This window comes from Onychostruthus taczanowskii, unplaced genomic scaffold (assembly GCF_017590055.1).
Source record: "Onychostruthus taczanowskii isolate IOZ18803 unplaced genomic scaffold, ASM1759005v1 scaffold123, whole genome shotgun sequence".
Lineage (NCBI taxonomy): Eukaryota > Metazoa > Chordata > Aves > Passeriformes > Passeridae > Onychostruthus > Onychostruthus taczanowskii.
The window spans coordinates 1,437,867-1,557,778 of record NW_024498385.1 but is presented as its reverse complement, the minus strand read 5'-3'; the positions used below and the strand labels follow the sequence as shown (position 1 = coordinate 1,557,778).

The following is a 119,912-nucleotide window of genomic DNA, read 5'->3' as shown; positions in this document are numbered from 1 at the left end:
AGTACGAGCTGGAGTCCAAGGCAGCAATGTGGTATGCGACCATTGGGTGACAGCCTTTATCCCAATATCGTGTGTTGTGTCTGGCAACTGCCAGACTTTTCCTCCCCCGGCTGTCTTGCCGCGGCGGGGCGGGGAGGGAGGGGTGTGAGTGTGACCAGGCACCTTGGCCTTTGCTTTTGGCTGCTTGGCTTGGCTGGCTTGCTGGCTTGCTTGCTTGCTCCTGCCTCGGCTGCTACCTGCTTTTTTGCCGCTTTCTGCTTTCTACGCTGTTTTTCTTTTCTTTTTCTTTCGTTCCCCCTTTCTTACCCTCTCCCAAAGATACTGGACCAGCTCCGGATCTGACCTGGGACGTCCAGGACCCCCGGAGTCTGCAAGAGAAGCTCAGCGCCCTCCACAGTACTGCCTGCTTTTCTTTTCTTTTCTTTTCTTTTCTTTTCTTTTCTTTTCTTTTCTTTTCTTTTCTTTTCTTTTCTTTTCTTGTGTTGGGGAGTGATCTTTTGTTATTTGTTAATAAATAGGTTTTGTTTTCCACTGTGCTCCTCCGAGGAATTCCTTCCCGAACCCGGTATTGGGGGAGGGGTGGTTGGAGGATTTTTTTTTTAGGGGGCTCCCTTTTGGAGATTTCCCCTAATTTGTCCTAAACCAGGACACCACTGATGGCTACTGAAAGCAATGTTAAAATTATAAATAAACTACTCACTGAGGATAAAACTCTGACCCTTATCTATTCTTTGTATTGCTAAATCAGGGACAGCACTAAGGAAATCTGGTTTTTAAATCACAATTTAAAGGAAGGCTAAAAAATAGAAAACTTACTGCAATTGAAGTGGGGTTTAAAACAAAAAGTATACAAAAATGCAACACAATATGGAATCATAAGCTCCCATGAACAAACGATCATACTTCTGGGGTTGAAATCAAAACAGTCACAAGTGATGCAGACATGTTTCTTATGTGGTATCATGTGTCCCTGATGTGATTTGTCTTTCCAGATGATTCCCATCCATGTGTGAAGAAGAGAATTTAAGACACAGGATGCCTATCATTTGGCCTGTGAGAAAGTGAAAATATGCAACAATCACACCCAAGACACACAGTCAGACATATGGATAAAACCAGACCAAATTATCTCTCAGCTGCAAGCAAATTTCCAAGGAAATTAGCCAGAATATCTAAATTGGAAAGGACGTCAATCTGTTTGGCCTGATTTCTTTTAATGGGATAAAATAGGGGAGCATATTTCTCTAACAGAATTGGTAGCAATCTTAGTTAGCCATATGGCAAGGACTAAATTGTGACAGTGAAGAAATACAGCAGAAGGCAAAAGTAAGCTCCCAAGTGCTGCTACTCTATGTTCCATGCAAGTGGCTCCCCTTGGAAGTGCTGCACCCTATGGTGCCACACGGCACTGCTTTTGCCATCTGAACTCGTTTCTGCTCAGACACAGCAGTGCTGCTGTCAGATTCCTTAAGAAAACTGTGTACCTGCAGCTCACCTAGAGTTTAGTAAACTTTTTCTAAAGTAGCATGTTAAGCCCTCAGCTTCTACTGAGATTTCAACCTCTCTTCTTGTCACTTAAGTATTAATTAGATTAAGAAAATTATGGCAGAGATGTAGCACAAAGTAAGAAATATGTTTTAATGGTGAATGCTACTAGTGAATTATAAAAACTTTTCTGAACTGGTGACAGGTCAGAAGACAACATTAGATTTCACATATTTCTGATGTCAGAAGAAAAGACGTTTAAGTTATTTTGAAAAGCCACATTGCTGATATCAGTTACATTTAGCTAAAAATGACATTTCAGTGTTCTGGGAATTGAGACAAGAACAAAGAATTTGTTTTGATTTGCTGGTGTCTGGAAACTCAGACACATTGCTCTTTTCACCTTGATTGTGAGGCATTAAATCCTTTACAGTATCTTCTTCTGAACTGAGATTTTTTAAAACTATCTCCTACTCTAACAAATACAACTAAGATCATGGTAAATACTTGCAAGAAAAGATGCAGTTAACAATCAGAAAAAAATAAGTGCTTCTCAAAAACAAAATTTTAAATTAATTTTTTAAATGCAACTCTTAATAGATGTTCAGTTAAAGATTCTAGTTCATGCTGACCTGTTTATCAAGAGGCCAGAAGCAGCAGAATAGCTGAAGCTAGGGCATATTAGAAGCACTACACTATTTGTGGTGATGAGAAAGACTAATGTCCAGTGGATATGTTCAAAGATAACAAATACAGTTACTTTGGATTAGACTTTTACATCTTTTAGAAAATTTACATCAGTTATTACAAAAATGCCTTTAAAGCTTACACCTCAGACTCAGTTTTTAAAAGTATGGAAGCACCTATCTGATTTACCAAAAACAATTATAAAAGGTGCTTAAATCCCTTAGGATCCCTTAGAATCTGATTGTGTCTTGAATAATCACCATGGTGATTATTCAAGGTTTGTTTCAGTAGCACTGATATTCTCAATTTCTGATATGATGACACACCCTCAAATTACCTGTTTTACACCTTTCTAGAAAAGAATGGCAATCAAACAGTAAGTTTTTAGTCAAATCAATGTAGGATGTGACTACAACTGTCCCTCATATGTTTGAATACTTTGCACGTTTCCTTGTTCACAAACAGCTGGATGGCTTGGTAAAGGCAAGAAAGTAGTGGATGGTGCTTATATCAATTTCAGTACTGCTTTTGACACAGTGTCTTGAGACATCCTTATAGACAAACTTATGAAATACAGACCAGGTAAGTGGACAGACAGGTGGATGGAAAGCTGGCTGGACTTCAGCCTCAAAATAATGTCTTAAGTGGCACATATACATCTGGACTTGACTTGACTGTCACTTGACTTCAGGGCTCAGTATTGGCGTCAATATTGGAGTGAGTCCACTGAGAGGCCATGAAGACTATTGAATTGGACTGCCTGAATACAAGGAGGAGCTGAGAGAGCTGGGATTGTCCAGCCTGGAGTGGAGAAAACTCCACTCCAGGCTCCATATATCAATGTGTATAAATACCAGGGGCACGGGGCTGGCAGAAGAAGATGGAGCAGGCTCTGCTCAGTGGTGCCCAGTGACAAGACAAGAGGCAATGGGAAGAAACCAAAATACAGGAAACACTGTCTAAACAGCAGAATATTTTTCTAAATGCATAAGTGATTGAACACAAAACCAGGCTGCCCAGGAGAAGCTATAGGGTCTCCATTCCTGGAAAAACATGGAAAGACCCATGCAGTCCTGGGCTGCCTGCCGTTGCTGACCTTGCTCTGAGCAGGCAGGTTGGACTGGGCATTCTCTGGAGGTGCCTTCCAACAGCCACTCTTCAACAATTCTACTATTTCACCCCATAAATTCCTCTAAACTGGGACCCTCCTATCTTGTATGTTAATAAAGCATAACATGACAACTTACAGAGAATTCCAGTGACTGATTCAATCACACTCTGAATTGATCTAGAGGTTTTCTCCAATGTTTTGCCAGTGGGATACTTGGAAAAGGAGGGTTTTCTGCTCTTTCCGATATGCTGGTTTTCAAAGGCTGAAGAATCATTACCACCTGCAAAATAGTAACAGAATAAACAACACCAAATAATTTAAAACATCTGCTTTTTGTGAGCAAGTTTTTAAAAAAACAAACTAAAGTCTTTGTAATAAAAATGCTGTCTAACAATATAATCTTGAAGGAGTCTGACAAGTTGCCCAATTCTTTCATGGCTGGTGCCTTTAAAAACTACTCCCTGTTGTGCAGCTCTTTTCTGAAGTTCCTGAAGTCTGTTTTGTCTTGCCAGTGTTTCTCTCCTTGCTCATAGTTCAAAGACACGCTGTGCAAAGCACAGCACTTTTATGACATTAGTGATTAATATTGTTTATTATTTTATCTTGCTGTGAGTGGGCCAGATATTTCTCAGGAAGTGCATCCCAGAAACACATGGGCCTGCCTTTATTACACAGATAGTCCTCATGTCTAATATGGCCCATTTCCTTTTTGCTCTGTTGTGTACTTGACAGCACAGAAAGAGCATTAAAACACTTCTCTTATCATCTAGAAAACTCAGGATCAGTGCAGCTTTCTGCTATAAGAAATTTCCATCTGCACACAGAGCTACAGAGGGTGCAATATAACAAAGAATCATTTTTCCCCTTTCCTGGGATGGAGCAACAAAAGGGGTTGAAAAGCCCATTCATTCCTTCCCCTCTAACCCCTGGTTGGTGGCAAGTTCAGAGCACCAAAATTATTGTGTAACCTGGGCATTGCCCTGAAGTCACACTTTTTCAAGGTTTCACAGAGGCTGTGCCTGACTGCCACTGATATATTTTTTTTCCTGAGACGCCAAGATCACTTTCCAATTGCACAGGAAAACTCCACAAGCTTTATTTTTGCATTTCTATTAGGGCTTTTCTGCCTTTGACAGATAGTATATTCTTGTGCTCACATGTATGAACAGGAAAACATTTTTCAACTTGTTATTTTGTTCCTTGTACAATCTTCCAGGCAGTTTTTCACTGACACTACATTCTTATTCTCTAGAAAATACAAGCCACTGTCCTCTTTCCCCATTTCAAAGACTTTTGGGCCCACAGCCCCATGTACTATTTCATTTTTACTGAGATACCAAACTCTGGCTTCCATCAACTACCTTCTTCTGAAATATCCTGATTGCTTATAAACAGCACTTTATAAGCCTCTTCAGTAGACTGCCAATAAGAGGATGTTAATTGAGTTTGTGGTTTGCTTATCATACAGACCAATGGTATCTTAACATCCCCTTAGGCTTAGCTAATGATATCTCATTTCACTTGTTTTCTACTATTAGATTATTGACCTAAAAAAAATAATTCTGTGAACTTCTCTTCCATGAATCAGATTTATTGGCATTAAAGTACTGCTGTTATTATTCTGTGAGGTAATTTAAGTCACAACAATAACAACAGTGACAATAATTATTGGGTAAGCATAGTAATTATGAAGATTATTGTTAACAGTATCAATAAATGTATTTAAACTTTTTATCTTGCTATAGTGCAAAAACCGACAATATCATCGAGCAATAAAAGTTCAAACACATCCTTTCAGTAATAAACAAATGGGATCTGCTCTAGTCCTATAAAACATTAGGAAATGCTGGCTTTCCCCAAAAGGTGGTGCTTGTGTGCCACTAAATAAAAACCACGACGCAGTCCTTCAATTTCAGGCAAGTTTTTCACATGATAGAACATAAAATAAACAATCGTTCCTGACCCCAGTGAAAAAAGACTGACTGAATTATCAAGATAACAAACTGATATCTTTCTTCCACAGAAATTACTTTTCCAAGTTTTCTAAAACGAGCTCTCATCTCATTTTACATGCACTGACAGTAACGTAAGTTTTTGCTGGTGGTGTTATTCCATGCCCAAAAACAACGAGAAATAATTTATAATTTTTTTGTTACAAGACAAAAACATGTAAGTTGTTTTAAGTATGGATTATTAATTTTGTACTAACATATACCTGGCAAGAAGCTGCAGTTTTGATAGTTTTTGGAGCTTTTTATTATCTCTCTGCATATTAATGATTGATTTTTACTACTTCAAATTAATGTTTTTTAAAGCCAGAAAGTGAAGATAAAAATATGTTTGCAAAAATAAGCTCAAAAGGTTTCTTTGGAATTAAAATTTGAAGTATCTGGATGTCAAAAGAATCCATAAACTCCCCCCAAATTTATTTTTAAAGAACCAATATTTTGATTTATGCTGTATTTTTCATGCAACAGGAACACAGAAATTCTTTTAGAGCCTTTGGTATATAATATTTTAAATTTCATATTCTCTATTTAAAAAGCTGATTTGGAGAGGTGAGGATTCTATCCTTTACTTCTATCCTTATCAGCTGTTTGTAAGTGCTTGAAAACTTGTCTGTTCAGGTCTGAAAAGCAACTCAGACTACACAGGTGGTCTCATTCACTGATTTCTAACAGGGACTGGAGGAACAGGAGACCAGGAGTTGCTCTTCCCAGTTGTTATGTCTATGTCTCCATAGATTCAGTGCTAACCCAGAGCACAGCACCTCCCCAGAAACACAAACTATTCTGATTTTTAAAATGCTGAAGTCACCGCAGTTTTTCCTGGTTGTATGACCTGGTACTTGCTAATAAACCTGTAGCCCTCGTTGCAGGCCTGTGTCTTGCCCAGGTTTCCTTCTGGATAACTCATTTAGATGAGTTTGTAGGTTGGTTGGTAACTGTATTGAATCAAGCAGATACCTGACTGGAGAATCTTGGTAGGGTTGTTTCTGCCTGTGTTTTTAGCTCCATGTTGTGACAATTCTTCCGCAAACCTGAATTAATTTAATGGTTAAAAACAGCAACAAAACAAAACACCCCAAAACACAAAAACCAAACCAAACCAAACCAAAAACCAAAACCAGATCAGAGTTGCAATCAAAGGGAAATGGCTGATTAATTTCAGTATGCAAATTTGGATGTTCATTACACTATCTGCTTTCTTGACAGAGCCTGCCAAATTCATACCACTATGTACTCACACTACTGAGTTATAAAGTTAGCCAAAGTTTAGGGCCTGATGGATTATCTCCATTAGAATCAGGAACGGAGAATCTGAGTCAGACATCTCCAGACTGACTTCCAAAAAAAACCAGACTGAGTTTCTGTTTTCTTGAAGATACTTTAACCAGCTGTAGGTAGATTTCTTCACTTAAAAACTGCCCAATCCATTACCCTGCCAAGTATTGTCTTCAGAAACCTCTAGCCCTCTTCTCAGATTCACATGTCCAATTATGTTGCCTCCCATTTAAGTATATTCTATGACTTTTTGGAAGTGTTACCACTGGAGGGTACTTTGACATGCTGTTGAAGGTGACAGACAGAGAGAAACACTAAATCCTAGACCAAGGAAAGCAGATGTTACATCTATTTGTTCCTTTACAAAAAAAAAAAAAAAAAGAAAAAGAAAAGGAAAATGTCCTCAAACAACTCAAATGTCCTCTCATAATCTGTGGCAGGAAAGCAGAAAACAACAGCCAGCACTGTTCTGCTTTTTACTCCCACTGCTTGGTCACCAGCTGAGTAGGCATTGATCACTGCTTGTTATACACGTATGAGCAATTAAAGGACTTATTTTCAAACCTGGCTTAATCGGAGGTTGAAGGACACAAGGAATATGCTGCTGAGGAAAGAAAATTGCTTCTACCAGAGCTGTCCTCACTTTTGCTTGTTTCCTGTAACTATCTTTTTTGGTGGAGCTTAAATGACTTAAAGCCTGAATTGCATCTATATGGACCTTACTCCTTCCTTTTTAGAAGGTTATTTTCCCCTCTCTTTCACCTCTTCCCTGTGGAGCTCAGAAACATGATATCTTGCACAGTTGAAACTGCATGGTGTTTTGCCCTCCTCAGAAGAATGAAATTAGGCTCCCTATAGAAGGACCCAACAGCTGCTCCAAACCTTTTTGCTCAATTTCATGAGGAAATAAGGCTCTGAGATTTCTTTTTACAAGTCTTTGTAACCCAAGAGTTCTCTTCTGCTTTGGCTCTCTAGAACCTCACACATTATGAATTTCAGTGAATTTCAGACATTCCTGGTATCTTTCTCTCATTTTTCAGAGCTCTTTTAAGGGCTGAGCTGAAATCATCACCTCGGCATATTTTGGTTAATCAGTTTTACTCAACCAGTGCATACAGGAAATCAGGCTTCACTTAGCCCAGCACTCAATTAACCACTTCCTATTCTAAGGAGCCAGTCCAGTATCTCTGACAGGGATGTAACTCTGCCTCTCCTCCTATCCTTCCCCCTGGTACCTGAAAATCCTTTAATAACCTGACCGTAGGTATTTCTTTCCCACTTTCCCCTGAAGTGTGGCCTGCGTGGTCACTGCCCTCACAGCTGCTTGATTTATCAACAATTGGATTGAAGCATTTGCTCCTCTTTAAAAACTTGAGCTGGAAGAAATACAGTTTTTAATCCAAGTTTCCAAGAGGAACCTCTGCTGAGCAGACCTCAGCCAGCAGAGCCAAAACCTCTGTCTTGAATGTTGGTGTAAGACACTGCAGGAAAGTTTCTGCAGAACTGTTTCACACAAGAAGAGTACAGGCATGTCTACACTGGATGTGGAGTTACGCAGCCCACACAGAGCTGTGGCTTGCTGCCTCATATGAGGCAAACCGGGGTCTTCTCTAAAGAAAGGTCTGAACCACAGATCTTGATTTTCACAAGAGTATGCACAGGCTGCTCACCAAACCAAAAATCACAACCTTCCCCTTAAAGAGAATGCAGCATTTTACAAAGTAAGGACTTTTCCATCCTAATGTACCATCATTGGAAAAATTAGGTTAAAACACTTTCTTTTTTTTAACATGTAAAGGGGTTTTTTTCAGAATTATTTCACCATTAGTTATGGGATGTTTGATAGTGCTATATATCCATGCAGTGGTAGCGTGACATTTACAGACTATCCTACATTGGACAATCCCAGTTTGTCAACCATCCACTTTGTATGTTTGCATGGTGTTTTATATATTTTTGGCTGACTTCTAATATCTAGCAATATTATTTTTGCCCAGTACTATTAAATTTCCTTTTCATCTTTAGGCATTCTGCATACATTAGCATAGCTCTCTTGATTAATCACTTCACTACTTATTATTGTTATAGAACAAGTTGAAGAGTTGCTGCTAAGGTGCTAAATTCATGCTTTAAAGAAATCACACCAACTTCCCCAACATGCATGTCAAATGCTTGATTCTGCTGCAGTGGAAATTTACAGTACACTGAAAAGAAATTCTATCAGGCTTTTTTTCCGCATGCAAACTAACAAGAGAGTTTTTGAGAAGAGTTTGTCATTGCAAAGATATTAGAGGATTTAGGAAATGAATCTCTATGAAAAAGACTAAGACTTATGCAACCCTGGTGACATATGTCGTGTATATTCAAAGGTTTCTTTTAAAAAATCACTGTACATCCTCTTGTACAAAATACTTAGTATTTAAAAGCACTGCATATTGAAGAAATAGCTTAATTATGTCACCTAATGTATGTGGTGTTTTCTTCAGAGGAAAGAAAGGTGAATATGGAGTTAAAAGAGAGGAAGGACTGGTTAACCAGGATAGACACAATCAAAAATTTTTCTGAAATTATAATTTGAGCTCAGAAAAAATGGATTAACTTTTAAAAAACAGATGGCTTGATGCAGGAGACTTCTTTGAGGAGGGAAGGATTTTCAGAGAATTCACATGCTTGAGGAGAAAATGAAACAAAGCTAACTCAAAGAAAAGTTTGAAAGCTGAGAAAAAACCCCTGCCTATTCTAATAACATTAAGTGCTCAGTGGGAATGTCAATTTTCTTTTGGTTATAAAACTTGGATTAGACTGGAAAATGAAGTGCTTGAATTTTAAGGACTGAGTCAATCTTTGAATACTCTCTGCAATTATGGTCTCTCTGTAATTCTTTCTTGAACTTTACCCTGAGTAATCTTCACATGCATGCTTTGCATTCTAAATCATTAAGGGTTTTTTTCCTATGTTGTTTTGCATGGACCAAGGACCTGCTCCAATAGAGCAACTCCTACACTCTAAATGAGTAGTTTTCAAACTATTGTTTGCAGTCATCCACGGAGAGCTGGCTTGTCACACGGTGCTGGCTGTAACCTTGTAAACAGAAATAAAAGACACTACAAAGATGTATTTAAAACTTTCCCACTCAGTCTCAGCAGATAAAACTGAAGGGACTGTGCAGAGCTGTAAGAGCATGGGGAGGGTTCTTGGATAAACCTTGGATTCTGAATGTGATTTTTGGATACTTCTAAAGCTTCAGAAACCTTCCACTGCTTCCTTGGAGTATCAGGACTACTCACCACAGAGAAATCTGTTATAAGAACAGCAGTGAAGAGTGGTGAAACCAAGGAGAGGAAAGCAAAATAAAAACAATAAACTTCAGGAAGGTAGATTCCAGTAAATTCAGACATTAGTTAAGAATTTATGGCAGAGAAGTTCATGGGGGAAAGAATTTAAAGAGACCTGGCAATTCCTCAAAGAAATGGTATTGAGGCACAAGTACAAACTGGCCCAATGCAGAGGAAGGATGGAAAGCGTAGAAAGAGACCGGCCTGGCGAAGTCATGAGCTTGTTATTAGCCCCAAACACAGGAAGAGAGCACTGAGAAAGTGGAAATTAGGTTAGACTGCTGGGGACAAGTATTTTTCAGAAGACACAAAACTCAGGCCAAGGCACAAAGAGCTGTAATTAGCAAGGAAGAAAAAGAGGAACAAGAAAAAATATGTTAGTAATAATTACATTAGTAACAATAAGCAAAGTAAGAATAATACACCAAGAATAATACAACAAGAATAATAGGAGAGCAGCAAAGCTACAGGGCTTCAGAAACCACTAAAGAGATCACCTGAGAACATGAAGCTAACACACTTCATTGAGTGCTAATATATAGTTTGAATTTATAAAGGAAGAACAAGTTAGGCAATTTTAAAATATATGTGAAAACAACTCAAAGTGGTTTGACCCACCATCAAAATTTTCTTAGCATAATGCCTGATACAACCTCAGGGCACAAGCAGTCCTCTGAGTACTTGTGAAAAAACAACAGAGATAAGAATCCTCTACAGAGGGAAAATACAATGTATAACTTTATTTGGAGAGATAGAAGGAGAAAATGTTCAATGACTGAGAAAATCCCACTAACAATGACCCTTATGGTTCCCCTCCAACTCAAGACATTCAATGATTCAGTGAAATTATGTCAAGATTTTTCTGTAAAGTAACAGGACTTGCAGCTGAGGATGCAGCAGGTAATTCAATATTTTCAGACACTATAGAGGCTTTTGACAACTGTCCCAAAAAGCATCCTCATCAACAGCTTACAGAAGCTTTTTTTGACTCTCTTAACATAGAAAGGGTGTATAATTTGTTGGAAATCCATACCCATAGTGGCCTTATTTATATTTAGCTGTCAAAAAGGAGGGCAGTACTGGGTGATGCCATGATCTGGATGAAGCCCAGCAGGCATGCATAAAAGTACTATAGAAAGCAGGGGTAATCTACCACATAGACAAAAGACCTGGCTAAGGAGGAACTAGGGGTAAATCACATGCTGAATGTGAGCCAAGACAGGCTTGTTCTTACAAAAGAAGCAAAGACTCAGACTAGGTTATATAAACAGAATGTATACCGCAGAACAAGTGACGTAATCTGTCTAGTCGGATCAGCACTGATAAAACCACAGGGTGTGCAGGATAAGGCAGCCAGCGTGAGGCACTGCCCTTCAAGGAAGACTTAGATCCACTCTAATGGAAAGTCTAATGGAACCACAGGATTTTCACACATCTTGAAAACATGTAGATACACTATTAGCAAAAAAACCCAATCCTGAAAATAAACATAATAGTCAAGAACATAAAAAGAGATTGTTTTTTGCTGTACCTGCATGTGACTGCTATCTGCTGATAGAATGATTTTTCTATGTGCCTATTCACTAAAATCTTAGGCACATTCCTGTGATTCCAATCAGTTATTTTAGAAAAACATTGTAGAAGGCAAATTGTGTTCAAACTTTCATTACTGTAATGAATATATCATACTATATACCACTCATACCTTCATAATCAACTCCAGCTCAGAAGTGTCACATTCTTCAGCACAAGAAAATGAAGTATACATACTCAAACAGTGTTCCTAAGTTGTCTTTAATTAATGCTTCTTCAGTTTCCTTTTAAGGAAGCACATCACCCAAAACAAAAAATGTTCTTCTTTCTAGCTTCCTTTCCTTTATATTCCTCTCGTCTATGCAATAATGACCAAAAATTTCAGCTAGCTAGCTTAAATAACCTCTCTCACACAGAAAGCTCTCCTGAAATATCCCTGAAAAAATAAGAGTGCAGCTTTCCTGATGACTGTCCAAGACCTTATTTCACAATTAAGTCTGAGCAACTAAAACAGAAGTGAAAAATGGGGAAAATTCACAGTATTAAAATAACCTCAACAAAACAGCTAGTCAAGTAGATCACCTGTGCAAAGCAGAACACATCTTAAGGTTGAAAGGCCTGTTTTATCTCAGAGTGGAAATCACTGTGGAAAGAATTAGTGAAAAAAAGCAGATTAATTACTGCTTTGAAATACTGTTGTCAGAACTGGTTCATATTTCATAAAGTCAGCAAGTAAATTAGTACAGAATTTAAACTGGGTTTTGCCCACTCAGACTAAATTCTTTCCTCCTTAAAATGCCAATCCTAAAAACTGAGATGGATTTGCAAACTATCTGATGAAATTTTCATTATTTTTTAAACTGTTCCTCTTTTCTTGTCCTGATAAGAAACCAAGGTTCTCATATCTCCACTGCTACCACATTTTGAAAGTTGATTAACAGACATCCAACCTGATGCTATGGGAAAATGTGAGATTTCAAATGCCTTATGAACTGCTACTCTTTCTGGTGTCACCAACAGATAGTAAAAATTTACCCTCACACATAATGAAAGTGCAAAAGCACATACAAGGGTAGGTACATGAGTGCAATTCCACAGGTACAAGACCAGGATAGAGCCCTGTTTACTACTTGAGAGCGTACTCTGTATTACTGAGGACAAGAGGCTTTAAGTACTTTGAGAAAACACCTAAACAACAAACCAATTGTTTAAGTAGTTTTGTATTTAGGAAACAGCTATAAAAACTTCACTGATGTTGCAAAATTCAAGCACTGAAAAATTAGGAAATCCCCTCTGCAATCTTGGCTTTCACAAGTTCACAGTATTTTTTACACTGAGTATCCTGCTCCAACAGGCATGTTCCTGACCCAAAAAGTTTTTGAGTTTTTGTAATGCAATATGAGGAAAAGATAGCTGCTTCTAGTGTCATTTTAGCAGCAACCAAGCTGATACTCCTACAAAAAAATTCCAGCCCAAGACAATTAGAGTGGTGAAAAGTCTAACCATTGAAAAATAAGATTTCATAAAGTTTTAATAGAAATTGGAGGTAAATTATTAATAACAAATATGTAACATACACACAGCTGCAGGCACAGATGTATATACACAACTGGTCAAGACTGGCAAAAAAAATATAGGAACTTTATGCCACTCTGGCAGTTACAATACTATGAAAATATACAAAGGTATAATTTGCAACTTAAAAAAGAAATTGTGAATCATTCATAACATAAACTGTAGGTAACATCCAGACAACTTGATTTTAGTGGTGACAATGAAAGTCTCTTGGATAGGGTATAATGCTTTTTTTTTTTTTTAATTTAGACCAGTGAGACTTTTATCATGCACTAATCTGCACAATGCAGTGTTCACATTTTTTTGTGAGGGATTGTACTGTCTTTTCTTCTTCATTTCAAAGTGTTTCCTTTCTCAGGGTAGTGCTCTCTCTTTCATGGTGAGTCACTCGGAAGTACTGTAGCAATGCTGCATCTTGCAAATAACTGAGGGCTTATGCTTTTCCCTTTATTTTGGTGGTCTCTAATTTGGGTGGTCTCTAATTTGCATTTGGTTTAAATGTGAAAGCAGTTACTGTATGCTCAACTGATTTTTTTTAAGTATACATTTAGTGATTGCCTAAGAAGGGGTAAAATCATATATCTGCTATCAAGCAGGTCCTGATAAAAAAAGATCATGTTCTCCTTCAGACATGAGAACAAGCAGTAGCTATTTCTAGTCAACAGTAATTTAAGAGAATAGCAAGGCTCATTTGAAGTTTAATTCAGGAGGATCACAGTAGCAGCACTAGTTCCAGTGTGCTGGTCATGTTTCTGTCCTCCCAGTGACCCTGCAGGGCTCCTGTTCCCCTTCTCAGTGGCAGTCCCTGGAGGATGGACACTCCCTAATCCACCTTCAGGAGGTTAGAAGGATTAAATAATAGATGTAAGATTTATTTACAGGTAACTGGGATGCTGCAGTGTTACATTTCTATGCTACATGATTCAAAAGATCTTGCAAAACAGCAGATGATAAGGCTGGCAATGAAAGGAGACAGTTTATGCAATTTATCTATAAAGGAAGGAAATAGCTTTTTTAAGGATGAATCACAGTTCCTGTGAAATCAACTGGTTCAGTGACACCAGCTATTCACTCTGGTAAAGTAACTTTAGTTGCTTGTAAAGGTAGCTCTAGTGTGCATTTACTGATTGAAGAAGTACATTGAAGTTCATCTTGTATTAGTTAGAATTTTTTCCATGTTTTGGTGAATGAACACACATAACATCCCTTTAGACCACAGGTCTTACTTTACACACTAAACACATTTCTGAGGAAAAACCCACTTCATTTATCAATAGAACACATTAAGTCAGAGATGAAAAGAACTGAGTGACAGCACAGGTAACCTTTGCCTGCTCTTTCCATTCCCCTGGCTTTCATTTATGGCCACTGCTACAGGAAAGAGTTTGACAGAGACTTTTGGTGTGGTGTAGACTGGCAAAAGAAAAGAGAGAAAGAGAGGGATTAGTTAGTCAGTAAGAGAAAGAGAAAGGAAGAAAGAAAAAGAGTTCACAGCCCTGGTTCCAGTATCAACCCACCTAATGGGGTGTCCTGTGTCCATGTGCACCCGGATTGGTGTGGGTATCTTTTTACAGGTAAGTTTTCCCACCTTTGGAGATAAATTTCTCTCCTCCTATGCTAATCAGTCCTCAGGTGCTGTTCATTCTTTCAGACCTTTCTGTAAATGAATTGGAGGCTTTGGGGGTCTTGGGTGGTCTTGATCCCCCCCCTACAGTCCATGCCCACTTCTTGGCCTCATTCCTGCTGAGCTGTGCTGTGTTGTGCTTATTCCCAGGAGCCAGAACAAAGACATTTGTTCCAAAGAGTGCTGCCCGTGCTGTGTATGTCCCCTTCTGCAGCCACATCCTGTTCTTTCTCACAGCATGTTCTTACCAACAATCCTTGCTTGGAATTACCAACAAACCTTAGCTGGCCCCACAGCCATGTGGCTATTGGTGTTTGATGCCTGGACACCTACTCACTACCCCCCTTAACTTCTGGGTGTTTACAAACTGAGCATAAAACAGTAAAACAGCTATAATTAAAGAGGAAGAATTTTAAGATAATCCTAAGTAAAAAGGCCTGAACACAAACACAAATTTAAGCCCAAACACATGGGTTACATTCTGACATTTTTCTGCAGGAACTTTTGAAATACTTGCTCTCTTCATCTGCATAGTCATTGGAATAAAGTTAAGATGGTAATGTACTACACAAAGTCCAAATCAGAGGTGTTTAATAAAAGTCAATTAAAGAGCATAGTGATTGGAAACAGAAGATTATGGGAAGTTTTAGAAAGGTAAGCATTGTAAAAAAGAATATAGTCACAAGGCTCAGTAGGTTCAGAAAAAATATTTTCCATTGCAAGGGGATCATAGTGTTCCATCTCCTGACTAGCATCCCTAAAATTTCCAGGTCACAAGCAATAAGAGGAAATATCTGAAGGATCCTACAGCAGCAGAGACCCTCAGTCTTTGTCTTGCATAACTTAGTGTGAGACTTCTACCATTTGTTTGAATGATGTATTTGAATTGCTTCTACTGCAAACATTTGCTGCCCCCACAGACTCCATAGCTCAGTTCCCATGGCTCTGTGTACTTTGAAAGATGTGTCATGTCTACAGTATCACCTTTCTGTGGCTGCTATGGTAATGAAAGTACTTGTCTTTAACAGCATTGCAAAGTGAAAAACAGGGATATAAAACATGAAGATTAAATAGCAGAGTTTGAAGTTAATTACTGAGGGAGGTTTGGCTAAATGTGTAACAGACATACCAGTGACTTTACCTTCTTTCTGTGTAAGATTAATATGAAGCTGAACTAATATAATCAAAATAAGCCCTTTACCTAGACAGTTCTGCCAATTTGATTTGTGCATCAATTGCACAAATGTGTACATTTGTTAAAAATGGGCAATGACTGACTAGTATCTCATTATTTCTGCATGTTCCTCTGCAATGTAATTGTTCCTTTACTTTCTAAAGCATATCTTTATTAGTGTTTCTAATGAACAACAGCAATGTGTTATTTGAGTCTAAAGCTAGAGTAGAAAGCAATCCTTGTGCTTATAAAATTGATATTTTGATGTTCAAATTCCCCATCCAGTCTGTAAAGAGCGTAGCAAAATGCCCTTCACCAAACTTTAGTACTTCCTACAGAGGAAGTGAACCAACTTGGATACTGTATTTTACAAGAAACTAAAATGTGAAAGTTGCCAGCAAAGAGAACAGGGACACTGAGAAAACATAAGTATAAACCTGAAATAGCAAAACAGGATCTGCTTGTGTAAAGTAAAATCTAATCTTCTATGGAAGTGAATCAGCACCTCACACATATACATTGCTATATACCTTCTACAGAAACACACACAAACTATGCATGCAAATGCAGTATAAACTTAAAGAGGAATGAATGGAAACATCAACAACTGTGCCAATAACATTTTGGCATCACAGCCAGCAACATGTAACTTGTAAGTGTGCAAAGAGCTATGGCTAAAACCCAATATATTTTGCATTGCATATACACAAATAAGTTGACATAAAGCAAAAAAGCCTGTCTGCATTTTGTACAATTCTATTGCAACCATGCATGTAATTCTGGACTCACCACATCTATTAGAGTAGCACATTAAATTATTTTTAATCTGCTGGAACCAGCTTATCAAAGTGCTAAGCTCCTAGGAATGTTTTCAATTATCTAGACATATATTACCTTACACTTCATACTATTATTCTGTTACTCCAGTCTCAAGACCATTCAAATCTTTCTCTATGATCACAGGTGCTTCCCCATCCTATGGCAGTGCATACAGGCATCATACGAGTTCTTGCCTTTAGCTTATGGTCTAAAATTATTATGTAAAAAAGAAAAATAATGAGATGAGAAATCAGATAAGATCTAAGGCCAGTGAGTCTATGTCAGTTAACTATAGTCCCATACAATGTCGGTAACTTAGCCAAGACATGATCCACCAGGGTCTCAGTTAATGCCTAAACTACAAAACAATGCTTTGTGTGTAGGAATAATGCTAAGCCAATGAGTCCTCAACACGATCATATGACAACCTTAGCATTTTTCATACCTCTTTACAATATCAATGGTAACAATCTTATTTGCAATAAACATGTGCCATATACAGTATGGTATTGCATTGTTTACATATAAAAACTATTTTTATGCTCATCCCTTAGAATTAGTTATGGAAATTTACTACATACTATTAAACTGTCTGACAACAACAATTTTTGCTTTCCTTGCTTTTCTCTAACATTTTTTAGTACAATATCTGAGTTGTTCATTATTGTTAACTTAAGTTTTACGACACTCATATGGAATGAAGGGGACATATCACCTTACAGGTACAATAGAGTTGTTGAGTACAAGCTTACATATTCTTGGCAATTTCTCTGAAGTTCGCATTATTTTCTAGGCTTTCCCTGAAAAGTAAATGAGAAACAGCAACCAACTAACCAAAACAAAGGCTCCAGGTTTCATCTTGAGGTTTGCACTTTTTGTTTTCTCCATTCTTCCTTTTTTTTAATTATGTCTTTTAAAATTTGGTTTTTTATGTTTTTTTTAAACCAAGAGAAGAAGAATTTAACAGCATAGCAACTGTGTTAAAGGAGTAAGCCACCAGTGACAGTCACTGTCCTTATTAAGGTCCTGAGAGGCACCAGGATAAATTGCTATTTGGCCAGATACAGAGACACTAGCTCACAGAGGAGCACTGGAATGCAGAGAACTGGGATAGAAGTGTTATTTTATGTGCTGTTTTTCATATCTCCTCCTCCTTTCTCCATACTTTGTTATGCTAAAGGGTGCTAACAGTGCAGTGCAGCATGTGCCATGTATTGACACTCACAGGTCTTCCAAACATCAATCCATATTGCATTCACCTTTCATGGGGGCTACAGTTCTAAAGACCTATGCCCCATTCCCCTTACCTACCCAGTCCACTACAGAATAAATGGGGTTATCTTTTGTTCTTCCCTTTCCATTTTTTCCATGTTTAGACTTGTAGTTTCTAAGCATACAGAGATAAAAACTAAAGGAAATAGATTCACCCTCCTGGCTTACCATTCATTTCACCATTACCAGCAACATTCCTTGGTATAAGTGAAAGCCATTTTCAGACCTTATCACTACTCTTTTGTTCCGTTAAAATCCATCTTGCTTCCATAGTGAATCTTGTCTGATTTCTCTTCCTTGACTTTCAGCCAATGGCCCCACTATTACCTGCCATTTTATACATCCATCAATTCCCTCTCAGAACTTGGTTCCACAAATCAAGCTAAACACAGTGCCTCAAAAAGGGAGACTTTCTCAATGATGGCACTTTATCTTTCTCCCTTCTGTTCTGTGGGCTGCATCCCCCTCCAATGCACGTTGTGTTAGAATTGGCACCTGTTGGAGCCCTTGAATGGTCACTTTAGTCTCCTAATGTTGCTTAAGACAAACTGAGTGGAAAAGGCTGGATAATTTCTGCTGGGTATGGTGCATTGAGGCAGATAAGTGTCACTTATCAGTGTCACAGCAAGAAATAGGACAATGTACTGAATGCAAGAAGGGGAAGGGGGGCAAGCAGGAAGGGTATGGGGATTAAAGGACACAGCACATCTTGGTTTCCCAACTTTCGTAAGGAACTGCAGCCTAAATCTTCCTTTTATCTGTCTTGCTAAGAATTTTCCAGCTCCATTTCCTGTCAGTTCCCTGTCCATGATGTTGTGCTATGTGTGTATATATCCCAAGCCCCACTACCAATTCAGTGCTCCATTCCCCCTGCCCATCCACCTCCACAAGTCAACACCCCAGTCCCCAGTACTTTCCCTGGATCAGTGCTTGTCTCCCCTGCATTCCTGCCAGGTTCCTCCTGCCCCAGCACTGTCTGCACAGCTGGGTGCAGGACAGACCTGCTGCTCCCAGCAGCTGCCTGCCTGGAGCAGAACTGGCCCACGAGCAGCTGGGACTGACTGTGCTGAGAGAGGTTTTGTGCCTTGGCCACTGCACAGCGTGCACAGCTGTGTTTTCAGAGTGACGTGTACAGGCTGGCCAGCATGAGAGGCCATCTCCATCAGACTTGAGATTAAGGTGTTGAACTCTTCTGAAGTATTGCAGCATATTCCAAGTGAAGTAATTCAAAGTGTAACTTGGCTGTGTGTGGGTGGAACTCCATGGGAATAGCTATAAGCACTCTGCCAAGCTGCAAATACCATAGTAAAGAGATGGCAGGGCTATTCAAAGAAAAGGTTGATGGATATCTTTCTTAATTTGAAAGAGAAAAGTTTTCTTCTACCTGAATGGAACAATTACATACAAAAACATGCCTCCAAATGCTCAGTTAAGCCACAAACTCAGTTTGAAATGTGAGTAAAAGCCTGAAAAAGTTATAATCAACCAATGAAAGATTCTTAATAAAAATGTCAGTTAGCTTTCATTAAAAGATTGCTACCAGCCCAACCAATAATTACTGTTGTATACATTACAGCTACAGATCTGTGTGTTCTCCTCCTAGTTTATACAAGTTACAGCTTATTTCTTGCAAGTTCAAGGAAGTGGGTCTTGTGGAATTATCTGATAGGAGAAAATAATTTCTATATTAATTTAGGCAGTATATTCAGAAAAATTAGAAAAAAAGCAACCACAAAAACAATGAAAGAACAAACAAAAACAACTAAAAACCCCCAACAATAGCTATGATGTTTTTTAAAATTGTCAAATTCACAGTGGAAGTCAAATTATCAGCGCTTTGAATGGGACAATATGATGTAAGTGTGTGGACAAACAGGAAGTTTTTGAGACTATGAAATTATCAAAGCCTTAAAATGCCAGGATAAGAACTGTAGATCAGGACAGAAGTTAGTTTATGATGTTATTTCACAAGGTAAGCAATGCAGTCAGATGGTAGAAATATTTGATTAATTGCTTTGGAAACTGTAAGGTGCTATAGTGTATTAACTCAAGTCTCATTTTCTGCTAAATTAATCTAGCTTAAAGCAGTTTATAGTTTACATTGTAACATACATTAGAGCTAAATATAAGCATATGTTCAGACTTCCTTAAAATCAGGTCTTCTTACAATTCATAATTTTCAATTATTTTTTAATAGAAGTGTTGCCTCACTTTTGAATATCTTATTAATATAAGTTTGTTTATCCTTAAAGATTGAGTTAATGGAAACTCAACACCAATGATAATATTTTTGGATAGGCATAAATGAAAAGAGAATCCCACTGATAGATCTCTAAAGATTTGCATGACACAATTGAAAGCAAAATAAGGTAAGGCCAATATTAACAAACTTTGAAAATATTTGCCAAATTGTTTTGATTTCTGATGGGTTTTTTCTTGCCACTGTGGCAGAGCTGCACATCAGCATGGCAAGTACTCAATCTATGGGACTGAGTGAACAACTCATCCTTCAGTTCACCTAATAAAGAGCTAGATAATATTTTGCATAAACCAAGATGTTACCCCTTGCTTTCATGTGTTTTGCTTTCTTTCCATTAAATGTAGAAAGGTGATTTCAAAATAATAACAAAATATGAAATGCACTTACAAAAATCTCTATTTTGTTCTCAAAACCTCTGAAATTATTTATTGACTTGGACAAATTTCCACTGAGATTAATTTTTCACTTGACCCTCCATTTTCTAATTTTTCTCACCTCTATCAATTTGTTCATATCTTTTTCAGTTTGATTAAATGATTGATTGTGATTTTTGATATTATGTAAATTAACTATATTTGGGGAAATGCAAAATAGTAACTTCCTTTGCAGTTTTATGAATTCTGTTCACCTGTGATAAAAGTAGCAGATGCAGTCCAAAACAGTAAAAGAAAACAAGAAATTTCCCAAAGATACCAAATTACCATAAAACTTTTATTATATTGATCACCAGAGTTCTGCATATCTCTCTCAAAAAAAATTATGAATGAAGCAAGCTAGCAAAGATCAATAGTGATAGGCATTCATTCTGAAAAGTAGCCAGCACTATATGGCTGAACTAAAATTTTTTGTGATAAAACCAAAAGCCATATTGTTGTAATACCATTGGTCAAGAATTTGATCAGAAAACAAGCGTTTATATCTAGTCCAACCCTTTTCCTCTGAAAATTACAGAACTGTTCATGGGTACTACACTTCATTAACAGAGAAAAATTACTATTATCCATTGTGGTCACTAGAATATAAACACAGCCCAGATTCTCTTGAATTCCAATTAAAAAAAAAAAAAAGATGGAACATTGCTTGTTTGCTTGCTTTTTAAGTGTTTTTTTAAACACAATTGATAAGCACTCCCTTTTCATTGACTGCATTAAGATCAGACTACTTCAAGGAATTCCTTGCTCACAAGCCCTAAGTTATCTTTCTAGACAGCACACAGAAAATAAGTCACCCTCTCTCCTTGTGTCACAGTATGTGAATGTTTCTACCATCCCTCTGCTCTTTAGATATTTTTAATACATACACACACCTATGTTCCCATCTTCCCTTTTACAGATATTCTACAAGGCACAACAAGAACCCAAAATCTCAGACAGTGATCTACAAACAGATTAGTCTTCAGATACTGAAAATATAGTCTGTCATCATCCTTCATCTGCTCACATTGCAAAGCTTGAGATCACTAAGAAACAGCGAGGGAAGCTGGAGTCAGTATCATATGTTAGCAGCATTTGTGCTTCAAAAATTTCTGGCAAACATTTCTTTCCTAATTGGGGGAAACGAGAGTGGCCTTGTTTACAGATGAATCCAAATCATTCTCCAGGTTTTGTCTTTGGATGATGTGTCACTGTTTCAGCCATCAGTCAAAGAACAATAAGTGCACTTGTTTCCAGATTTTGACTGAGTGGGCAGCAGCTAACATACCTATCAGCTTGAGTGCAGTCTGAAGACTTCTTAGATCAAAAATGCAATTCACTAGCAGTTAATCAGCATCTAGCATAACATGCCGTATTTTGCCCTAATGAGCTACAAACAAAATCTCATCTGTGTACTTGGCTGTACTGGAAAAGGTAAGAGGCACAGGAAATACCTGACAGAAGTATAGACTCAAGCTGATGTCAGTAATTAAAATGCTGGCCAAAAGAACTTGTTGTAAGAAAGACAGACCCAGAGGAACACAAAACACCTGAGGAGAAAATGAGTGACCATCAAAAAAGAAGCACAAATCTGAGTCAGTCTGAAACCAAAGTGGCATTTGAGACTGAAGTGACTTGATGGAGACTAAATGAGCTCAGAAACCACAGCACGTTCAGCCATGCACATGTTTTTGAATTTTAACAAGTGTGCCTTATGCAGGAGCCATGGCAAAGCCCAGGGGAGAAGCTGGGCTGGCCAGCATGATGGTTTCTCATGTGACTTCCCTGTTCTTCATCAGGGCACTGTTTGATTCAGAAGAAAAGTCACAGACCCAGAGATCATAGAATGGTTTGTGTTGAAAGGGATCTTAAGGATTTTCTATTTCCAACCCTCTGCTGTAAAGGCCAGTCAGGTGAGCACAGAGGTCCCAGGGGGGCAGTTTGGTGATCATGGGGGCACTGAGATTTGTAGTTCTGCCCACAGGCTTAATTTAGAGTGTGGACCCTCTAAGATATGGATGGCATCTTCATGTTTTTGGGTTACCTTAATAAATTTTTGCCTATTGTGTAACATGAGGTGACTGACTGCTGAACTTCAAGCAGGTTTATAGCTGGCTTAGTAATATTTTTTAAAAATTGAAAAACAGAATTACTTCATTTGGGCATGAATATATTATGCATTATTAATGTAGTTGCTTGAGACTCTCCTGAACTTTTTTTTCCATATTTCAGTCATAGTCAATAGTGCTGTTACACTACATAGTAGACAATACTCAGTTTCTAATATATATTATGAACAGCCTTATTTTCAGCTGTAAAAATCACAGCATACAAACAATCTGAACTGTATTCATGGTTGTGGATTTGTAAATCACTGTATAACATACAGAAATTTTTCAAAGCAAGCTACGAAGTAGCGGGTAATAAATTGCAATTCCTGCCATAAGAAGATGAACAGAAATCTCTTGAACCAAGACTCAAAGCCAGACACTGTACTTCCTCTCTTTTAGATCTTCTAACATGTAAATCGACCGTTACAAAGAGGATTAACCACTAGAAGTGCACGACTGAAGCCCAACATTCAGCCCTGCTCTTTATTCACCGCCAGAGCAGACCAGGTGTCCAGAATCCTAATGCTGGCCTCTGCAGTTGGGGTTTGTATGATCTGCATACTAAGCACAAGTCACCATTGTATTCTGGCTTTAATTTATTGGTGGCCTTAACAACTGGCTATTTTACTGCTAATTGTGCTTTAAATTGCTTGTACAAAATCAAACAGTACTTGGGACTCTAAACACGCACTTTCATGAAGTACGGTTATTTTTTAAAACCGTTTATTTTATCAAAGAATTAGATTTATGCTCAGAGAATTAAGACTTTCTCACAAAAAACCTGCCTTTTGGTATTTTAGTTATGTTAATGGCTTAAACTGTTTTGTTTTTTCTTTTTTTGAAACCTTTATATTATGTATTATAAATGGGATGATGGTCTAAGAAAGCATCCTCAAAAGTTGCCAGAATCTAATCACAGGTATATCTCAGTCATTGCCCTCAGCATTTGAGAATCTCCCCTTTTAGCATTTATTGCAAAAAAATGACTTGATATTCTGACGAATTTAATTTTGGAAGATCTGTCTTATTTACCAAAAGTCACCACATGGCTTCAGTTTGTATTTTGAAGTACATCTTGTTACGATGTCTGTGGAATGGAGGTAAGGGCTGGCAGGGAATATGGAGTTCACCTTGCCTGACTGCAGATATGGATGTTCCTCTGGTACAGCTTAGTCCTTATCTTCAAAGTAATTTCCTAAGTAATTAAACTAGAGAAAACTAATTTAAACTACATGGCCTGCTAATTATTTTGGGATTTATCTTGCTGAAATGCACTGTGAAATAACAATTCTTCTGTTCCTGGATCTCAGAGCATTTTACAGATCTAGAAAAAATCTCTCTGCTTAGACCAGATTTTTAGATGAAGAGACCCCTAGGCTGAAAGGATTTAGGTCACACTAAGCCCCCCTTGCAAAGCTGGTAGCAGACACTGTAGCTGTCACTTCCATTCCATGGCCCAATAGCGAAATAATTTTTTCAGTAAAAATTGAGGGTCATCTTGATCTACACAGGAATTGTCACATAACTCAGAAACAAGATCCACTCTACAAACCACAGGACTGCATGCCTACTCTTCCAGAACCTGGCTTTATTTTTCCACTTCAAAATACTGTCTAGGCAGAGTTGATGAAATACCTCTGTTTCAATGTTTACCAGATGTGCAGTTGCGCATGATAAAAGTAAAATTTGTAAAGTTATGGGACTGCGAGGTCAGAAAAATATAGTGATAACTATGGCAGCTATAGAGTAAACTTGAGGTTATGTGTGAGAAGTTATTTGATCTGCTTTGTATTCAAAATAGCCAAGTAAGCGTAAGCTCTTCTGCTCTCAGAACATTAAACAATTGTGTTTCCATCCCATGGAGTACAGTACTCATGTTGTTGGCTGTGGAATACCCTGTGATGCTTCCAACAGCAGTGAAGTAGTTTAAAGTGCTTGGAATGAATGAATGAAAGAAATCAAAGCAAAGATAAATTATAATGCTCGGAAAAAAAATAATAAACCAAAAAAAAAAAAAAAAAAAAGCGCACAAAACCCCCAAACTGAAACCACATTTTTTTATTAAATTCAGATAATAAAAGTAAAATCCTGGTTGCAAGCACCACTTTTTAACTAAAAAAATTAATTACAAAATATTTTAGATGGACATTTTAATGAAATTCTTGAAAACATTAAGCCTGGCTTGAAATCTGCAAACATTTAATGGGTTTTAATATAAGATAAGCAGTAGATTTAAAGACCATCCACGCTGGAAGGTCTTTTCATTCTTTTTTCTCTTTTAACTTAGGCAAAGACACAGAGGTAATAGCCCTAGTTTAAGAATAGTGCTGTAAATATTATCACTATTCAGATGAGGGCAAGGGCTTGATGTCATATTTCATTCAAGTAGCATCACTGAGATTGTGTGCAAGATTAGTTCAGAGAAACTTCTATGAGCTGAAATGCTAATGTGGCAGCAGCAAACACTTTTTCCAGGCTATGACATACAACTGCTGAACCGACCAGAATAATTGGAGGGACCTGCTTAGATTGCAGACCAACATAGGATGTGGTTAGTGTATCAACAGCTATAGCATTTTCTCTGATTGGAAAGGTCTGAGCAGCTGCAAGATGACACTTTCAACTGTGTTACTGGAAAACCGGTGTTAGGCTTGAAAAAAGTTATTAATCCTACTTTCTGCTACTCTGCTTTCAAAGCATAAACAATTAAACCATCATTATTTATAAATTCTGACCAATGTAAAAAGAGTAATAAAACTTTACTGGACTTTTAAATTTTCAATATTCTTGATAATTTGTTATTAGAAATGTGATACTGGCATGTGACAGAGGCTTGGCAGAGTTCTACTTTGAGCACATTCCTGGAGTTGAATTGAGTCATAAATAATGACCTATGATTCTTTCCATTAGGGTTAATGTATACTGTGTGTAAGTAAAAATGAGGGAAAAAGCCTGGAACACGGACAGATTATTCAACCTGATTGGGAACCAGGTATTTTTTATTATAACTTAAGTTAGCAATATTGAGTTAAATCTATGTTTTGGGAAACCAGCTTATAAACAGAACTTCTGCTAGTTTAGACACCCTTACAGAGATGCAGATAAATGTAAAATTTGTATTTCTCTTCATAGTCTGTCCAAGAAACTGCACAGCTGTACAGCATTTGAGAAACACATGTTACAGCACTTTCCTTTCAGACTCTAATAGGATACATCTAGAATGTGTGATGATCAGTCTTAGACAGTCTGAAAAGGCGTGCCTGAAAATTTGAAACCTTAGGAAAATGTTCATGATAATCTGGATAATGCATGCAACCAGTATATACTTTTTCACTCTACACATGTCCTCTGACATCACTCTTGGCCTTTAGAACTGAGAATGAGGGCCTAACACAAGTTTCCAGATTTCCATAGATAATGTTGCCTTCCAATAGACATGGGTTTAACTGTACCTAAAGCATTCCAGGAAAATTATTTTTATGTGTATTGATTTTGCATGGCCTGGTTTTGGTAGCGGGAGGGACCTGCAGGGGTGGCTTCTGTGAGAAGCTGCCAGAAGCTTCTTCCATGTCCAGCAGAGCCAGTCCCTGGTGGCTCCAAAGATGGAGGTGCTGCTGGCCAAGGCTGGGCCAATTTGAAAGGGTGGTAATGTCTCTCTGGTAACATATTTAAGAAGAAATTAAACGAAAATTGTGGTACAGTTGTAATACTGAGCAGAGAAGAGTGGAGTAAGAGCATGTAAGAAGAACAGCTCTGCACACATGGGGTCAGTGAAGGAGGAGGGACAGGAGCTGCTCCAGGAGCCAGAGCAGAGATTCCCCGGCAGTCTGGGGTGCAGCCCTTGGTGAGGCAGCTGTGCCCCTGCAGCCCCTGGAGGCCCAGGAGGGAGCAGAGATCTCCTGCAGCCCTGGAGGAGCCCACACCGAGCAGGTGGATGTGCCTGAGAGGAGCCTGTAGCTCAACTCAAAACATTGCCTTTTCCTTTGTTCAAATATCAAAACACTTTATTTAGTTTAGCCTACCTTTTATTCGAAGTAATCTAATAAAAGTAATCTTTTATTAGAAGTAATCTCTGTTTTCATGTCTGACCTACAGAATAAAATAATGCTTTGTTATGGTCATAAAGTGAGTAATACTAACCTCTACAGCAGACTGTAAAACCGTGCTGTGGTATCTCTTTTTATGAATGCTAATTTATGAATATGTATTAAATTTTAATATATCATTGTTCTTCAGGTTGTGAACATGGTGAATAGCAGATTTTCTTAGGAGGAGTTGGTATTTTTCTTTGGTATCTTGATTTTACCTATTTGGAGAAAAGAAACGAAGCATAACTTGGGTTGTAGGTAATTCATGGTCCATTCTTTTGCCTAATTCTTTCCTCGAGGCTGACACTAATCCATGGATAGTGCTGTGAGAAAGTGTGGTCTACAAAATCAGTGAATAAATCAGAAAAACCCATACCCTTTACTGGGACTGGGAGCTATAAATGCCATGAAGACTCAGCTGTGGGTTTTTTGCAGGTTTGAAGTAGTTGGCTACTGTGCATGTATGCTCCCTCAGGGTCACATCTGAAACCAAAATATAAATCAAAACATTTAAATTCATTCATAAGGTTTCATCCATTCCATCTCTTTAAAGATGTCAAATCAACTACCCTTGCCCTTTCTTTTCACCATTCTATGAATTTACTGAACATACTTTTGTCTGATTGAACTATTTTCTCTAAATCAAGTGGGAAACTATATATAACATTAAACCTTATCTGAGATTCAGATTCAATTACAGATTCAGATTACATTAATTTAGATATATTTCATGAAATACTTTTGATTAACATAATTCATGCTCTGTTCTTTCTGAAAAATCAAGATTTTTTCCATTTGAGAAGGCAGTATTTCTGACTACATAGGTGAAGAACCAACAGCAAAAAACACAATGAAGCTCAAGCATTTCCTGAAAGAATTACCTGTGAATGAGAAGATAGTTACAGACTTCTTTATAGTTTCTGATATTGACTGCTAGATTGTTTATAAAGTTGCAGATTTCACTGTTGTCATACATCTTTCTAGTATTTCTTCAATAGAATAATTTCTATGACTGGTTGGTAGATAAAATACTGATTCTTATTTCTGGATGGATATCTCTTCTACAAAAATGATTTTAGGAAGCTTTGTGAATGTTCTGGAACATATATACTAGTGAAAAATTAGACCGAGATGAATCTCCTTATTACTGGGGCTTTTTCAATTTTTTCTAATGAACAAAGGAAAAATATATTTCATGTTTCTGTCCAAGCAAACAGTAGTTCATGACAAATATTAAAACTACCTTTCATGTATTATCTGCTGCATATTTGGTTCTATTTGTTTCATGCAAGCCTGGTTAGAAATACAGCATTTCCCTGCCATCTATTTTACTAGAGTATTGTGCTAGTAAATATTGGGAACAAACCTAAACAGAGAACAGCAACATGCTGTCCAAAGCTGCCCTATGGCAGTCCAACACCTATTATATAAAATTACTGCAGGAATTCAGCCAGTGGAGCTGGATTGCCTGCAGCTTCTAAACACGACTGAAAACCATAAAAGGCAGGCAGAATTAAAGAGGAAAATGAGAAAGGTATGCATCTTCCTTTTATGCTCTGAAGTACAACAAATACCAACAGAAGGGTGGGAATGTCCTCCAGTAAGGTTTGCTGCACTGACATTTTAGTAAATGAACACAGTGACAAGTGTTAGCAGAATTTGTGTCCTCCAGCAGCACAAAATCAATAATTTACACCTACTGCCTGTTGGTCATCTAAGTAGTCAATGATTATATTAAAGGTGTTATATTACATGTAAGTCACCTGTGTCAGTTTTTGGCACTTCCCTGATGGAGAAGTTTTACGGAAATTTTATATTACTGTTGAAGGCCTTGATACCTTGGATATAAATGGATGAAGTAATGGGCAAGTAAAGTCTATAGAAAGGGGAAACTGGTCTTTATTAGACTAACTAATAAAGGTGGAAAAATCAGGAAAGTGTTATCCTTTCATTAACTCATTTTGAAATAATTTTTATAGAACTATATCTGTTTCAGCCTACTAAATTTTATTATTTTCTCCTTGTAGTTTCCCTTTTAAATATTTGGGCTTTTTGTGAGATCTTAATTTCAAAATTAAATTCATTAAGGTTGCAAAAGTCTCTCCAATAGAACTAGCTGTGGAAAGTTCTGCCTGTGTTCAAATTCTCCAAATTTCTCTTTATAAAAGTATTAGTACTGGCAAGTCAGAGCATGCCTCCCATTTATTACCTGACTTTTTTGACTGTAACTTCATTGCAGTATTCTTCAAATTTCCATGCAACATCAATTTTATGTGTGATTTCTTTAATAATTTCATATTTAGCATTTTAATTTCAACAGCAGGAGTAAAAACTGACACTGGAGTATTTCCATATATAGCATATATGTCTGAAATAATATTCAGATCAGTGGAAAAGATAGGATCACTTTTCCTTTTATCAATGGTATTTACTTCTGAGAGTCGTAGCTCTTGTTCCTGGCATACTACAATGATTTGTGGTTTCTTTTAAAACACACTTCCATGCAGACATACTTTGCATTTTTGCTGGTAAAGCAAGCACAAGAATCCACAAAGAGGAGTTAAGGTGCCTGGTTCACACATCTCTTCCATTCCACAGAGGCCATCCAAGCAGTTCCACAGCCCCCTTCCAGCCCCAGCAAGACAGAAAGCTGAGGGAGGATGCATTGTGTCTGATTTTCTTTTCTGTTTCTTTTTTTTTTTTTTTTTATTCAACTGGACACTTTTTGTTTCATACTGAGTGTTATTGTACCTTGTTACATCTTTGATGTTATAAAACCCTGGGCATGAAGTCCAACTAAATTACCAAGAAAATGCTAGACCATATTAGCTGCTTTTTATGGGGATAAAAATTGCAGCTCCTGAATGTGATCTTCAGAATTCTCAGGGAAAGGGGAAAAAAAGGAAAAGTCATTCATGGAAGCATACAAATTTATGTTATCCTGTCGCACAGCAGAAAATGAGAACAAAATCACAAAGCAGGTTCTTATAACTATTTTCCTCTGAGTACTGGTGGATTACAAACAGGCTTGAATGTAATTCCAGAGAAAGGCAACAGCAGAAAGTGGTGGGAGGGGGCTGGTTTGTGAAATGACTGTAGCTTTGACTGCAGTAAAGTGAGACCCACCACCTGTAACTGAATCCTGGTCAATGGAAACCTCTATTTATTATTATGTGCCGCTTATGGATGGTGAGTACTCATGGTTTTTGGTTTTTTAAATGCTCCCTTCACTCTCTGGTAGTGACAGGAACTGCCTACAGGGCTGCTGTTTATGTGCTCTACCTCTTCCAACTTTTGGTCATATAATTCACTTGTTTACAATTACTATGGCAACGCTGACTGCTATGGCAACACTTAGTAAACTGACACTAGAAAATAAACGTTAAAAGAAAATAAAAGAGAAAAAGAATAAAAGGAAACACATCTTACATTAAATTGCAGGAAGATAAAACATTTTTACTCCAGCTCACTTGTTGCAGGACCAGATTCCATTCCCCTTTCTCACTCAGTGAGTTAAGGCTCAGGCCTGATTAAGGAGAAAAAAGCTAACAAAATTAATCAGACTATCCTAATTTACCCCATGAGGTTAAGTTTCTCACTTCTGCAGAGCTCTTTTTACTTCTCACTATACTGCTGACAAAAACACCCCTTCATTTAAATAGACCTTAATTTAAAATCTGTTACCATCGCTGTTTTTACAAGTTACACAGATTATTCAAGTTAAAAGTACCAGATAATTCTTAGGGTATTTAGTTTCAAAAAGCTTCTGTACAGACAGTCAAATGAGCTGAGCAAACATTTTGCAGGGGGAAGACTGAAATACAGAAGCCTCACTTAGAGAAACATACACTTAGTACATATAGTGTCATGAACTGCAGTTGACAGCATAGGCATGACACCACCTTATGCTTGTTCCGAGCCATAGCAAATATCAAAAAAACAGTCATTGCCTTATAGTTCAGAAATGTTCTATTTCAAGTTAACTGAAATCCTAAATTAAAAGACATGCAACCCAAATCTATTACAGAAATATTTCATCACTACTGTGTTCAGTCTCAGAAGGCTCAAAATGACCTGAATATCTTGGTTTTGTTCATATAATAAACAGTTACCAGCATCGTCATATTTATAAATATTCTAAGTTTCAATTTAGGCTTTAAGTTTCAAATTAAATTCCAGGTCACAGGATGGAAAACCATATTCTACTCATTTAAAAAATGATAGCTCTTAGTAGGTCACGGGATGGAAAACCATATTCTACTCATTTAAAAAATGATAGCTCTTAGTAGGTTGTGTCTATTTCTTGGACTGAAGACTTCTCAACCTAGGCATTTCTGTCTTTATGGTTTTTATAAATTATGTAGAAATTACGAACCTTCCCCAAAAGTGTCCTTATTACGTTATGTTAACAGAAATCCTAATTCAGAAGGAAGAGTACAGATTGAGCCTGAGTTTGAGGGCAGAGCACCACAGGAAAACTGGAAGGCGTGACCCTTCTGAGAGCACACGGTATCTTTGTGAACATCTTAAGGCTGTGCATGAAGTAATGGGATACTTCAGCTGCCAGCATGGGCAAGTCTTTTGTAATGCTCAAAAGATAGGCTGTAAGACATGAAAGGCAGATCTTTAGGTGAGTAGAGTAGAGGCACTTGGACATCAGTGTGACAGAAGGGAAAGAATATAAAGTCTGAAACCCTCCCCTAGAGAGATAGCAATGTATGATCTCTCTTGGATACAAATAGAGTGGGTTTTTTAATCTGCCAAACTAACAACCAAGATCTGCCAAAACAAAAACCAAAAAATAGCAACTTTTTTTCTTCTCATAACTTTTTTTTTTTTCATTTTCAAGAAGTCTGTATGTGACCTGCAGAATAAGCAGCCCAGAAGTATCACAGGTAATTTTTGTGTTAGTAACTTTGTAAACAGGAACCTAGACTCAGAATTTATGGCTAACACACAAGGAAGCCATTCATTCCACATAGATTTGTAATACACTCTTAACAACCAAACAAACCAATGAAAACCTAGTTGAGAAAGCAATATATTCAGTAAGGAAATCAGACAATTTTCTTTGTTATACATCATATATGAAGACTGTATTATATGAGAAGATGCCACATTCTGGTACGAGCTAGCATTGTTCAAAAACATAGTTTTATTTCAAAAACTATTCTCTGGAAAACATCTTTAAGTGATGTCAGGTCTGAGCTGACAAGTTGCCTGGACTATTTTACAGACAAAAGTAATCACGTATAAATATTTCATTCCTTTTCTCCAGCCCTTCACTGTAATAAAATTAGCTATTAAACCATTGAAATACTTTCTACAATCTTTCCTGAGCTGTTTGCTCATCTCATTCATCAGGTGAGATCCAAAAAATTAAGTTGGTATTGCAATGCTTAATGCTTCAGTGCCTAAAAGTAAGAATCCAAGGTGCTGACAAAATTCTCTATACAGAGAATTAGAGAGGGAATACTGAGAGGGATTTAGACAATTTTAAGTAGCAGCCAGTCCAAGAATAAAGTAATACATCCAAGGGGCAGGAAATGCTAAGGAAAAAGAAATCCCAGAATTCTGTGCCTTGCCTACATGAAAGTTGCAGTTATGAAACTTCAGAACTCAGAGCCCTAGGACACCTGTGGTGCTGACACATTTACCTGGGGAGACACTTCCTAGTCATGGAGGTGACTGAGCTGAAAATTTGCAGTTTTGTTATTGATGCCACAAGTTAATTCTCAGCCAGATCAGTCCCTCAAACTGGACTGGCCAACTGTTTAGCTTGGCTAGAATTCATTCTGGCAAAAAAAGACTTTGGACAGCAAGCTGAGCAAAGGCTTACAGGAATCAAGGCACTGCAGATTAAGGATATATAATGGTACAGCTAAGGGCAGCTAAAGCTGAGTGCTGCTAACAGGCAGAACAGCTCTCCTCTTGGCCTGTGCATGTTTGCTCCTTCACTTGCATCAGCAATGGTTCCTCCTTGGCACTGCAGACGCCCCTATCAGGAAGCTGAACTGACTTAAACCAACATTATAGGGGGAGAAAAACTGCATCATCAGATCTTCCCACTGTCTCTGCATCCACTCACATAATGTGCAAACCACTGAGGAGGGCAGGGGAGTCAGAGAAGTGAGACAAGCGCAGGACAATACAGGGAGAAAAGAGGAGAGAGGTTGGACTTGCTGCTGGAATGTCAGAACTGTTTGAGGTATAGCTTAAATCACACTGTTATCAACAAAAAACACAGTTGAGAATTTCTACACTGACACACAGATCATTGTTTTCTCCTAAAAGTGTAAAATGATGCAAGTAAAGACTGGTAGTTTTATCTTTAGCACAATAATCTAGTGATTTAAACACTTTCCTTGTCATTGGAAAATGCTGGTTGTGCCCTATTTTTGGGGAGGGGGCTATTTTGGTGTTGGATCATGCAAGAAAGACAATTGTGAAATCTGTTTGGAGTACTTTGGTTTTTGTAAAGTCATTAAAGATGTCTATAGAAAGCATCCTGGTTTTCATCATAGGGTAAGTGAGATAATTACAAAATCATGTGGGAAACAGAAATGAGATTTTTAAAAAACATATATGCAGTTAATTCTGTAAATATAAACCCTCTTTCTATAAAATTATTTCACTCTGTACGTATTGCTGTCTGTAATGTCTTAATGCTTGTTTTGTCTAGAAATACAATCTATCCCACAAGAGCAGATACATTCAAATAGATTTTTTTTTTTTTTTACTCTCTCCACTCTTTGGAGTATAGCTATGACCTTATCTTCTTCTTCTTTGGACTTTTACTTTAGTCTGGATACACAAATCTCTGAGTAGTGAGTACTAAATAGCATCTCTTTCTTTACTTTTCCTCAGTTTCGGAACTTAATATGCAACATTAGTTAGCCGTAAAAAGTTTCTCCAGGTTTTAAGGCATTCAGTCCATTGCCTACTTATTGTTAGGAGTCTTTATAGACATCCAAGTGCTAACAAATGCAAAATAAAAGAACCTGTTTTTCATGTTGCCAAAGGAAAACTTCAGACCAAAGGAAAAGCCTGAAAAGAAATATTTGTCCAAGATTCTCTAAATGTCACTGAGGATGTGATTTCTAGTAATTGAATTCTAGTAATGGCATTTCCTGTATTTTCACATGCAACCTTCAGCTGAAACAATTTGTGTGTAAATAAAATGACAGTGTATAGTCATTGCTAATGCTTTAATCATGTTATGCAGATATTGAAGTCACAGATTCTACAATTTCTTATTTTATCCCTTCAGAAGAAGATAAAGCACAATAGAAATAAATTTCAAGGATAATTAAATAAGTCCTGTTTTCTTTTTTGCATCTCTCATGTCTCTAAGTGTGATTGCAGAACAAGAATCATACCCTTTCCAATGTTTGGGAAGCCTAGAAAAAATGTATTAGTATCTCTTTTGTTTTTAGTCCCCATCTTTGGGAAAATCAAAATAAGAATTTAGGAGCTCAAAGTGTAATTTTTGCAGAACTTGAATGTTTGCATTTGTTTTAAGCAACATCTGCAGTTTCAAATGTTTTAAACCAAAATGATTTACGTGTCTAAACTTGACATGATCTGCATTCCAGATGCACTTTCAGCTATGCAGCTCTCACCTGAGGCCACCTGGAACCCACAGCAAGACATCCCTGTGCCTAAGTCCTTAGAATAAAAGAAAGAAAGAAATAAGGGGAGAAAAGGGAAAGGGGGAAAAAAAATTGGTGTGCTCTGCAGTAGAGAAAGTGAAGTTAATATTTATTCAGAGGTGGAAATTCTGAGTGAAGAAGAGAATTTGTCCTGAGGGTTTATGCAGCACAGAAGTGGGTGTAAATGATTCTTATCTTCTCCAAATTTTCCCAGTAATTTGAATTCCTTCTAGACCACTGAATTAGGATATCTTAATACCAAATTATTCCTGTAGCTGGCATGACTAATTTCCTAGCCATTTTTATTCAAGAGATCAGACTTTTCTTAAGTTGTTCCCTTATAAAGTATAAGTTTACACAGTTACAAAAACAGAACAGAACACTCTCTAATTCTATCTCCTAAAGCTAAATTCTCTACAGGAACCATAAGGAAATAAAGTGGCAAAGGTCTTTGAATTAAATCCTATTGAAACTGGTTGTGTTCAGAGTATCAATTTTGTATATACTAAAGATCTGTCTCTTTAAAAATTTTTCATTATGCAAGCCCAATTCTGATGTTTATGAATTGCATGTACTACTCCAAGCTTGTTCTTTTGTGACTTCAGATCCAAATGGACTCATTTTCCTTCATCAAATACTTGTGTTGCTTTAAGTTTACTAACAGGGTGAAGAAATGCTTTTAATAGTGATTGAATTGTGGTAATATTGATATCTGGTGTGCAAGAAGTAATGCACCACTGCCCTGGAAGATCTGAGTATTTTTTCTCCCTGCATCAGCAACATCTTTGCCTTGGTATTCTTTATATGTCACATTTTACACTTTTCAAAAGAAAAGCCACAGTGTGCCTGTGTGAGAAATTCACTTCCAGCACGAATACATACCCTGTGGTCTACACCCTAATGCCCAAGTCTGCCCTGGTGGATTTCAAGACAGGGATTGGAAGTAGACTTAAGTCTACTCTGCGATGATGCACATCTCAGGCCATCTTTAAAGAACATTACATTCACTTCATCAAACTATAAGTAAGTTTGGTAGCTGAAGCTAGTTTTGATCCCCCTTACTGTTAGATAGCTTGTGGTTTTTATCTGTAGTATGCTGCTGCCCGAATTACATCCTGGTACAACTTTTGAGGTAATGCTCTCAACACAAGTCAAGCACATGTCAACACAATCACAAATCAGCATGATTTAAAGCCTTGCTGCACAAGACTTTGTCCAGTGAAATTTTGTATATCTCCACTGACAGGGACTCCATAACTTCTCTGGTCCCTCTTTCAAAGTCTATCACCATCTCATTTAAAAAATCTCTTAAAGTCCTTTGTTCCAGCTTGTGTCCATTGCCTTCCGTTGGGCACACCTGGGAAGAGAATGCATTTGTCTTCTCATTCCCCCAGAGGTGAAATATTTCAAGATAGCAGTAAGACCTGCCTCTTTTTTGCCTCTTTTGAAGGCAGAATCACCCCAGTTCTCTCCTCATATGTCACATGTGTTCCATCCCCATGATCAGCTTCACAGCTCTCTGCTGGACTTCTCCAGCATGTTGATGTCTTTCTTGCACTTGGGAGCACAAGGCTTGACATTGTAGTCCAATTGAGGTATAGCTAGTGCCAAATAAAGGAGAATAGTGGGTTTCTTTGACCTACTGGTTACACTCTAAAAGTCATCTTGTTAATGTGGTTGGCCTCCTGCAAGGGCACACTAACATATCTTGTGATAATATGCTGCTTCCTAACAGAGACAAAGCTATCTATGACACTGAGTTACAAGGCCAGCAACAGCAAAGCTTCTGTTTGGACAGTACACTTAAATTTTATCATTAGGCTTCTCTTACTCTGATTTTAAACAAAACAATTATGAATCTCTTATATTTTACCATCCACCTTAGGAGACATTCTCCACTGAAGATAGCTCTTACTCCTTAAGGGAAAAATAATCCAAAACAGTATTTGATCCCAAAGACTAAACAGTGTAATAGGAATGACTGGTTCAAGAGAAGAGATGTAATGAGAAGGAGCAGGGAGAAGTAATGACATGGGAAGAAAGAAAGAGGGACTAATGAAAGGGCAAAATGGGAAATGGTAGGGGAAAGGGCAAGAGAATTATTGTAGAGGTGAAAGCTGGGAAGAAATAGTCTTTAGTCTTTAAAAGCATCTGGAAAGTCTGGCAACACTAGCAAAGGCCTCTTCTCAAGCCCCAGAGCCTACTGCAAAAACAGACCCTGCTGACCTCCTCTTTCAAACCCTTTTAAAGTTCTAAACACTATAAAATCTATCCTAGTGTTTCAAATAAACTCAGTGACTGCTTGCAGTGCGTGAATCCTTGATCAGTCTTTTGGCTCTGCATAATCAACTTTCCACAGTACACTGAGACTCTGGCATTGCTTCTCAGTGGCCAGTGCCAGCAGCAACCTGAGTCTCAACCATTTTAAATTTGGAAGGATTAAGAATTTAAATCTAAATTCAGTGACTTGCTTAATCTAAAGAGATATTCTATGCTTAAAATCTATTTTTTAACAAAATCACTCAACAAGTCTAGTAGCTGTTCCTAAACCAGTTGAGTTTCTGCTAATTTTGCTTTTCAGCTTCCAAGCTTTATATTCAAACTATCCTCCCATTTTTTAGCCATTTGCCCCAACAGGATCAAACAGGGCATTTTTGTGTAATGAACTCCTTTCTCCATGACCACAGCTTTCACCATGGACAGCAAAAACGTTGCAAATTGGGCTTTATTTATTTATTGTATTTGTTATATAACACCCATCCCCATGTATCTGGCTGCCCTACAAAAGTTAAAGGCAAGAATAAATAAAATAAGGCCATACTCAGTGGCTGGAGAGAAGCAGCTGTTCCGCCAAGAGAAGAGCCAAGAAAAAACAACTCTGAGAAAAAGAGCCGTTGAGAAAATCAAGATAAAATGATCAAAGATGCACCGTCCAGAAAGGTCAGCAGAGTTTATTATTGACGCTTTCACATGCCCAGTCTGCTTAATTGCCTTTTATAAGCATTTTACAGTGAGCCCTGGAGGCTAATGCAGGTGGAGATGGTGTTCAAACCTGTCAATGGGACCAAAAAATGCTCAGCAGCTGTCCCAAAGTCACAGGAGTTGGGAAAAAAATTAATGATGACAGTCAACTATAACAGCTTAACAAAGATAAGGACACATTGCATTCAGTTGCTAGAGTCACCATCATAAAGAGTTATGTAAAAGTTACTGTGTTTGCATAGCAGAAACCAACCAAAATGAAATTAAATTATCTTTACTACTAAAAAAGAAAGACAATATCACAAGTACTGAAAAAGTACTGAAAAGTACTTTTTTCCATGGTACAACAAAAACATTAAAATTTAAAAAAATTAACACTCCATCTCCCATCCTGAGTCTCTTATAGAAATATTAGTAAACTGCACTTGAAATATGTCTCTCCAAACAGTAGGGAAGTGTTCTCTGCTCTATTTGTTTAACACAGCAGAATACAGAAAACAGATAAATTCGGAACCCCAGCAGTACAGCCATATGGTATTAAATTCCTACACAGTACAAATGCCAGCCAGGTCTCCCCAGCTTTTTACTCAGTGTAACTATATGAAGACACTGAGGCCTGTCTGGAAAACACACAGTTTACATTGGAGCCAAACTGTGTCATCTGTGCCACTGGGCAGGCAGTGAGATTGTTCTGCTCCTCTGCTGTTGCTTTTTCCACATGTTCCCTGCTGAGCTGGCATGCTCCACTAGAGATACCTGCTTGTACTTGCATATATTTTAGGGCACACAGGGGCTGTGTGTCCTTTCTGGCTGCAGCTGTGCCAGCTCACGCTGCTACAACTCCTATTCATCCTTGGCTACTCCCTGGTGCACCCCTTGCAGTGTTTGCCACACTTTCTCTCTTGCCAGCAGAGCTTTCTGCAAGCACCTTTTAAAACATTTCGGGCAAATTCACAGGATTCAGTGAGAAACTTGCACATACGTCTGGTTCAAATAATAAATTCTAACAATTCAAAGCAGAGGTCTCGACTAATTTACAGTAAGTGAAGTTGATAAAGTAATGACACCACAAATGTGGTTGCTCTAAGAACCTTGAATCCTTTTATCACCAAATTCCTAAACAGAATTAAAACTTCCTCTACCATGATAGTTGTGGTTTAAAAAAGCTGCCTCTTAAAATTGCAATAAATAACCATACATATTTTTATCTTCCACCAAATCCCCTCGTAAGGCCTCAGCCTCTTGGCAAATTTCCAGCTATAAAGATTTTGTTGCTGTTTCCCATCCCTGTATTCCTTTTAAAGGTACTTCCTCCCCAGTCTCCAGACTCAGGAGAAGAGACAGACAGTGCACGCCATGCAAATGTTACAGCAGAGACAATTCCCCAGCAAATTGATTTGTTTGGTACAACCTACATTATTCCATGTCTTCAGACACAAAGCCCTTCAGGGCATAGTCTGTCTCTTTTCTGTGGTTAAATGACTCAAAAGGCCCAACCCGCCCTGGGGACCTGGGTGCTATCTGGATTCTCTGAGGTGCTTTATCTCACTTCATTATCAGCCATCCCAAGAAGATATCATCAGGCTGGGCTTAGTCTGCTGAGGCTCTTCAACATTTGTCATCAGATGTTAAATTCATATAAAAATGAAGTATATTCCTTCTACTCTTCTAAAAGACCTCCTTGTCCTCAGTCTCCCAGTATATCACTTCTCAGCACAAGGAAGCCATTGCCAAATCTGGGCCCAATTTAGCACACGCAGGATGCTCTAGTTGTTTACAGCCCGGTAAAAGCTGGCCTCATAGTCAGAAACCAAACCTCCCGATATACACAGTCAAAGGTGGATTTTTGAGTGTGCAGAATCTGCAGATGCCATGGTCATCAACAGCACAAATCCCTGTGAGCGTTCTGGTTCCACTTCGCATATCGAGTTATGAAATCATCATGCAAATACAGAGTATTTTCTAAACTGCTCATCACACTAGGACCAAACCAAGCACACACAGAGACCTCTTGTCCATGAAGAAAATATTGCTTTTGATCGCAGGATTGAGGATTTTGGCAGGCTACCAGGGAGCTCCCAGTGCGGTTGCCTGTATGACCCTGGAGTGTATATGGCTAGAGGGCAAACATAAGATTCCTGCTGTGCCAACATATCAACCTTTGTAAACACAAATATGGAATGAAAAATAAGAAGCAGTACAACCGTATCATGCCATAGGTAAGTGCTGTATTTATTATTCTAGTACAAATGCTCTGAATAGAAAGATCTTTGTGGGGTTCCATTGCCTTAATTGCCTTTTTCCTCAAAAATAAAGCATTTCTAAACCCACAACAGCTGATGGGAATATTTTTTTCTCAACTTGATAAAAGATTCCAGAAGGAGAAATCTAGTTTAAAAATGTCTATTTTTTTTCTTACTGCCTTTTCAATTTTTATTTTCATACATTATGGTGTATGCCAGTTATCTAAAGTGTATCTAAAGTGTATCTAAAGCGTACCCTCATAATGGAATGTTCAAGGACAACAGCTCTCCCTGACCCCTCAGTCACCAGCTCCCTGCCACTGAGCAGGCTGCATTCTGTAGGAATAGTATTTCACATAAAACCTGAGGCAAATGAAATTCTAATAATTTGAATTGTCTGTTTTCACTGTTATAATGTAATTAGAACTTCAATTTGAAACTGATCTGAGGAAAATAGATATTTTTCTAGAGTCATTTTGAATGTCCTCTTTTTAAATTTTGATAGAAGATATCATAGTGATGAGAAATACCAGGATAGCTGTTTCAATCCAGTTTCACTCTTTCAGCTAGCTTGTACCTAAGTTTTATGCTGAATCTCTTCACAATAGACCTGGGAAGAAATAAATAGCTCTTACTGCAAGCTGTATGAAATGTAATGTTTTTTTTCTCTGAGTTTGCTCAGAGGATACACATTTTTCTGAAAACAAAACAACAAATTTCTTTGCTTCATCTGAATTGCAACTCTCACATTTTCATGTGCTTAGAAACTCAACTTTTTACTCTTCATTCACAAAGAATCCACAGGCACCACCGGAATGAGAGCTGTGCCAGGGACAAGGCAGCTTCAAGATCAAAGTGCAGATTTATCAAGAAAACAATGAAGAATAGGAAAACAAAACCACTTTAACTATGCAAAGTCATCGTAGAGTCATACCAAGAAGATTTCACTCATTACCGCATTTGTGAACAAAAGGAGGAGGCAAGCATAAAAAGGAAAGGCAGAATGACATTAATGAGGTTGCAAAAATGCAGCTGAGAGATTTCTCCCTCAAGTTTCACATGTGTGTAATATAATCAGTGATGGATTAACATGCTGAAAGTGAGAGGTTTGGAAGATTTTCTGAACTCTGGAGAATGTCTAGTTTAAAAGTGGTGTTGTAGCTATTCTGAACAGTCTCTCCAAAAATGTTACTGGAGTATCTATGGCAAAAGTATTGCAATATTAAACTTTCCTAGTAACAATTTTGTTTTGCTATTCTTAGAATTTACAGTGTTAAAATGCAGGAGTGCCTACAGGGAGAAGTTAATATTTTCCTGTTTGCAAGGCTCTTGTTCAAATATTCTACAGAATGCTATACTGAGAGCCTCAAAATACTGTAAAAAACATTTTCCAAATGTCATGATCGAGTCAATTTAAGTAAATAAACCAGTGTCAGTAAAACCAGAGAAATAGAATGAAATGTGGTACTAGTGCATTTATTCTTTCATAATCCCCTTTAAGATTTTTCTGTGGCAAATCCATCAGTTCAGAACTTTTTTTGTTTGTATAATCACTGACCCGTTTTGTGGTTTACACAGCACTCCTGTGATTCAGAAATTAGAGCAAGTACTGACTTCCACACACTTGAGTACAGAAAAAAGTCAGAGAATGATCTTACATATATTGTTAGAAAAGGAAAAAGTAGTGTTAGCAGGGGCAAGGCTCTTTTTTGATTGTTTGTTTTGGAACCAATTCAGGAATAGAAGGATATTATTAGTATTGCAATGCTGGCAGGACATAACCTCCTCAGGTCTGACAGCTCTCATTAATTCCAAGTAAAACTGTGTCTGCTTTCTCTGCCCTGTGGTAGAACTAACATTCCTGTCCAGAGAGTGAAAGGCTTCAAAGATGTTAGCATAAGAAGAATAGTTTTAAGATTAGCACATATAAGGTTCTTTGAATATTGAAGACAGAGTTTAGAATCACAGCATTGTGCTCACTCTGTGGCAGCATCTAGATCTCACTGATGTTTCATTCAGGATCTTTTTGATCTGTTGATAGCAGGAGGAAGGGGCAAGTAAACAGGCAGAGCCATCCTTTGCTTCTCTGGAAATATTTCTATGTCCTGTGCCAATTAAGTTGAGGTGCTGGTTGAGACAGGCAGAGACCACAGATCTTCTAAAGGGTCATCTTCTCTTAGCTCTGACCACATTTCTACCAGCAGCTGCACCTTCCTGTCTTTTATTTGCACCTGTCTCTGATGCTTGTTGGATCCTTTTGTGTTTTGGTCCAAGTTACAAAGCAACAAAGAGTTTTGAAATAAGAATGTTCCTAACAATTTGTAGATGACCTTGCAGCCCAGGTTATATCCCAGTAATCTCACTAGTTGGTCAAAGATTCATTCAAAAGCCACATATAGCTCTTGAAATAAAATTGTAAATTTTGCAGGCTCATAAAAGGCAGATACAGATGTCAGGAAAGCTCTCTCTTCTGTGGACTTTTTCTGCAAGTAATGCAATCAAATGGCCACCTACACAATATTCATGAGGGTAAAAGTATGTTTGAAAGGTCTTTTCTTAAGAAATGCCCAAAGTAATCGGTGGATACATTAATACTTTAGTCAGGTTAAAGAATGTCTTGTGAACAAGACTGAAATAATCTGCTTGGCAGAATTTTCACAGGAACCCCCACAGTGATAGCTTCTCAAAACATCTAGTTTTCAACACATCACAGATGCTGATTTATACTAATACCAAGTAAAATCATAAAATTTTATCTACAAGTGATCTTAACTTTAGAGTGTAGAAATGTGTTGATTAATCTCTACTTAGAAGAATGGACAACATCTGTTATGTTTTTATGACAATTAAATATTAGCTCAGAACCTTCTAACTCAGAATTAATTTGGCAGCTGGTGGAATTCATAATTAAATACTTGAAAATAACTGGAAGATTATGTTTATTTTGATATTTAAAAAGAGAGAGAGAGAGAAAAGCAAAAGAAAAAAGAGAGGCAGAAATTATCTTGCTGCGTGAAGATTGCTATTTATTCTGGCTGCTAAGACCTCATCTAGAAGTGATGTATGAATACCCTATTATATCGTACTGTGTTAAAAGTACCAGAATGAACAGAATAGTTCTGAAGTGGTGAGCCCGGGAGGGGGTATTATCATGACCTGATGCCCTTCAGCAGGAACTGAATATGTTCCTTCTTCAGGACCCTTACATGTAGCTCTCAGAAAATGAATAGGACTGTAAATTCCTCTAACAATGCTTAGGAATCCAGAGCTGAAACCTCCCTATGAAAGGCAGTTTAATAACAAATTTTTTAAAAATTAAAATTCAAGAGGAACCTAGAAGATTTCTTGTGCTCCTCTTAGACAGTTTTTTTACTGTAATCTGCATAATTGCAGTAGCAAAAGAGAGTAATTTAAGGGCTGCAACACACAGATAATTTATGAGAAGAGGTGGGATAGGTCCTTTTATATGTACCAAAGTGGCTTCAGAGGAAAAAGTTCAGAAAACAGTCTGACACAGTAGAAAAAAACTGAGTTTATTTTTACTTTTCAAACTTTTACGGAAATTTGTGATCTTTGTTTGTGTTTTCTTGAAGAAATTTGAGGAAATCAATATTTGGGATGGGAAGAAGGCCTGTGATCATTAACCTGCATCAACTACAAGGGTCCAGTAGGGAAAGATTACATCTGGTGTAAAAAAAGCATCTCAAAATGCTTTTAAAAGAAAGTAAAAACCCTTCAATGAAAAGAGTCATCAGTAGAAAGTTAATGAAGCAGGATGAAGAGTGTTGAAATATTCTACAATCTACTATGTCCAAAGTGTTCTTACACAAGAATCCAAATGAAAGCAAAATTATTGGTGGTGGAAATCAGGTACTTAGATGACATCCATCCTTAATTAGTGGACAATATGAATTTCCAGGATCTAGATATTTTTCTTTAATACGTTCTCAATACATCCATCTGAAACACACAAACAAAGCGTTTCATGACTCCTGCACTATGTTGTAAGTTTTGAGGGACTTTTTGAGGCTTTTTGAGGCTTTGAGGGACTTTTACTAAATATCTGCTAAATATTTTTAATGTGAACAAAGAAAAGTTCTGTGATAGGCAGGGAGCTGCCTTTTCTGGGTCACTGGTCCCACACCTTACAGAGCAGGAACTTGTCTGTGGAAGATGGAGTTAGATAGGGTTAGACAGGGTCTGTGTTAGATAGGGTTCCTGCAGCTTCTGGTAATAAAAATTAAATATATTAAGGGTTATGCCACTGATCTACATAAAGCATAATTCTGTAGAACACTGTGGTACAATTCACACAGTGAAATTAGTGGGAAGGGAAATTAGAAGCATTTTACACTTACTTTGCCCCACATTAAGAAAGCCCTTAGGTATCGGGAAAGAAAGGAATGAAGCTACTCTCACATCCCTGATAAAACCGGGGAAATAGAAAATTAAAAATTTTAACTTGAGACAAAGCATATTTGATTTTCATGGTATTCACACAGATCCATCAAAGCAAAATGTTATTCCTACAGTCAAACAGGATTTCAGCTGTTTATGTTTTTTTTGTGCAAACAGGAGTTCTGAGTCTCATTTGTTACTGAACGACTGTAGACTATAGTAGCTTATGATTTTAAAAAGTCCTCATAACTTGTTTTAAACTGTCTGAATACCACATGACAAAAGCAACTGAATGTGATCATCTAATTTCACTCATCTCTCATTTTATTCTCCTGTTTTGTGTTATTGAATCACTGGAACTCACTCTTTAATAATTTATCAGGAACCTGATCAAATAATTAAATGCTCTCATATTCCTTGGCCTAGAGGAAGTCAGGAGTAACAAATATTTTATAAGTATTCAGATCTCATAAAAAATGCTGTTGTAATGATACTTCACCCAAAATCCCGTCTTCTCATAGGTGATGTGTTTTTAACATTTAGTCTAAACAAAAATTATTGGGTAACTCTACAGACACATTTATAATGATTTTACAGAATTAATGAATCATCAGGAAAATAATATCAAAGCACAGCTGACTGGGTTCCTATTCAGCACTTCTGAATCACTGCTCATTGAGCAAAGCAATCACTGGACAATGGGGGTTTTGCCTGAGCAAAATGTGAGTCAGGGGACCTGGGCTCGCATTGTCTTCACTGGGAGTTTTGCCTGCATATGGAGTGAGCTGAGACTTGTGCTGAATGGGAACCATTCACAGTTGAGCAAAGCACCCAATACATCACCATTCTGAAGTTAACACTAGGTGGTAGACATAACTGGAGGAAATACAGACATTTTTGGAGCCATGTGAAAGGCTTGTATAAAGCAGCGTTTTCAAATGCATTGTCTCTTATTTCCCCTTATTTTGGCCTAAATGTTTTTGTTTTGAAAGGCATCTGGCTCTTCGCTGTGACATTCCCTTTGGTTTAACAAATTAATTAAAATAATTTCCTTTCTGCATGCAGTGTGTAGGCGGAAGAGGCACCTCTGTTTGGAAGGGAAGAGTTGACATCCTTGCAGTTTAGAAGGGAAATCTGTTCCACTGTCCATACCCTCTATCCTTGTTTAGTTGGAGGAGAGAGAGATTTCTAACTAGCCAGTTTTCTGCATGCAGCTATGCAAGTGCTTATCCACTGTCTGTAGAGATATCCCAGGCTACATGTTTATGGCACAAACTCCTCCATGGATCCACATCAGGATGAATGACACTTTCAAGCTGCCTCCCAAACCACTGAGAGCTTGTATAAATGGAACACAAATAAAAGGTAAAAGTGAAAAAGAAGATACAGTGAACTAAAGAAAAATAATAAAATGGCAGGACAAAAAGAGGGAGAAAATAACATGAGTGAACAGAAGGAAAAGGAGTATTACAAACTACCAAATAAAGCTCATAAAATAAGGGATCTAAGAATCAAATAGGGCCAAGGTCTAACTTTCCCTCAAAACTTGGATTCATTGATTAAAATTGAAATAAGACCTGTTCTGAGTCATTTTTCTCTGACTCAAAGGAAAATAGTGGTGGGCTAAGGAGTAAAAATGGAGATGGAATTACTGGAAGTAAAGGAAAAAGGAAAGCAGTGAACCTGCAAAAACATGGGGAGTAGTTGTTTTACCAGGGAAAAGAGGGCAAGGGGATACAAGGACATTAAATTAACTTGTCTTAGAGTAGAAGTCCAGAATGGAGCAGAATGGATGGAGTAACTCACAGCATGAAAACAAATCTGGTATGTAGCAATTACTGAATCTGTAAATGAGGGATAGGATGCTATATTATGGCAGAGACATTTGATTTACATCTTTCTTTTAACGATTTCTGGTCTGAATGAAAAGGCTACTGTTTGTTTTCTTTCTATAGATGCATTTATAATATATGTCAGAAAAGCTTTCATTGTATGACACAGAAATCTAAATTTAAAAAATGTGCAGTGTATCAATCCTTTGTCTGGTTACAGAAAGATGGCACTAAAATGTGGATTCAATGTATCTTTTTTGTGATTGTAATTAATGTTTAATTGCAACGATCTGAACTTATTTGTACAAAAATAATATTTGTATCCTCCCAGAAGCTGAGTAAAGAAATGACAGAAAAAATTGAAGTAATATATCATACCAGTGACATGCCATCTTTCCTTTGAAACATACTTGTTCATGCTATAATACTTAATTTTTCTATATATATGATGACAGGCATTTGATCACATTTCAAGAAGAACAATGAGTAATAAATATTATTGTTTTAAGCTAATTGCTGATTACCAATGAGTTCTGTGAACTCTGGATCCAAACAGAGAATGGAATTTCAGAATGAAATACACAGCAAAAAAATAAGTGCTGATCACCACACAGCCTGAGTGTCTGGATGCCAGGGATACTATGAAACAGATATTTTGAGATCTTCCGTAGTATATTAAACAGAGATCATCTAAAAGAACCTAATTACTTTAAATCATCCTAGCCTATGTGAACTAAAGACATAGAAGCAAAACAGACTTTCTGCCACTCTGTTTTGCAAACCTGATGCTGCTTTTTCCTTTGCTGAAAATTTGCATGTTTTCTCAGAGCCTGTTTCTTTCTCACAATAAACAATGCAAAGCACTCCTGCCAAAAAAATGTCCAAATGCTAAACAGTTGCTATTATAGTCATTATTACAGCAGCAACTTTGAGCTGCATGCTTTTAAATTATAATTATTTTTACAAAAGATTTTTGTGTGTCTTGATTGCAGTAATTATGATTCCATAGTAGTAAATGTCTATTTAAAAAGTCACGTTAGCTTACTGCTCCAGATAAATTAGTTTCCTTAAATGAACTTCATACAAATGAGTGGTTTTTTCTGCACTTATCTTACTTGCTATACTAATAACAAACTAGGATGTATTAAATAGCTAATAAATTATTGTTTCATTATAAAAATAACTATGGACAAAGATGTCAAATGAAAAGCAATGTTTTTTGAAAAGCAATGCTTTTTGTGAAAGCGCTTCATGCAAATAACACCATATCCTAATTCAGGAATGTCCATGTCTCCTTAGTCATGTTTCTCACCTATCTGCCTTTGCTTTGTAAGGAGGACATGTCAAAAAAAAAAAACAAAAAAAACCAAAAAAAACAAACAAAAAAAAAAAAAAAAAAAACAGAGCAAAAGGAAAAAATAATCTGAGACCAATCTGTTGTACAAGCTAGCACATGTGCTAGTGATAAGCCCGTACCTTGTCTAAAGAATATCCAATATAAACAACACAAGATCCAAGAAATGGGCTTCTTCAACAGCAAGTATAGGAATTAAGACAGAAAAGAGTCCAGTCAGTGGGACACCCAAAAATGATGCTATTATCCCAAATCAGGACCCATGTGGGACCATTGCTCTGATACCACTGTGACAGGCAAGGATTGGAGGTCATGATTTAAAGTACCCGTGTCAGTGAGTACTCTGCTGGAGCATCCCCAGGGCACTCTCAGAAGCTCTGCTGGTTCACAAGCTACTGAAGTTCAGCAGCTGATCAGAGAAAAGGCTTTAAAAAAAAGGAAATCGGGAAGAGGAAACCAAGAGGGACCTGAGCGACAGGGGGTAGCAAATTTCTGGCTCCAACGCCATGCTCTTTTGTAACTAGCCACAATGCTGTATTAACTTTTCAAATTAACCTGCCTCTCTCCCAGCACCCATTTAAGTGGTTGCCACTGGCTGTGGGAAAGCCAGTGAATCCATAGTGTGCAGCCGTTTGCATCTGAAATGCTATCGGCTACCGATGAGATCCCATTGGATTTCTTACAATGACACAGTCCCATCCTATCCCCAGTCCTTCCTAGTCAACCTTGCTTATTCTTCGGTGAGAATCGCCCCATTGTACGTACAGACATTCACATCCTTGATAAGGCAGTTAGGGGAAAAGTTCACGAGCCACATCCTCTGCTGGTATAACTTCATTTCCCTCCCCCTTCTCCCAAGAGTGAGTGCTGATCTGACGCCCTGTGTTGAAAGGAAACAAGGTTGTCTATTCAGCTGCAGTCAGACATACAGTGTGTGTTAAGGCTCAGACAGCCCATGATGCTGAGTGGAGATACTAAAGGTTCGTGTTTCTCTGCTGGGAATTTTCACAGAGCAGAAAAGGAATGCCGCCTTTTTTGTGTGTAACTTCCGACTGACTACTGACAGAGCTCAAAAGCATAAAATCACGTTTATTCTCACAGCACAAGATCTTGAAATGCAGGAGGATTTGTTGGCTGGCTTGAGTGAGCAATGTTAAGACTGTAATGAGACACTAAATAGAAACACAGGAACAGATCACTGAAAAATCGAAGTTCTGCTGATTGGATTGGCCTGTACTGCAAGTTGTTCATCCTGTGTTAGGCAAAAAAACTTTACTTTTGAAATGTTTTTTAACAGAATAGTAGCATTTTCTAAAATAATTCAATCCTTACCATCAACAGAACATTTTAACACAGACTTGGAGGGCTTTTTGAAAAGTGAACATGACCAATGGTTTACAACTTCTCAAAGATAAACTGAATTCAGCATCATCAGTAGAAGTTTCCTCCAGAAGTGACCAAGACATGCTTGATTCATTCCATGGAGTGGTCTTAGAAGGTGTGAACAGGATTCCTTTAAGTGAAACAAAACCAGATCATACAGTCTAAGCACTAAAAGTGTTTGGGGCACAAAATGAGGTTAGAAGCAATTCAGTGTAACACTTCCAATGTGCAGATTCTGCAAACTTCGTACTCAGAACCAGCTATGTGTCTGCAGACCTTTTCCTGCAGCACTTCATACTTGCAAACAGAACATAGCCCATGGGTTTTTTTGATGGTTGTAGTGCACATGCTGGCCAAATTTGGCTGCCTCATGTTTGGCTGGCCAAAATGAGGTATTCATCAAATTCCCCTTTGATATTTGAAAAGAAACAAATACTAAACCTCAATTTATCCTACTAATCTTAGCATGTTTAAAAGAGCAAGAGCCAACCAAGTATCTCAGAAAGAAAACCATGCCATCATCCTGCAGAAATATTCAGGAGCCTAAGGCTTAGCTCTGCCAAATATTTGCTAACTTGTATGGATTAAATTCGACCTCTTAGAGACTCAGCTTCTTCACTGATACAACAGTGTATAATGGTAATAAACAGTTCTAAGCCAGATTGCAGCTTAAAAGGGAGTAATGTATTTTCTTATTTTGTCCAGCTTAATTGAAGTCTGGGACATACTGGCATGCCATTCCCATGAATAAACATATTCTTTCACAAGAATTTTACTCCTGTTTTACCATTATGCTATCAACAGTATTTCACTGAGCTTCTAAGTAAACTCCAACACTTCAGATATTCAGCCAGTATTAAAGTGCTGACTTATTAATGTGAAACCTGTGTTACTTTGAATCTTGAAGTTTATTTCATGGGAATCCATGCAGTCTCATGCCACATTTATTGCTATCTGGGAAATTAATGGATTGTACAATTGGTTGCTTCATTTCCACCTTTTGAATTTGCTACAACTGGCTTCCCTGCGTTTTTGCTTGGTAGCTCTTGTCAGCTGAAAATAACAATACTTTATGTTGGAACAGCAGCTTCCACTCTAATACCTTTACTTATTTTACAAAGGCACTGAAATACTGTGCAAAGTGCATTTACTGACAGACTTTGTCAGGCACAACCACACAGCACTTGGGTTTGCCACAACAAATGATTTCAGCTGGCTGAATCCACACTGCTTGGGAGGACAAGGTCCAAGTCAGAGCCAGTCCTTGCCCTGTACTTGCACTTCTCTGCTTTGCAGGCTGGGGCATTATCAAAGAAGGGCTGAAACCGGAACCCAAAGCACAGATTAGAGTGCTGAGCTGGTATGTCAACACAGACAGGCTCATCCAGCCCTTAGGTCATTCCTTGTCAATTTTTTACCACCTGAAGTATGTAGAGATTATTTCATCTATGTAAAATTGGTGGTTGCACTGATGGCTACCCCTCTGTGTCACTCTACAAAACGTAGCAAAGGTTTTGTGTATTTTTTGCCTTGGCTCATCCAGTCTAAAATCTACAATGTGTCTAACTTCTAAATTGGTCTTCCTAGAAACTAACACTGCTGGAAATGCTACAGGTAGAAGAACATTACCAATGACATTTTAAATTTGTCCTAGTCCTAGTATTCAATACCACATACTAAATCTGTTTAATCTATTGTATCTATAAAGGGAAATTCCAGTGCATTTTAATTACATGTGTTGCAGAGTGACACCATGCTATGAACTTATTTGACTTTTTTTTTTTGCTATCCAGAGTTATCTAAAATACATGGGGGTTTATAATAGAAAGGATAATACTCTTGAAAGTTAAAATCAATAAAATAAATTAATATCAGAAGATGAAGGAGAAAGGAAAAAAGACAGAAAATTTTGAACATATTGCTATAAAATCTCTTAATATTCTGTTTATCTTAGGAATATATAATAATATCTGTTGTTCTCAGAGAGATAATGGAAGTATCACTGTTGAAGTTAAGCTGAGCTCTCTGACTGATTATTTATTATTATTTAATTTTGTGCACTGAATAGTTAATTCTCTGACAGGATTTTCCTCATTTCTCATAGACTCCAGTATTAATGAAAGCATTAAATCATTACTTATTTTGGATCACCTCACTTAGGGCCTGACCCTGTGTCATTAAGCCAAGTGTATTATTACTATTCATATGAGCAGAGGGCAGAACTATATGGGAGGTTTTGCAGAAAGCAAGCCATGCTCCAAAAGAAAGATCAAACAAGCAGATTGCTAGAGGGCAAAGGTTCATTAAAAGGTCAGTCCACATCTACAGAAAAAATAGTGAAAGTATTTAAAAACTGCACCACAAAAAATAAAAATGAGATAGACATTTAAGATACCAGGTGCAAGAAAATACAGCATGTGATTCTGTCTTTGCAACACAAGCTGTCAATGTTTTATCTTCATTTTTAAAGTAAATTAATAAGATAATTTAGTTGTTTTCGTTCTTGAGTTAGACACCAAAGAGCAAGATTCCATGGTGCACAAATCGATCTCAAACCTACATTAATCACAAGCAAATTTGAAATGATTGTTAGATTTTTTTTCTCTACATTATACATCATTATTTGAATCACACTCAAATTGGAAAACACTATAGCAAAACCATTACTCCGACTGTGTGGGAGTAAATCTGCTCTTAATTTTATTTTGCACCTATCTATTCTTTTTGTGTGTTGTACATAACTCTTTTTCCTGTATACTTAAAATGACTTCTCAGGAAAATAATTTAAATATCAACATAATTTCTAAACATCTTTAAAGATGAATATATATAGATGTATTATATATTTAACATAAAATTATATACATTTTGATTTACAATGTTTGTCTTATAAGAAAATACTTTAAATCCTTTTAAAGATGCACTGAAATATAATGATGGAATATTTTAACCTGACTTTACCAACTTTTAAAATGAAAGTGTTTTTCTAAAAAGGAAAGGTCTTTGGGAATTCCCCTGACTCCCATCAACAAATACCTTTTCAACAATGTGTACTTTGAAATGCTACAAAAACTGAATGCCACTTATTTCTCAAAAGTGGATATTTTATACTTTTCATTCATTCATTCTCTGTTATTGAAACAGGCTGAATGGGGCCTGCTGTCAGTGAGTTTAAATTGCCAAACAAGAGGCAAGTCTTACTATGTATTTAGAATATCTACAAGAAACATACAAAGGATTATAGCTGATCATGTTTTTCTCTTTCCTTGATAATGCTCCATTTGCTTCTGAAAGATATGTCTGGTTCCCCACCCTGGGAAGAGTAGATCTTGAATAGCTGTCTTTAAGAATTAGAAAATACGTGATAGCTTTCACACCGTGACTGTTTGTAGAACAAAGTAGCATGCTCAGATATTTTATCATTTGTTTTAAAAAGCACAGGGCTAGTGTTATATAATTGTGTTTAGGATTTTCCGATGTCCAGCCTGGAATGTCTAATGAAGAAGCGCTCCAGCCTCCCCTGCTCTGTGTGTGTGAGATCCTTCAATCCTGATTTTGCATTTCTAACGAAGCTGAACTGACAAAGCGTGAAAGTGGTCTAAAAGGAAAAACAAAGAAAGTGACCCTGCTTTCACTGTGCCAAGACTAATCAATATTCCAGGAGCCCCCGCTTTCCCCTCTTTCCCCTCTCTGCTGATGCGTGGTTCGCGGTGGGTTGGTTCTGTCCCTTTTTTTTTTTTTTTTTTTTTTTTTTTCCCAGCGCTGGGCCGGCAGTCTCCTCCCCTTTCCTTAAGTTACAGGGATAGTAAGTTGCCGTACTCCGGAGCACATGCAGATGTCAGTTTTCCCCCTGCCGCCCGCCCGGCTCCGCAGCTCCGCGCTCTCCGCCGGGAAGCCCCTGCCTGCTCCCCGCGCTCCCGCGGACCCCGACAAGGTGAGCCCGGCCCGTCCTGCAGCGAGCGAGGGTCGGAGCGGGGGGGAGTAATTTCTCACTCTCTGCCTTTGTATCTTCATTAATTGATTCGTCTTTTGATTGATTAATCCTTTGGCTGCACCCGGATTCTCTCTTGATCTTGATGTAAATTGTGCAGGACAGATTAGCCCGCCTTTGTTTTTTTTTTTTTTTTTTTTTTTTTTAATGCGTACATTAATCGGTCGGGGGAAAAAAGAAATCCTGCTTCGGAACAGCAGTCCTGTCCAAGGTAGAATCCTTACTAATTTAGATATTTAGCTAGGTCTCGGAATTTCTGTTTCCACTCCTTAAAGCAGCACGGCTTATAGCGTTCTGTTAAAATTCAGGCAGTATACTGCGCTAAAGTGACGGTCTTGAAACATATGGTAAAAGCAGCGATCTAAATCCACCAAAATAAACTTGTTACAACATGCGATTTTGCTTAAAACCTGCTGGCTGAAACCCCTGTGTATTTACATTTTAAATGCTTCCGAAAAAAAAAAATAAGTGTTTTGGCACTAAGTTTATTTAAAATGAGGTGTTAGAGTTGAGCTGTCTATAAACAGAGATAAATTTCAGCAGAAGCACCTAGGTTTATCCATTTATTCATTAATTACTACTTTCAAAAAAGCATGCCAGTGTATACTGACTAAAACTTCAGAAAATTGTATTCTGTCTGGAAAATACCTTTGAGGAGTCTCCTTTACTAAACAAACTCATACCCAGCAGCCATCAAAACGAACGCACACCATCTAAAATGAAAAGTAATAGCTTCATGAAAAACTTTTAATATTGAAACATTTTAAGGTTGATCCAGAATGAGATTTCTTGAAGTCAGACGTGGTGTGGTTCTTGGGTTGTCCTGCACAGGTCCAGGATTTGAACTCCACGATCCTGATGTGTCCCTTCCAATTTAGGATAGTCTGTGATTCTGTGATATATGCTCATGATTGCTATCAGGACAAGCTAAGCATTACTCTGCAAGGTGAGCTGATATTGCAGTCTGAAGCAACAAGTTAAGTGGGATATTACTCCTGACGTTTTACAGATGTGCTTGGAGTAGTTTATACAGCTAAAAGATGAATGTTATCAACATAAAGCTGTCCAAGGCATATCTTCTAAATACTGGTTGGGGGATAAAGAAACTATTGCTGTTGCCTTTTTCCATGTGAAAAGAAGGAATTGAGACAATGCATTCAATCATTTAAAAACATTTGAAATGTAGAACAATTTAAATTTACCAGTTTGAACAAAATATTTCTCTTCAGTGGTTAATGTGAAGGTGAGCTAGATTTTTTTTTTCCAATAATAATGGCCTGATAAAAAGTACAAGAGCAAGCCTGAGAGAGAGTTTTAAACATCATATCTTAAGTTGCTATGATTTGTACTGATTTTACATTTATGTATCAATAGCAAATATTTTTTTAAAAGTTACTCCTGGGTTTTACAGCATGACAGCAGTTCATGTCTGAAGACATGGGACACTTACCTGATCAGTCCATGTCATCCTTCTTTCAAAGTCATTGAAGTTCTGCATCAAAAACTGCTTAGATACTAAGAACAATACAAGTTTTACTGAAATATGAAGAATATTTTCTTCTATGTAAATATATAGCTAATCATTCCCCTAAAATCTTACTTCAATGTTTGATATTTCTTGTCTTGCAGGTTTCTCCAGTAACTCCCACTGAAAAGAGTCCTTCACTTTTCTGAAGGGATACTGACAGAAATTAATTATAAAAGAAAGCTTTCAGCAAGATAAATGACTAAAGGTAACGGAGAAGATCCAAAACCTGGAAGTAGGATGGAACGAATTCAACAAGGAGTCCGGAAACGTACACTTTTGGCCAAAAAAAAAGTGCAGAGCATAACAAAGGACGATGTTAAAAGTTATTTAATGAGGAATGCCTTTGTGCTCTTCACCGTTGTTGCTGTGATTCTTGGTGAGTAATTTGTTCAATAGGAATATTCTGTTCTCCAGTGCATTTGACAATGAAGATGTGACTGAGTAATTTGCATTACAAATGACTTTCCAAATTCTTCTGCACTGATAAGAATGTTCTGGCTTGGAGAGTTTTGGCTTTGACAGCTGCATGAATTTTAAGCGCCATTAAATTATTCTAGTAATTCCTAATAAGAATTTTGGTGACAAAAAACCAACCAGAATAGCTGTTTTATGAATTCTTCCCTTAAAGAATCAGATACGATAACTAAGTTGAATGTTTTCAATTGTATCTTTTCCTACCAAAGCCAGTTGCAGCAAAATGCTCAGGAAGTAACTTTTATTCACCTAAATTATCAAAAAATTAGCACTTTGCAATGATGAACAGAAACTCTCAATTAATGAAAGGAGGAGGAGACCTTTCTAAGCAAAGGCATAAAGTAAATACAGCCTCAATCTTTTCAGTTTTCCCTTGATAAAGGCAAACCTAAGTTTATTCTCCCTCAGCCACTCACAATCTTACACATGCATCTTTCAGATGCAATTTGGGCAACAATGGCAGTGTTACTTATTCAAAGGACTGAAAGATAGCACCTGATTAAATGCCTTTTAAGAGTATACTGAGAGGAATCCAGTACATCAAACAGCCTTTAGATTGGAATGCACCAAAATATTGCTACATACTTTGAATTAGCATTAGAAAGAGAATCTGCTGAGAAAAAGCATGCAATTATTAAAACTAATGTTTCTTTAAATTATTACATGATCACTTAAGATAATTTTTCTTTAATTAGAGATTGTCAAAGTGGCACTATGTTTTATGAAATAACCACTCTTTACAGGATGAGCAAGAATTTAATGGCTTTACTGTATGGCTTTCATTTTTCCCATTAGTTTAAAATATAAAATTGTGAATCTGATCGTGATGATGATGAAAAACCATATGTAAGCCCCTAAAGATAATGGTCTATATCCTTTGCTTATGTAGGCCCTAATGTCCTTCATAGTGCTGTTCTGTATAGGTCTGCTTGCTGTGTTTGTACAACTCTTCCAGGAGTTGAAATTTTAGGGCTCTACCATTATTGTTGCTTAATACCACATCAGCACTGTTATTTCAGATTAATTCCAGGTTTGATGGTCTTTTTTTGGAAGACATATTAATTTGCCTATTGGTAAAATAAAGTACTTCTTTGCTAAAGCAGTAATTTCAGTTTCTGCTATTTATAAACAGTATTTGATGGTAAATGTTTTTAATTCCTAACTAAGAATTTTATAGGTGTAAAAGCCCCATTAATATCAGGGGTGAAAAAAAATTAGGTGTTTTATCTACAATGGTCAGAAAAAGCAGAGCCAGTCAAGCAAGTTTTGAAACACTGTCTAACCACAAAGAACACAATTCTTTGATTGTTACTTTACTAAACAGCATGTGAAAAAAAATTATTCTTGCAATTTTTTCTCTGTCATCTACATCCAGCAGGGCTCCCACAAATTTGTTAATATGCAAATGAAATGTAGACTGGACAAGTGGTTTTGCTGTTATTACTGGTTCCAATTAATTTTAGGTAACTACTCTGCCCACTACTCCACTACTACCTACAGCAGATTGATAGGCACTGGGACACAAGTTGGAGAACTGATGAAAATGTGCAGCCTAGGATGAACTGGCTGCTCCAATTCTGCTCATGAGCCTGTAGACATATCGAGTAACACATGTAGAAGAAAATGTCTTGTTATTATCACAAAATGCTCAAAATTTTTCTTACATCTGTTATTTGTGGTGTAATTTTGCAGTACCTCTATATGATTAGAACAGTCATTTCATGGTTAATCGATTATAAAAAGGTAATATTTGGGGTATTTGAGAGTTTTTTGCTGTTGTGGAAATACTCAGAAGTAGGGAACAGATGGCTAAAGTATTTGGGAAACACTCAGTGGTTGAACTCCATCTGTCTAGTTTGGCAAGGACTAAGTTGTTATCATCACTCAGTCGTTTGGTGATCTGTCAAAAATGAGACAGTGGGCTTGATCCCCTCCCTAGGAGACAGTAATCAGAATGTTGCAGAATTAGCCCACCAATTAGCACCATTGGCTATTCCCATTTGAGATACCTGGATGTGAGTCTAGGTGGAAACCAAACTATACTCAGGCCAGGGTTGAATCATTTACAAGAAATAATGCTTAGTGCTCTGTAAAATACCAGACAGATGACAGTTCTTGGAGCTGTCACTGCAGAAGTTTTCATAGACACCCTACTCAGGAAAACATTTTATTTAGAGAGAGCAACATTTCTTCAGAGACTTTTTTTTTCGCATCCATTTAGTCAAGGGATAAATATGAAAAAGCCTTTTTTAATACAGCATTTCTCATTTCTTTGCTGGGCAGGATTGATTTCAGTAGAAGTTAAGTGCATAGGACCTTATCTTTAGCTTCAGCACTGTAGTTTATTGCAGGGGCTTGAGCTTGTGTTGCAGTGGGAACTTGCCCTTTGTTATGAGGTGGGTAACTACAGCATGCAATTCTCTCTGTTGTACGCAGACATTTTGCAAATAGAGTGAGGTTTTTCTGGTATTCACATGATAAGGAGAAATGTAGTCATTTATATGGCCATTCTGTTGTTACTCTGATTCTAAACTGAATTCTAAAGTAAATTCACTAGCTGCTACCATACTAAGCCAATTATTCATTAAAAAACCTAGTGATGAAGATGCAAGAAGCTATAATTCATGTTGAAAAATACTTAGAACTATTCCCTATTCCCATAAAAATGCATGGAATGTCCTTCAGATTACAACTTCTGCATAGGTAGGGTCTGTCTAGCACATTGTCATAATAATTGTTAATATTTTTTGTGACATTTAAACTTTTCTCAAACCCTTTAAAAAACTTGGAGAAAAGCATCATCAATAAGTGAATTATGATGCTATTTTTTGCATTTTTGTTGCTCACATAAAGATATTATGAATGAGTTTTCTGTAGTCAATTTTGCCAATACTCAGTGGATGAGAGCAATCCTGTGAGACAAATGTTTGAGGCTGACCACTGGTAAATTGAGAATATAATGACGACCAGGAGCACTTTAAGGTAGTGTAGGGATCATGGTGGCTCATGGAAAATCTGCAGGAAGTCTCACAAACTTTGAAGTGCTAGCCAAACTACTGGCAAAATCTAAGGCTCTCCCATGCTACTCAGAATCATCATCCTGTCCCCAAAAACTCCTTCCTTTCAGATCAGCCTGCCTTCATTCTCACATCCCATTTTCTGAAAAATGGCACAGGAACCCAGACTCTGACAGGACTCTAAGTGCCAAAGAATCTCCTGTGGGTTCTGAACTTGTACTGAAGGAAAGACTGAGATACAGAGCACTACTGAGCAGAGATCCTCAGAAACAGTCTGCAGAAAAATGCTGTTTTAATTGGAACAGAGGCAGGCTGTGAAACAAGTACTATGAAAAGAAGTTTCTGCATAGTTATTAAGCTCCAATTCGCTAGCTAAAATCCTTTTGCCAGAGGTATATATTGCAGTTGATGCTGGGACATTCAAGGGGAAGGGGGATGGATCCATTCCTGTTTTCTGACTCCCTGTTTCCCCAAAGGAAAGAGGGAATGCAGGTCTGGCTGTGTCATTGAAGCCAGGCTTTTGTAATTGCCAGCAATCCCACAATAGGTGTGAAATACAGATAAACCCATACAACCTCTGCTCTGCAACAGCATGCACCATGTGGGAGATTCCAAACCTTTCCATTCTGTTTACCAAAAAAACCAGTTAAAAGTACAGGAAGAAGACAGGTGAGATGATGGCCCTGCCCCTTTTCCAAAAAAAAGCAAAGAGATAAATGAAGCCTTGAAAGGATCATTCATGACATAGATGTCAAAAAACCCACAGAGTCCTTACACTATCTGAACACTGAAAAGTTGTGCAAAGGAGCAGATTCTCCTGTCTCAGGAAGACTCCCTGTCTGAACAACAGTTTAGAGACCTATGAGGTACAAGTACACTGGTAGACAAAACTCAGGACAATGCCAGCAAGAACAGCACTATATATTGACATTGAACACTGTGACAAATCTTAATGCAGCATTGGTAAAATTTGCGTGAGAACAAAGTGGAGATCCATCACTGAAGGTTAAACAACTGTGGGACCTGAGTTTTATGTGAAAGAATATGCTAAAATATAAGGAGAGAAACTGGTAAAAAAAATTATAAGATATATGCAAGAAAATCAAGACAATTGGCTACAGTTAAAGAGAAATTAATTATTTTTATGCTGAACTCAGAGGCTGACTCTGTCTCAGGGCTCTCCTAAAGAACCTGCCCAGTGCAATTGATTTCTCACTGAGTGACAACATCTTCCTAAGTAATATTCTGAAAAATTTGCTAATCATAACCCTTTTTTTAAATTGTAAAAAATAGTTATAATTTTGGAAGGAAAAAAAAGCATTAACACACACCATAAAATCAGAGTGACACGTAAAACTCCAAAAGAGATTATTCTTTTCAGAAGGAAGAAAAAGTATAGAAATGCGCAGAACTTTAATTCTGCTATTAAGACAGCAGTAAAAATCAGAGTGTGAAATACAAACAGTACTCTAGTTTAACAGTTACTTGCAAAATAAAATAATGTTAATATATTATCACAATCCACATTTCTTACCACAATTCATTTTGGTGTTACTGAAATGAAGCAGAGATTGTTGAACTGCCATACACAGCACAGAGTAACAACAATAAACTTGGCTACCTTGTGAATTACAATTAAGCATTCTGGAGAGAGCAGCTGGGCATAAATGCAGAGTAAAGATGCAAAATCTGCTAAATATCAGTTTACTTCTATCCTAATGCTCTAAACTGTCAAATCAGTGGACTTGCAAAGTGGTGCTCAAAAGCAGTTTGTCTCAATTGCCATAAAACAGTCCAGAGAAACATACATTCATTACACTCTTCATACAGATTGAAAAACAGCTGTTGAGATTCTCAAAATTCTCTCTAGAAGTTAAAAATTAATGTATATACATAGTAATGCTTCTTACAAATCAAAATTCAAAGCTATTCCTCGGTGAAATGCATGGAAGTAACTGTGTGGGACATTTAGGATGTGGTGTCTCTGAGATTTTACGAGAAAATTCTCTGAATGCCATTAGGGTATGGTCAACTGAAACAGTAGCTATCTCAAGGATTCTCAAGAAAACTTTTGTGTTCATCCTGAAAGGGGTCAGAAAAGACATATAAACATGAAATAAACTAGTATTAGGGCTTTTCATTTTTCAGTAGATAGGGACTATAATTGCTGTGGTGACTGCAAGGCAGCACAAAATCATAAGCACGATGACAGTAATTTGTATGCTGAGTAAATATTTAACATTGTTAGATCCTTACTGGCACTTGTAAAGCTAGAACAAGATGTCATTGGAGATAAAATATTTTTGAGTTGGCCACAATGAAGGTGTGGCTGAAGATGGTATGTTCGGTTGTTCATGAATTCCTGAAAATATCATTCATTTATCTTAATATGCTGACAAAATTCTTTGAAATAACCAGACATCTGAAAGTTTCAAGTGATTATATGATATCATAAAAAAATGTTTTTATGAAATTCTTTAAGTGCATTTGAAAAACTATATTAATAAATCCAATATTAAAGAGAAATAAAAAAAGGGACTACATATTCTAGATGTTGAAAAGGCTGCTGAAAAAAGTAAGATATAAATGCAGGCATTGGGATAATTTGGGATACTGTAGCATAGACTTCTAGATCCATAGCTGAGACAGACTAATTTTTTTTATTTTTCATGCCTTGTTAAAGGAAAATCAGGTGTTTTGCAATCACCAGCTTCATAAAATAAACCATGTAGTCACATTAGTTGTGTATATCCTCTGACAATCCTCCAAATTCCTTCTCTTTGCTGCGCATTTCCTTAAGATTTTGTATTTAATTTCATTTTTAATTACAACTCAGTGATCTTATGATAAGTAAAGTTACAACAAGGCTGAGATGCTGCAGCAAGTCAATACAGCTGAGGCAGACAAAAAAGCTGGGGAAGGGTCTGGAGCACAAGTCCTGTGAGGCGCAGCTGAGGGACCTGTGAGGTTTTAGCAGCTTTGCTCCTGGAGAAAAGGAGTCTCATGAGACCTTCTCACTCTACAATTCCCAAAAGGAGACCCTAACCAGGTGGGGATTGGCCTCTTCTCACAGAGAACAGGGGACAAGAAAAGAAGAAAAGGTCTGAAGATGTGTCAGAGGATGTTTAGTTTGGATATTCGGAAAAATTCCTTCATTGAGAGGGTTGTCGAACACTGAAACAGTCTGCCCTGGGAAGCAGTGGAGCCACCATCCCTGCGGACACTTAAAAGCTGTGTAGATGTTGCACTTTGGGTTGTGGTTTAGTGCTGTGCTTGGCAGTGCTGGGTTAAGACTTGAACTTGGTGATCTTAGAGGTCTTTTCCAGCCTCAGTTGTTCTATGATTCAGTGGGATTTAGCATAGATCATAACATTTTCTTTTCACAGCATGTTACATGTCAGTTTAACTGGAGCTTTGCAGTGACAAGGCAATATAACTGGTGTTAAAAAAAGTGCTTAGTAAAGAGCAATAAGAAATTTCTTCCTCCCATATAAATTTCTCCATTTCTGTTGTCCACAGAATATTCTGTGTTGTCTACACCATATGTTAGAGAACAACTAGGCTCTTCACCAAGAAGTCTTATATTATTCATGGATACAAAAAAAAATATATATGGTATGGTGTAGGGAAGAAACTATGGAAAATAGCAAAAGAATAAATGGAAATTAGAGGAATTTTAGTAACAGCTAGATTATTGCATTTATTATGTCAACCCATCAGACTTGAAGTTGTATAGCCAGTATCTGCACTTTCAGTCAGCACAATGAAACCACAGGATGTGTAACCCTTTAAAATCTATACAAGAGAAACTTATTTTGGTTCTAGGTTTCATGGGACTTTTTAAAATAAAAGAGTAAAATAATAGGTGTGATGAGCTGCACAACAGTGAAAAGGAAAATAATTAAATATTAGAAAAGAGGCAAAGAAAGAGAGAAGGATCACAGGAGAATCAGGCCACTAACAAAATGTTACTGCCACTCATATTTCTTGGTTATTGTCCCACATCCTTTCTTTTAGCATGAGTTATATTCACCTTTTGAATTCTCTTTCTATTCTCTTTCTATTCCAAATATCCAAACTAAACATCCTCTGACACATCTTTCTATTAAAAAAATGCAATGTCTTGCTTGAAATTTAGCATGTGTATATATATTCTATTGGGATGAGTAGAAGACTATAAATAGAAATGACCTTGAGAGTTACAAAGTGTGTGCTTGTTTTTCACCTTTTACTTTGCATAACTGTAAATTGATTTATTCAAAACAAAATCTATAAAAGATGGGCCTTAAGTTCTAAGCATCATTTACACTGCAACATAATCTGGCCCCTCAAACCGGCTCTAATAAACGCTTTGGTTTTACCATGCACAAGGGCTAAATGAAAGAAAAACAGTAAAATTGCCTTTGTATTAGAGGACCAATAATCAGGGAATTCCTGGGATAAAACTAACCAAAGGTAGTTGACAAATAAGTCTACTATGTATATTTTGATGTCTTTTAAATTTTTTTTACTTGGGAATCCATACATTAAACAGATATGGATGTGCAATCAAGTTCTTCAAAGTCTAAAATGCAAGAAAAGGAAGGTGCCCATGGAGTCTAAATCTCAGAGCTGTGTGTCTTTTTAGTGCATGAGCTATAGCGAGGAGACTACTGGGTAGCTGCACAAGTCCACAACCTAAGCATGTAACTGCCTAAAACTTCCAGGAGGAGCACAGGCAGTCAAACAAACAAGTAAACAGGTCTGCATTCCTACTCCCACTGCTTTCTGAGTCAGGGCCATGCCAGACATTTTCACACAGTGGTGATGCAGAAGCCTTGGAGTCCTTGGGAATGCTGTCAGCAGCACTCGAGGAGCTAGGTTCTTCTTTTCCTTTCAAAATGCAAGTTACAGGAGAATAATTCCATCATTCTTTTCAAATCTGTGTTATTAGGCAGAGGGAAATGTAAGACTTCTAAGGACAAACGCATATGCCAAGAGGGCAAAAGGCAGCATTGTGTTTAACCTAATGACTAAAATGCTCACCTATAACAGGAAGCCCCAGGCTGTCAAGTGGTACTTTGGGCAAGAACAGGGACACAGGGTTTCCCAAGTCCAGATGGTTCTGTGCATTCTGTGTGACAGTTGTGTTCAGCTGCTCGTCCCCAGGATTTAGCTGGGAATTAGGCAAATAGATGTTTAGGTCATGGCAGTTCTGAGAAAAACACAAGCAGAAGGATGAGAACTGAGGAGCCTTCCAAAGCAAATGGAGCAGTGCCCATTCTCCTTATAGATTTCCAGAACTAAGCTGTTTTTTATCTGGAGGGACTTAAAAGGTTGCAGTTTGGACTCAGGTACTTACTGTGTAATTAAGTATTATTCCAGGTGCAAGTTTCCCTGTGCTATTTTTGTGACCTTTCAGATAGGAAAATTCTACCATTCACAATAACACCTAACAGCGAGAAGAGAGGTGTCATTACCTATATGGAGGCTATGTCTAAATTAATCAAATATGCTACAATGTATCTTTAAGATTAGTTAACTCACAAGAAGTAAGGCATGATACCTCATTTTAATCAACTGAAATGAAATACTTCTGGAAATTCATGTGTTGGAAGACGCTGTTGGCAAGTAAAATAAATAAATGGAAGGTTCTACTTGCGAATAATTTCACAGTCATACTGAAGATTTCAGGGATGAAGTGGCTAATAATCAAAGAGCAGCAGACTGAAAGCATCCTAGCTATCTTTTTAAGAAAATGTTAACATGATTCCATGAACTTCAGCCACGAGCCTGATTTTCTTACGGAATTAATCAAACAAATCAAACATTAAGAGAATGTTATAGCAAAGATTACACCTGATTTGGCAAAAATCTTGTATTCTAAAAGGGGAAATGCTCCCTCTCAGTCTATCCTGGTTTGCATGTCTCAGCAAAATACTGGACAAAAAAAAACCAAAAACTTTTAACAAAGTCTGCCAAATGTTCCATGATCCAAATAGCTCTGGCATGGGCATATCTTGATTCAATAAAATGCTTAAACCTCAGTGTCAAACAAGCCATTTACAGATTTAGACTATCGGCACTAAGCTGAATTAACAGGTGGTTTTGTAGGAATTAAAAGGTGGACTAGCTCCACAGAGATATGCATGCATAATTTGAATGTCCTGCAAATGATGGTGCTAAACTGCATATTAAGACAGTCCAGCCTAAAATGAACTCTTTGTGGTGTGTGTCTAAGCTAGAATTAAAACAACAAAGGCAACTGTCCATATCCAACTTCAAGATCTCTGTCAAACTGCACTAAAAGTTCCTCAGAGGAGAGCTCTGTTTCCTGTGAATGTTTGCACAAAGTTCTTGGACCTGAGTGGTCTCAGTCTCACTGTCTGCAATTCCTTTGTGCAACTATACTCTCAAAAAGACAAAATAATATGGATGGGCAGCTGAAACCACAGTAGGGGAAAGTAGAATTCAGTGCTAATAAGAAATATGTCAACTTCCAGCCAAGGAAATAGAGGAAAGAAAGAAATGTAAAGCAGGAAAGGTACCCTATAAACTTTGAGAGAGCAGCTTTCTTATCTGCTTTGATCTATATTTTATAACAGTAAATACATTAACTTTAGTCATGAACATGAAGCAGCAAATTAAAGCCAGGCATGAAAGGAAGAGCTGTTATAGTAACTTTCTAAAGCACCGAGTAGTACCTTAATTGTAAATAATACTATATAAAATATAATCTGATATATACTGCAAATGTCTGAGCTTTTGTATATGGATAGTAAGATATTATTCCTGTTCATGGAATTATTTGTTATTTTTTGCATCAAAAGTATTTTTAAATATAGCCCAGGAACTAACAAGAATACATAAACTAGGCTTAGTTTGTCTTTCAATGAACTCTCTTGTCTGAGGATGAAATCATGAATAATGTCCCTTTTCCATTAAGAACAGTCTGCTTCAGTGCCAGCAGTGAAAACTTTTTATTCCAAATCTGCTACTAATGCCCTGCAATTGCCTGTCTGGAAACAAAAATTTTAAAAAATTAAAAAAAAAAAAAAAAGTTAGAATTCAATTACAAAGAAGAGGTAAACACAGAAACAGGTCAAGGAAAATAAGTGAAAAAAAATTAAAAACTGTTAAAGGCAAACAGAGAAGTTGAAGTTGGTTAAAATGGGAACAATTTTTTGGACATGTTCTCAAAGGAACAAAATTGCCTCCTAATTGGGGAAGACAGGCAAATGAGCCAAACAACTAGAGACAAAAGGGAAAAAGTGTATGAGTCTAACACTAGAGCAAAGAAATAGCAAAGGACAAATTTCAATGGTTTCTAAAAAGCCTTTTTAACAGCACTCAGAAGCTGTTATATCCTCAGATTTGGTGTCCAGTTTAGGCAGCATCTGTTCAAATGGGGCTTTTGCTCATTGCTTTGTTACATCAGTTCTCACAGCTTCAGAGTCCTCTTTCCACTTCTATGCTTTCTGTCCACAAAATCCAAAGAGGAGATGCTATGTCTGCAAGTAAACCAGCATGCAAGTGCTTTATAGCTATGGATATAAAGATGTTTCAGAAATTCAGGGACCTCCAGAGGTGGGCAGATGTCAGGCAGAGTATTTGACTATCTCTGAGCTGGGAATTAAGTGCCTCTGTACCTCTGTTAATCTAGCTCTAAATGCCCACAATACACTTTTACTACAAAACACCTCTGCATCTTTGCAAATTGTAACTGAATACCGGTGTTGGAAGCCTGGCATGGGTTTTTTGGGGAAAATAATCTCTCTTAGAGGATAAAGCAAACCTTCAGTGTCAGGTTCACGGGCAGGTGTTCCTGAGGCACTGTGACTGTGGGACTGTGACTCTGTGTCTCCCCTGCACTCCCCTGTGAGCTCCATGGTGCTCCTGTAGCCCCTGAGCAAAGGTAACACACTGACTTCTCTTCTGATGCAGTGAACAACTCTCTGACATCGCCATGACTCTTACTTTGCTATAAACCTGCTTTTGTCTGACATGTCCCCTTTTGTAGATCCCAGATCTTTTTTGGATCCCAGTCATGTCTAGGATATCTAGCTCTTCCACACTATTTCTCCCATGACTACTCTCACAGTATGTCTCAGCCAAAGGAGAGGTAGCTGCTTGTGTCCAAATCAACAAACATTCTTTAATATAGATTCTAACTGGCAACTTGGAGCACAGGTCCTTAAACTCTCTGCTGCAGTGTCATCACGTAGTTATAACCTGGCATTTATGTTCAATAAAATGGTTTCAAAGGGAACAGGCATTCTTACCTACATAAGGAAAACCAGGAAGCAAGGAAAGGGTGCAGGTGATACACCAGGTGTACTAAGGGGTGAAGATTCAATATAAAATTCTGAAACAAAGTCACACTCAGCAAATTGGGTGATTCTTATGGCAAGCAAGGAAAGAAATTAAGAAAGAGATTTTGCCGGTAACTTGAAGTATTTCTTATCACTATAGAAGTAATTTACCTGTTTGTCTCAAGTAAATACAGTTGTGGACTTATCTGAAACTGGCTGTTAGAAGAAAAGGTGTCAGAACAATGGTAAATTAAGCAATAACAAATGACCCAAAGAACAAAAGCAGTCATTCCAGAGCTCTGCAGGAATGTAGGAATGAATGGCTGTGGAGCTAACAAAAATATACAATGTCCCATTAAACTGGTAGAAGCCTGATTCCCTTCATGGCTCTTGCCCAATTGCTAGTATAGAACAAAATGTTATTTGCTTGCTGGTTACAAGGTTTTCTGGAACTGAACTATTAACAGCTGTTTAGAACAGCATTCTGTTCAGCATAAGGGCTTTTTAGTTTTTCCCAGTTATTCCTGAAGTTTTCTATTTCCTGCTGGAAAAGAAGAAGCAATTCTGTACCACATATATTAAGGGAAAGGATATTGATATGGACCTCATTTAACAGTGCTCAGAAATTTACAGTAAAACGCAGAAGTGTATATAACTCTTAGTGGTACGTTCTGATTGAACTGGCAAGCGCTGATAAAAACAAAGCAGATCTTGCACCATTATTGATATAACAAATAGTAATTTTTTCTTGAAATGTGTTTAAGTGATGTTTGGCCAATTGAGAATTGACCAGAATCAACTGTCATAATTCTGCACTTCTTGCTTGAAAATGCAGTAGACAGCATGGGCATTGTAAAAAAATATAAGTTTGAGATAACTGTATGGTCTTAATTCCTGTGTGACTCTGAAATAAGATTGAGACCAGAAGCTCATAAGAATTCATTTCAATAACTTAGACCCTGATTTTATTGCTTACTTCATCACACTTTGATGTTAATCTGTTTAAAATATTTTATATAGAAGGTTGTGTAGTTTTTTTAGCCGTACAACTATATCCATAGTTTTTAAAGTCTGACATGAAGAATTTATTGTTTCCTTTCTGGCACCCAGCAGCTAGAAGTGAAGACCATAGGCCATTCATCAATATATTCCTATTTTTGGAATAAAGAATTCCAAACCATAACTACTATTTTGCCATTTCCATCCTACCTGCCAGAATTATTTCCATCTTCTGCTCCTTGCGATTTTAAAATCCTCTCTTCACTGTATTCATACATATTGTATTCATACATATTCATACATCAGGATTCTCTACAAATAAATGTTTCCATAAACTTAACTATATTACTGACAAGAACACCTCAAAAATCCTTTTATAACTCTAAGCTAATTTGCTTTTTCATTATAAACCGTATAAATTATTTAACAATATGGTTTTGCTCTACACTAAACATATGTATAGAATTCTTGTTAACTTACGTGTTAACTTAAACAGGCACCACTGATTTTTGTCCAGAAAAAGCCCAAATTCTGTTGATAAAACTACTCTTTCCTGCAATGCAGAAATGGCACAGTACTAACCATTTGAGAAGTCAGGCTCTGATAGTGTTGATTAGTTGATCTTTTCTGTTACAAAGAGTACACAGAAACCTGCATAACAGGTTGTGGGAGCTTGTTTCACACGAGGCTTTGTCTCATTACAATTTTCAGAATTAACCTGAAACTTGAAACTTTTACTGAGAAAGGCCAGTTCCAGTATTTAATCTTCCCAGTCTTGGTTGTGAAGCACTAAAACTCCTGCCACACACAAAGTAGTGGATGGTTGTTGGAATACTGCACCCCTTCCAAAGATTTAGTATCTTCTACCAGGTCTTGATTCAGGACTTTATTTTGATGCTTTGCCATTGTGCCTACTTTTTCATCATCATTGTATGCTTCTGTCTCACCATTTCAGGACTGTGAATGTTGATTCTAAGAAGCTAATCCAAAGGAGACAAAGATACCTTGCCAAATTTGAGTTTTCTGTTTCAATAATTTTGTTAATTAAACTTTGTGAGATGAGATATTATACCAACTATTTAGTTATTCAAACTTGGAACTGAAAATAAAGTTCAATCTTAATTTATTCTAAAATCAAGAGGGATTGGTAAAATCGTGCTGTCCTGCATTCATTATCAAACCCTACAATGAGGAAATAATTTTTCTAAATTTCTTCTTTTTCTGTGTGAACACAACCAGTTTTCAGAAATATCTGTGAAACAACTACTACTGTACCTATATTTCAAACAGGGAAACTGAGTCAGAGAAAGGTTCTCATGTCTTGGGCATGACTGCATACAGATCAATAGCCGTGGTAAGACTAAGGCTGAAGAATTAGTAGCTGTTGTGTGTTGACCCATTCCATCATAATACACTACCAGGGCACATTTCTTTTCACATTGCAGAAATTCTTTCTCCAAACTGCAGTGCTGGGAAACCCTGTAATTATGCACAGAGCACGTTAGGACAAAAAACAGCCAGTAATTTTTGGCTCAACAGGTTTACGTAGAACTTTAGAAACTCACTCTCACTACCAAGAATATTCATTCAGTCATCTTAGGCCACTTTGTACTGTTTGGATGGTAGTGGAACAGATAATCAAGCCCTTATAGCATAGCATAAGAACTAGTTCTTATAGCATCCTCAGAAAGCCTTACGAGCCTCAGTGAGGCTTTGTACTAGTGCAGAGATTAATTCATGTGGAACTAATTGCTGAACTGTGGCCTAAGTAAGAAACTGGTCTAGCTCTATTTGCTTGTTACCCAGTTGTCAAAATGTAGTGCTCATTAAGTGCAGAAACAAAAGTCCAGATAGGTTCTTTATATCTGAGAAATGTGTTTCTCGTATAAGAAAAAAATAATGAGTAACTCAGCAGCAGAATTTAAAACTTTGTTGAAAAGAAGGGAACTCATAGGCAGGTCTTTTAAACAATAATTATTCAGAGGCCCTTCTTCTATGCATGTTTTTATGTAATTTTACCCAAAAAAATTAAAATTTGTGCAAAATGCATTTTAGCTACCTGAGACCACAGAACATGAATGAGACTAAAAAAAATGCTTTTAGTCCTGCTACTCTTTTCCATAACACAGACTCCATGCTTGGTGTCATTTGCACTCTAATTACTTTTCTCTCTATCCTTAACACTATTCTGTAGAAGACAGTTCTAGTTTCTGCTCTACGCAAGACATTTCTGGACTTCTCTAGCTTAACCAACCTGCTGAAGTCCCTAAATCATGATCCAACAGAGGTCACTAAATTGAGAGCTACAGATGTCTCCTTTCACCAACAGATGTCAATAATCTGGTGTAGGAGGCATGACAGCATATTTTAGCAAAATTTGGCATGGAGATATTATCTGCCCTATGCAAGTACCAATCAAAAAAATCAGTCTTTAAATAAAAGCAAAACCACAAAGACTAAGAATTGGAACTAGCAGTTGTCAAAATTGTTCAATGTTACAGCATTTTCAGGATGTACTCAAGTTCTAATATGATCTAGAATGGAGCTGGAATGCTCTGCTGCCTAACATCACTGAGGAGCAGTTTCATAAAACATTTTATGAAACTGAGTCTGCCTATCTCTCAAAAAGAGCAATCACACTCTTCTCTGAGGCACATATCTACCAGGGAAGGCACCAACACCTGTGTAGCCATACAAAATAATTGCATCAGGGTATTGACCTGGCTGAAAATGAACCCAGTAAAATAAATTCTTTTGCTGAAAACCCACTGTGGTTTGCAGCAGGATCCATTGTCTGATCCAGCTTTCTACACACAGTTTACCCAAATGCCAGGACTAGACAGTGGTGAAGAACATGGAGTCTTGAATGGAAAGGAGAGATAGCTGAGTTTCACCATGTGTATGGTTAATGCGTTCCAGATTAAGCCATGAGTATAGAAGTCCTACATCAGATAGGCATTTAACAATTGCAAATTGCAACTGGTCATGTCAGCTAACCAGGTAACTAAATAAATATGCCAACAAAGCAGTTGGTGGCAAACACAAGACGAAATCTTCAAAGTTGTGTCTGGGAAGTTTAGGTTTCCACACATGAGCCCACCTATGGCTTCCATTTGTAAATGTATCTCAAGCAGCATTTATCTGTTCCCAGCTAGATAAATGGATCCAGGCATTCCCTTGCCCCTGTCCCTCAGGCATTGAAAACCACCACTTAATCATCCAGTAAGACCTTTCAACCCTGATTATCTGCTTCTTTGCAAGTGTCAGTATTCCTGAAGGTAGGCATATGTAAAGATGCTTACCTCCTGCTTCTTTTTGACTGTGAAAAGACTAAACCACAAAGGGATTCTCAAATAGTCTGTCCTGGTTATCTCCTTCAATCTGAAGCACATCTGCAGGATCAGGATGCACAGATTAAACAGGCATGGGCAAGACTTCGGAAGACTGGTAGCTAGTCTGTATATGCATTGCATACAGGATTACACTCAGAATTCAAGACACTTGGCTGCAGTAGCAGGGATTGTTTCTTTTCATTAGCGCTCAAGATATACCTTTTACAGTAATCCAGATTTTTAAAAATAGCAGCACAAAAATCCTTATAAATAACTGTGCTGATTCTGGCCAGAAGAGGGTTAATTTTTGCAGTAGCCAGGAGGGGGCTCGGCCAGGACCCAGAGATTGTTCTATACAATCTGATGTCATTTTTGGGGTCAGGGGAAGGGGTCCCTTCTGTTTCTTGGAGCATGTTGGGGAATTCTGCATGGTGAGCACTTGTCTGTTAATCATTCACCTCTTCTACACTTCACCATTAAAATTATTACTGTTCTTTTTCTTATTTGTTGCTATCTTCAGTAAACTGCTTTTACTTCAATACATGTCTGTGTTTTATACCTCTTGTTCTCCTCTCTATCCCACCATGGTGGGAGGGAGCAGGGGAGCAGGGGACTGAGCAAGCCGTGTTTCACTGGGAACGCTAAATTGGGAACACCATTCCTAAATGGCAATATCTTAACATTTTCAGGAGGGCTACTCGTAGTAGTAGATGATACCAGAGAAAGTAAATCAGTGTAGTAAAAACCACAGGTTACAATTAGATATGTCCAGTAAGTTCATGTTCATGTTCAGATGCTACTGCTTCTTTAAAAGACTGAGTAATGATACTTCTTTTCCCTCCGTTCAGGTGTAATCCTGGGATTTTCTCTTCGATCATATAAGATGAGCTATCGGGAAGTGAAGTACTTTTCGTTTCCAGGAGAACTACTCATGAGAATGCTGCAGATGCTGGTCCTGCCACTAATTGTATCCAGTTTAGTCACAGGTAAACTGAAGCAAAACAAAACAAAATATACCCCCACACATCCTCTTTTGAATATTTATAAAAATGCACACACCAAAATCTAAAAAGTGAACATTCTATGTCCTAGAATTGTTATAACCTGCAGAAAGATATAGCATTGCTATTGCTGCTTTAGAGGCAAGGTAATAAGAGATTTGAAATAATATAGAAAGAAAATGAAAGATGGTTTTCCAAATTCACAGACAAACTAACAGTACAAGCTACTATATGCAACTGCTATGAAGCTGTCTCTGTTTTCCACTCTCTTCTTTTACTTTCTGAACAGATATTTCCTCCACAGCGTCCTATTGTTATCAAAGATAACATATCTCAAAAACACAGTGCCAAAACCCAAGAAGGTTGAAACTGTTGACTGTGGGCAATAACACATGCCTGTAACCACAGATATGCAGAACATCTGCCTGCTAGCTTCCCATCAATAGATTAGAAAAAATAGAATCCTATAATAGAATTGTTTGAGTTAGAAGGGACCTTAAAAATCTGTTGCAATCCTCCTGCCATGAACAGGGACACCTTCCACTAGAGCAGAGCCGCATCCAACCTGTTCTCTGACACTACCAAGATGGGTCATCCACAACTTCTCTGGGCAACCTGTGCCAGTGCTCCATCACACTTACAGTAAAGACTTTATTCCTGATACCTAATCTAAACCTACCTTCTTTTAGTTTAAACCATCTTCTCTCCTATCACTACAAGCCCTCTTAGAGGCCCTTCAGGTACTGGAAGGTGTCTTAAGGTGTCCCTGGAACCTTCTCTTCTCCAGGCTGAGCAATTCCAGTGCTCTCAACCTGTTCTCATGAGAGAGGTATTTCAATCCTCTGATCATTTTCATTACTTCCTCTGGACCCACTCCAATGTGTCCATGTCCATAGGGAATATATGGATGGGATTGAATGGAAAGTTTGAAAGAAACTTAATCCCATCAGTTCTGTTTTGTTGTCTTCTGGTCAGCAGCTCTAAAAAGCTTTGAATGCTCTTTACCAAGTTGTTCCTCTAACTTGTGATATAATATTTAATTTCTTATGGTCATGTATGTCTTGGCATTCCACCCAAGTTTTGTGGAGGACTTTCAGATTTGTTATGAATGTTTAGGATGTACCTGTGATGTATTTATTCTTTCAATTATCTGAAGAAAAGAAGGTATGGATTTTATTTTATTCTATTGACCATTCAGCTTGGAGAACTTAATTAAAATCATCTACTGTGCAGTCCTCGTATCAAAAACACAAATGCACTGCATTGATTGACAGAGAATCCAGATAAGTTGTTGTCTATTTAATTGATTGTCAAATATGTTAATATTAAGATCTCTTAAAAATGCAAATGAGCAGAGACTCACATGTTCACAGAAAGCAAAGGAAGTGTGTACAAGTATAAGCTGTTAATTCAACAGCAGAAAACTAGGGTATTCATAATTACAAAATCGTTTTCCTTCTCATATTTCAAGAAAAAAAAGTGAAGTTTGTTTCTATGCACACACACTATATGGATACTGAAAGTTAAATGAACACTGAAACTAGGGAGTATAAGTTTTGTAGGAGAAATAGAAAAAAAAATTAGGTTTTATTCCCAACCACTGTATAGTTTTGTTACATGTCATACATTCTCCCATCTTCTTGTCCCTTTCACCTGCAGAACTCTGTGGATTGGGAGTACACTGAGAGAAGAACCATTAAAAGTAGTAAAGGAAAGATATTTACCCCTCGTCAGTGTCAGCTGGCACTACTGCTCAATTTTGCAGGATGAATTATTTCAGGAAAATTTATCTGATCAATTCTCAATTCCTGATAACTGCAATAATAGTGGTTCTCTGAGAGAGCTCAAGGTAAATCAGGAATAGGTAAATCCTATACAAGGATTGGAATGATTTTCAATAATCCGAGTAGGAAAACTTCACTCAGGCAAAGATCTGCAAATCCATCTTAGAGAGTCACAAGCGTCACAAGGAACTGGACTTTTGATGAAACAATCTCATTTGCTGTGTCACCAGCTCTCAGAAGAGATTTTGTGAAATATCAGAAAAATGAGTTTCCAAGTAATCCTATTCTGAAAAGAGTCTTCATTCTCTGGATTCAAACAATACCCTTCTTTTTATGTGTTTTTCTTTCCTTTTAAAGCTCTTTATCCTTTTTTTTCATAACAATAATTTTCTTTATTATAGAAAAGCATTTGGCAAAGAGAAATCTTCTCTATCGGTAAGATTTGCCCTGCTATCATCCATGTGCCTTGTAATATTAGGTGGTTATTTATATTAAGTGGATTATACTTAAAGATCCCTTTGAAGTAGAGACAGTAATTTTCAAGGAGAATAACAACATTTTAAACTTCTTTAGCTGGGTAGGGAGCAATCTGCACTCAATGCAATTACAAATGGCAGATTAAATTTCTTTTTAAGAAACATTCAGTACAGCAGGACTATACCATTTCTCATGGGAATAAAATATTTTTCCAAATTATTCTAAAAATTGTGGAAAAAAGCTCTTTTCTACACTGAACAATACCTCACTTAGCATACAAACTGTTTTTGTAAGAAGGATGTTCTTACATATTTGCTGCAGAGCTCTCATACAAAAATGAACATGCAGGCATTAGTGAATATCAAAATATAATTAAATATAACCTTTGCAGCTGTACTGCGGTGCCATTTTATGCATCCTTCAATTCTTTTTTTACACTACAGGATAATTCAGTGGATAAAAGTGTTATACTTCTCAAGTTAGTCCTCAGACCACTCAGTATATGGAAGGCAAATCTCTTATTTCCTGTATTTTGTTTGGCAAACAAAGTCGATGCCCCTTAACTAATCTCAAAGGGACTTCTCCAGGTCTTCATCCTGATAACACACTTGTTTCTTTCAGTTGTCAATTATTTGAATAAATATTTTGCTGTTTGCAGGGGCAACAGTGTCTCCTAGAAATGATGGATTTCCTGGGTAATGCTGGTTTCCCTTTTGTATTTACGCAAGTGTGATGGATGTAACTGTGGCAAAACCATAAATTATGGTCTCAGTGTTATTAGGAATAGGCTGGGGATGGTTACTTTCCCTCGCCAACTTTGTGAATGTCAAAGAAGTTAGAACAATAAAATCCAGTTAATAGTTATTGCACTGTTATAGAAATGAAAGATAAATTGAGAATCTGAAGACTTCTGCTATTCAGGTAAACAGTTCTGATGGTTATTCACAGACCTCAGGAAAATAAACTATGCAAGCTGAAGTCAATGCAATCACACTTCTTTACCCCTGGTTTTTGTATTTCATGAAAGAAGCAACACAGGATCACATTCAGAGGTTTTTCAGTCACATTTGCATTACGACTTACCCCATTGCCTGTGGTTCAAGCAGGTGTGCAGCTTTCTCCATGAGATTCTATCTTCTGACATGTGTTTTACCAGGCAGGTACTAACGTCTGTTTGGGAGAAAATAGAGGTTATTTGCATGTCATTCACCATCCTTTCATATTTATAGGAAAATATGATTACATGCATGTCTATGTTATTTATTTTTGTGGTCTAGACACAAATTCAACTCCGTACTATGTGTTGGGTTTTATTGTCTACAATCTTTAAAATGAGAGAACTCCTATGTCAGCATTCCCAATTGGGATCTCATACGAAGTCAAAGGAAAAAATAAAACACAGTATGTGAGAGGAAATGTAAATAACCAAATAAATAAATTCCCATTTGAATTGTATTATGGCCAAGTGTTAAATATGAATTCCTATACAAACAGAAAGTTGACAATTTTGCTCTGTTTCTGTTTTGAATTTGCAGTAGTTATAAGAGAAAAAATATTTTATGCTTTCTCATTTCATTACAGCTTGAAGCATTTTACATGAAAATTGCTTTACACAATTATTTTAAAACATACCTTGTACCTAAAAGATATATAAAACAAATATATGATAGCAATTCAACTCATCATGAAATAGTCAAAGCCAGAGAAAATTGCACCAGCAATAAGAACACTATGCATTAATGTTTTTTGAGCTGTTATGGCAAGATGATAATGAAATTGAAAGTCCAGTCCTTAAAACTGGCCCACAAATTTTTTTCTGCATGTTTCAGATATTCACTGCATATAATGCAGTCAGAATGAGGTATCTTTTCTTAACAAAACCCGTCCATGAGAATGAGTCACAACCAGTCTTTACAAAGAGCATAGTTTTAACATAATATTAGTGAGAAATTAATGCTAGAGAAATTTTGTAAGTGTTATTTGCAGATATTTTGCACAGTTCTAGTCATAGTTCAGTTTAATAGACTGCTTCTCCTTCCACAAAATTTTGAGAGCTTGGAATTTACTTTTACAGGGATGACTACTTTTAAATGCAAGTGAACTGGTATAAAATTCTGTGCAATTATTTCAAATATCTTTGTCTGGTAAATCATAGCAAAGCATAAGAAGCCCATTGTAGACCTGACACTAATTTTTGCTGCACATTGCAGAAGCAGTAAGTCTACAGTTTGCTTACTAACATACATCAAGATGGGGAAGGAGAACAGGAGAAAGGGTAACACTGAGGTCTGCTGGCTCACCAAGGATTATACAACAATTACAGAAGGGAGCAAAGAACCCATTTGTGAGTACCAGTACAACTCACTGTGCACTAGACAATACTGATTGTCCAAACTGTTTCTGGGAATAACACTAATATGGTGCAAATAACTCTTAACCACTTACCAGGATTTTGTGCACAAGGTTCTGTACAAACAGACCATGGATCCCCTGCCAAAAATAGAAAGCTGTGTGGAAAAACAGTTTAAAAGAATGAGTATGGAAAATTTACTTCAAAGAAGAAGAGCATTTTAATATGTAGTTTGTATAATATCTTAGTTTAATTTTTTTTACTTTCTAACTCAAATAATGTAGCTATCATGAGTGGGTTCTGGAAGAAACAGAAAATTCCCTGCCTCTGTATGGTTTCGATAACAGTCAACAACACTGAGTACTTCAGGAGACATAAGTGATTTTTTGGGGGGGGCAGACTCAGAGACACAAGGTTTTTTTCCTGAAACTTCATGAAAATGTTCATAGTAGTTACTGCTACACAAACTATAGAAGGTATTGACAAAGAGAAGAAAGATGGGATTTCCATGGATGGAATCTTCTTAAGCTACCTCGGAAGTGCACACGATGCTTTTGAGTTTAGCTATCAAAGGAATGCAATGGACGGTGCCCTTTAAAAACATCCAGTAAGGAATAAGATCCATCCCCTCAATGAGATAAAACCAAGACACACAAAATTACTGAAGCAATAAAACAAAGCACTCTCAGGGCTCACAACTAACAGACAAGCTGTAGTTGCTGTTGCTTAAAATTGCCTACAATGAACAAGGGTAATGTTCAAACAACTGAACTTGACAGAGTCTCCGAGTCACTCCCTTACCTAAGTCAGGAAAAATGCAGCATCTGGACATGAGCATATTCTACTGCAGAAAAGCATGTTTTTTTCCAAATGCTACTTGTGGATGTAAAATGTAGAAAGTCAGTGCTGTGACATTTTGTATAACCTTAGGCAAATCATGTTTCCCTTCTGCATCTCTGCTTTCTTTCTACCTTCAGATGGACTGCTGGTGAAGTGTTCTTAGGGCTTTTTATAGCTATTAGGCAGAAAAGAAGATGACTGTATGGGATGGAAATTTTAGTAAAGGCATATAGAATAGCTCAGCAGATCCATATAGCTATTTTAGTTAAAATGATGGACTTAAACTAGGTTGTATAACAGGGACTGTGACACAGTGCCTCAACCTCCTACATCCAGACAGCAGATGTACACTACCTTCTGTGAAGACATAATTCTAGAAAATCATCTGTTATTATACTTAAGAAATCAGGTTTTATATGTGCCTTTTTAATGTTGGAATGAGAAAGTAAATATTCTTGAAGAATAACTAGATGTAAATGCAAATGCATATCAAAGCCCTATCCTCTATTAATCATTATTTTTTTACAGTAACAATCTTCTTTGTTATCATAATAAATTAATAGCAGTAAACTTAAAGGGCCAGAATTTTCAATTTGCTCATCTCAACCTTTCACATCAGAGCACACAGCAGGGAGGGACCTGTGCATCACCTCTTCAAAAAAGAGGCTGTGAAAGCAGCATGTGTCCAGGTTTGTTGAAGCAGGACCCATACTACTTGAAACCTCCAAGCAACTCCTGTGTTCTCCTGTCTGCTGGCTGATAAGTGTACGGTGGAAAAAGGCTGTCACCTACTACAAGGCCCCAGGTGCTGTCTCATATCAGCTACAATATTTATGGTAATTTCAACAGATGGAAAGTCTCTCATTCAGGCAGAACAGACCTGTGGAGCCAGTTAATTCTCTCTCAGGGGAAAAAAAAAAGAGGTGAGACCTAGCAGTAATTCCCTTTAATTCATTCTGTCAGAACAGACACATAACCAGTACCTGTGAAACATTTTAGTACTCACAGTCAAGCTGGAAGGTAAAAACATTAATAAAAGTCAGTCTTATACTTCTGCATTTAAGAAAAGTTTAAGAAATACAGCATTCCTAATTCAGTTCATGCAGTTCTCACACAAAAACCAAGAAGAAGTTAAGCAGTGTTTGGTTAGTTAGCTAGCCATGAGAGCAATGAATCCAGTTTCCAAATTCCAAATTTTGGCACATTTTCTGATTTTCAAAAAATTCTAATTTTTGGTGGTCTATAGAAAGAATTTTAGGAGTCAGAATAATTAATACCCACCAAATCAATACAAAGTTCAGCTGACTCCAGTTATAGGGAAACGACTTAACAAATTCTCTCTAACCAAAGCACTTGGATTGTCAGTGAATTTGAGCTGCCTATATATTTGTATTGTGATCTCTCTACAGAGTAATGCTGTAGACATGTCCTGTAGTATGAAACCTACTATAATTAATAAGTTCATGGACATCCTAGGGGTGTATTATTTTATCATTTACAGCTTTCTTTTAATGCATAAAATATTTAAAAAGTAATTTACCTTCTTTCTAGGCAACTCTTTCCTCTTTTTCTGCCACCCAAAGCTTTATAAGCACATCAATATTGTAAAAGCTGAATTACATGGCAGCTTTAATTTTATGCACTTGTGCATTTCATGCACAAATTTCATGCATTCATATGGATATTTGCATATGCAATTTACATAACTGGATGACACAGTTATTTACTTTGAACATTCACATACTTAAAGGAAATAAAGGAAAGCATGCTTTGATTTGTCTGTGTCCAAAATAGAGACTGTCTTAAAGTGTTGGCATATAAAAGTTAGTAGAGATCCAGTCATCTTGTAAATAGAATATCCTGTCAGGTTAACAAATCAATTGAAGAAACATTGGTCCAAGTTCAGAAACAGTTTCATCTCAGAATAGCATCTTTATGGTAGATTCAGTCCAACAACAGCTAAAAATATACAAGCACTGATCTATAATAAAACTATTTTCAAGACCTTCCCTTCAGTAGCTGTATTTCTGTATAACACAAGTCTATCAAGTCTGGCATATAGTCTTTAATAACCATTATTTATACAGGTGACAGATTTGACCCTTCTTAAACTATTACACCCTGCAGTTTCAAGGCAATGTGAGCAATATACGTTTCATAATTATGACATATAATCTTAAATATTTTGGAAAAATATTTTTAAAGTTTAAAAACTGAGTTTAAATAGCAGGCAGCTATATTTTAAAAAAAATCAGAAGGAAAAAACGTAGCTTAGGAAGTATTCAGCACCTAGAAGCATCAATTTTCATGCAAAAACACTAAAGAAATTATGTTCAGATTCTGAATGTGCTGGCAATCAGTTAGGAAATAAACTATACCTAGCATTTTTCAAGGGCATGGAAGTTAGAAAATCATAATGAAATGTTGTAAGTATTTGTAAAATAAATATACCTTTGGGTGGAACGTCTTCCTCAAAAACTGCCATACATCTTAATTTATGCAAATACTAAGAGCAAGGACTCCAGAAAGGTTCATAAAATTAAATTATAACTCATTATTTCAGAGCCATTTCTGAAACAATTTGGCAATACAGAACACACAAAAATCTGTCTTTACAAGAGCCTATGAGAACAATTCTAAGTGAATTCTTAGTCAGATTTGACTAAAAATTAAAATGCAATAACAGCAGAGATTAAATTCCCACATAAAACAAGAGTCTGTATAAGGCAAAATTTGATTATACCATAAAAGAGAAAACCTAAGCAGGACACAGAGCATCCAAAAGGAGAAAGTACAAAGCGGTGTGGTTTTTGAAGTCTTAGTCTCTGACAGCAGCAGAAACAGTGGGAGTGTTCAAGAACAAAGTCTACAATAACTAAAGATAGTAAAATTTAAAAACTCCTCTAAAAATATTCAATTTTGCTAGTGGTCCTTAATTGAAGGCTGATTTAAATTTCTTTGCAAAATGTAAGTTTAGTTGCTGGCCAAAGTATTGAATAACAGGTTATTATACTTTCATTTAGTTTGCATTCTGCATGAGATTCCAGCTGAATTAACAATAGGGACAACCTCCCACCCACAAAGACTTAGTTTTGCTTTTCTATCTTAGTTCAAATGCATAACATCAATACTTTGCTTGCTGAGAAAGCAAAAACTGTTTGAAAGAACACATAAAAATTAAAGCATCCTGCCTGAGCACTGGTGGACCGTTGTAAAACCACACTTTAATTTCTTAACATTTCAGTCAAGAGCAGAAAGACTGAAAAGGCATTAGGCAAAACTCAAAATACTTTTTTGAGTTTAATACAAACATGTATGGATTACAGAAAAACAGCAGACCTGAAACTTAAAAAAGTGAAAAATATTAAAAATCAGCTGTAAAGTCATGATTTTGTAAATGGAAAGTTTGTACAGTAAAATGTACAAAACACAAAACCAACTGTCAGCATTTTGAGAATCAGGACACTGAGCAAACATTTTGTTCAGGGTATTGAATACTGAAACTGTAAAGAATGGTGTCTTCAATAATGAATGAGTCTGTGATAACCTGACAGGTGAACTAGAGTGGTGGTGGCAAGTGCAAAGTAATACACCTGGGAAAGGGAAATGTGCTACACCTAATCACGAGTTCTCAAATGGGCATTAGTACAGGCAAGGGTTCTCAGACTCACTGTGAACAGTCCAGAGAGGGTGACAGGGCTGGAGTGAAGTTCTAGCGGAACACAAGGAGGAATTAAACAGACTTTGTTTTTTTTGGCTTGAAGAAGCTACAGCCACAGACATTGCTGTAAAAGTCCACAGAAATCATTAATTCCTTGCAGAAGCTGTAATGGAGTGGCTATTCATTACCGTATCTCCTAACTATATTTCACAATAAAGGAAAAATAGCATGCCCTAAGAGATAGCAAGAGTATGCATTTATATTAAAGAAAAGGAAATACTTTTTCGCATGACACAATTCAGTTCAATTATGTTAATAGTTTCAAATTAAAATTAAATTAATTTAATAGTTTAAAATTTAAATTCAATTCAATTAAATTATAAGAGAGTTCACAGGTGCAGTCATCATTGGCTAATAAATTTGTGAAACTAGAATTTAGCCCTAGATCCCACTGCTCCCTTGCTGCAGGGAGGGCAAACAAGGGCAATTTACTCTATCTTTTTCTTTTCCTCATAATCTCTTAGTAAGAACCTACTTTCAGATAAATGTGAAGACAAATGGGTTGGAAAACCACTGGACTAATTTATATCATGTTGTTTTATGTTGGTTTTGCACTTAGAATTTCTTAACAGAATTCCTTAGAATTTCTTAACAGATTGAAAGTATCTCTCACTTGCTAGGATTTCACCTACCAGTTACTCTGAGGCATTGACTACTGTGTACAGTTTCAGCTTTATGACACACACAGCTCTTCAAGAACCAGTTCAAAACCAAGGAAACACAATTCCAGAATTTAAAAATCATCTCACCTTAACCAGACATTAACTCACTCCATTGGCATGAAATTGGACTTCAAAATAAAACAGCCACAGCAAGCCACCATGCACAACAGAACTGGTAGCTCTTAATTATTCCACTTCTGGGAAATTTACAAATAGCAACAGTGAAAGAGCCATTATCACAATATCAAAATATAACAACAAACAGCCAGAAAACGTGGGCGTAGTTACCTACTGCAGGCTTCTTTCAGGCTTTATCAGCTTTCACTTTCCTGCTCCTTTCACCTCCTGAACTATCCTTTGAACACCATGATCCACATCCTCATTTCCTGCATTTGCATATACCTCAATTCCATTGTATTTTCTTCCTTGTCTTTGCTGTAACTGCTTGTGAAAACTGTAAGAACACAAGGAAGAAAATTCCTGAGGCTGAATTCTGGGAACACCAGGAATGTTACTGGAAGTACTTGCACACCAGGAGAAGTAACACATATCATTGTTTTATTAGCACTGTGAAATGTGATAAGACACAAAGTACTTTCTGAATAATTGCGTCAGCTGCACAGATCATTGTAGAACTTGCAGAACACTGCCACTTTCAAAAGCATGGTTCTGTGATACTATCATTAGTCTCTCTAGCCTTGTTTTCACTCTTTTTTTTTTTTTCTTTCTGATAACAGACAGTTTTTGACTTATAACATATTATTTCCATTTAATTCTCAAAGCTATTTGTTACATCTACTACATACTCTTCTTCAAACATGTATCTGGATTATAATCTTCTATAAGGTAGATCCATCATTATTACCATCACTGGAGGCAGAGGTACTGAAAGCATTGGTGGAAATTCCACCTGAATTCTGAGCAATGGAAAATGAGAAGAGCCACTGTGGACTACAAGACTTAGAGGACTCAAGCTTTGGGTCTGAATTCCAGTATGTTGCATTGTCTGGATGAGGAGGAAGGCTTCCCAGATAATTGTTCATTGTGGAGGACCAGCAGTATCTGGGATTTGAGTTATATGTCAGGGAGTGAAAAAGCACTTCCTAGATCTTTTCATCCAGATATTCCTGGTAGTGCATAACTTTTTTCTTTACTTACAGGTTGTTTCTGAATACATTCTATATCATCCTGTTCAGATCTTGAGAAATGAATGCAACAAAATATAAATGATGCTGTTGTACATGGTGTGGAGAATGTCTCAAAAGATAATCATTGCAGGTATATAAGAGCTGGCCTCACTGATAGGAATTGCTTTCCAGTTGTATCATAGCTCCTTTCCCATGCCAACCATGTCTTTGCAGAGACATGGTTGGCAGAATGGTAGAATACCTTCTCCTTATTCTTGTGTTGCAATGTTGTCTCCAGAAGAATGCCTGAGACAGTCATGAACATTGCAAAGTATTTGCTGCAGCCTAGAATCTCCTCACAGAATTGCCAGTCTTCTTTAATTGGGTAGAAATCTCTTGGTGCAAACTTTCTCAGACTCACAGAGTCAGATCTGTTTCTCTTTGCACAGATGAGTCTAGGGTTCAGCTGCTACACTGCTGGAGTTTGGTGAGAAACGTTTGTGACCCCAGAAATGTCTGGGGTTTTGTGGTGGTGGCTTACCCCAGAAAACATCAGTTTGGGCTAAGTCTGGGCACTTCCATGCACTGCGTCAGATAGTTCACTTGGACCTCTCTGGTGGCACATTTCTCCATTCCACATGGCCTTTTTCCTTTGATTCTCTCTAGGACTTGGTCTTCCCAGGTTTGACAGAATGATGCCTCTGATACACACTGAAGCAAAGCTACAACAGTTTACCTAAAATCACATCTATTAGTGTCTGCAAGGTAGCAAGTGCCATTTGAATTCCAGAAACGGGTAAAAAGAAATTTACAGACATCTACCTGTCCTCAAGGTAGTCTTTTCTTGAGTTACAGCATTTCCAAAGGAAAGAGGGACATGTCTAATCAATACAAACACTAATTCCTCGGAGGTCTGCACGCTCTGTAAAAAAAGGCAGTTTAGTACTCCCCACACTTTCAGTTCCTGCTCATGTGGGCACATACATGTCTAGCAAACCAGGAAGAAAAACACCTGGGATGACAAGCTCTGAAATTTTGGTTCATTGGGTTACCAGATACAGAACTTCTGTGCATTCCTTCTATCAACAGCATCTTGAAAAGACCCTTTTCTCTGCAGGAGTCTATCAAAGGAAGATATACTAATTATGATCTACAAAGACAAGTAGAAACTAGTGGAATACAGAAAGACTTGTGCAATAAAAAATAATTTAAAAAAAAAATAAAAATACTGTCATGTAGAAAGGAAAAGATAAAGTTCTTTACAGCTTCACACAGCTGAATAGCAATTCAGTTCTAAGACTGAGGAATTAACATGCAAATAAAGAAAACTCAACATTTGTGCCAACAAAAGCTTTCAGGTCTTAATGTTATTCTTAAAGAACCATCATCTTTGGAAGTCAAAAAATCAAAGCAAACTAAATTCTGGGCCTCTGGTTGTAAGATGAAGCTCACAAATAGAGCCCAACTGTATTCTGAAAACTCAAGAGTCACGGTACAGAGAGCGCTTTTTTGAAAAAAAATGTTGGGATTTACCCAAAACCAGTATTCCAGTATTTGGAGAACATGACTTCTAGTTCCTGATTTATCAGATCTGGTATTAATCTTCCAGCAATATTCATCTTCTCTACTTCACTGAAAATCTTGAAGGGCTTCAAGTATCACAAGTTCTGAAGAGTTTTTTGGACTAAGTGCACTAATACAAATATTTATTTATATGCCTCAATTCTTCACATTTTCAGAATCAGACCTTGGTTAGTTATAATTGCATACTTAAACAGGATTAACTCTTTTTTAGATAAATGCATTTTTTCATCCTCAGACAACAGCACAAGTAGCTCCTTACTGGTGGTAGAAAAGAAAAACAAAAGTACAGCGTAACACCAGAAGTACACTGTTTGCACTGCAGCTAACATAATGAGTCTGATTCTTCCCAGCATGAACAGCTCTCTCATTTTCTCTTTACTCACATGCAAAGCTGAATTCTTAATTCTGATGCTTCACCACCCACTTCTAACTTATTTGTGAGTACTTAGATAATATCAGAGCTTCTCCAGTGAATATAGTTTCTTTTCAGAGCTACAGAGAAAGTAGGTTTTGGTCAAGAGTTCACCTAATGAATGGCTATTTCATTAATACACTAATTCATTCTTGCACTGAAAATCAGCTTTGTCCAGATTTTACAATTTCAGTATATCTTAATTCCCCAAACTCTGAGAAACAAGTGATAGAACACGTTCTTACTGAGCCTAGTTAACATCTGTCTCATGGCCAATGAACCTGTGCAAAGGACCATCATCCATTAAGAAAATAAACCTTTCAAATTTGAGATAGGATGAATACTAGTTTATTAAATAAAAAAAAGGCTAGTTTTCTGTTCTGCAGAACACCACAGTCCAGCAATAAGGGTAACCTAAAAGACCCCCTCTCTTCTCTTCCATGTGTTTAGTTTGAAATCAGCAGATATTTTCTTTGATACCTCTGACCTGTCATAGAGATTCATATTCTGAATCATGCCAACAAGCAGATAATGCCCAGCTGTATAGCATTTGAATTGTGGATGCCAAACCCTCTTTTTCATCTGTACTTAGCGCTGTAACATCCTGAAAAGAGTGTAATAATATTATTAAAAAGTACTGATTGCTACTGTCAGGCATTCCAGGGTGAGTATTAACTTCTTTCCATTCCCTCCTACAAGTCTGTAAGATGAAGAAATACAGAGAAAAAAATGTACGACTTTGATCTTGCAAGGCTGTAACTGAATCAGTGACCCAAAGTTCAAGAGGTCATTGAAACAAAAGAGAGAAAAGAAGGAAAACAAAAGCCTGTTCATATGAAACTCCAATTCCACACTTTCTTAATGAGTTCTCAGAAGAGCCTTAACATCATTACTGAATTGTGAAAAAACCCCTTCAAATTATAATGACAATTGAAAACATAATAGACTAATTGCAGCTAAAGTAATGACTCCTTAATATTCATATGGCATATTACCAGAGGACATTAAATTCACAAATAGAATTTTTTTTCCCTTAAACTTGATTTGATTGTTACTAATTAAATTTTTGAGGTTAATTTAGAGTGTAATTAGGTTCTGATTTACTCCTATGAAAAAAATGAAAAATGGTATCATGTTATGCATTCTTATTTATTATTAACATATTAACTAATGGATTATAAGAGGAGTTTTAAAATGCTACAAGTTCATGAATTAAATCATATCTATACAATTTTTTGCTAGTAATTTCTGTATCAGATATTATTCTCTTTAAATAGACAATTAGATATGATAAAGGAAGTCTCAGATTGTTTCTACGTTCTTTATCATCACAGGATTCATTTTTTTTTAACAAAAAACTTTATGTCCATTGTTTCTTTTGTCAAATGCAAGCTCTTGTGATTCTTTAAAAAAGAATCCTAAAGTAGTCTGTACTGTCTAATTAGTTACTGCTCTGTAGTTTCTAGTTCAAATAATGACTTAGTGACATGAAAGAGCTCTGTGTATTTCCTTTTGACATGAATAGATACTGTGTAGTACTGCACCTTATTTGTGCCTGAACTCTCAGAGGAACTGAGGCACCACTACATTAGGTCCTGCACAAATGTCAGCACAGGCTTGGGTATAATATCTTTGGGGACAAACCTCCCCAGACTGAGAAGCTGTTATACCAAGACTGTAGAGAGATAACTGAGCCAACTCTTATCGCTGCGGGGAGCAGAACAGCAGTGGTACCGTGGAATTTCACTGTTGCTGCAGGGCAGATCACAATTGAACTTGGAGGGACTTAAAATTATACTTGAATATACTTGTGAAAGAAGAAAAGTCAGCAAAGAACGCCCCACAGAAGTATACAGAGTGCCGTAAAACAGTACAGACTGAAAAAATGCAGGGCACTTGGGGAGGAATGTAATAAACTAAAAGTTTCATGAGGAGGTGTAAACACCAGCAGAGTGTGTGCAGCATACACAAAAAGAAAGCAACTAGCTCTATGAGCAGCTCGTGGAAGATCAATAGGTAAAACAGCAGCAGATGAATGAACTGCTGGATTAAAGAAAAATGAACACTTAGAACTTTTAGGATGCACAAATCAATGTTATATCACTGACAAGATTTATTAAAAAGAACAAAACAACAAAGCAGGACTATTTTTATTGTTAATAAACTGTTGCAAGAATAGATAGTAGCTTCTGCAACAACAAAAACTGTAAAAAGTTCTTTAGTGAGTGAACAGTTACTAGTGGAACTTCTGATTACTCAAAAAAGCCAAGTGTCATATACACCTAAAGGCAGCATCACTCTGTTTGTTTCCACATTTTCTTAGTATAGATGAATTAACAAACAGTGCTCTCAATGTTTTAAAAATTGTGCTAAAATTAAAAATCCAAGCAGAAATCCAAAGGTTATGATGTTGGCAGATGCATTAGTCACACTCAACCATTGATACATCTCTTTATCAAGTCACATCCAACTGGGCAAAACTTCCTTCCAAATGATGGGTGCTGCATGAACTCTATGACATTAACTAGTGTCAGATCCTAGTGGACAAACATCCAGATGAGATACTATCATTGCAATAGAGTCTATTATTGGAAGTTTCAGCGAAGAAGCCAAGAACAGGCTTGCCAACAATATTGAATCATATTTTAAGTGAGAAGGTGATGTATCCAGCATAGAGCTCTGACCAGTTACTGATCAGAACAATCCCATGATGGAGCACCCCATGATAGGGCATCCCATGCCCGAAAACCCTTGTAGTTTTGTACACAAATAGAAATGTCCATCTCTCTTTTTTTAGGGGAGAAGCTTAATCTCCCATTCTCTAAATCTTGCACCACTCTGACTGGAATTATGGCAATTCATATGTAAGTGTTTCTTCAGGCACTTGTTACATACCCAAGACGTAAAAGCAAATTATTTTTTTACACTAGACTGCACTATCAGCTACTGTTCCCTTTCAGACACCTCTAATTTCTCACTATTCTTTCAGCAGCAGCTAACATACATCAGGAGTGATTTAGTATAGTAAATAGTTTGCAGCTTCGTCACACTGTATAGAGCCAGTCAGATAAAAGAAGTACTGTACATTTGTGGGATGTGGTTTAATAAGTGCTGCACATACAAAAACACGTCTGTGAAGAGCTCCTGACACAGCCTGCCAAAACTCAGACCAGCATTTTAGCAAATTAAAAGTTTGCACATGTATTTTGAGAAATAGCATTAGAGATTTTTATGGTGCACTGAGTAATGGTCTCAACACTATCCCAAAAGCAAAGGTAATTTTATTGTTTGTATCGCTTCGTAGGATGCAGTGCATTTCATGCTTAAGGCAAGCATTTTTGGTAATACATTCAGAATAAAGGAAAACTAATATTTCATCCTCAGGGAATAGGATAAAAGTCACACAACTACTCCCAGATTTATTTCAGTCTTGCAACTGCATGTGCTTTAGGATTTAAACTAATTGAATGTGCTTTGGCTTATCAGCTACCAAAATAAACTTGTTTCCTGATTAAACTGAACTAATTTACCATGTTACATTATGCCTTTCCATAAACAAATATACCTATTTCTTTCACTCCTTACACAGAAAATAATCAGCTTTATGTCCAAGATAAGAATCTCATTTCCAGGAAAGCTTAGTTCAAGTGTCTGGGCATAAAAGGATGTCTTTTTAGAATTGCGCTGTGCAGGTAGCAATAGTGTTTTGTTACCAAAAAAAATTTTGAGCTGCTATTTTCTGTGTTCCTGGGTCTCTGATTCTTGGCTTGAAGACAGTCAGTTCTTTGTACTCTGTTATTACAATGAAGTAACCAAAGAAAGAGAGTCTTGGTTTGAGACTGTCAGCTGTTACTAATCACTGCTCCATGGCTTGCTGTGAATCCCTGCTTGCATCTCCCTCCTGCTCTGCTTAGCACACATAAAGAAGATAAATTACTCCCTAGTTTCCCTTCAAAAAGCATATTGTTTGTCACATTCCAATACTGTGAGCAAAAGACAGAATAATGTGAAGAGTTAAATGAGTATCTCAACAGCCCCACAGCAGGGTCCTTCTCAGGCAGATGTGTTTCAGGAAATATGCTTTCCTACTGGTTCTTCAAATGCATCCTGTTATACTGCAAATCTGAAAAGCAAGCCAACTACACTTTTCAAAACAGAAGAGCATAATCCTGTAGGAGTTTTCATTTAGGAATGTAAGAGTCATTGGCACTCAGTAGACGCACCAAGTGTTTCATATTGCCATATTTCATTTTACCAGGTGTTATACTTAATTGTTTATAAATATTTTAGCAAGAACAAACAGAGTAAAGGGGAGGTTAATGAAATTCTTCCCTGCCCTCAGTGACTCATACTGACACAGACTTTTAAAGGAAGAAACGTAGAACAGTTTGCGTTGGAAGGAGCCTTTAAGGTCATCTAGTCCAACCCCATGCAATCAGCTGGGACAGCTTCAGCTAGATGAGGGTACTCAGAGCCCTCTCCAGCCTGATCTTGACAGTTTCCATGGATGGGAGACACCATCTCTCTGGCCAAGAGTGTTTCAACTCTCTTGTTGTAAAAAAGTTCTTTTTTTGTCCAGCCTCAATCTGCCCTCTTTAAAACCATTACTCTTTTTCCTGTAGTAACAGACTTTACTAAAAAGTTTCTCCCCATCTTTCCTACAGGCCTCCTTTATGTACTAGAAGGTGCTAAAAGGTCTCTCCAGAGCCTTCTGCTCTCCAGATTTATCAGCCCCAACTCTCTCAGTTTTTCCTCAAATGAGACATGCCCCATCCCTCTGATATCCTTGTGTCCCCTGGACCTGCTCTGACAGGTCCATGTCTCCCTTGTGCTAAGGACCTAAGAGGTGGATGCAGTGCTCCACTCCCTTGCCCATGGAATCTCATGAGGACAGAGTAGAGGTGGAAAATCACCTCTCTTGACTGCTGGTTATGCTTCTTTTGCTGGCTCATATCTAGCCTCTCACCCACCAAGTCCTTCTGGGCAGGGCTCTGGGTCTCTTCATGCCCAGCCTGTGCTGATACTGGGTGTTGCCCTGACCCAGGTGCAGAACTTTGCACATGGTCTTGTTTAAACCTCATGGTGTTCACCTGGGCCCACTCCTTGAGCTTGTCCAGGTCCCTCTGGATGACTTGTTCCTCAGTGTGTCAAACACCTCTCTCCTTGGATTCATTGCAAACCTACTGAGGTTGCACTCAATGTCACTGTCTGTGCCGTTGGTGAAAATACCAAACAGTGCTGATACCAGCACAGCCTCCTGAGGGACATCATCCAGCATGGGTCTCCATCTGGACACTGAGACATTGACCAAACAAATTATTTTTGCACTGAAATAAGTAAACTAAAAAGAGAGTAAGGCTGTGGAATACCCAAACATGGAAATTGTTGGGATAAAAATTGCAATTGGTTTGAACCTCAAGCTCAATAAGTTTTTAACCAATACTGTAGAATGTATTTCTCTGTTGTATCAGAAAGCTAAACTTGATGGCCCAAGAAGTACTTTCAAGCACACACAAAAGAGCAAGTTTCATAAAGTGAAGCTATTTTACTGAAAGAGCGTTACTCAGTGATGAACCACAACAAGAGAGTCTTTTATTATTCACTTAACTGAAAGGTAAAACTCACTGTAAAGCCACTAGAGATTATTTGGACCTCTTCCATTTATATCACTCAATAATGTTCAGACATTATTGTGCCATGGTTTCACAAACATTCTCCTTCTAAGGAATAAGCTGTGGCTAAAGAAGCAGGTGTTTGCTAGTTTTCCACCCCAAGCCCTCTTTCCTTCGACTTTTCTTATAAAAATTCTGGTGGTCACATGACACAATTCTGGGGTAATTCAAAATGACAAACTGTCAGAAAAAACTAACCCTACAAAACCCAAAGCTGATCCTTTTCTGGCAAGGATGGGGCAGGACTACAAAGCTGTGAGGCAAAGGTAGTCATTTAGGAGCCACTCTTAGCCATTTAATTGGCTCTTTGAATTGCATTACTATATCCCAGCCATGGGTTCCATTAGTCAGCCTGGCTTAATCATGGTCACATAATTTTGGATCAAATACAGCTGCTAATTTTCCTCTATTTGGCTACTGTTCTTAGCAGAACTGGAAAAAACAATGTAATTATCTAATTTCATTACCTAAAAATTCATATCTAAACAAAGATAAGTTAAATTGAGATTTGGGAGCAACTTGTCTCATGAGTCCATGCAAAAAGGCTGTATTTCAGACTTATATTTTAAGTGGCTTCAGGAAGCCATTAACCATATTGATTTAATATTACTTAACTTCACCTATCCATATAGTTCTTTGAAGATGTTATTGTCTTTTTTTCTTTGCAATTTTATTATTTTACTGTTACTATTATTAAAAACTATAATCTATAGTTTGGGTAAAATTTGTACCTGATCTTGTGAAGGGCCCAAATGTCAAAGCCTAAATTTAACTTTTGTTTTCTGGGAATGCTCAGCACCACAGAGGACATATTCAGCTGCTATTAGAATAAAGCTCTAGTGCTTAATCATGTTAATTAAACTTGGGCAATATCTCCACTGCCTTTACCTAACTAATTCTTTTCCTTACAAATTTTCTGTCAGCATATTTTACCGTGACCTTGCACAGTAGTCTTAATTTCCACAAATCCTCATCAACATACACAAAAGGGATTGTTCTCATGGTCTCACACTGAGAGTTTACTCATCACACAGTGCTTAGTGGATGTAGGGGGTGGGAGTAGCCCATTTGAGACTGCTTCATTAGGAGAGTGAAAGACAACCTTAAAGAAACAAAATTAGGGCAACACTCCTGAGTCAACAGTTGCCATTATTGCTGCTCCACCATAGGAGTCCTTAACAAGCAACTACAATTTCCTAATGAAGAGACCATAAAAAGGAAACAGGAAAATAATTAGGAATAAAAAGATGCTCTGTTCATAATGTTTTGTGTATAAAAACTTATTTCAAAACATCTAAAGGGAATTTATATAAAAATCTCCATTGGCAAGGAAGTGCCACCAATTCAGTTCTAATATGCTGAATAGGAAAAAAATTCATCATGGTCATAGCAATCCTCTTTTTTTTTTTTGTTTCAAGAAGTCAGTATGTGTAAGGACCAGAATGGACGCCTTTTTTCTACATACTCATTCAGAACCGCTTCATTATTTTATGCAGTTTCACCAACACGATGGCAGAATCCTGACCTGGAGGAGTTGGGTCCTGTGCCCACAGATGGGAATCTCATGGCAGTGACAGCTCAGCCAGGAGCCTGCACCTGGCCTCTGAGCACACAATCTCTCCCTACTGAGAAGAATTACCACTATCCTGTGAGGAGTGAATGAGCACTTTGGGCTTGTCCAGTTTGGAGAAAAGGAGACTGAGGGGCTGACCTCTCAGTGAGGGAGGTAGCACACTGGAACAAGCTTCCCAGAGAGGTAGCCAATAACCCATATCTGTCAGTGTTGGAGAAGTCAATGCCATTAATGACTTTAATTTTTGCACAGTCCTGAAGTATAGTTGGTATGGATGGTCATTTCAGCCCCAGCTGAAATGTTCTATATTTAAAATGCTTATCATTATGCATCAAAGGGGATTTTAAAGAAACAAAAATCTAAAAGCACTGGGGGAACATGCTTAAAACCACAATAATTTTAGTGTAGGAAAGCAAACACATAAACTGCTTAGTTTTGTCAGAAGTTTTTAAAAGGCACCAAAAACATTCAGAAACAGGGACTTTAATATGATAAGCAGTGGCTGAGCATTTTAACACTTTTCAAACTAAAATTATAGGCATGCATAAATGTATATGCTCACATGCACATCCTCTATTCCCAGCACCAGTCTTGCTTGCCCTCAGGAAAGATAAAATCACCCAAGGTACTAGAATCAATCCTACATAATGACTGTTTTTCCTCAGAGGGTTGCTATTTACTTTGGAGTGTAAGAAAAGAAATCCTATTTAAAAGCTACAATTTATGGGCTCTTGTTTGTTAATTAGTGATTAATTTTGGAGCCAAATATAAACCCAAGGATGCTTTGCTGACTAGGAATCAGCACAGAAACAGGGCTTCAGGCATACCAGCTGCTGACTAGTTACTGTTGTGGGAAAAAAACATTTTGCATCTAATTGTGTAAAAAAAACCCAAAAAACCCAAAAACAAAACAAACAGAAAAAACCACCTATAGGTAGAAGTTTCCGAGTGGTGTAATAGGGAAAATCAGCATAAACTCAAATCTCAGACTGAAACAACTCATTGAGGACATTGGACTGTTCTGTACAAATCAGTTTATTCCACTGATTCTATTGTGCTAATTAAAGGGAGAAAGTATTCTAAAGCTGTAGGACATTTAACATAGGTTCTACATTTCAACTTTTAAAACAATTCCTTGGAATTTATTCTTGAACAAGCAGATTCAAAAATGTTTGGCTTAAATATTATCTAAAGAAAACATGCTCAGTGTATTTTATGCTTGATCTTCCAGGAGTACAGTACCATCCCTCTGCATTAGTGTGCCCTGCTATAATCCAAGAGTACACATAGATTATGTGCAGCATGCTTTTAATATCTAGAAAATTTAAAATAGCAGCAACTCTGGAGTTAGTAAATTCTAGAATTCTGTATCATATAAAATCAAAAGTAAAATATAAACAAACATAATTGACATAAAACTAGTCATAATATTGTGACTATTAATTATATAGTAGCTATTCATGATGATTCATGGAATCAATAGTTTGTGCCAATTTACAGAACAGTGATCAAGCCAGGTGAGCAATCAGAACTACCAGATTAACAATTCGGAATTGTTAAAGTCCTCCTAACTAGATTTTTTTTTCTCCATTTCCCTGCATCTTTTCTCTCTTTCTCCTCTTTTAATCACATATTTTCCTTCTCCTTGCCTTTCCTATATTTAAAAATATTTTCATTTTTTCTCTAATATCTTTGTTAAATGCCAAAGTAGTGCTTTGCTTTGTGACACTCTGGAGAACTCCTTCTCATGTTCCTATTTCACACGCAGTGTTACTTCCCAAGAGAGGGAAAGGTGAAGGAACACAGGGGTAAAAAGCCAGAGGGGGTTTTGCAGTTCTACAGACTTATGCCTACCCCTCTTCTTTCTTTTCTTCCCTTCCTTCTCCCCGACCTCCCTCTCTGCCTCCCCGTCAGCACTTAAAAAATCATTCCCATTCATGTTGTGTGAGCGCACACGCTGGGAGAAATTACAGGGGCTCTGCTCCAGATCGCCTTGACAACTTCAAGGCATCCCTGTGCGTGGGGACTGGTGGCACGGCAAATTTTCCCAGGCCCCCTGGGGAAGGGGAGGGGAGAGGAAGAGAGGAGGCAGAGGTGCTGGAGCCAGTAGCGTGGAGGAGAGAGCAGCGAGCAGGATGAAAGGGGCACATACATCTCCCGCGGGACAATGGGGGTTTTGCTGGCTGGCTGTGAAAAGACACACTGAGGATACAATGCTTTGTGACACATGAAAGCTTTGGGGACCTTTCCAGAGCCCCATTCAGTTCTAAGGAGTCTTGTCAACATCTTAAAATGCAAAGGAAACAAACCCCTCTCATTTTCTGCTGTTTTAAAAACGGATTTTAAATATTATTTTAGACAATTGTTGTTTTTGGTATGCTGGAAACTTTTGCAATTTGCTGAGTTCCCATTAATTGCAGTGGGAGGGGAGACTGCCCAGCAAGGGCTCTAGAGGTGAGTGCTTGTTTCCCCCTCATACAGCTTATTTTCATACTCAGGCCTGTCATCCCTCTGCTTTGAATGCTTTCTGCTATACATGCCACAAGCAGTTACAGCTCAAGAAGAGAGGAATTGCTGTTCCCTATGTCCAAGCTGAGAAATAAATTATATGATAGCAAGAGCAGGAATGAGACTAAGCAACCTGAAATAGGAAGCCATGTATTCCCAGCCAGAGGGCACCCTGGGAAGCCAGGCTGGAAATCAGTTTACAAAGATAAGGGCGTGACTCTTGCTCCCTGATTTACTGCTTTCACATGGTTCACCACTCAATCCCAGAATCAGTCCAAGGAAAAATTAGGATCAAAATATATAAACCTTCGAACCAGCAATCTTTTCTGGTAAGGTATGCCCTACACTTACTTCTAGTGACTTTTGGAGTGTAGGAGGCTCAACTTACTATAAGGGGTGAAGTACAAAAAAAAATTGGGCTTGGTTAAAGCACAGGCAGGTGTGCCTGCAAATCCTCTAAGAGTGACAGTGCTCAGCCTCTGGTACTGAGTCTATTATCTGTAAAGGGGAGAATACTGGGAACTGACTGATTCAAAATCTCTGCATTTCCAAACAGTCCTACGAAGCTGTACAGGTCAACTGTTTGTGCTCAGGTTATAAAGCAAGTTTGAAAATGGTCTTATCCAAAATGAAAAAATGAATAGACCATTGTTGCTACTTTAGAAAGAAAAAGTAAGAACAGAAAAAAACCTGATTACATTTGCAAAAATTAAATTGGCTGGACTAGTATGTAAACATTCATTTTTCACTTTGTAAGTTATAAGTTTCATATTAATATTTTAAAAATAAAATTTGTAAAAAATGCTGTCTGAGATATGTGCTGTGCAGTTCAATAGCAGATCTAAATTCTTCAAAAATTATTAACTTTATTTCTTTTATTGGCTAACAGCATTTGCATTGTTTCATATTTACATTACTTGAGGACTCTAAAAAAACCCTAATCTTCCATCCACAAATAAGAGGGTTACAGGACTTCCCGTTTGTAAAATTTAAAAAGCTATCTGTAACTTGCTGGTGTTTACCAATTTCCTCACAGCATTTCAAATCATATTTGCAGACTGAAAAACTGAGTAGAGAAATGAAGAACCAAGTGCTTCAAATGTTGGATTTCCATGCTCAGTTTCTTGCTGTACACTTTGTTCTTCCACTACAATGGCACACACATAAACCAGACAATTCAGTGTGTATATCTGGTGATGTCTGTACCCTCTTATGGGTACAAATCTTACTGACTCTAATGGTCTCTGCCAAAAGGGCAGAAAATGAAAAAATCTGAACCGAAAAAGTAAGTATGAAGCATGTGATTGGTTTTATACTTTGGAGATTTGATCAGAGCCTGGGACCCATTCCTGATCTCAGCCACATCAGGGACTAGAGTGCTTTCACTGTAGCTCCAAGAGAATGTATCTCCTCCTTGAGAAGACAGACAGAAGTATTATATATCTACAATAATTTTAAAAACTTTTCATTTTGCCAGGCCATGATTTGAGTTTCCATATTATTTATATTCCTACAGTCCTCTTACCTTATTTTAAATGCTTTCTCCTCTGAGACAGACACCCAAAGTAGAAGTTGGTAAACTTTTTTTATAGTCTATATGTTCAAAGGTAGCATTCATATAAATGTGTGGGCAGTTTTGGAAGTATGGATTAGGCAATTCCATATAGGAGGAGATAATAAAGCTAAAAGATCCTTTTCTGACCCCTTTTTTCATTCTGCACTTAGAAAGCTTGATTGCAACAAGAAGCATGAGCACTGCTTTGAGGCAGATGGCCCAGCCCTCCTGATGGAGTATAAGCAAATATCGAGGAGAAGGAGCAGTGGGAACATTTTAAGGAGAAGAACTATCAGACTTAGCTGCCTCTGCTGGAAAGAGAAAGAGCATTTCTATTTCTGACAGCCCTCGTGAGACATTCCTCAGACACTCAGAGCTCTTTCCCTGGCAGAACTGCACCTTCTATTAGAAAACTCATTGCAGCCATTCATCAGTTCAATCTGATGAGCAAACACTATAGAAGATGCCCTAGGGAACATCCTAATATTCACAGTAGATCCAAATAGAGCCAAGAATTAGGATTAATGTTGCAAGTTCTGCAAAGTTCATGAAAGACTATAAAGGCTTATTCATGCAATGATAAGGATTTTCTGAAACAGGCTAACAGCATTTAATCTGTTTTAAACTCCCATGGCTTGGGATAGAGGTAATCTGAAGTTGCCCATTGGAGATTAAAGAAAACTCTTCATGCATGTTAATTGTCACAAACATTATCAATATTACTAAAGAGTACTCACTGTTCTATCTTATAAATTATGTGCAGCACGTTTTTCAGACTATGGTAACTACATTAATCAGAAGCCATTAATTGTCTCACTGGAATGTAGGGAGTGCCACGCTCTATCAGAGCAATAATCTTTACTTTGAGATTATGACAGTGGCAGTATGAGCTGCAAATGAGGGACATCTTGCCTTGGGTAGCTTTAAGTGTGGTCATCAAAACTCTTCCCACAGAACTATTTTCATCATGCTTAGTCCATACTCTTTACTCACAACTGTATCAGGTGAATGTTGTTGTGCTTAAATTCACTAGGAATTGCTGCCCTGGACAGTAAAGCCTCAGGGAAGATGGGAGTCCGAGCAGTAGTCTACTACATGAGCACTACAATCATTGCTGTACTGATTGGCATAATCATTGTGGTCATCATCCACCCTGGGAAAGGTACGAAGGAAAACATGCACAGAGAAGGCAAAATTGTGCAAGTGACAGCAGCAGATGCCTTTCTTGATTTAATCAGGTATGGCTATGATATTGCACCTTTTCTGTACCAATAGCTATGACAGTAATGTTAGATTCACAGAGAACAAAAGTAGAGAATTTTAAGCAGTAATTGCATAGAGTTGCCAAATTCCTTTCAAATGTGTGATATCAATATCTCTAACCCGTACAACACTAAAAAGGGATACATGGATTTATTTCCAAATCAAGCTGTTGCAGGGGAAGAAATTGCTTTTAATACTAAAAGGAAGAAATCTCTTTCTTTCTTCCTTTCTTTTCTCTCTTTCTTTCTCTCTTTCTTTCTTGTTCTCTCTCTCAAAAGAAAGACCTTTGTACTGCTATCTGCATGGGTATCTTTTCCTCCTTCCATAGCACAGACCTTATTACTAAAGTCCTCCCCTTTTCTTCCAACTTGCAACAGTTTTCTCACTTCACTTAAACCCCTGATTTACGTATTTATTTTAATTTTGAATTGTACCCACCAATCTGGGTGCATCTACTAATTTTTTTCGGTTTATATGAATGGGAAATAACTTCCAGGAACAAGCAAATAAAATGATTGAGATTGAGGGCACAGACGTAAAATCCTGTGTTTTTCTAGCTCAGAGAATCTGCAGTACCTCTTTTACAGAGCTAACATGTCACAGATATATTCCAGGGAGTAGGGAAGCTGAGGTTTTGAACTCAGGAGCTTTTCCACAGGTAAAACCACCAAAATTTTGTGTTCCACTAACCCATTTGGAGAATCCGGAGACATGGAGAAAGGCCTCCAAGGATCACGCTGCCAGAAAGGGGGACTACAGAAACCTCCATGAAGAGGTTTGCACTCAGATTCCTCAAGATTTATTCTGTTAAGCTGCTTCTAAATCTCTCAGAAATGCACAAAACAAAGAAAAACAAATAAACAAACCCTTATCTGCAACAAATGTACATACATGTGTATGTATTATTACTGTAGAATACTCAAACTTCAGAAAGATTTGGGGTGTAACCACAACAAGACTAAATCAAGTTATACATATCATTAAGTACTAGGCTACATAAATGCAAAAATTCTTTGAGAATTTGAAATACATTAAATATTATTAAATTATTTATTAATCTGTATTCATAATGCATTAATAAGTACAAAATTAGAAGTGAGCCCATAGAGCTTTGTACATTAGTAATTTAGCTAATATACTTCTCCATAACCAGACCTGCTATGCAATACTGAATACAGAGATTCTAATTGCAGGAAGTATCCAATCTTACATTTCATCCTGGTAAAGCTAACCAGGCCAGTGTTACATGCAAAGCTCTACGCACTGTATATGTAATCACATATTATTCTTAGGATTCCTCAAAAATTAGCTGCCCAATTCTTTTATTAGCCATGTCCTTACTAAAGGAATTATTAGCATATTATTCTCATGTTATTTTCTTTCTCTTTCACAGAAATATGTTCCCTCCAAATCTGGTGGAAGCTTGCTTTAAACAGGTAATTTTTTTTTTTTTTAATTCCAAATAAAACATGAAGAAGTAAGAAATTAAATGTAACCACATTTGCCTTAAGAATATCATGTTCTTGTACTTACAGCAAAAACATAACTTACATTTGCTGCCAGATGTCAAAAAAAAAAACCACAAACCAACCCTGAACTAAACCAACCAAATCTATGCTTTGTTTTCAATCATATTGAGACAACAGTGTTTTCTTTGAGAAGTAAAGAAAATGCACACAGTCTGGCAAATCAAAAAATTACTTTTTTCAAAAGGGCAAATTCAAAAGTTGACAGCAGGGCTCATTAGAGTGAATTCAGGATCTGCTTTTCTAAAACAGTGTTGTGTTAAACTGGGAGATACTGAGATATTCACCATCTGTGCAAAGACTGGGAGATTTTCAAGGATGACAAATATGCATAGGTTGGAAACAGAAGAAAAAAAATTTATGGACATTAACAAAAAAAGCAAATTAAGATCTTCCTGTCACCTACAGTAGAAGTCCTTAGGAGTGCTTTTTTTACGTTGCTTCTCAAAATCCCCTATCGTTAGCTCGGTCTCAATCTCAGCTGTACTGTGGAGAAAATAATAGTTCCATTGTTTTTTTTACAAAGGAGGACATTAATGATTCAGTGAAACCTAGAATGTATCTTTCCATAATCTAATTGCTTCATATTGACCTCACAGATAATATTGAACTGATATTATTTACCAGTTGCTGTTGTAGCAATAAAAAAAGCTGAAATGTGAAGGTCAAGAAGAGCATAAACTTTCCAAAATCCAGCTGACTTACATCTTGCAGAAGAATTGAAAAGAAATTGTAGCATTATCTTTAGCTGTATAAACAGAAACCAATAAAAAGGAGTCACTTTCTGCATTAAAGATTTCTAGATTAAAGATTAAAAAGCAAACTAGACCCAGGTCCAAATGCCATGCCTCTGTTTTCAGCAAGGATGTTAATGAACTCAGTACAGAGATGCAGAAGAGCAGTATAGAAATGCAAAAGTCTATATCTAAACTAGAAATAAATTCAAAGAATGTAATGTAATAAAGTACAGGAATGATATGATCTTTATCTCAAAATAATGAAATAATTAGGGCATAAAGTTACAAATGTAGCAGCAAGTATTTTTCATAAATCTCTCAAGTTTGGATGTTATTATCTAGAGCTCTTGAAAGCAATCAAAGTGTCTTCCAGATTGCAGTTTAAAAAAGATTTGGGAAACTATTTAAGCAGTTGACAGACCTTTAGTTTGATCTCAATTATAATGAAGGATATAAATGCCTTAAAGGGAAAAGTAGAGACTTCATAATAAACAAAAAATAAAAATGCATAAAACAAACCTACTACCAAAACCACAAAGGTTTCTGAAACATAAATTGTACCATCTTTCGTCCATAATATTGCTCATTTCCTCTTTCTTTTTTTTTTTTTTTTTAGTTTGTTTTGTTGTAATTATTTATTTTCTTTGGGGTTTTTTATTTTGTTTTTTTTTAGGAGGGTTTTTTGACTTTGGAGAAAAAGCAGAGATTTTAAGATGACAAAACTGAAGTAGTTGAGTAGGGGACTGTAAGAATTTTAAAATTTGTGGAGATAATAATGGAAGTTGCTAAAGGATTGGGAGTACATCAGTTGATATTTTTATGAATGACATTGCCACAAGACATTGCCACAGTTAAGTTTACAGACAACAAGAAAGTCCTAGCACTTTGTATTGAGATATCAAAAAAAAATGCCAAAGAAGGTGATAGACCCTGGCACAACACAATGCTGTGAAGTCACAGCAACAAAACTACTCAGCTCTTGCACATGTTGGCATGTTTGGTTACCTCCTAGTAGCTCTTCAACACATGTGAAGTAAACATTTAGAAGTTAAGAGTAATTTCTGCTTTGACATAGCAAATTATCATCAAAAAGACCAAAAATGTTCAATTCAGCTCTAGCATATACCTTAAGTGACAGAACACCAAAACATGAACTAAGGCCAGAGGAATGTGACCATTTAAAAAACTGAGCATATTCAGTTTTCTTCATTCATAGATTAGTGCAAAATGAACATAGTCAAGAGAGGATTTGTTGGAATTATCAAAAGAACACAACATATAAAGCAAAAAAAAAAATACTGAGAAACAATTCAAGTACAAAAAACCCCAAAATGTCGTAACAGAACTAAGTAAGATAAAAACATACAAAAAGAAATGAAAATCACTACTACTGAATTTGAACTGTAAATTAGTGATGTTTTTAACCGTACACAACTTAAAGTTGAATTCCTGAAAACGTCTTCATTTAGGAGTTACAGGAACACTTCAACAGCTTTCCAATACAGTTTAAAAATTCTTTTGATAGTATTCTACTGTAACAGAAAACTTGGTTTGGTAACTAGCAGTTCTAAACCTATGTTCTTAATTAAAGATGTCCTGTAGATTATGTTAACATTTAAGTATCTTGTATTTTTTAAGTGCTTTAAAGCTTAAAGGGAGTTTCTAAAAACAATCTAGAAAAACAGGAAATATTCAGTGAAAGTTTTTACTGACTTTCAGCAGCAACTGAAAGTACCAGGATTTACTGAAGCACCAGAATTTTAAATTTGTCATACCGTTACTTTTTGAACTTGGTACCAAACCCTAGATTTTTGCATAGAAGTTATTTTGTTGTAGCAGATTCGTTAAAAAAAGATCTTAGCTTATAAGTATGTGTAATATTCTTAGGTATCCAGATGATTTTGTATATCTGACCCCAAAATTTTCTTTCCAAAAGTTTCCATCCATTATTTTGTATGTTTCTCAGAAGATTTATGAAGAGGAATGAGCCATCTGGCACAAATCTGTTTGTGTAACACTGTGTTTGATGGTCAGAACACAGTACTTCTCATAGCTGTCCATGCTCAATGGTGTAACACCATCCCACAGCTTCACACACCTGGAAGTCATCACTGGAATATGCACTGCACATTTAAATCTCATCTTTGGATAGATCAGGTGTGCACATTGTCTTACAGCATCCTTAGGCAGGTTTCTTTCCTAGTTTGTACTGGAAGCCACTGGGAGGTGTGAGATGAAATGGAGAGCATAACCAAAGTGGGAGTGGAGTTAGCAATGCTTTTATATGGTTGCTGCTGGGAGACAAAGTCCTGGAGGGAGACTTAGGACTTATCTAGAAGTGTCTTCCTAAATTTTCTACAGTTGTTCTTTCAGTCACTTGGTCCTTTGGATTCCCTTTCCTGTTTCTTCCCAACAAGTCTGTGAGGCAAAGCTGCCTCTCCTTTCTTTTACTTCTCATCCCCCTTCTTTGCACTTTTTCTTTCCCAGGTATTTCCATTTTCCACTTGACTGACATGAATTTTCAAATATGAGTGGTTTTGTTCCCTCAAGATCCTGGGATGCATTTTTTTATGTCCCATATACATCCATTCAGTTTCATTAGGTGACTCCAAACCTTTGCTTAAAGTGGGAAGGACTTGGCTCCTCCAAATTCCACCTGGAGATTCAGGGACTTGAGAGACCTGGGGAGATATGCTAGACAATGAAGACTGAGACAAAGAACTCATTGGTACCTTAGCCTTCTCTGGTTGATTGTTAAATAGCAGATTATTAATTGAAATAACATATTTTCTGATGATGGATGTTTCCATATGACTTGTCTTGACATTCACTATGCACAGTTCACATGAGGTTTTTGTGATTTTTATGAGCAACAAGAGACTCTGAATAGACTGCAGGTGAATATTCCACACTTAACCTAAAATTAGATTACTTTGTTCAAATTTTTCTCTATGCCCCTGCATTCACCCCAGTTTAGGGAGATCTAAAGAAATCTTTGTGTTTATCTTTCAGCTCTGGCCACTATCTATCTCCATTTCTCTTTCTTTGCTAAACTAAAAAATGCTGTCTAGCCTGGGTCTGAGCAATAGTGAGCAGTCTGCTTGTTAAGCAGATACTACTTCTTAGCTGCTTGTTCTTCGTGCTGTGCTCTGGAGGTCTATCAAAGGGCAGAAGAAACACAAGCAAACTTGCAAAATCAGGAGAAACAGAATCAATCTAAAAATTTGGCGAGGGTCATTCTGGTGTGAATAGGTAGAATTTTATGCCAGCTGAAGCCTAAAGAACTGCATCTGATAGCTGCATTTCTTCTGGGATATTTTTAATTACATATTCTTTCCTGAATGTGTCATTATCAAGGGAATTGTAAGTGTTAATCACACATCCAGAAATGAATACTAATTAATATATGGTGTCTATTCCTCATGATAATTTGGGATAGTTAAGATATATTATGACTTGTGTCATCAACTCTTACACTGAAAATTTAGAATGCGTTCACACATATCCATATGGAGAGCAAAGGAAAAAAAACAATAAAGAAGATGGAATATCGCTATCTTGTTTTAATTTGCTAGGGTTGCATTTAAGCAGACTGGTTACTTTTAATATCATTATTCACCAAATGCTGCATTATCATACAGACTTAGTGCAGACAGTAGAAATGACAGAATAAACTATGACAGTGAATTATGAACTTTCAGAACAGCTACCATTGCAATGACCTTTTCTGCAAGTGAAATCAATGGGATATGCTGCTGCCAGGTTATAATACTGCTTCTTCAAAAGTCCTTCAACATATCCAAGCCAAATGATGGGGTATCTTGTATCACTAATAAAACCAAAATAATAATCAAAGAGTAAACAACTGGTTCATTGCATTATTCAATACAAAATCCACATTGTCTATTTCATAGTAAGCTAAGTTAATTAAAATTAATTTTCCAGTTGATCATTACCACATCTTGTAAAAAAAGTCAGAAATGCATTATTTTTGCATTTTACTTGCAGGTATGATTGTTCATAGAAGGCTGTTCAAATTAATACATTCAAATAGCATTTATCTTGCTCCTCAGTTGTTCTCTGTATATGAACTTAAGGAAAAATTATGAGTATTATACATCCAAAATCTTACCAGGCCAAAATATCACTTCCTGGAGGCCTAACGAAATTATATTCTTCCAAAATTATAGGACTTCAGTAGTATTGCCTAGCCCATCCCATATTATCAGTGTTTGGACCTCTGTTCTCTCTTCTGAGACCCTTAACCCTACAAGGAGTGGTTTATTTTGCCTAATTTCTTCTATTTCTGAAAGTTGCAAAGGAACAAGAATCAGCAGAATCACTATGTGAAATTAAGCTGTCAATTTCAGCTACGTTAAAAGTTGATAAATCTGACTGCCACTGAGATAGAGATCTGCTGAAAATAAGAATATCATAAAAGCTCAAAAAATTAACTCTTACCACCAGTTACTCTGCAGAGCAGCAATAGTCAGCCCTGCTATTAACTCATGTATTTCAAGGCCATTTCTAACATTTTGAAGGTGGTCCTTCATCCAGTCACTTCCTATAATCAGTTGGCTTTTCCACCATTTCACACACAGAAAATATGTTTTATGGTGGTCAAGCAATCTCATGTTTTGCCTTTCATGTTATTTGAAAAAGCAATAGTAAGGACAAAACTCAACCAACACCTCACACTTTTTTCCTCAGTGGATACATCCCTTGTGTTCCCTGTGTCTGGTTTGCCTTGATTTCTTTTGCTTCACCAGGAAACTTCTCGTGGCTTTTGACAGACAGCTTTGCATAAGACAGATCCACAGCAGGCCTATCCACAGGGGTCACCTGGTGCTCAATCAGCTGTAATGCAAGAAAGAGCAGCTCAAGTAAATATTCCAGTGGAAATAAAGTTGCTCTGGTTTCTGTTGCTTAGATTAATACTTTAAACCTCACTCTAAATAAGATGTTTCTCCCCTGCTCTGGAAGGGGTTCTATTCTCTGTAATAATATTTCTGAATACTTAAGTCTGATGAATAAAGTGAGAGAACAGAAAAGAGAGAACAGAAAAACATCTCTGTGTGCCACTCTAGTAGCTGAAATGGAAAAGGACTTTGCTGAGTGAGTTCTTAAAATCCATGTTATACCCCGAAAGAGACTTAAGTAATGAATTAAAGGCATGTTTCTGCTGCAACAGAATTGCAGAATGAGCACAAAATGAAGGCATACTCTTATTACCACCTAAAATTATTTCTAACACAGGTTTTTGAAGGTAAAATCTTTGTGTGATTATACTTTTTCCCATATAGCTCCCAACAACTTCTCAGTCCCCCACCACAATTTTGTAGCCACATGGGCAACTCTGACCTAATCTGACACGAGGGGGACAATTTTAGACAAATAAAGGTCATGGTGCCTCTGGTGCAAAAGTGGTTTATGACTTAACCCATGGCCTGTTCCAACAGGCAGGCAGCACACATCCAGCTCTGTCCTACAGATGTATCACACTTTTGACCTAGTCAGGCAGGAATGAGAGAAGAACCTGAGTGTAATGGAGGAGATTCAGAACCAAGTAAGTTATGGTGTGCTAGGGAAAGTGGGAAATGAAAAGGAAATTTCACAGGAAATTAGGCTTTAATTCCAGACCTTATTGTTCCAGAACTCATAAAACAGCTTGCTCCTCTACTTTCATCTAATCTGTGTGCCTGCAAATACAACATAGTTACAAACATTTGCATTAAGGAATTTGCAGCTAAGGTTTTTTCCTATTGAAAAAAGCAAATAAAAAAATATAAATATTAATATAAAAATAGAAATGTGACACAATTACCTCACCTGGAAACAAGGAAGGAGAATGCGATAGGAAAGAGAAAGGGAAAGGGAAAGGGAAAGGGAAAGGAAAAGGGGAAAAAAAGAAAAAGAAAAAAGAAAAAATAAAGACAAAACCAAAAACAAAGAAAAAACACAAAAAACCCAAAACCAAAACAAAAAAACCCACAGTGTTTGATGTAAAGTGTTAGGCAGTATTTTGACTTTCCTGACAAGACAGAATAAAAAAACTTTATTTATTGAGCACTCATATTACTTTTCCATTTACACTTTAATACCCCTATGTTACTTAAAGAGAAAACCCCGTTGCTTCTTCCCTGGTTGTGTAGTTCCAGTCTCTGTGTTCTTCTCTCTCTGACATTTCAACAGCCAGTTGAGCTGATTCGCTTCCCCAGGCTTTACCCAAAAATTGGTGACTTTTTTGCTTGATGAGATTTCTGCCACTTTAAAAAGTAGAATTGTCTCACTAATAGATCAAACAAGAATTGGATGTGAGTGGGTGAGGCAGCAGAACTGGGCTTTTCCACGTCAGCCAGCTGCTCATACAGCTCTCAGCTGACTTCTGCACAATCCAAATCTTGAAAGATTTTAGCATATTTTATTCAAAACTCAAGAGCACCTGACCTTCATGAATTTTGGTTCTGCTACATATTATTCAGAAACCTTCCATAGATGTCCAGTTACCAGGTCTAATTTGAGATTCTGTGAGACTTAGAGCCTTTAGAGGGGTACCTCAAATATGTGGAAGGAGTGCACAAAACTATTCAGGTGCAGAAAGTAACATTAAATCAGGCTAGTGTTAAGAGATGATGATACTCAGGTATCCTATCTTGGTCATAATTGCTTCATTTCACTCAAGTACTTCTGAAGTGTTCAACAGGTCTCCAGATATCAGTAAGGATACTTGGAGCTTTCCTGGTAGCTCAAAAAAAAAAAAAAAATCCAAAGTTTTTGAATAGCATCGACACCAACAGAGCTGCAGGGCTTTTTGAGCCCAGATAGAAATATTCAGGCTGTAAATTTCTCTTTGAAAAAACATTAGGGGGTGAAAGACTGGTTTTCAAAGCAGACATTTAGAACCATATTGATATTTAGAAATTGAATTATCTGTCCCATAAAAGAACCATTTAAAGTATAAACCTTTCTCTAATTAAGAAATGTGGTGGCTTGTACTGTGAAGTAAACTAATGGCTTTGCCATAACAAAAGAAAAAAGAGGTATGCTATATTTAAGTTAGCTTCAGTCTTATTTTTTTTAATGCAAACATATGAAGAAATAAAGGAAGTCCAGAGCACAAGAAAATATTCTCACTAGCCAAAAAAGGATTAAAAGAACTATTTTGAATTTTGTTGTTAGGAAAAATAGCAATTTATATAAAATGCAAATTAAGAGTCAATAGTTTTGTTACAGAATATAGGAGCATGACAAATTTGCATCTTTGACTTCAGTCTATTTATGAGAAAATTATTTCCAGAAGCTAAAGCTGAAGATTTTGGTTTTTGAAGTTAATAAGATTTTTGTTATTTTCAGGAAAACCAAGTATTCATCATAGTACATTTTATCTAGATAAATAATAATTTAATTTGTGACTTTAACCTTTGTTTGATATGATTCACTGAATATCTTTCTTTTATTTTTGTTTTAACAGTTCAAAACCAACTATGAAAAGAGAAAGTTTAAAGTAGCTATTCCATCCAATGACACATCCACAGTGACTTCCATAATAAGCAACGTGTCAGAAGCAATGGAAGCTCTCACCCGAATGAAAGAGGAAATCGTTCCTGTTCCAGGTTCCGTGAATGGAGTGAATGCCCTTGGCTTGGTGGTGTTCTCAATAAGTTTTGGCCTGGTGATTGGGAGCATGAGGGAGCAAGGTCAGGCATTGAAAGACTTCTTTGATAGCCTTAATGAGGCTATCATGAGATTGGTAGCTCTAATCATGTGGTAAGTGCCTCTTCGATAAATTCCTTTTTAAGCTACTAACAATATTTTTTTTATCACAGTCAGACACTGGGTAGCAAGAATCTATTTGGCAGAAAGTCAGACAGTAAGATTGTATCTACCTTGGAACTTTTTTCATGAGTGACCCCAAGAGCTGTAACTCTCGGTGACCATAATCTGCCCAACTCTTTCAGGGGGTTTCACTTTTGACATGAGAAAATTCAGGGTCTATGGCAGAAGTTGCTACCCTTATCAGACCTATTCTATGTCTTCATAAAGACAGCAGTCACAGCAGTAAGCTGTTGAAGTTTCCTTACATCTTAATCTGAATTCATTAAAGGAAACCGACAAGCCTCTCCCATAATCTTATTTCTACACAGCAAGACCTTGTTATCATAATTTTCCAACACAACTGGTTCCTGTAGTTGTGAGGTTTACACATATGTCCTTGCATTGTAGCTGCACTGCTCACACATACACATAATTTTCCTGCTTTCTTTATTTTGTTCATTAGGTAAATAAAATTTATAAATAAATAAATAAAACCTTTTCTCTCAAGGAATGAAATCTCAAAAATTAAGATTCATTATTCTCCAGGAAGAAGGTTAACTGTGAAAAGAAATCATATCTTGTTGCTTTCTTTACTACAGGTAAAAACAAAATCAGCTCCAAGAGTCTATCAAGGAACACACATATATACTGCCATACTAGATATGAAACCAAAAATAAGTACATTTGCTCCATTATCTAAAATCTTTTCTCCTTCACAAGCACATTTAAAATGTTAAAGCAGTGGCTTCAGATAAATTGCCACATGGACTTGATGACGTAAAGAGCAGTTAAAATATAGTGAATAGATTCTGTTCTGTGTTATCTTACTGTGAGAAGACAAGTGGACATTTATAGGAGGAGGGCTGTACCAAAATTACTGCTGCAGCAGAATGACATTCGAGTTTTTTGCTCAGCACCAGCTTTCTTCCCCTCTAGCTGTGCTTCCTGATAGGCAAAAGCAGTTCATCCCACCCATGCAGCCAACCATTGTCACACAGATTTCTATGTGATGATGAACATAACATCCAGTGCCCCACTGGATGAAATGTAACATAGCCAGAATTGATGCCTGGAAAATAGACAGACCTTCCCAAAAATATTAGAGTGAATATAAATACAAATCTTTAGTTTAAACCTTTCAGGTACGCAATAGGTCAAAAGTCACATGTGGTATATTAATTCTACAATTTTTATGTGGTTAGTCTGTTATTATACTTATCATACACTGTCCAATTAAAAGGTTAGCTGGTTAGGTAATTATTCCTGGGGTCCTGCCCCTCTGGAAACAGTCTAGAGGTTTCTTTTGCCCCACTTTTGATATGTCTGGTCCAGATTCTGGTTGGAAAACAGAACACCCTTGTACTCCTCTTGGAATAAAACTAAACAATATTTAGGAATGCATTTATAAGGTTAGCTTATTGTTCCTAAATGTAGGGAAGAAAGATTGGAAAAATATTAGAAGCTATGGCCAAAGCTACAAAGCTGCAATTATGTGAAAAATATAAATAGCTAATAGCATCAGAAGCAGCTTGAAATCTTCATGAAGTTATCAGACTTCTGTGTGGGTTCCTTCCCCAAGGAAACTTCTTTGCATGTAGGAAACAGCACTGGAATAGAATTGGGTGCATGGTACAGTACATATACATATCAGTTTAGCCTTCATTCACAGGCAGAATTATAACAGGATTGGCCAAAATAGCTTTTACATTACACTTGGATTCAAGGAGAATTCAATTCCCCACCTGTCCAAAAAGCATCTTGAAATCCTCCCCAGATGCTGAGTCCACTGAATCCCACCAAAAACACTGCTGTGGTTCAATCCATGTTGAATTGTTAAGAGCTGAAGAGTTTTTAACTGCTCCTGAATAAGAGCATCCTAACAGTGAAATTCTGCATTTATGCATATAAACACAAACAGGATGGATGTGGGACCAAATCTTTACTTTGTTTTGTAATGCTGTTTTGATTTCTTACTTGCAGGTATGCTCCACTTGGAATTCTCTTCTTGATTGCTGGGAAAATTGTTGAGATGGAAGATATGGGTGTGATTGGTGGTCAGCTTGCCATGTACACTGTAACAGTTATCATTGGTTTGCTAATTCATGCTGTCATTGTCCTACCTCTTCTCTACTTTGTGATCACTCGTAAGAATCCGTGGGTATTTATCGGAGGCTTAATCCAGGCATTAGTCACAGCTTTGGGAACATCTTCCAGGTATAACAAAATATTTTAAAGCCGTATCTTTTTTTAGTATTATTGGTTTAAGAAACAATTTTCCTTAAAGTTAAGTGTTCGATATTCTAAGTAGTTTGTAATGGCTTGATAATTAAGGATAGAGCTGGCAAAGAATATGCATGGCAAAATGGAGCAGCAAACAGAAAAGTCCCCGGGGGATTCCTATTGGCAGCTGACATTTGTGCCCAAAATCCTGATAGCCAATTATGGATACAGAGCCTACAACCAAACTGCCACTTTTGCTCTTGCAGGTGGTCAGAGTTATGTCATGTGAATTTAAAAAACTGTTTGCATATATGACAGAAACATTACAATAAAGTTTCTCTACCATTTGACCTTTCATAAAACAGCAGCCGTTTTAGTAGATTTTTAAAATGTGTCCTAGAAACAGGGGGTTTCAGTCAGATATTCTGTGATGCTAAATTTGAATCCTTGGTGTTTGAGATTATTTTGAAGTAAAAACCTAGGCTGATGCAAGACAGCATATTGTACTGCAAGTGGATTTAAAAACCATTTAAAATTTAACAGTAAGATGACTGTCAGCAAAAATAATTTTCTAACACAGACTTCCACAACCCCTCTTTATTTTTGGTCAGTGTTTTATCAATATTGGTAGAGTTTTCAAAGACTAGAAAGCCTGCTATGTATTTAGCAATGAAGGTTTCACTGAGATCAAGTAACCTGAATTGCTGAGTCTTGGAAAACCTCTTTACTGTGGTGAGATCAGATGTAGAAATTCAGGCCTGGCTCAGACAGAGTTAACTTTCTTCACGGCTGCTCATATAGTGCCATGTTTTATATTTTTAGCCAAAACAACAATAAATCACATGCTGACATTTTAGCTGTTGCTAAGTATTTGCACAGCATCAAGACCTTCTCTGACTCTCATTCTGCCCCCACAAGTGAGTTGAGGGGTTCACAGTGGATTGGGAGGGCACATGGCCAGACAGATGAACCAAAGTGAATAAATAGATATTCCGTGCCACACACATCATGCTCAGCAATGAACAGGGAAAAAAGATTTTAAAAAGGCTGGCCACATAATACTCCAGAACTTGCTGGCCACCAGTCCATCTGTGGGAGTGGTGTCTAAGTATCACTTGTATTGTCTTGTTTTCTTCTGCTCTTCTTTCAAACTTCTCCCACACTTACTAAACATTTTTATTCTCAACCCCTCAATTTTCTTGTTCTTACTGTTCCTTTTGGTTTTGCCTGTCCCATCAAGGTGTGGAGGCAAATGAGTGGCTGAGTGATGCTTAGCTGCCTACTAGCCCACAGGTGGCAAAATAATGCAACCATCAACCAAAATGTCCTTTGCAGGAGAGCCTACAAACAAGAAGAAAAAACAAGCTTGTTACTGAAGGTTTGAATAGTTCAACTGGTATACTTTCAAGAAAACAATGCTTAGGGATGATTCAATCACAGCTCCATGACTTAAAACTGAGAAGCAGGAATTTTAAATAGATTCCTGTGCCTGACAGAAGAACCTTGTGACAAAATACTAAACTTGAATACTTTCAGATTAGGGATTACATAGAGGATGGCACTAATTAACATTTGGAAAAAGTTTCCAAAGCATTAGGAGAACCTTCAGCATTAGAAATGCTTAAATTCAGTATTTGCATAAAATAAAAACTCTATCCTGGTAGATCATATAAAAACTAAGACAGAACTGTCTCATGATTATAATGTGACATTCTTCTATTTCCCTCTTTGCAGAATTTATATCATATATTGTCTTTTTTCTTTCTGTTTCAGTTCTGCAACCCTACCTGTTACATTTAAGTGTCTAGAAGAAATAAATGGAGTGGACAAACGAGTCACAAGATTTGTACTCCCAGTTGGTGCTACAATTAATATGGATGGAACTGCTTTATATGAGGCTTTGGCTGCAATTTTCATTGCACAGGTCAACAACTTTGATCTGAACTTTGGACAGATTATTACAATCAGGTATGTAAACCACTGTCATTTATATTTAATAAAAGGACCTTTGTGATGACCCTTTCCTGGTTTAAGTGGGATTAAACAAAAGTGTCTAGAACTAAAAACAAGAACTGCTACAGTATCATATTATCTGTAATTTACATCTTCTCACAGAAGAACCCCCAGCACATATTCTCATTTAGATAAACTTTTAGCAAAACTGTAACGTGACAACCCGTTGCTATAATAAAGACAACAAGTAGAAAATTTAATTATTTTCAAATTTTTCTTTCTTAAGAACTCATGTAGTTGTTGGGACCTACAGACTTATAATGAGTACCAGGTAATTTATAATGCATGTACAAAGCTGAAGCATAAAGTCATCACAGTGTTATTGCTAGAAGAGGAAGTGTTTTCCTGGTTTCAGAAGACTATCAGGGCTAGCTGCATAAGGAACAGAAATACAATTTATTACATCAGATGGAAATGGTGAACACAGGTTATGTTTTCAAGCACCCAACCCTTCTTGTTTGAAATATAACAGCAAACAACTCACTACTAGCATCAATGATGACTGATCTGCTTTGCTTTCATTTTGTTTACCACAATTTAAGGAAAAAGGGTGGTGGGTACTTGTGCAGAAGAAAGGAGTGTCAGCAAGGGGACAAGTGGGCATTGTGGGACAAAGACACATATCTATCACACAGGAACACTGAAAGTTCAGACATAATGCTCCATAAAACCCACCAGTTTATTTCAATATTCATTAACCTAAGACAAAACTCTGCCTTCACCCTCCAAGGCAATTATTTCACATTCATTAATACTTGAGCTGCTCCCTGGAAAACCACCTGAGAAAATAAATTGTCCCTAAACCAGATGTGAACAAGCATATTTCTATGAAGTCACTGGACTGTATGACTCAGGGTTTCTGGCAGCTTTCTGTTTTCTGATGCAAGAACACCAACTGCTGGAGGAGAGAGACTTCACCTGGCGTGAAGTTATAGTGAGATGGACAGAGAGCAAAAGTTCTTGTGTTAGATCTGCCAGGACAGAGCTACCTCCTCAGCTTTTCTTTTCACATGTTTGAGCTTGTGGAGAGAGTTTTTTCTGTGGGTGGGGACATGTAACTATAATGGTTTTTTCTGGCCCTTGGCATCTCTTTGGGAATTTGTCACTAACAAAATTATGTTTCAAGGTTTCTGGATAGAAGTTTAGTGAAACACTTTGGATCAAGGGTCATAGTCCCCTGCAGCTACAGGGTATTCAGTTAAGGGGCTAGGCTCATCTTTTTATTTACTAGTGGGTAAATGCCTTTTTGCTTTATATCTGGTTTTAAAGTTTGACAGATGATAAAGAGAGCTTTTAGTACAGTTTCGTTACAGAAATCAGTTAATTGTTCTTGCCATCTCTTTGCACAGCATCACTGCTACAGCTGCCAGTATTGGGGCTGCAGGCATTCCTCAAGCTGGACTGGTCACCATGGTCATTGTTCTCACATCAGTAGGTTTGCCTACAGATGATATCACTCTTATCATCGCAGTGGACTGGTTCTTGTAAGTATCTTTATGGAGTTGTTAAAGGCTTAGACCATATTTAGAACTGAAATAGCCAGACACATTGTGGCTATACTACACTGTTTTGCTCTGGAAGTCAGTTGAAAACAAGTGTTAAAAAGAATAACTGTTTCTTGCTAGTAAGGTATTTTCCTAGAGCAGATGGTGAGGGGTGTTGCTTAATTATGGTTCCTTTTGCATGCAAATTTTACATAAAAACCTGTATTGTTCAGATATTAAAAAAACTTTCAGATACACTGTAATTAAATAAGCAAAGAATTGCTTTATTCTTTTATTTTTTGTAGGATGACAATGAAAACGTGTCAGTCAATCAGACACAAAAGTGGATCAGATCCAACCAATTCATTGCAGCCTTGCTGACTATCTGATCTAGGAAAGGTTCATCTATCTACCCCATGAAAGCAGAAATTAAAAATAATTGTGCAACTGACAGCACAAAGTATTGCCCCTCAGTTTTTCCATTCATCTATCTGTAGAAGATAACAGGCATCTTTAAATATATATACCTAGGTCCAGGAAATAAATGAAAGGAAGATTTTTTTCCAACCTCTGTTTCATCTAAAACCTATTATTTAGCCTTTCTTGAGGCTTTTACCCTTCAATCTTCTCAAGTGATCCCTGAAAGAAGTTGCCTGTGTTGTTATCAGAACATAATGTCTTCAAATGATTATCCAGCCACCTGATGTAGGTGGGTGATTACCTACACTGGCACCACCAGTCACTCCTTGTCAAGCTGCCTTCTGCAACTGCTGGGCAGAGCCCTCCGAGAGGGATGAATTTTTGTAGTTTAATTTGAGTCATTCCTGCACAATTCCACCCTAAATTACACATCATATCTTATGGTCAGGAGACAAACGTAACAAGGTAAATTGTTGCTGGCTTACACGTTTAGAGGATATAAACCCAAACTCTTGATACCCAAGAGTATCAAAAGGCCTCCAAGAGGCCATGTGCTCCCTTTGCCATCCTCTTCACATGACCATTTCTTGGTGTGGACTTCCTAAGAGTATTAGCACACTTTGTGACTCCACATCCCGATGTATTTGTTAATGTCTGTAGAAGAAATCATGGCATTAACAGCTCAGACAAGCCAATGAATATAAAGCAGGTGACTCATCTGGTGGCTATTTGAGGGCCATTTTAGCACCTAGTCTGCTTGCTTCCCTGAGCAAGGGATGGAAGTCACTCACTACTTTTTCCCTAGGGATCGTCTTCGTACCACTACCAATGTCTTGGGAGACTCCATTGGAGCAGGAATTGTTGAACATTTATCACGGCATGAGCTGAAGAACAGGGATGCTGAGATGGGTAATTCCGTGATAGAGGAGAATGAAATGAAGAAACCATACCAACTGATCTCGCAAGAAAATGAGAATGAGAAACCAATAGATAGTGAAACCAAGATGTAGGCTAGAGAAAGCGTGAGTTCAACACTACAAGTGTGGGAAAACACACACTTTTTCCGGCGATTTATGTCTTGAATTCACCAACTTCATCTATTCCTTGATTTCTCCCTTTATGCTCGCACTGGAAAGAATTAATGAAAATATATTCCAAACTAGCAGTGATCATGGTATATGTTGGCTTCCCACTTAAAAAAAAATTAACAGGCAACAACACTGGTCCTGCTAGACATATGCTAACTGGGGATAAAAAAGAGATTGTGTATATGTTACTGGAAAATGTGAATCTTTTTTTTTTTTTTCTTTTTTTTCTTTTTTTTTTTTTTTATGAACTGGAAAGTAAAAACAGATAACAGAGCCTGAAAATGGTTTTATTTTTTTAAATACCTGTTGCAAAATTCCTAACATCTATAAACATACAATCAACACTTCTAACTTGATAACTGCATCCAGCTAAGTAAATTAACAGGACTTTTGCTATTTTATCTGATTTTTTTTTTCTCTAGTGTTATATTATTGTTCAAATAGTAGCAGGAAAATAAAAAGCAGGAGATTATTTGAGGGGATAAAAGGGGGAAGATATATAAATAAAGAAAAGAAAATACCCCCAAATCAGCACTTTTACCAGCTGAGATGAAATATTTCTGAGAAAGTTATTTTATCTAGACAGTTTTTTGAATTAGATTCAGCTGATCTTTATAAAAATTTAGCCTAGTTGGCTCCCACTGACTTGCAAACATTTACATATACATGTATGTACTTCCAATCTGGATTTGCTCCCTAAATTTCAACATCACAACCCAGTTAAACATCTGTGTGTGTGTTTGTAGGAGCAAGGCCCTCGTCTGGGACAGAAAATGTGTCTTCGTCTCTGGATGAAAAAATTTGCACACTCTGGATGCACTAATGAGCTACTTAATAAGCAATTATAAGAAGGCAATGCCAGCCTTCTACAGAAGGTGCAGAGGGTGAGATGTTCAGCTCCTAAATGGGTTGCATTCTGAATCTGAATCCCTGAGACCAGCAGAGGTTTTCTGATTGGAAACCTCCCAAATTCTTGATCCACTAATAAATTATAGAGGTATGAACTGGATTTACATTTTGGCTCTGGAGACGGCTCCGTGTCTTAATGTGAATGTTTTAATTCCTAGAGAGTTTACCAGTAGCACCTGAAAAAGAAGATAAAAACCCTTAGAAAATAAAATTAATGGATACTTTTGTATTTTTATTAGGAAAAGATATGCAAATTGAAAAACAATAAATACTATAATATATGTTGAAATTTTAATTAGAAAGGATTTTAAAAGTGAAATATTGTAGGTAATTTTCAGGGAATAGATAAGAAAAAAATGAAAAAAATAAAACAATGCACTTGTAATACAGTGGCTTTTTTGCTCAAGATTATTCCCTGAAAAAGTCCTTTTCTAGAAATATAAATTATGTACTTTACCCTTTTTGCCTTGCATTATTAGAGAGGTTAAACCAGAAAGTTTTATAATGCAGATGCCGTTGGGAGTAAGAAAAACAATAAATGGACAGGCACAATAATTTTCAATGATCTATTTTATGGAAATATTCAACTTTCTACTTTATTTGTCCCTTTGCTAAATTAATTCTGATGACAGAAATGAAGGATCCCCTTGCATTGTCCCAGCTGCCTTTCAAAAAACATTCAATATGTTGCATTTGTTACTTAAAGTCCATCAATAAGATGTACAAGTAACAGTAGCGAAAATGTTAGCATGCTGGTCAAAGACAAACCTTTTCCCTGGCAAGATTAGTTTTTGGGACTGAAAATTCCTGTCAATCTTCTCCAGTTAAGTAATTCAGAAAATATGAGCAAGAACTCTCAAGTGAATGAAGTGAGCAGGGTTTAATATAGGTTACTGAGCATCAAACCAAGAAAGGTCTAAATGAATCTCTAAATGAATGACTGAAAGAAAATATGGGTTGTTTTTTTCATTTCTGGTTTTGTTTTGGTTTTTTTTTTTTTGTTTGTTTGTTTGGTTTTTCTTCTTCTTTTTTTTTTTTTTTTTTTTTTTTTTTTTTTTGCTAACAGAATGCAAATCTAGGATACAGACAGGCATTTTCTGATATATAATTAGAGATATTTTTATATAGATACTGTATTCAGAATGTGTGTATAAACATTAACTGTAGAATTTATGGCATAACATTTTAAATTTTTGTTAAGATTTTGTTTGGAAATACATTGCAAAGACAATGTAAAAGGCTGTCTTTCTATGACATCAGCTGAGAAAAATGAATTGTGTCACAAAGAATGTGATCTTTTTTTATACTAACTTTGTTTCTTGTGGAAATCAGGCATTATAGAAAGATCCCCTTCCCCATCCCTCACCGGTTCCGCATTGGTATGCACCCAGAGTGGATTGAGAAACATTACTTTGTAGATGTATTTTCAATAAAAATAGTTTTACATTACTGCTCTTATTGTGATTTAGATTTCTTTCAAAGCCTCTGTAATACAAGCTTCGCACAAACTCAGAGATGAGGAACTCATAGTATGGGATTTCAGGAATTACAGGCCATTGTGTACAGCAGGGATTTGAGCAGGGCTTTGAACAGGGCTTCCTCACTACAAGTACTTAGTTTCATGATCAAAAATAAAGAAGTAAGGGAGGCAGAAACATTAAGAATAAAAGGAACCAGTGTTTACCACACCAATGTTCATTCAAATTCAAGTTTATAAATACGTTAAAAACTGCAAAATCTAAAAAACCCCAGAAAACATATAAAAATCCACAAAGCCAACAATAACAACAACAGAAGATGCAATTAGATTATCCAAACCCCAAATTCAGCTTTGTAACATTACAACATTCTTAGACAATCCACTGTTATACCCATGAAAGCGATTTATGGTACTGGGTTCATTTGGCAAAATCTTCAGCTAGCAGTTATCATCTAATGGAAGTGAATATCTCATCAGAGGCACTGAAAAGGTATAAAAGATACAAGCTGAATCACTTGCATCTGGGAAGTTGTGTTGTTTGGAGCAGATGGGGACAGCAGGGAGAAGTCCTGCCTTCCTGAACATACAGCAGCAAAACACCAAACAATGGCCTTTATGAATATGTCTGTGGTGTTTTAAGCATAAACAAATTTTGTGAAAAAAATTGGAGACGAAAAACGTTCAGAGAAGGCATGGTGTTACAGGGCACATGAACAAAACTTTTAACAATTTTATTTCTAGTTACATGCATTTTCATTCACCCAATCCAGGTAGGCATCTTTGCTTCTCTGGAACTACTGTTGTGATGGAAACAGTGTAAAGAAAGAGGGCTAGTGTATCACAAAATCAGTTAGGTTGGAAAATACCTCCAAGATCATTGACTCCAGCCTTTGCCTGATCAATATTTTGTCAACTAGACCATGGTACTGAGTGCCATGACCATCCTTTTCCTGAACACCTCCAGGGATGATGACTCCAACATCTTCCTGGGCAGCCTGTTGCAACACCTGACGACCCCTTCTGTGAAGAAATAAATATTTCTTGATGCCCAATCTGAACCTCCCCTGGCTCAGCTTGAAGCCATTTCCTCTCATCCTGTCAATTGTCACTTGGGAGGAGAGATGGAAGCCCTGTCTGGCTACACTCACCTTTCAGGGAGTTGCAGAGAGTGATAAGATTCCCTCTGAGCTTCCTCTTCTCTGAACAAACACCCCCAGCTCCCTCAGACACTCTTCTCATGGCTTGCACTCCAGACCCTTCCCCAGCTCCACTGCCCTTCTCTGGACAAGCTCCAGCATCTCTCTTGGAGATGTTAGTGGCACAGTGGCCTTGCTTACTCTTCCGTGCCCTCATGCAGAAGTGAGATCTCTGGTATTCCATAATTTTTCAGCAGTATTTTCATTTAGAAGCTGCAGAACAAAACAGCATTGCCATTCAGGCAAGAATTCATGTCTTTGTAATGGTGTGTGGCCATAAAAAAAAAAAAAAAGCGATTATGCATGTGGAAAATGAACTACTGGCACAGGAGGGTATTTCTTCTGAAGGATTGAATTTGCACAAGTGACATTTGTCTTCCAATGCAGGCACAACAGACCAGAAATTTAAGGCTTTTTTTTTTTTCAGCTAACCCTTTCTTGTTTTAATAAAGTTACAACAGCAATGGTACTGTAGGAAGATACACAAGAGTGGATCTTGCTTCTCATGTGATCAGCAGTGTCCTAGCTGTGATAGCAGTGCATGATCAACTTGGTTCTGGTGTGATCAGCCATTTCCCAGAACAAGACAAAAATTCTGAGGCGAAATGAGAGATCACTACCATCCTGGATTTCCCTCTTTCTAAAGGGATTGTCTTATCCTGGAAGCATGGATAAGGTGGAAGCAGATTTCTACACGTCCATGCAGAACTGAAAACTCAGACTTGCAGCATCAGTGAGGCAACAAGACTTCTACACATAACAGAGAGCAGTATTCAGGTGATATAATCCTTCACAATGAGCTCTTTCCTTTTCCCTTTCCCCACCCAGATTCTCAGATGTCTCTGAGACACACAAACATATCTAAAATTCAAAAATTTTAAGACAGGAGTACCCACATCTCTAACAAAGTTTCTCTTGAACATGCCTCATTACACAACTAGGACTGCACAAATAATTGATTTTTCACTTCAGTGATTGAACTGAAAAACTGGGGAGAATAATTCTTCCAGGGAATCATTGAAACAATTTTTTGTTGCTTAAAAACATTCCTATCTCACTTTTAGATTGCCTTTACTGTATTTTGAATTGAAACAAACTCAGCTGTATAATGAACTGAACTTGGAAATAAAATGTTGAATTATTTTGTTAGGAAAATGCCAAAATAAAATGTTTCAACTTTTCTATAATATCTCCTCACTTTAAAGCCAGTTGTATTTATAGAAGTTGGCACAGCTTCACAAGTACTTGCCTCAAAAACTGCATTTTTCAGCAGTATATTTTTATACTCATGATTTTTCTTTGTTCTTTACAACTTCCTTTCTCCAGACATTGCACATTTTTCTCCTTTTCCCAATTACTTAGAGTTTATTCTTCATTGTACTATTAGCTTTTTTTAGACCTTTGATACTTGATTAAAATGATAAAAAATTAACTCTCTTCTCATATTTGTCCACTATTGTTACTATTACTCTGGCTCTTAAACTTGTGTTCATTTTCCACATAATTTCTTTTTCAAAATCTGAATCAGTTTCCCATTTTCTACAGTACCATATTCCTCTTTCCATCTGTCCCACTTGCGCTCATGGCTTTACTCCTCGTTTTCACAGTTTCTCCATCAAGAGGTCCCCTACAACAGATTTTCACATACCCAGATTCGGGTCTCAGGAGTATTCTTAGTTTTCAGTATGACTCAGCCTTTCTGAGTTTTGGTTTCTGACCAATGAAATATGGAAACAGCATTGCCCTGGCACCAGGATTTCCAGAGGAATTAAGATTGTGGAGAGCCCATACAACAGGGCTGACACAGACACCTGGGCCATATCTCAGGGGCCCTGAAGATTTATGTAGCACCTTTATACTTCTATCTCCTGTGCTCTAGTTACTTGGGTGAATGTAAGAATTTAATCTACCCTCTCTTCAAAACAGAAATTAGATTAATTGGTTCTTCATAATTATACCTAAAAACAGGCCAAATCATGTAGTGCTCCCTGGCTACTTCCACTGGCTAAAACACCATGAGTAGCAAAGAGAGAAGGATCAAATAGTGGCCTGAGTTGGATTTCAAGCCCTACTTTGCAAATACATTCAGAATAATGTTAGTACTGGTGGCAGATGGTGACTGTCATTCTTTCTGAGCAGGGGCCACACAAACCTCCCTTCACAGGTCCTCCCGTCCACCTTGCTCATAACCTGCAGTCCCTCTCCTATTCCAGCCCTGCTCCTCTCCCAGGCAGCAGCCCCTGGCCAT

General features: G+C 37.2%; 1 protein-coding gene across 4 annotated transcripts; it reads left to right on the top strand.

Moving 5' to 3' along the window:
• The first annotated feature begins 54,329 nt into the window (after positions 1-54,329).
• Positions 54,330-115,207, top strand: SLC1A3 (solute carrier family 1 member 3). 4 transcript variants are annotated; one of them, XM_041396016.1, is made up of 9 exons: positions 54,330-54,510; positions 71,096-71,233; positions 96,547-96,751; positions 98,170-98,212; positions 106,511-106,806; positions 108,835-109,068; positions 110,848-111,042; positions 112,437-112,571; positions 113,797-115,207. In XM_041396016.1, the coding sequence occupies exons 1-9, from the start codon at positions 54,330-54,332 to the stop codon at positions 113,999-114,001; spliced, it is 1,632 nt and encodes a 543-aa protein (XP_041251950.1). In that variant the 3' UTR covers positions 114,002-115,207. The 4 variants fall into 4 exon arrangements, with proteins under 4 accessions (XP_041251950.1, XP_041251952.1, XP_041251951.1 ...); XM_041396018.1 differs by lacking the exon at positions 71,096-71,233; XM_041396017.1 differs by lacking the exon at positions 112,437-112,571.
• The last annotated feature ends 4,705 nt before the right edge of the window (positions 115,208-119,912 follow it).

Coding starts and splice junctions, on each gene's coding strand:
- SLC1A3 (XM_041396016.1), top strand. CDS start 54,330: ATGACTAAAGGTAACGGAGAAGATCCAAAACCTGGAAGTAGGATGGAA. Junction 96,752..98,169: donor GCCTTTCTTGATTTAATCAG/GTATGGCTATGA, acceptor TCTCTTTCACAG/AAATATGTTCCCTCCAAATC. Junction 106,807..108,834: donor TTGGTAGCTCTAATCATGTG/GTAAGTGCCTCT, acceptor TCTTACTTGCAG/GTATGCTCCACTTGGAATTC.